At 35.6% G+C, this 130,130-nt stretch overlaps 3 protein-coding genes and 1 long non-coding RNA gene across 9 annotated transcripts; all 4 read right to left on the reverse strand.

Moving 5' to 3' along the window:
* Positions 1–14,704: 14,704 nt before the first annotated feature.
* On the reverse strand, positions 14,705–66,537 carry LOC137408322 (receptor-type tyrosine-protein phosphatase H-like). 3 transcript variants are annotated; one of them, XM_068094810.1, is made up of 28 exons: positions 62,522–62,674; positions 59,986–60,258; positions 59,623–59,889; positions 56,589–56,708; positions 53,719–53,886; positions 52,812–52,930; positions 52,179–52,338; positions 49,541–49,669; positions 43,794–43,958; positions 43,314–43,489; positions 39,205–39,412; positions 38,369–38,532; positions 38,145–38,280; positions 37,138–37,243; positions 36,074–36,270; positions 34,809–34,988; positions 32,323–32,431; positions 31,566–31,667; positions 26,982–27,149; positions 24,846–25,023; positions 24,385–24,475; positions 23,968–24,044; positions 20,303–20,432; positions 19,972–20,102; positions 19,375–19,532; positions 17,637–17,772; positions 17,206–17,320; positions 14,705–15,434 (listed from the first exon to the last, which is right to left on the reverse strand). In XM_068094810.1, the coding sequence occupies exons 2-28, from the start codon at positions 59,987–59,989 to the stop codon at positions 15,355–15,357; spliced, it is 3,774 nt and encodes a 1,257-aa protein (XP_067950911.1). In that variant the 5' UTR covers positions 59,990–60,258; positions 62,522–62,674; the 3' UTR covers positions 14,705–15,354. The 3 variants fall into 3 exon arrangements, with proteins under 3 accessions (XP_067950911.1, XP_067950913.1, XP_067950912.1); XM_068094812.1 differs by lacking the exon at positions 19,375–19,532 and adding an exon at positions 18,819–18,970 and having other exon boundaries at positions 62,522–62,672; XM_068094811.1 differs by lacking the exons at positions 59,623–59,889; positions 59,986–60,258; positions 62,522–62,674 and adding exons at positions 66,007–66,273; positions 66,370–66,537.
* A 1,619-nt stretch (positions 66,538–68,156) lies between these two features.
* On the reverse strand, positions 68,157–71,095 carry LOC137408848 (uncharacterized). Its single transcript, XR_010980151.1, has 3 exons — positions 71,058–71,095; positions 69,218–69,490; positions 68,157–68,339 (listed from the first exon to the last, which is right to left on the reverse strand). It is a non-coding gene; the product is annotated as an uncharacterized lncRNA (long non-coding RNA).
* Positions 71,096–74,903: 3,808 nt separating this feature from the next.
* Positions 74,904–104,267, reverse strand: LOC137408097 (exoglucanase A-like). Its single transcript, XM_068094491.1, has 5 exons — positions 104,141–104,267; positions 82,961–83,111; positions 78,620–78,708; positions 77,186–77,360; positions 74,904–75,103 (listed from the first exon to the last, which is right to left on the reverse strand). Exons 1-5 carry the CDS (start codon positions 104,159–104,161, stop codon positions 74,904–74,906), a joined length of 636 nt encoding a protein of 211 aa, XP_067950592.1. The 5' UTR covers positions 104,162–104,267.
* A 4,702-nt stretch (positions 104,268–108,969) lies between these two features.
* Positions 108,970–120,173, reverse strand: LOC137408612 (uncharacterized). Of its 4 annotated transcripts, none has more exons than XM_068095199.1 (5): positions 120,147–120,173; positions 119,975–120,029; positions 112,833–113,013; positions 110,414–110,655; positions 108,970–109,506 (listed from the first exon to the last, which is right to left on the reverse strand). In XM_068095199.1, exons 3-5 carry the CDS (start codon positions 113,010–113,012, stop codon positions 109,419–109,421), a joined length of 510 nt encoding a protein of 169 aa, XP_067951300.1. In that variant the 5' UTR covers position 113,013; positions 119,975–120,029; positions 120,147–120,173; the 3' UTR covers positions 108,970–109,418. The 4 variants fall into 4 exon arrangements, with proteins under 4 accessions (XP_067951300.1, XP_067951297.1, XP_067951296.1 ...); XM_068095196.1 differs by lacking the exon at positions 120,147–120,173 and adding an exon at positions 118,707–118,813 and having other exon boundaries at positions 119,975–120,132; XM_068095195.1 differs by lacking the exon at positions 120,147–120,173 and adding an exon at positions 118,665–118,813 and having other exon boundaries at positions 119,975–120,132.
* Between the last annotated feature and the right edge of the window lie 9,957 nt (positions 120,174–130,130).

Raw genomic sequence — 130,130 nt, forward strand, 5'->3', positions numbered from 1 at the left:
AATAGTGGTGCTAGGTGATGAAATATAACAGGTTGCTGTCAGTAAATAGTGGTGCTAGGTGATTGAATATAACTGGTTGTTGTCAATAGTTATGGTTGCTAAAGGATTTAAAATGTGAAGTCTCACCTCCAGCTTAGAATGAAGCAACTTTATTCCATAACCAACCAGCTTTAACATTGTCTAAAAAGGCAAACAATTGTTTAGTATACTGAAGATATAACTAATGATATTTATTTAGCCCCGAATAGTTCACAGAAATTTGTTCCTACTGTTGATACGGTTATCTTCACAATGCATATAAAATGTATGTAACAACGTCTCTTCAATGCAGTGAAACTGTTGTTTGAAACTTTCGAAGTGTATTTAAACAAATTTATTGTTTCAAAGTTTGTAAACTGTGATGGAATTTATAGCTTAAAATATTTTAATTTCATTATTACAAGAATGAAATTAATATTTAACAATGAACAAGTATAGTCAACAAGTATATTCAACAATGAACAAGGTATTCATTATTATTCATTAAATACAAGACTGAAATAACTAACAGTAATCATTTGTAAAGCACAGGTAGACATCGGTATGAATGGGTAGTCACAGCTAAATATACTAGATTATTTTAATACAGCTTTCTGAAAATTGAATTCATCGCTATAAATCAATAGCTTGAATCAAATTGGTAAAACAATTTTGACGGAGTTTAGATATCAATCATAAGCCGAGTATATCACTAATATTATCAAATCTAATATAACACAGAAAAGTACATAAAGTATATGTATAATAAGTGTCATGTACTTTGGTATAGTGTGATTAAATATGATGTTATGCAAATGTGCTGTAATAGAATTTAAAATAATATTATATAGTTTGTCAAAATATAATAATTTATAACGTAAAATAATTCAATATAACATAGTATTCTTCAGACAAACTATAATATAGCAAAATGTAATGTGACAAAACTTGAATAAAACGTTATAGTGTACTATGAATTAATACAACACACATATAATATTATGTAGCATAAAATAATATATTGTATATCTATAATATATTAAATTTTAATATAAAATGCAGCATATAACGTGCTATCATGTAGAAAAATGCAATATGAAACAATTTAAATAAATATAATGACATAGAACAATATACATTGTACGTACTCACAACTTTTAATTTATACTTACAACCTATATGCATGTACTTACTGTATATACTTATTATATAGCCTACTTATGTGCTCATACACTCACCTACTTGCATACCTTTGTACTCGTGTACTCACCAACTTACACACTCACAGACTTATATTATAATATTCCTAACCAGATAAGGAGTCTTACCTCTACAACAAAAACAGCCAACACAGCGATGCTGATACGATGCAACACAGAGTTGATCTGTTGTAAGATATGTATTCTTAGCTCTACTTGATCTGGTACTACCGTCAGCTTGTCCACTAGTTCTCTTTTGTATATCTGGTGGTTACTAGCTAAATATACAAAAGGTGCGTATTAACCATCAAGAAAGATGGTGAATGCATTTGTTACCTCACTGAGTAAGTAACAATATAGGTTAATGGATTAATGGATTAATGGAGAGGCCACTCAACCTGTCGCATTTCAAAAAGCTCTGTAAAAATGCATGTAAAGATTATTTTAAGGTAAAATAGAGTATGCACAGAAAATGTGTCGCCAGGTGAACATGCACAGCACTTAGTTACATGATTTCAGCGCAGCGGGTCAGCGCAGCGGGTCAGCGGAGCGGGTGTTTGATTAAGCAAAGCTTGCAGCTGTTGCAACAGTCAGAGGCCTTAAAGTAGTTGGAGACAGAGTTTAGGCTACAATCTATATCGAGGTAGCAATAACTCTAACAGGAAAAATAGTGTATTTACTATAAACTTTCCCAAAAACAAAAACTTTAAGTAGATATCAGAATAAGGTATATTCTTGTAGCGATAAACAACCCAAAATTTAAAAACTAATTCTAAAACAGTTCTCCTAACTTTGTTTAGACCTTTTTAGATAAGTAGAGGGGGTTTTGTCACAATAACAGATATTAATTGCAGTTTAGTCTATCAATTAACAATTGTGGCAAAGTTGTTGTTGTTTGTCTTTTGATTTTTTCAAACAGCTGATTTAACTGAGTTTACTTAACTGTTAGAATATTCTCCCAAAATGAAGCTGAGATCCTCAGAACAGTTTTGAATATACACTTCCTTTATTTTGGTAGACTTGTGTAGGAGAAGTTTATTTTCATCTACAAACATACAGGACACTTTGTTACATTTTTGAATCAAACTCATAGTCGCAATGGTCAAACAGACAGCGTAACAACAGAAAAACAGGCAGCAAATACAAGCACAAGCTAAACACAAGCAAGTTTAGCATTCTTTCTTGTGTTCTCGTAGTCTGAAGCCAATGGCAAAAAATGTAAGATAGCACTTTGAAATTACGTTAATGTTGCTTGTCAGCAATTTGGGTTTAACAATTTTGATGACAGAGTTCAAGCCTGGTTCTCATATATGCCATAAGCATCAGCGACAGCACCACAGGGCTGTCAGCGATGAAATGTGAACCCTCGCGTCGAGTACCGACGACAGTTGATGGAGGTCAACGCATGTTGCAAGTTTGCCATTGTTTAATAACAACATCAAAAGAGTCTCCAAAAATTTAGAGCTTAGAAACCTAAGCTATGCTTGACATTTCTTATTACTAAGGAAAGGTCAGATACAAATGATTGCTGCAAGCTATAAGCTGCATGAAAATATGAGTTGAAGTTTGCTAGTGTGCTATATAGAGGGTGTATATACAGTGTGTTATGTAGAGGGTGTATATACAGTGTGTTATGTGGAGGGTATATATACAGTGTGTTATGTAGAGGGTGTATATACAGTGTGTTATGTAGGGGGCGTATATACAGTGTGTTATGTAGGGGGCGTATATACAGTGTGTTATGTACTGTATAGATGAAACGTCTATCTCTCATTTGCTTACAAGCCTTAATCTAGAGCAGTGATTCTTAACCTGGATTCGATCAAACTATATGGGTTTGCTGAGTTAGTCTCAGGGGCTCTTTGGAAGTCCCTCAAAAGGGGTAGCTGAAGCCAGACTGATTTGCAAGGTTATTTCTTTATCAAAAGATGATGTGTAATTTGCTGTGAGTTGATACTTTGCGTTGGTCTTGTTCTATGAACACAGTGATGTTAATGTATAGTTCATTAAAACATGCACTTGTCTCGAATAGGAGAAAAAAAAAACGTATTATATTTTTCAATAAAGAAGGATTTGTTGAAAGAGCATATGAAGCTGAGGTGGTTCAGTACGACCAACAAGGTTAACAACTGACTGATTTAGAGTCGTTTAACTGAATATTAGTCAGGCTAGTCAGAATTTGGCTAAATTTTCTAAAGTGAATAATGAAACCTCTCAACACAAAATGTACAGTAAGTAAAGACAAGAAGACATCATTTTTAAGTAAAGCTTTATATGTGGACAAGTGTCTAATAAGGTTCTCGCTAAGATTTTATAATGGATTCAATTCAAAGCTCAATGATATACAGCCTCCCAGTGGGGGCTGTATATCGTTGGTAAGCTCAACAACTGTTTTCAAATCCGACAACTTTGATCTCATCAATTAAAATATTAACCAGGGTTTCCACTAACAAAGGTGGTTTAGCTGAAATAAAATAAGCTTTGACATTTCGGTGAAAATGTTTTTGACTTTAGTCTGGTTCCCCATGTATGACAGTATGTCAACAGAACATCCCACAATACAACGGTCATTGTTTGTTAAAGAAAACATTGTTCACACTATCACAAACCCGTCAACGGTTACTTTGAGGAATAGTCCGCGACATAGTGTGCTCGCTACACATTGCGGTGAGTAAAATAATAAAATACTAGTCCCGCAGCAAGTATTATGGAGGGAAATATAGACTAAGCGTCTCATGACAGCCAATCATCAACCCTCAGTGGCGCACATTACACAAACTCTCACAGATGCACCAAAATTATCAGGAAAGTTTGACAGCTGTAATTTTTTCGATCATGTTCGTATTGCCTCAGAGATGTCATCAGTTTAAAGCACAAATTGTTAACAATTAATTGCTGAAAAGACAACCCCAAAATATGGCGATACAGTGTGAACCAGGATTTACTCCTCATCAGGGCCACTATATAGTAATAGCAATTGGACACATGAAGAAAAAAAGCATTTCGCTGACAGGTCACTCATAGCAGGCTGCAGAAGGTCAAGCGTTAACCAGCCACTAAATTAAGTATTCAGACTCGCCTTGCATGACTTCCAGTTCGATTAAGACATTTGCCAAGACCAGGATGACGTCTAATAGAACTAGAAAGAGCAAAACTCCACCGACTAGCTGAGTGTGTAAGAAATGAATCATTCTTTGCCTCCAGCTACAAAGAGCTGTCAGTGCTAATATACATAGCAAACAGTAAACATTACGAGATAATCAATGGTGAAGATTTGTAGGCTTCGGAAGCAGTTTTGTGTAACAAACTAATCAAACAAGTGGAATCACCAAAATATTAATAAACTAGCCTACGCTTCAGCTCTAACATATTTTGCAACAGATCTGTAAACAAACAGCATACAGTTGAACTTAACGTGAGTTTGCGTCAAGATGATTTGTCGGAGTTGTGTTTCCACTGAGAGTGTTGCAGTTGGAATGGTTTCTAGTCTATTTACAGTTTGAAACACATTTTTTAAAAAGACTATACTAAACTCTAACTCAAACTTTTATTATACAAAATGGGTCACTTTTTTAAGTCAATGAAATACAGCATCGATATCGATCTGCTTGTATTTTCGGTTTCATCAACATTGCGATATATGACTGATCAATGACTGATTGGCATCAAAGTGAAAAGGCATAATAATATGCAGCATTTTAATGACCTCATTTTGGCAACAGGGAAAAAGCTGTTTTTAAATTGGTTTTTGTTTTATATCAAACAGACTTTGTCAATGTGGAGGCAATTCCAATTTTTCACCTTGATGTAAACTCATCTTTATACTGACGCTGTGCCAAGTATAAATCTTTGCAAACGCATATGATAGCGATTCTTCTAAAGGCCGGTTCACACTATATCGCCATTAGTCATCATCTTCCTTCCGGCGTTCATTGTCGATTATGTGAAACGTAAACCGATGGCATTGACAAAGCACAGCGGACACGTCGTTAAAGATTACAGCTGTCAAACTTTCCAAATAATTCGACAAGCATCGACGACAGCCTTTCAAATGGGAACTATTTCGGCGATGGTAATTCGCATTCTCACGTGACGTGATTTATTTATATCAATTAATGGTAGTTGTTGCGGGACTAGTTTTTGATACCAGCACACGATAACAAAGAGGTTTCTTCGCGAAAATTAAAAAAGAATAGTGGGAACACTACGTTACTAAGTATTTCCTGATGCAAACGGAATAGGTTTGTGATAGTGTGAACATCGTTATCATCAATGATCACCGAATTATTGTGGCAACTACGCTGAGACACGGCGATATAATGTGAACTAGCTCTTAGACATTGCTTGACGAAAATATAAACATGTCATTTACATTTAAAAATAGAATAAAAAAGTGAAATTTTGATATTAATATTAATAATACAAAAATAATAATTTAAAAAAAATGAAATAATGAAAATAATACAAACGAGAGTTTTTGTGGCCTTCTAAGGTTCCGAAAATCGATTCTTTATAAAGTTAAACATCTCTGGTAACATAAACTCACTGCTCAATGAAAAAACATTCTGATTTGTCCGCTCCTGAAATATATTGATAGTCAAAAAAATCTTGTCTCACTCAGGCAGAGATATAACATGCAATAGTAACCCTACTAGCATGGTTTGTATAATAGCTACAATAGCCTTTTTATTCAATGATTTTCAAGTAATTCTTGTTGACTGAAAAAGACAATATACCGGTATATTTTATTAGCTAGTTGGTTTAGAAATGTCTTATTGTAGTACTTATTATAGTAAAAATTTAGCTTTATAGTGGTAGCAGTTGCTGCATTCGGTAACTAATAAAATAAATTTTTACTGGCAGCAAGCAGCAGTCAAATTTAAACCTGCTCTGCAGTAGGTTACTCGAAGTAATGAGAAATTAAACCAATCTATGTTATGACGTATTTACTATTAGGATGCAATAAAAAATGTTTACATATGCATCGCATATCAGCATTTTCATGTTTAAACCAAGGGGCTTAATTGTAAATGTAAATTTAGTGTTTTACTTTTTACAAATCTTGAAAACAGCTTAAATTATATAATTTTCTATTTCATATTTAAAGATGAACTTTCTCAAAATTTGAGTAAATTTTATCCGCAAGTATCAATATTTTTCTATTACTTTATAGTATTTTTTGATGTTTGAAGTGCTTTGACTGCCAGGATGTTTCAAGACTAAAGTAGTAAAAACTTATTTACGGTTAAAATGCTGGAAAAAAATGCTTGCTCAGCCACCTGTCTCGTTCGTTAGTGACATCAGATTTTGCATTCAAGTGGCAGCATTACGTGTCTCTGTCCTGTCGGTATCTGCCGAAGTGCTACTGTAGATGCCCTATTCGCACTTTGGCTTGAGTCGGAGCATTTAGCCCGTGATCAAGTTTTCTCGATTTTAATTTTGAAAAATGCTGGAAGTCGGATCATCTCAAATATCAAAAACAATCTCTTGGAGATAATAAAAATACTCATACTTTCTATTAAAATCTACTAAAGTTTTGAAAGCTCATCTTTAACTCTATGTTTAGTAAATCTCTCTCAATCAGCAGATTAAAAAATATACAGCTCTCCATGCATAGAGTGATTCATAGATTTACTTGACAGCTCTGAGATCATATTGTTCTGATAAATTCTCAATTTCTTCTGTAATCAACTTCCTGTCTACGTTGTCCCGCACTAGTTCTTCAAGAAGCCTTTGATCAACGCCACGGATACCATTGTCTCTCAGCTCTGACCTAACAGAGCAAAAAGATACTAAATATGAAGTAGAACCTTCCAATTATTTTTCATATAAGTATACCCCTTGAAACATCAACTGATAGCATCAGGATAGCTGGTCAGTTGAAACTACAGTACAGGTAGTTTAGTATAATTCATCATATCACAATGTCAATAACAGTCAAAGGGAATACCAGGTGAGGACTTATGGAGGTCTAGCAGATCATTAAACCCAGGTAGTTGATCTCACTTATAAGATTGTTCTAGAAAGATCGAAACCCCGCTGTTGAGGAGATCTGTGCTGAGCGAATTTCTGATTAGGTTTTTTAGTATAATTTTGCTTTTTCTTACAAGTTTCTTTCTGACTAAATATATGTAAAATTTATTTTTCTAGTTTAGTTCGTCACATGAGCACATTCGATCTTGAAAAGCTTAGAAATTCAACAATATAAATTGGTACACAAATTGGCCGAGGTCACACGATGGCCGAACCGACTTAGGTTTGGTTCGGTTCATAGGTTGGTTCGGTTCGGCTAAGTCACATGTCACGAGGCATCCCAAGTCACCCCAATTCCTAGATACTATACGCAGGAAAACAGGACACTGTTTCATTGGTAGTTTTTATGTATTTGAGCTAATCATTTCTATTGTAAACAAAAAAGCCTTGAGGAACAATTGTTAATTATAATTACGCAGCAGATTTATCAGAAGATCGTTCAGCTGCTTAAAACAAATGACTCGATACAAAGATTTTGCCAACGCTTCCCATCAACAATATTATTTGTTTGTTAACATATGAATATTTTTCTATGCTGAGTACATAACAAACCAAAACAGTCTTTATCATAGAACTGTGGTTTTACATAAATAAATCAGTCAACGATTCTTCATCAGGATGAGTATGACACATTACTTCTACATATCTACTTCTATTCTACACAAAAGAAAACCACACCCATTCTCTTACATTTATGCAACACTTATGTGCAACATCTTACATTTATGCAACACAATCACAAGCTACATTGTGCCTGACTGAAGCCTGGCAAAATCTTACAATATACCATCATATGGCAATGGATGACGTCTTTTAATTATTTTGCTTATTCACCAACGAATTCCATTTAGTTTTGTGCTCTCATTTCATTCGAAATGAAGGACCAAATATTGTAAATGATGCCATCTTTTTTATGTAGTCCGAGTGAGCCTGGTCGTGAATTGCCTCAGGTTGTTTAATTAAAGAAATAAATGGATCGTCCCATTTCTTTTTTAACTTTGCTCACACACATAAGAAAAAATGTGACACGTGCTCACAAGAATTTTAACCAGCCAATAAAAGCAGGGGTTCGGCCACAAAATTACGAGCATGACCGAAATAGTTCGTTTCGGCCAGAAATGGTTCGTTTCAGCCAGAAACGTCTTCGGATGAACAGTTTACAACTGACACCGACGTCGGTTTGTGTCGTTTAGTTTGTTTCGGCTCTCGCGCGACCACTCCTTAAAAGATCCTTCATACAAAACTTGTTTTTTTATGAATATATAGGAACTTTAGAAGGCGTCTGTGTTGCCATGCGGCTACCTAATAGCAGAATACTTTTTCGAAATAAAGTTTAAACCAACTAGAAAATTGTTGTAAAAAATTTAACAATTTTCCGCCAAGCAGCCTTTTCGAAAAAGTCAAGAATATTAATCGCAGTACATGAAAAACAACACTCAGAATTTTTTGAAAACCTTTTGACACTCTATTTACTTCAATATCTACAGAAGCAGAGCGATGATATGATTGTCTGTCCTTGTAAGAGGCAACTAATCCTCCAACTCTATGCCACTATTATGTATCGGGTTGCTTACAGGCTATGAACTATGTTTAACTGCGCCTGTTATTGAGTTATACCTTGTCAGAAGCTCATAACATGAAAGACTATATTTCTAACAAAAGACCGAGACATGTGGTGCTTATTGTTATATAATTACTACTGGATCAAACATTCAACTCTCCTACTACGCAGGAGTAAGCAAGCATGAATATTTGCTACTCTCTGCTGCAATAGGTAGTTGCGGGATAGCTACATCCAATCAACAAGTTTTAATATCGTCTACAATTCCGAACAATATAAATCTCTAACTAATTTGATCTAATCTTTATGGTTAATAATCCTGCTAACAGCAGTTTTCCAACTGGATTCCCAGCATTGACATTAATTGACATTGATGTTTAGCTTGAATGAATGTTTTTCTACTAATCTAATATTTGAACTTTTGACCCTTGTGACTGAACTATTATATAACAACATCACACACTGGGGACATATTTAGTGTATTTTATTCAGGAACATCATTTAGGTGGCTCAGTGGTTAGGGTGGTGGCTTATAATCAGCAGGTTGATGGTTTGAGACGCTTAAGGACAATGGCAGGGGTAGAAAGGACAATGAACCACAATTGCTTCTGTGCCAAGTCACATGAATGGTTGGAGTAAATCCTACACAAGGCAGACAACCCTCTGCAGTCGTAATAGCAAAATATTCCGAACAGCAAAAGCTAAAAGAAGAGGATTGTTTACTTACATTTCATAGCCATAGTGTAAGTGTTTGTCTGTGTAATTTCTATTCATCGTGTGTAGATGTGAACTTAGTTAACTATACAGAGATTTAAGTTTTATAAAACCAGCTTTTGAATTTATCATAACAAATTAACCCCAAAGTTCAAGGCTAGTTTAAACTTCATGCTCTATTGGTCTAGTTGGTGAAAAGACTGAACCTTCTAAAGCCACGACTATTAAAAGTTGTAGTAAAGCTAGAATAACACCATATAGTATAAAACAGCTCTAACTTGACAAGGTTGATACGCGTGTTGCTCTTTAAAGTTTGTAATACACTGATGGAGAAAGGCTAATACAACAATTCCGCTCACAACATTTTAATGTTAAATACTCACTGCAGCCAGCTAAAAACATGTAAAAATAAAGAAATAAAATGGATTTGCTACAACAAAGGTCAGAATTAGACCTAGAGCATGTGAAATGAACTTAAAAACATTGTCTGTGCAACTGTTGTTCTAAAAAAACAAGGAGAGAATAGAACTAAAGCTATCAAAGCAAACATAGATATTTCTACAAACTTACTTCACCAGGAAATCTATACTATAATAAGAGCAGTGGCCCTCCGTCTGTAGCCACAGTAAAAGTGATAAAAAGGTTTACCCCACACGGGAATCGAGCCCAAGGCATCACAATCAAAAGCAAGCCACTACCCTTACACTACTCTAGAGCCCGAACCATTCTCTCAATAATTTTCCATATACTTATTACTCATGACGATCTCTCATTGTGCGCGGACTGCCGAGCGTACTAGTCAACATCAAAATGGTGTCACCAACATTTCAAAACAGGCTTTTAAGGCATTTTATGTACTCTATTACTGGATATCACAATCCTTGCTATAATAAGAGCCATATCCAAAGTCTGTCCATGCCACGTTAGGAGTGTATAGAAAAAAGATTGCCCCACACTAGAATCAAACCCAAATATTCAGATTCCAGCCAAGTGAGCTACCATCTGCACAACTCGACAATTTTTCTACATATAAGAATACTTGTGCACATTGTTATTACATGTGATGATCTCTCATAGTGCACAGAACTTTCAGTGCACTAGTAGTAATAAAACATCTCACAGATGTCGTGCATGTACTTAATAACTATATTTATAAACATAGAAAACACAATTTGTTACAGAATAGCTTGGAAACATATTTGAATCTTAAAAGCTTTGTTACAACTTACCCAATCGATCCATTTCTACTCACTGGTGATGGACTTCTTTCAATTGATTTATTGATAGATGAAGCAGAAGGAAACAGAGGAGATAACTCTACAATGCTCATCCTTCCATGAAAAAAGTCTCAAGTTATCTAGATTTATCTGGTATTTATCTGAACCCTTTTATACCCTCAGTAATAACAAGGAGATGCAATGTGCTAAGATGTCTGGTCTACCAAAGACTACATACTAATCACACCAGTGTTTAATATGGTTCTCTTGGCCAAGTAGGAAATCAATAGTAATTGTTATCTGCAAACAACACCATGGAGCGAGTAATCAAAGTATGCTAGCTAATTATTCTTTCCTTTGTCTTGCATAACCTCTCACAACTGTCATTAGATAACATGACAGTTGTTTACAATGGATGACTTCTTTTAGTAGGTGTAAAGATAAAGGTCCACGTGCTACTAACTAGGAAATCATACCACAGAAACCATTCTAAGATTTCTTTTTAAAGAATGGTGGCTGATACCCAAAAGCATTTCTATAGATGTATAAAGCTATTTCTATAACTATGAAGTTATTTCTACTAAAAAGATTGAAATATTTTTATAGAACTATGATGTTATCTCCATAGGATGATTGAGTTATTTCAATACAACTATAAAGGTATTTCAATAGAATGATTGAGTTGTTTTGATAGAATGATTAAGGTATTACCATAGAATGATGGAGTAATTTCGACAGAGCTATGAAGTTATTTCCATAAAGTGATTTAGTTCAATAAAATTAAACTGTTAAATTATTTCCATAAAATGAATAAGTTATTGCGATAGAACTATGAACTTCATAGAACTATAGAGTCATTTCTATAGATATATCAAGGTATTTCCATAAAATGATCAAGTTATTTCCATAGAACTACCAAGTTATTGCTATAGAACAAGCAAGTTGTAGCAATTGAACAATGTACATACAGAGTATATGGTATGATCTCTGTAAGTACCCCAGGCCATGGAGTGGGTAAGGAGTCTGCAAATGCTTTACTTTATGCAAAAATATAAATAATATAAGCAGTCCATACAGGTCAAATTTTAATTTTTTAATGGCCGATTTAATTTTTTGCTGCTAAAGGCTAAAATAATAGAATCCAAAGCTTTTCTTAAAACCATACTAATAAACTTTTTATATTAATTAATAAAACAATGATTTTCAACAACTATTTCACCTACAGATGTAACAGTGTATGTTTAAGCATTCAACACAACACTGAAGTATTTATTGTTTGTCGATGTTCACAATTGTCACGCTATGCTACTTGTAATAATGCAAAGCGTAGCAGCATCAGCCAAAGTTTTACAACTAGAGAGATCTTTCTCATTTGGAGGTTAAAAAGCTGCTACCAAAGTGAGGTAAGTATCTGGGCAATATCTATGCAAGTAAAGATAATATTTCAGCTCCCCACTTCAGTTTTCTGCCAAGTTGCTGTAATATTGTTTAATCACTGCTTGACTAGTTGAAATAAAATAAAAATAGAACAAAAGGTTTGACTTATTTAATGTGATTGTCTTTTATCATTTAGCTCAACATTTAAACATATAATTGTGACAAGATGTTATATTTTTCATAGGACTGATTGTGATTGTTAACAGTGATTAACAGTTAATATGCCGTGAGAGATAGTCAGGTGTACCAATAAAGTGCAGAGAATAAGTATGTGCACAATTATACTAAAATTGTGGTATGCTTACAATTATAGTGAGTGATAGTGTAGTAAGTTCAACTACCTAAGAAGTATTATAATGAATTATGGAAAATATGACTCAGAAATCAAAATAATAAAAATGGCAAAATATGCTTTTCAGAAAATGGGACAGCTTATGAAAAGCAGGAAAATGTCTATGGATACCAAGCTAAGAGCGCTGAATTATGTATTTTCTATCCTAAAGTAGGACATTGAGTGTTGGACCACTTCAACTCGAGTGAAAGAAAGAATGGAATCAGTAGAAGTGTGGTTCCTAAGATGAATATTTAGAATATCTAGGACACATCCTACTACCGCACATCCTACTACCGCACCTGTGGAAGTGTTAGAGAAGAGCAAAAACAAGAGCAGAGATGAAAAGAAACTTAATATAACAGTCAGGAAAAGACAGCAGGAGTTTTTGGACACATCTTGCGAAAGAAGGTTCTAGAGAACTTGGCGGTACTTGACTGCTAGTCGGAACTTGGAACTGCCTGATCAGTTGGGAAGCAAATGGATGGCAGCTCAATTATCAGAAAGAAAACGAGCAGAGGTATCAGAGCAAGAATTGTTGAAAAGAACACGGGATAGGAAGAATTGGAAAAAAATTATTGCTCACATCCTCACAGGACATGGTACATAGAGAGAGGTGGTGTACCAGTCTGCCACGTCCTCACAGGACATGGTACTTAGAGAGAGGTGGTGTACCAGTCTGCCACATCCTCACAGGACATGGTAATTAGAGGGAGAAAGTGTATCAGTCTGCCCAGTGTTCACAGGTCATGGTAATTAGAGAGAGAAAGTGTATCAGTCTGCCAAACCCCCACATGACATGGTACTTATAGAACGATTTAAGCCTGGTTCCCATATATGTCGCAAAGCACTGGCGACATCACCGCAGGCTATCAGCGGTGAAATGGGAACCTACGCGCCGGGTACCGCCAGTGGTCGCCGGCAACAACGCAATAGTGTAGTGCTGTTCAAATTTCGCAAAAGGCCGCAGGCAAAACCTTCCCGAAATGCACTGTACAGGTGAAAGTCACCATTATAGAAACGGCATGGCGAGCGAACATTTTATTTGATTACCCGATTATGTTTAGCGATGCAGCTTATATGCGAACGGGTGCCGTCGAGCCTAGCGTCGCAAACGTTTTGCTGCGCAAGTTACCGCCAGAGTCTCGCAATCGATATAGGAACCAGGCTTTAGTGTTACAGTCTGCAATGCCTCACAGGACTTAGAGAGAGGTAGTGTATCAGTCTGCCATGCCGAGTGTTGTGAGTTCGAATCCAATATGATGCAGTCTTTTATGTCAACCTGCAACGGTGGTTTCTGACAGAGCTGGCTAATCCCTTGCGTTGACATATCTGTGACCTGTATTTTATCCACACAAGATCACAATTTTCAAAGGTCTCTATGCCAGTTTGAATACAAAAATACAATCCATATCAGCAGTGACAACTATGGCTTGGTGGCTGCTTATGATCAACAGGTCAGTGATTTGAGTCACACTACCCTACGATAAACTATACATACAGTGTACATACAGAGCAAGACCGTTAACATGAGGTGATCCTAACAGGAAAAGCTGAACAAAGTATCAGCAGCAAATGCATTTTCAATTACAACTTGATGCAATGCTATACAATTGGCAGCGTGAGTCAAGTTTTACTGGCTGCCTTACACCCAGAAAGTCTAACCTGCTAAAACTGTTCTACGACTAGTGACTACAACTCTTGACTTCCTTTTTATAAGTCCTCTCAATTCTAGCAGTAATGTTAACAATGTTGTTGCGGCGCATAGCTTAGCTTGAATGACATCATTATGTTTCTATGAGCCTCTTTTCTCAGACACGCACCAATTTGTGCAATCATACTTTTGAATACCTTAGTTCTGCACATCTCATTTTGTAAGAAACAGGCCACATCGCAAAACAAGACGCGATATAATAAAGCTGCGGAGTCTGGTTTTCCACCAATAGTGGAGTGTTCAGACCAAGTCTACAGTATTGGAATTAAACGTGGATTGTTGGAACCATGTCTGACAGTGTTATGACTAAATTTCTAGTGTTGGGACCGAATCTACAGTATTAGACTAAAGGTGGAGTGTTGGGACTACCATGAATCTACACAAGCGATGATACAAGACTATGTGACCTCACTCCGCTGTTAACACGTACGTACTTGTAAGTCTCAAAATGCTTTACACATGCTCAACAGGACCGACAACTAGATGAGAAATGATTTATTAAGAAAATACTAAACTATATGATTAAAAGGCACCATGTTGGTCCGCTATGATGAGTCGGTCCTAAAATCTTGATAGAGACAAACTTCACAACGATTAAGGCTCACAATCGAATACATAACCAGTTGATCAATATCAAAGAGCAGGGTGATTATTTATCCCTAATAAGAGTAAAATCCACGACTAGCCTACTACTAAAGGTGAAGGAATGATAGATAAGTGCCAATCAAACTGTCATTAGACAAAAATCTTGTATCACAAATGATGCACAGGCACACAGTCACCAAGCGTATTTTTGATATAAAATGTTTGAAAACGTATAGCATAAAACACAAAAACTAGGCAAAGATAGAATGATGCATAGCAACTTCATGAGCATACAAATTCTCGGTACAGAACTCATTGACGGTACAAAATAAGATATAGCAACCAGAAATACTTCGCAGACCTCACGAGGTTAGAAGTCTGAGCTCACGAGAAATATCAGACAGCCGTGAGTGCCAGCAGCATTAAAAGTGTGATAAGATAAAAATATTAAGATATTAAAATATTAGCAGTAGAAATGAAAGATAGACAATTCTGTTATAAGGAATAAGGGGAATCTTGGGTGACTTATCGCCACGGCAGTCCATCTATAATTCTGTGTTTTTCACAGCACCATCTTCGCCAGACTTGCCATGAACATCAATGAGGACCATCTCTGGATCCATCGCTGAAAGCAAAGCTACGTCAGTACCAGCGAGTAAAACCAACAACAGCTGTCTCTGAGCCAGTAGGGCACAAGAAAAACATGCCTCTTTTCACACTGTACGACGGCAAGCGTAACTCAGTTCCGACTGAACACAGATGATTTCTAGATAGAATGCAAATAATTGCAAAAGAACAAATAAAGGAACCGTTTGTCGAGTTAATTTTCAATAGAAAAACCATTGAAACACGCTCTATGATACGGCAATATTACTACTTGCTTGTTTACGTACATACCAACAGACAGACCAATCCCTGATATGCTGCCATGAAGCTGTCCGAACCCAAGTAATGTGATGCCGGAGAAATACTAACCAAAACTTACTATATTCATATAATGAGCTTACTACAAGCTTTTAATTTACACGAATTAGTTTAATTGTTTTAATCCATCACTGACACCTATGGGGAGGCAGCGTATGATAATTATGCTGACACCTATGGGGAGGCAGCATATGATAATTATGCTGACACCTATGGGGAGGCAGCGTATGATAATTAGCAGCAGTGAAATTTATAGATAAACCTTCAGTAAGACTTGATGAACTATCACTGATATTAAAATGAGTAAAGAAACTGGTATTAGAATAAGTGGCAAGAAAATGCAGAAGGCTTGTATATTTAAATACTGGCGAGAGACAGTGGAGCATCTATTACTTTAATAGTCTGCTGCTATGTGAGAGTGAGCGGGAAGTAATGAAGGTGGTTGGCAGGTGATTATTACCTACCGAAATTGCACTGTTGAAGTATCACTGCAGTATATATACAGAGTCTATTTACAGTGTATATACACAGAGCCTATCTACAGTGTATATACACAGAGTGTATCTACAGTATATACAAACAGTCTATCTACAGTGTATATACACAGAGCCTATCTAAAGTATCTACCTAAAGTACATATACACAGAGTCTATCTGCAATATATACACACAGAGTCTATCTACAGTATATACACACAAAGCTTATCTACAGTACATATATGTATATATATGTACATATATGTATATATATATATATATATACACAGAGCCTATCTACAGTGTATATACACAGAGACTATCTACAGTACATATACACAGAGTCTATCTACAGTATATATACACATAGACTATCTACAGGATATATACACATATACACAGAGACTATCTACAGCATATATACACAGAGTCTATCTACAGCATATATACACATAGTCTATCTACAGTATATATACACAGAGTCTATCTACAGTGTATATACACAGAGTCTATCTACAGTATATATACATAGTCTATCTACAATATATATACACACAGAGACTATCTACATAACATATATACAGAGCCTATCTAAAGTAGCTATCTACAGTGTATATACACAGAGACTATCTACAGTATATATATACACACAGAGTCTATCTACAGTACATATACACACAGAGTCTATCTACAGTATATATACACAGAGCCTATCTCCGGTATATATACGCAGAGTCTATCTACAGCACATATATACACAGATAATATCTACAGTATATATACACAGAGCATATCTACAGTACATATACACAGAGCCTATCTACAGTACATATACACCGCGCCTATCTACTGTATATATACAGTCTATCTACAGTATATATACACAGAGAATATCTACAGTATATATATACACAGAGAATATCTACAGTACATATACACAGAGCCTATCTCCAAAGTAAAGAACGTTATACTATTTCAATTAGCCTTACTACCAACCTTGTGTGTTCTGATATATCGGATCCTCCTCATGTGATGCTTTTGGTGTGTACCGAGAGGACATGCCAGTTAGGAGAGCCTCTTTGAGACAGTCGTGAATGTATATGTATTGATCCTGAAAATTATATCATTATTGTGTCTTAGTAGTTAGTATCACAACTGAATCATCAATTGTAGTATTGAAGGTGTAACTAGTACCCATATGGCAGTACTTTCAGTAACAGTGGTAACTTAAACTTTACAGTAGTAGCAGTACCTTTAGTTTCGTAGTACCTATAGTCCCAGTACTGTCAGTCTCAATCTTACTCAGTCTCCAGTCTTTCTAGTACCAATGCTACTCAGCCTGAGTAACACTTATCTCAGTGATAGTCAAACTATTATGTGGTAAAGTAATATCAATTGCAAAGAAACACTGGCTACAGCGCCCCTACCTCTGTTTGCACCATTCTGCACCTATAATTCCTCATCTCGAGCACCAAGTTAAATATGTCTATCTCATCGTGATCTTGTATGTGCTGTAACAGCCGGTCGACCGCTATGTAGGTGCCAGTACGACCCACGCCCGCACTACAACGTGACGCATTTATGTTACCAGTGGTGATGTATACCTAAACACATACCGGGCATGGTTCAATAGTAAACCATTCCTATTATACTAGGCGAAGTGATAGTCATAAATACTGGTAATCATTGAAAATGTACTAAGGATTGAAAATGTTCCCTTTTTATGGATAAACAAACAACTAAGGCTTGTTTGGAGAAGATGGCCTAAGGCAACCTTGTACCAAAATTTTAAGGCCTGAAGCATAATTAATGAAGAACAATGTAGGAGCACAACAGACAAATTATATTAAGAGAAGTTGCGTATTTTAATGAAAATGCGTCAAAAATAGCTTTTGATACATCAAGAGACTAATGTGTTCATCCATGGCCAATGTAAACAACAAATTTGATAAGAAAATGCAGAGCAATAATCATCTTAGCTGAAACTAAACAAATAACTACGCAGTAGCACAATATAATGCAAACAAAGCTTCATGCAGATCCACTTTAGCAATGCATGAGTCAGAGACCAACCATCTCCACTCCAAAGTACCCAGCAGAGCTTCAGGGTACCCAGCAAAGGCTCGAGGGTACTTAGCAGAGCTCGAGGGCACCAAACAGAGATCCAGGGTACCCAGCAGAGATCCAGGGTAACCAGCAGAGCTCGAGGGTGCCCAGCAGAGCTCAAGAGTACCCAACAGAATTCTAGGATACCCAGCAGAGCATAAAACTGCAAGCTGTTCTGTAACAAGGCAAGCAATAACGATTGCAATCCACACCCAACTCGTGCTTAGATATTGAAGCAGAAGGCCAGCTAATATTCAAGCATGCAGCGCAAAACAAATAGAAAAACCATCAATATTTTTGCCTACATGAATATGTACGCCACCCAAACTACAAGCTAATTAGTGAATAGATAGCACACAGGTTTTTTCAACGTAAAACTGAACAAGGAAAGCTGTTAATAAAAAAGTTCGCAACTCCCATAATGACTGATATTACTAAAAAACTGCAGCCAATCAGTAGCAAAGTTAGCTTGACATAGCCTGAGGCCGTGCTAGAAGAGATACCTGCAGTGTATGAGGAGAGGACCTTTAGCCTCAGGCCTCATGTGACTCCTCACAACTCTAACTAGGTTGAGCAGGCTTGAGGTATTGTCAGGGCATCCAAAGTCAGGCCAAAATGATACAAAAAACTGCTTGACCGAGCGCGTTAGGTCCCCCTGTAAATCAAGGGTGTGGCCATGCAGAGGTAAGCTTGCAGCAGACATGCAGTGAATAGGAAGATACAGATGACAGAGGCATATATCTCTACATCGCTATCAAAACCTATCAACTTGCCATATTAATGTTGAAATCTTGTATTTGTTGAGCTGATTGGCAGTTGAAAACGAGAAAATATTACAAATATACTAGCAAATTTTTTAAGCACACCACTAGCTTCTTCTGATAGTTTGGCTTTGACTGAAATAAATGACAGCGTAGACTATGCCAGTCAAAGTAATGACAACTGTAGGATATATGCCTGCGTCTTCCCTACAGTTCAGCCTCGACCCTTTACTTGAAGCCACGAGTTGTCGGCCAATCCCATGCAGAATTATCTAGTTAGCCGCAAGCAGATGTCTACCTGCAGTGCACCACTATCGGGCCACACCTGCCCGTCTCCTTAGTGAAGTGCATTCGAATGTCGGTGATGAATTTGAGGAGTGAATCGCAAGTCTCTGGGCAGCCAAAGTCGGGCCAGTGCGTAAAGTGAAACATAATACAAGGTCGCTTCCTAGTAGCCTGAACCATGCAGGAAATAAAAACAAATGAGAACAACTTGCACAAGGTATTTCATAGCCTGGAATAAAACATATATCTGGAAGGAGGGTAAAGAATGCTACACCTTGCTCAAACTTTTCAGATTTTGTAAGCAAAATAATTCTCTGCCGAAAACACAACCTCAACATCCTGAGATAGCTAAAGTCAGCTGAAGGCAGAATGAACTCATAACATCAGAAAGAGAATGCTGTTTGATGACAGCACAAATACCAAGATTTTTTATGCAAATCATGAACACTGAAACCACCAAATAAAAAATTGACACAGATGAAAATACAATTACAGTCGCAATAATTCATAAAATGATGATTCCGAAAAAAAACAAGATTTCATTTCTAATCATAGGATGATGACTCCAGAGTTGCAATACTCTTGTTACATGTATGGAAGGCCAACTAACCATTTGAATATCAAAGATCCGGATGGTGTACTCAGGCAAGATTGATTCTGATCTCTTCGTGACCACAAGATCTCCGTATATGGCTGCTTCTTCCATATTTTCAGGCCAATACGGCTCACACTTCCTCCTCCCTGTAATGCAAACGATCTCCATATTTTCGTACGAAAATAATCAAATCAAATCTATTAAATAATCAAATCTATTGGCTCCTTAGCTGACCTCATGACCTGTAGTTGACAATCATCTCTGTCATCATCATTGAATTTTCTCTCAGTTAGGAAAAGCTGAAAACTACCAGCTGAAAATTTCTATAGAGAGATAGATCTCTTACCTCTCTCAATGCATTGTGTAAGCATGACCACCATTGAGACATTCTGCTCCCAAATCATTCTCCAGAAGTGATCGATAGTACCGGGCAGGGGACCTTGAGTAGCTATGTATTCCCGTTTTGATGAGTAACCCTAAGGAAAACATTCAGCATGTGAGCATATACCTAGCACTGCTCATATTCCAAGGAAAAACGTGTTTAAAGATGCACGCAAACTACACGATGTTAGTGAAACTATTGAGAACAAACTAAAGGTCAACTGACAGCATTACATGTATCTATACAAAACTTACGATGATATTTCATTTTTTAGCAAAGATTTTTATGGTACAAAAATAAAAAACTGGTTTCGGAGAGACAAACACTTGCCATGCGAGTTCCAAGCTGAGACATAAGTCCATTCTGTGGCAAAACAGACTTATGATATACGAAGTCAAAACCGATGATTGAATGCATTCAAACCGTGAATGCGAGAGAGAAGCGGGTCTGTTGGCCACCATTCTGATAAATTATCTATATCTGGCCACAACGCCACATACATGTATTTTTGTTACCAAGCATAGCAGATAATTATAATGCAAGGTCAAAGCAGATTCTATAATACCGAAAAAATTTGCATCGTATTTATATATCCCGCATTAACCTTTGACCCATTGTTAAAGATTTCCATAAATCGGTTAGTGCATACATCTTGTGAGGTACACAAGCAAGAAATTCTTCATTTATTCAAACTGAAAACTTGATCTGAAAAAGATTTCATTAATGAAAGTCACCAATGAAAACGTATTAATGCATGTGTTGCTTTCATGAATAGGAAACTAGATGGACCATTTTTAGATAATCTAATTCGAAAAAGGTTTTACACAGATCATGAATTTTGCTGTCAAATTTCATAAACTGAAAAACTTACTAAAATCAACCTGCAAATCAAACACCAATCTGTAGTGTTATCTGCTACTCTGTTAATATAACTTGAAATTCCCTGTCATACAGCCCACGACCAAAGTGATATTGGAAAAAGAAAGGGTTGAGAAATGCAATATTAGCAGTCAAATGGCACTGCGTGCAATAGGATAACTGCAATGGTAGCTGTAATGTACTGGGTGTGGGTGTTATTATATACAACAAACAGCAATAATGAAAGGGAAAGATTATATGTTTATATCTCTCTCCCGCAATAGGAGAAATGCAATACTAGAAGTAAAATGCACTGATATTATTAGAATAACCAATATTATTAATATAGTAATACAGAAATAATAGAAAACCAATGCACAACTTTGCTTAATTTCAAAACGTCATAGCTAACAGTATCAAGAAGTTGTGATATTTATATGGATTTTTAGAAAATCTATTTAATAAAACTATTTAGAAAAAATAATAACAGAAACATATTGCCCAACATCGGTAACTATATACTTCGATCTTGTAAATTCGAATGCTTATTCTTATAATTACATCTTATAAAATCGAATAATTATTTTTATAATTAAATATTGTAATAATCTCATGAGAATCGTTAGAAAAAATATCGTCGTTTCCTTTACTTTCACTGCTTTGGACATCAGTTGGAATACCAAAGTACTCATAAGTATCCAAAATGACAGTTACTTTGAAATTGGCAAAAAAGAAACGATTACTTTTCAGTTCCTACTTCTACGTTAATTACAGAAACCTTCGGCAATTGGACAATGCTATAGACTGGTGAAATGTGTACGTTTTTTTCGTGAAATGCACACGACTTAATGGTTCTATTCTCTGTCGCTCGGCGTTTTGTTTGCCGGTCTCAATTTTGATAAAAATAAAGCTTCTCAAGCTTTAATAATGATTTTAGGCCAAATTAATCTGTCTATCTATGTATAATCTGATCAGATGGGTAAGGTTTAGGAAATTTTCTAAAAATAATAAAGACTTGGTAACATATTTAAATAGGTTTATATGTGTTTTGCATCGTTATTATACTTAAACGACTCCATTGAAAAATGGTTAAATTTGTTGATGAGATTTCGGTACAAGGGTTTGCGACGGCCGTTGATGAATAATTTTTGTGAGTTGTGTGCACATATGCATTTATCATAAATCTCCCAAACAATAGCTTCGCTCATGTTTGGTCGTGGAATAAAACAAAAAATTGTGCTGTTAGTTAACCTTTAAAACCTAACTTAAACAAACTTCTAGTGAATTTTATGAGAAAATACCAATATTTTTCTATCATTTGCGATTATTTTTTATGTGTAAAGTGATCTGGATGCCAGGAAATTTCAAGATTAAAATTGACAAAACTTGGCCTCATTTACAACACTCAAAAGAAAAACATGCAAGAAATGGCATCAATAGTTCCTATCGTTGCTATAGTTCATATCGACTATCGCTATAGTTCATATCGACTATCGCTATAGTTCATATCGACTATCGCTATAGTTCATATCGACTATCGCTATAGTTCATATCGACTATCGCTATAGTTCATATCGACTATCGCTATAGTTCATATCGACTATCGCTATAGTTCATATCGACTACCGCTATAGTTCATATCGACTATCGCTATAGTTCATATCGACTATCGCTATAGTTCATATCGACTATCGCTATAGTTCATATCGACTATCGCAAAAGTTCATATCGACTATCGCTATAGTTCATATCGACTATCGCTATAGTTCATATCGACTATCGCTATAGTTCATATCGACTATCGCTATAGTTCATATCGACTATCGCTATAGTTCATATCGACTATCGCTATAGTTCATATCGACTATCGCTATAGTTCATATCGACTACCGCTATAGTTCATATCGACTATCGCTATAGTTCATATCGACTATCGCTATAGTTCATATCGACTATCGCTATAGTTCATATCGACTATTGCGTTCAAGTTGCAGCGTTATGAGTTTTTATTTCGTGGGTCTTTTTGCAACTTTAGACGCCAATAATCACACCTTTTCCTTTAATCTGAGCAATAAACCGCGATCAAGTTTTGTTGATTCTGATCTTGAAATGTCCCAGCGGTCAGATCACCTCAAACATCACAAATGATAGAGAATACAGATACTTTCTGATAAAATCAACTAATACTCGTAAAATGACATCAATAGTTACTATGGTTGCTATAGTTGATATCAGCTAATGCGTTCAAGTTGCAGTATTACATATCTTTATGCTGCCGGTCTCTTTGAAACTATAAATGTCAAGATCCCAGTCTATAACAATGATGACATTGATTGATCTGAGCGTTTTAACCGCGATCAAGTTTTGTCGATTTTAATCTTGAAACATTCTGGCAGTCAGAACACCTCAAACATCAAAAACAATCGCAAATGATAGAAAATACAGATACTTCCTAATAAAATCAACTAAAATATTTGCAAGTTCATGTTTAAGGCAGCATAAAGAACGTAGAATAAACAAAGTGTCAATAGCGGGTATTGACGGAAGAAAATGATTATCAAGACTATATATCGATCCATTTCATTTGAAGCCCTACTGTTACAATAATTAGAATGATTAACACAAAGTTTAGTTCATCAAAATATAGTAATTACTGACAATACACTCTATAAAAAGAATACAATGTATGTAATATATACAAATTAAGTGATGATTGTACACACTGCGACAATGCAGACAATCCGAATACATTAGAATATTCGAAAACCTACAGGCATGTAGTTGGCATTGATATAGTCTGAACCCTCCTCTTCGTCCGCAGGTAGAAGTTTTACTCTGGAGTGATCAACTAAAAGAAATTCATACCTTTTTGACAAAGGAGAATGTGAACATTGTGCATCACATAACGTACAACAGTATGATCTCACATTTATCAAATTCCTTTAAGAGACTTCCAATAAAGTCTATAGGCACAGAGCCAGTTAAACTTAGAGGTTGTCACACTAGTTCTCAAACAAGAAGACAAATTCCCCAATAACATAGTCACGTACAATAAAACCTTCACACAGGAACATTCTGCTACATGAAAGGTGGAGGACTGAAAGAATCCCCCACAATGACCCGAAAGTTCAAAGCTGTTCGCATAACCATTAGGCTAGACAACGAATAAATGAATGAAGCTGGCTTACATGGTAGAATGTCAACCCATCTGTTTTTTGAGGTGTTGGAACCCAAGACAGCTGCGTTATGAGTATGCTTGGCTGACATATCTCGTAATTTCTATAAATAATAAAAATATTAAAGTTAATCTTATGAATTAGAAACATTTAAAGCAAAACTTGACAAGTCACATGGTCAAGTTTCTGCTTGAATGAATTGTGAGTAGTCGCCTCTCGGTGTATAAGAGATGGATTGTCTCCTGTGGGAAAATGTACAGTAAGAGCAGATAACTCCAAGATCAAATTGGTAGCTAACTGAAAAATTACAAAATATGTTTTGAATTTCAATAGGCTTTCTATGCATAGTGATTGAACATGAATGAACCGTCAAACTAAAAATGAGGAAAGATTTGCGCCATGTCGGTATTCGATGATGGGGGCGCATGATATTTACCTGGCATCTTCTAGGATTCACAGGCTTTGTCGCTCACCTGATACTCTTGAGAAAACCTGAAGTCTTGGTCCCGATGCATCTCATCTGTATGAGCTATGAAATCTTGCTGGTCAACCGCTTGAGGTGGAGGCATGACAGGTTCCAGTTGTACACCTGATTGCCCTCTGGGTGGAGTCTCATCCCCTGATGGCAACTTTTCACCTTTTCCAGCGAAGCTACCAACGATGCATTAATTGGTCAAGTCATTGCTGAAGAGAAAGTATTATCAGTTGGCTAATAAATATTTCTTTGTGCTTATAAACTTTAGGGTCCTTGCCGACTAATGAAACCAGGAACTTGGGATCCTTTTGTACTGTATTGCAGCTCTATAAGCTAAGATTTTTACAAAAACAAGCATAGAATGGCTACACGAGTAAGCCTCTGACAAAGTTTTAGTAACCTCTATGAAGCTAAAAGCAGGAGAAACATGAGCTACAAAAAAGAGATAAAAATCTTCTGGGGATTATTTGGCTCAGATCAATATAACAACCAGAATGGCTACTAAACTATTTCTGTGACTGCCATAGATTAGTATCTTGCCAATAAAAGGTAGACAATGCTTTGAAGTTGACCAATCGGAACACAGAGAGCATCAGAGAGGCAGAGGAGTGTGATAAGGCATGCACTGATCAAGAAAATAGCATCAGGTAAGAGACTTGATCAGATTCTTGCTGTCATGTATTGATAATTAGTAGGAATTGATTTTAAATTTCACTTCGGCTTAAAATCAGGGTCATGCTTTATTACTGCTACCGATATATTAAAATGACGCAACAGGCAGCGCTATGAAAGCAGAACCTTTTTCTTTAATACAGTTTTGCAGATAGAAAACTAAAATTATTGGTTTCCTGGACCGGTAAAGAACAGCTCTCGCCCAATGTGACCTTATATCATGGTGGAACACCAGCTAGAACACCAGATACAGGTTTTGGTTTGACTCGTTTTGAAGGCAAATTTAGTGCACGAGAGTCCTGATAAATGCTCCTTTTTAGCAATACTAACTTGAATTTAGAAAAGGAAACTCTGACAACAGATATTGCCATTTGACCAATCCGCCATTACCTTATGAAACTGCCACACCATGATAGATATTATTCGATATACTTCCTGTTTTAATCTAGATCGCCAGTAGAGCATAACTCCTGAATATCAATGAAAACTGTTTAATCTTGGAAGACAATGCAACTTGCACAGACCACCAACGTGCTGTCCCAGCAATAACTGCTCAGACTCCTTTCAAAACACATGCGTCTAGACACGAGGCGATAACTAAGGATTATTTATCATGTGAGCAAATAACTCCCATTTTCAAATGCAAAATGTACTGTCAGCGAGTGAGAAGCAAGCCAACTGCAATAGAGAAAAACTAAATATCGTAGCAATAAAACTGGCTCAAAATCATCAACAATTCATGATCAAGCATTTTCTCATAACCATGCAGTTGATATGTAAGAGATGAATAGCCAAGGATTTTGGTTGGGTAGAGAAGGGTGTGCAATAGAGGGCTCTTCACCTCGTCTCGTTAAGATTTATAACTTCTTTTTTCGCAGGTCTAAAGCTAAGAACTCTAATGGTGTTAGAAGCCGTGCCTGTGTTGGCTTTCCTGAAACTTCCAACAAAATAAAGAGTCGAGTTACCAGAGGCTGCATTTTTACCAATGAATAATTTTAGCATTAGAGCTTGGCATCACAAAAACGTTCGTGAAGACTGTACCAGAGTTAATAACCTAATTCTAAAGAGTGATGCTGGTATGCTTGATCTAACACTGCTAGTAAAGTTCTGGCAACCTACAATCACATAACTAGAGCTGTAACCATCTAATCATAACTTAGTTACTAGTTTCACCCTGAGGCTATCACTGTCATCTGGAAAGGCCTTATCTTAGAATAACTAGAGAGCTCTAAAGTTTCCGTTTCCAACTTGGTAAAATTTTTAAAAAATATTAAGTTTCCCAAATAACTCACAAAAACAATAAACAACAAATACAACACGTAGTAAACCAGGTCCGTTACATTGAGAGACAGAGTATGCCTGTCTAGAGCTTGCCAGTTTTGAGAAAAAGTACAAAAAATGAATGAAAACAAGTTTTTTTGGCTGATACCAACCATGACAGCCGCCAGTCGTAACAACTTACATGATACCTTTTCTCTTGAGCACAAAGAGCACGGCAGCAATGATGAGCAGACAGGCAAGAACAGCAAGAATGATACCAACAATCATAGGTACATCCGGCTCGGTCGTGGCCTCGACAAGACATTCGGAATCGTTAAACCCTCCTGCAGTCCATCCTCTCATGAGCACACTGCAATATACATGTAACAATAGCGCTATGTTGTATCGACCGAATAATTGATGATTGTGATCACTGAGTGGGCTTGTGGGCTAATGACCACGGATAAAACAGTTGGAGGCGAAAAAAACCATTTGCTATTCTGTCCATCTTAACATAGGTGTAATCTGAGAAAGATCGAATTGAAGGAGTGAAACTAACTCACACTCAGAAGTTGTGATCTCCTATGATTTGAATGGACATTAATTAGTGCCAGGTTAAAGACAGTTTATATGGCGGTGACACAACTCCTATCAACTGTTCGATCAATTACCATTACCGCGTGCTGGTAAAGCTACAGGAAGTCAAAAGGTCAATTGGCCCGGCCAGCTATTTAAATTTCTCAAAATGAACAGAACATTGCCGAGTTTGCATCTAGCCAATCATGGCACTGATGTAATCTCCTAGGTACAGGTAAACAATCTGTTCCAGGAACATTTACGTTATAGGGATTTTACGTTACACGAACAGTAAAATACGTGCAAACTGCCTAATCTGTTCCATAAACTTTCCAAACTCACCCTTCGGCCACACTAAAGGAAAAAACTAGGCATGACTTATTAATTTGTGAGCTTTACAGTAACTGCAGCATTATTGGTTTGCATCGACAATCTTTCTACTTTTTATGATCAACTTCACTGGTTATATAGACTGAGATTGCGGAAGTTTTACAATAACTTGATGAAGAGCGCAGATCTTAGATGTTCATTAACAATGATTTGCTAATTTTTTTTAAACAGCAAAGTCTACCCTGCAAAGCAAAAAATAATAACATATATTTTATTCATCCACAATAAAACAAAATATATTTTTACTATACAAAGAGCGGTACTACTTGTTCGTCGTTTATCTGCATACAGGCGTTCAGGTTGGGATAAAAAATAACATTTGACGATACTCCAACTCGTGACATTCAGATTGTTTGACTGCCGCTGTAACAGCTGCGCAAATTGATTGCGCATCAATTATATCAGTGCTGTTTCAACTTATTCAGGTTCTTCAATATCTTGGCTTTCAAACGAGCCATTGTTTGACATGGTGAGACAGACATTGGTTGGTGTTTATAGGATTTCCTAGAGCTCGACCACATCAATGTTCAATGGTATAGGCTCACAAATTATGACGTCACAATTTTCACATTCGGTGTTGTGTGCTCTTACTGCTTATTTATCAACTTCGATAATGACGCTAGTGGCATAAGGTACTACAACTCCAGAGAACCAGAGTCATTAGCTCTCCATGTACAGATTATATCTATGATAAATAGCTCAGATTCCAAGCACCATACTATGTTTCCCGATGATATTATGCACTAGCCCTCTCTTTTTATTGTGATGTTGCGGGGGGGGGGGGGGCATGACTGAGGCTAATTAAGAGTGCAGTTTACATATAGTCCTAGGGCCACGCCACTGCAGGTCACAATTTAATCGATGTGATTCCATTACCTTTATCAACGACAGTATATTTATTGAAGCATAACCATATTTAGAATTCAGCATGGAAAGTGATACGAATTCCTCAATAATATTACTACTTTAAAATGAACGAAAGGATGGAAAAACAAAACTCTAACAATCACCCAAAATCTAATAACCCAGAACATGTGTTTGTATTGGTCGGGCGTTAGCACGATCCCCGGGCATTGTTGATTATCTATAATGCTAGTTTATTATTAGCGCTCTCTGGGTTTAAGAGCACCAATTGTCACAAAAAAGCGCAGCCTCAATGGCAGTGAAAGGGATCAATGACCTAAGGCTAAATGCTAATTATGACATCACATTGTCGGAACCACAAACAAGTGTTTTTTCACTGCAGGACATACTTTTGACACCCTGTTTTTCATAGCTCTATTATTTTTTGTGTATTGAATATAGGCTCATTCGAAAGCCAAGACTCTGAAGTATTGAAATATATGATAAAAGTACTGATATAATTGATGTGCTTCAAGTATTTACAAACAATCGCGCAGCTACCTATTCTTTGTTTTGTCGACACATTTGACAATCTATCTCAACAAACTAAAATGTTATGGAAGTTGTATATATAATAGATAACGCTATACGGACATCATGTTTTTTGCAAGTGTGATGAGATAGGTTACCATTCAAATTAAATTTGAGCACTTGCCCGACTTGAGGCTATATGCTATATGGAATCTTTCTACGTAGTACAAAGCAGAAACTTCACATAAATTCTTTACATCATGTGGAGATTACGTTATAAGAGGTAAATGTTATAGGAGGTATATGTTATAGGAGGTATACGTTATAGGAGGTATACGTTATAGGAGGTATACGTTATAGGAGGTATACGTTATAGGAGGTATACGTTATAGGAGGTATACGTTATAGGAGGTATACGTTATAGGAGGTATATGTTATAGGAGGTATACGTTATAGGAGGTATACGTTATAGGAGGTATACATTATAGGAGGTATGCGTTATAAGAGGTGTACGTTATAAGAGGTATACGTTATAAGAGGAATACGTTATAAGAGGTATACGTTATAAGAGGTAAACGTTATAGGAGGTATACGTTATAGGAGGTATATGTTACAGGAGGTATACGTTATAGGAGGTATACGTTATAGGAGGTATACGTTATAGGAGCTTCTACTGTACTCATTTAGCCCAGGGTCTTAGTTAATTTTCAGGAATATTCTGTTACATGGCTTTGCAAGATTATGCTTGTAGAAATCCTATGCTATGTTGTAGATACAAGTTTACGTGAGGTTGTTGCGCAATACATAGCTGTAGAGTAAAATCAGAGGCTAATGAAAACATTTCAAATCCATTTGAGCAGTTCAATCAATGCCTTTTATGAGTAAACGGTCACCTTGTAAGAGCTAACACAGTCATATCTCGACACACGAGCCTGATGCGTTCCAAGACCACGTTCGTATGTCAATCCGTATCTCAAATCTTCCTAGGTAAAACAACTAAATACAAATTAATCCATTTTCACCTCTGCGTTAAGCCACATAAAAACAAGATATTACCATGGAGTAAAGTGTTGATAATTGTTTTGATTCACGACCTACGCTCCAAGCAACAAATAAGTATCTAGCAATTATGATCTGCAAAAACTCTTACCTTCGAGGCAGACGGTAGCGGCTAACGGCAGCGTGAGAGAGACTTGATGCCAACACATTCGGTACGCTACGCTTTCATGGCACGGAGTAACATAACATGAACTTAAATCTGACTTGGATGAACGTAGCTTACTCTACATACAGCATACACATCAAAATAAGATTTAATCTTTTGTTACACGAAACTTTATTCCAACTTGGTTTTTGTTTTCGGTTCTTTAGTTTGTCTCTTTTTGCCTCGCTTTCACCTTCACTTGTAACCAGCCCTTTTATACCATTTTTAAACTGATCAAAAGAATAACTGAGCCACACTGTTGCAGTAAGCGGCCTTTTGCGTACTCTGCCACCTGGCGACTGCATCAAGAACTGTCTTGTATGCTAATATATCAAATTTGTCTCGTATCGAAAAGCAAAAATTTGCTCTGAATTTTTCTTGTACAGTGGAACCTCGGTTCTTGAACGCTTCAGTTCTCGACCAATTCGGTTTTTGACCAAACCACAGCATGCGCATTAGAATTAAACGTTCGGAACAGCTCCGAAAACAGCATGGAAACATTCGTTAACAAAGGGAGAAGCAAGTTACGCTTCATAAATTCTTTACAAAAAGGAAGGAACCATTTGGGAGGACGTCCCTCCACCGAAGAGATTTGCCAGGGAGAAAACTCCTCCAGTCGAGTTACCAGAAATTGTTTTAGACAAAGATTCACTTTTAAATATGTAAAGTAAAAGTGTCATTCCTGTTTATATTTTCTTTTCACACAATCTCTGTTTTAATATCAATTTCTGCAATTTCTGGTATTGTATTTTTACCTAGAATGTTTTCGATGTTTTAAGAGCAAAGCGTACGAAATGTTTACTTTTTGTTTTCTGTTTTCATAATCATAGATAGAAAATCATTTATTAAAAATAAACACGATCTTATATTTACCTGTTTTTATCTATAGTATGTAGTATACAGTACAGTTTAGGGTGTGAACTGTTGAAAAAATACTTTACCAAAGTTTTTCTCGGCTTGGAATGGATTAAAATTTACATACATTAATTCTAATGGGAATAATTGTTTCGGATCTCGAACAACTAGGTTTTTAAACAACCTTTTGAAATGGATTATGTTCGAGAACCGAGGTTCCACTGTATCTCAAATTTCTCGTAAGTTGAAATACTCATATGTCCAGGTATGACTGTACCTGTAAAATTGGATGTGTCCTAGAGGTTCTAAAACCTGTCTAACACTTGCTTCAAAATTTGGAGCACTCAGGTCCAATTTATATGCCAGCGTGAAGGAGCCAAAACTCACCAGTACTCTGTGTTGGGCTCGAGGGGACCATTGCAGTAGCCCTTAGTTCCATGATCACAATTCGTATCTTTTCCAATAGTAAGATACCCACTACTAACATCCCTGAAAACAGTAAGAGGCCCATTACTCACATCCCTGAAAATAGCGGCAGTCACAAAAGGAAAGTAGACTAGGTGCACAGCTATTAGGTACGACATCCTTTCACCAACCATTGTCCAAACTCAAAAGGTTACTTTCTCAAAGTTGACAAAGGGAAGCAAGATATTCAGACAAGCCAAGTTTACCAACCTCTCAGATTTATTTACAACAGAAGCAAAAGTTAGTCCTTTACAGGAAGTAGATCATAAGGAGAGAACTCTTAAAGTTATCAACTCGAACAATCATTAAATCAAATTCAGGAAAAAGTGGTCACAAAAAGCTTTTCAACCGGTGTTGGTTAAATTGAGGGGAAACAACTCTTTGTTTATATAAATTTGTTATACATGTACATCTTCTGAACTATCGCTTTCATCACCAAAATTGGCATAAAAATACAAAGATATAAAGGTCATAACATAACTTCTATTTGAAATCTAATTTAAAACTACTTATAATATATTCATATAAATCTATGAATAGTGCCTTGAGTTCTCTTTTCATAGGCTGACAAAAAAGTAGGTAACAAGGAAAACTATACAGGCTAATTAAGCTGAGGAGGTCTATGTGCAACAAATACGTCATAGACTAAAGACTAAATCTAACAATAAACTTCTCCCACCTCTTCCTCCGGGCAAGAGTCCAGCGTTTTCTATCGAAGATAGCATAAGCCTCTCCCGTCTTTTTAGCTTCACCCCAGGTTTTTGGTTGACTATCCGGATCCGGATATTCTGTAAAAACTGTTCTGCTTTGAAAGTGTGTTTTATATATTGAACTAAAAATGATTTGTGTAAAAATTGGTTTCTCGCTTGTGTTCATGTATATTTATGCAAATGCCCTACACCTACCCTCAACCCCACACATGTGTACGCATGTTCGTGCATACCTACATGTATAACAGAATGCTAGAGGAATGTCCAGCGTTGCCCAGGTAATTAGTGCTTACAACAATTTTTTTTATTTAACATCTACATTTAAGGCTCTAACTTTTAAACTTCATATCACGAAAAGCGTTTTGTGCTGTTCAAATATATTTAAAGAAAAAATAAAACAGCTGTAAAAGTGCTTAAATGTGAAATAACTAGCAAGTAGCCTAATGGCTAGATAGTATCGTCTACTACAATCATTACAATGAAAAATGATTTGATAATGACACAATTAAAACGAACGAAAAAACTAAAATAAAATCATGAAAATGTTGAACTAATATTAAGAATGAACACATAGAAGTGTGTATAAAACAGGTTACTGTTGCAGCAGAAACTATTAATCAAAATTTTGATTAAAACGATACTAGTACCTCTCGATACTGGTACCTCTCGATACCGGTACCTCTCGATACCGGTACCTCTCTATACTGGTACCTCTCTATACTGGTGCCTCTCTATACTGGTACCTCTCGATACTGGTACCTCTCGATACTGTTATCTCTCGATACTGGTACCTCTCGATACTGGTACCTCTCGATACTGGTACCTCTCGATACTGGTACCTCTCGATACTGGTACCTCTCTATACTGGTATCTCTCAATAATGGTACCTCTCGATACTGATACCTCTCTATACTGGTACCTCTCTATACTGGTACCTCTCTATACTGATGCCTCTCTATACTGGTACCTCTCGATACTGGTACCTCTCTATACTGGTACCTCTTTATACTGGTGCCTCTCTATACTAGTACCTCTCTATACTGGTACCTCTCTATACTGGTACCTCTCGATACTGGTACCTCTCGATACTGGTATCTCTCGATACTGGTACCTCTCGATACTGGTACCTCTCGATATTGGTATCTCTCGATACTGGTACCTCTCAATACTGGTACCTCTCTATACTGGCACCTCTCGATACTGGTACCTCTCTATACTGGTATCTCTCTATACTGGTACCTCTCTATACTGGTACCTCTCGATACTGGTACCTCTCTATACTGGTGCCTCTCTATACTGGTACCTCTCGATACTGGTACCTCTCTATACTGGTACCTCTCTATACTGGTGCCTCTCTATACTAGTACCTCTCGATACTGGTACCTCTCTATACTGATACCTCTCGATACTGGTACCTCTCTATACTGGTACCTCTCTATACTGGTGCCTCTCTATACTAGTACCTCTCGATACTGGTACCTCTCTATACTGGTACCTCTCTATACTGGTACCTCTCGATACTGGTATCTCTCGATACTGGTACCTCTCGATACTGGTATCTCTCGATAATGGTACCTCTCGATACTGGTACCTCTCTATACTGGTACCTCTCTATACTGGTGCCTCTCTATACTAGTACCTCTCGATACTGGTACCTTTCTATACTGGTACCTCTCTATACTGGTACCTCTCGATACTGGTATCTCTCGATACTGGTACCTCTCGATACTGGTATCTCTCGATACTGGTACCTCTCGATAATGGTACCTCTCGATACTGGTACCTCTCTATACTGGTGCCTCTCTATACTGGTACCTCTCGATACTAGTACCTCTCGATACTGGTACCTCTCGATACTAGTGCAAACGTGAGAATGAGATATTGAAATTAAATACATCCGCGAAGCAGTGAAGCACATAATGATACTTTGTCTGATCGAACGGAAAGAAAAATTGTAGAGACAATGCCTACTCAAGATAACTCAGCACTACTGTCCATATGAAATGTTTTCAGCTTTGACAGTTTTTAGCAAATGCTCTTAGAAAGAACTGGAGATAGCAGGCATGGTGAAATTGAAACGGCACATTCGAGAATGAGAAATTAAAAAGGTAATGGATATATGGCTTTTAAAAAGCTTTTAAAAGAAAAAACAAATGCAAAACATAATATTTATTAATAATGAAAATAATATGCTTAGCTTGTAACCTGCAATCACAAAAAGGGTAGATAAAATAATTAAAAAATTATAAGGATGACTTAGCGTAGTCGTTCAACGTGCCTGTGAAGTTGGGAGTTGAAGGTTGCTAGTTCAAATCCAGTGTAAAGCGAATATGTAAAGCATACATATCAGCTAGAGAACAAACTGGTATATCCACAGCAAATATTATTACTTCAAAGAGCGATTAGTAACCATGGCAACTAGTTCAGCGTTACTAATAACAACTACAGACCATACCTGGTCCATTTTCCTTTATAAAAGCAACGATAATTTGATAGTGAGTAATTTTTCCATTTGCTTCGGAGAATATTTCAGAGATGTTGTTGGTGAGTTTAAATGTAATCTGGTTTTTAGTAATATCGTCCTCCCTAATCCATGAATCTCTGAGAGACGGGCGGATGTTCTGCTTCGGAGGAGCTGTTCAAAATATGGAATATTTCAAACATACAGTTAATATCATACTGTGAAATAACTCTAGCAAGTGTGAATAATTACTTGTATCACAGAACTTCTACAAGAATACCTGTATACTGCAAACATTCTAGAAAAAGCTGGTTCATGGTTATGAAAAAGGAACAAAATATATTAGGGATAAAAAGCTGTTCCATTTAAAAAAAATCACAACTGAAAACTAAACTGGCTGAATCAGGCCAAAAAAACTTTTAATACTTTTACCTAATAATCACATGTAAGAACACTCAACCACATACTTACTAATCACATGTCAGAACACTCAACCACAGACCTACTGATCACATGTCAGAAGACTCAACCACAGACCTACTAATCACATGTAAGAACACTCAACCACAGACCTACTAATCACATGTCAGAACACTCAACCACAGACCTACTAATCACATGTAAGAACACTCAACCACATACCTACTGATCACATGTCAGAGCACTCAACCACAGACCTACTAATCACATGTCAGAGCCTTCAACCACAGACCTACTAATCACATGTCAGAACACTCAACCACAGACCTACTAATCACATGTCAGAACACTCAACCACAGACCTACTAATCACATGTCAGAATACTCAACCACAGACCTACTAATCACATGTCAGAACACTCAACCACAGTCCTACTAATCACATGTCAGAACACTCAACCACAGACCTACTAATCACATGCCAGAACACACAACCACAGACCTACTAATCACATGCCAGAACACACAACCACACTCTCTTCTTGCATAACAACAATTACAACAGTCAAATACTAAAGCTACAGCTCTTTTGCAAGATCTTGATTTATTTCAAAAGAATGTGAATTAAAAGCTTTTGTTTGATATCTGAAGCAAAAGTTCAAATTTTTGTCATAACTTTGATTTTGTCGCGTTCTGAGATGTTCAACACCTGAAATTGAATTATGTGTGATAGAAATACATGTTGATGAATTCTAAAAGCAATACAATTACAATATTATATTAAAAGACAAGATCTATATTAGATTAGCCTGGGAATGGTAAACACGGGTATAACTTACCTGCTGGTTTAGACATGACCCTAAAGTTAGCTGTTGAACCTTCAATACGCTGTCCATCTATCACCACATAGCCTGTTAACTTGAACACATAGTCAGTGTTTGCCTTGTCCACAGACACAGTTACAGTTCGGCTATCCTTGGATAGACTTTTAATGATAGATTCACCGCTAGAGAGGTTGAATCTCAGCATGTAGCCTCTACAATCAACATTGTTAACAGCAGTTTAAAAGTGAAATCAAAATAAACTCTTTGAATGTAGATACTCGCTTGTAAAAAACTAATGCACACAATAAATGAGCAATGAGAAGCACACAATGAGATGGTGCCAGAATTGATATACTAAATTATAGTTAGAAGCACTGCATTGCAGATAGGCGTACCAATTAACCACAAAACAAATGTTTTAAATGAAAAAGCAAGTGTTGACATAACAGAGGCCTAAAATTGTATACAAATCCAAAAACATATAAATAAGCTAAAAAGTGGCCCAAACAGGGGTAGAAACGATTTTTATAAAATTCATAAACTTCAACCAACGCAATTCAAGTGCGACTTGAGTTGTTACACTGATCTGAAACAAAACACATACTCAAAGAATAAACCACAATAATAAATATTGCTGAATTATAATTAGCAAGAGTAAACTATGCAGCCAACATTGAACATGACTGATGTTGTTTGATCAGCCATTTCATGAAAGCTCTCACCAAACAACAGAGAGGGTCTCATTTAACAAAATGTACCATGGATATGCCAAGATGCCACACAGTTATGTACTTGAGATGTCACAGTCATGATTACTTAGGTAACCTGAGATCAACCAAGGAATGGAGGAGCATACAATGTCTTAATATTTGATACTGCTAAAAAAAATTATAGATTACTGGTATGCTTGAAATGGCTTGCATGAGTGGTCCTGAAATATTTTATCTCAACACTGTTTATCATGTGGTTGAATAAATGGGGCTTGAAACATGCAGTTTGGAACAGACGGATTGTAGAGCAAGACATGAAGGTAATCTTAATGACATAATTTGTTAGAGAAAGTCAGCTGATTCACGTACTGAATTTCTCCATTTCTATGTTTTTGGGGAATCTCAGACCAGGTCAAAGTTATGCTCAGGGATTCCCAGCTGGTATTTTGGAAGTTTGCTGGACCCGCTGTTGGAGCTAAAATAACAGAATTGATATTTAAAGGTTACCAGCTAATTACTAACTTTAACTCTTCACTAAAAAAAATAAATGAAGTTATCTTCACACTCAAACCCTGATTCTACTTCCACTCATCAAGTGTCTGTGAAACCAGCTCTCATATAGTGCTTATTACAGCAGCCTCAGGATACATGTTTCTTATCATCATTATAATTTCTACTCTGTTGACAGGACTAAGACTCAATAAAATAGTTTGCCAGTGATAAATTTGAATATTTGCTTTAATTAAATGTGTGTGTTGTTTTATAATTCCTACTGAACTAGAATTGTGTGTTGTTCTATCAGTTTTGCTTCAACAAAAATGTGCTATTCTAGGGTGAGTTGAGGGTGTTGAGTTGACAAAAATCCAGGTAAATCACACAAATTTGCTTAGGTAAAATTATATACATACACAAAAATAAATGTCCCTTCTCAAGTTTTTTGCTGTAACCTCTTCCTGTTCAACAAATTTCTCACAGCGAATCGTGGTACATAAACTATCTGCAGGTTGTATTATTAATACTTGACATTTAATTTTGGTCTAGTGTTTGGTTTGTTTATACAGACCTATTGGGTATTCACTGATGGGAACAAACAGACAAAATTTGATTAATTATGAAGTACTGTTCCCTTAAAGTCATCCAGTAAAAACATAGATGTTCAATATAAGTGTAATTGTCTCCCCACAATGCACACTATTTTTATTGAACATTTAATAGAATGGAAATTACATGTAGGTTCCTTAGTTTTAATTTTAAGACTTATCAGTTCTGCAATGTGCTGGTTACACTTCAAACAAATCAGTTCTATAGATCAAACTTTTCCTATCACCAACAAAAGTTTACTTAGAGATGCTACTACTAGTGAAGTATAAACCCACCAGACTGGAGAGTGGTGACTGGTAAACTGGTGGTCACTGGTCCCCATTCTACAAACCCAGTTTTTGCTCTGACTGATATGGTGTAATTGGTGTATGGTTTGATTTCTTTAGTTACGTTCAGGTGAGTGTCAGTAGTCTGGAAGAGAAAAATCAAAGTTCTAAAATGTCATCGAAGGCAAAGCTATATAGAAATGATAGATATAGCTAATAGCTATATAGCTTACATTGGAACTAAAGACTGGATTAGCACCCTCAACTTCATTATCACTCTCAAATACTTCGACACTGTACTCCTTGATGACTCCATTAGCTTTACTCGGAGGCAGCCATTTAACATACAGGATCCTAGCCTCAGGGTCTATGGTCAGATTTCTAACAGGTCCTGGAGCTGTAGGACATAGAAATAAAACTCTAGGAACGCGCATTGGACGTTAAATCAAAGACACTAGTCATAACTGATCATTTATGTGAAGGGTAAGATTCTTCAGGTTCATGACTATATCTTTGCTTCTATCCGTGCTAAAATTTTTTATTCATAAACTAGACGTAGAAACAGTTTCGCAATATTTAAAACTAACCAAATCACAAGACATCAAAAGAATTTACTAGTAACTATACAGAAACCAGACTATTAGCCAACTGCAGGGTTTCCCAGCTCTTAGCTGAGTAATAGTAAGTTTAGAGTTGACCTGTCACCAAACAGTAAACATTTTATAGAAATGATTGAGCAAACATAAGGGTTTTATTAAATAACAGAGAAATGAGCAAGTTTTTAGTGTAGCAGGAAGCTTTTCTACAGTATAATCATTAGTGATTATGTGACAGCTACTATTATAACATTTAAAATGATGGAGAGAAAAGAGAACCGAGTACAGAGACTTTAATAAGTGTTACACTGGTTAGCAGTTCAGAGTATTTTTACTTACAATGACTAACTAGTAACATTCAAATCATAAACATTTATCTTTATGAAAATATTCAAACACCCTGTAAATTGCGGAGATGCTAGAGAAGTAATTCCAAAGCGATTTTTGTAATGCTAACTAAATATTGTTGGTACCTGCTTCATTGGTCGTCAAAGATATCTCATCAACTGAGGGAACTTTGGTGTTGATAGCAAATACTTTAAATATATATTCTGTGAAAACTTTGAGATCAGTAAACTCATATGAGAATACATCTGTACTGTTATAGCTCCAGTCAGGATCCTGCTGTGAGCACTGACTTGCCAGGTTGATGACAGTAGTGTTGTAGTCATACTCTCTTCTCTGGTAGACAAAGTGAAGGTAATAAGTATGGAGAGATTAAGAAATCATATAAATCAAGATTGGACTCACTTGAGGCTTCAGCTATTAAGTAACTTGGTAAGGCATGAAAGGAATCAAAAAGCAAAGGTACCAAACAGTTTGTAAAAATTGTGCATAATTGTGTAAGAAAGACAACTCCTTATATAAAAAACGATTGTACCCTGTTGGTTGTATAATATACAATGCCTCCTCGGGTTACGATCACCCTGTTGTACGTATTATATTTTCTGTCGTATAATATCAACAAAAATTTCTCTCAAAATTCAAATTTGGGAGTCGGTGTGCTAATTACGTCGGAATAACAAATATGGCCTTCTAACAATGAATGAAAGAGAAACGATCCTCGACCTTGCTGTGTTAGGCGTTATTCGTTATTAGGTATTGTGAAAACAAAACCGTAAACACATAGGTAATAAAACTTTAGTCGATGAGAAAGCGTAGTTTATTTAAATAGTTAAAAATACATATTAAAACTTAGTTACAAGTATGTACAGTAATACTTCAACTTACGAGTGCTCCAACGTACGAGAAACTTGAGATACGAGCCAGCTTTTAAACAAGTTTTAGCATTAACATACGAGCCATGTTTGAGATACGAGCACGTGAGTCAGTTGCCAAGTATGCCGGAGGTGTTTTATGACAACAACATCAATTTGTATTTTTCAACTGCACAGGTTATACTTTTGTACCGTGCTTTTGTGCGCGATTTTCAGTGCAGAATTATGTGAATTAAAAGTACTGTGCGTAGACCGAAAGTTTGCCAGTAAAATGAAAAAATAATGCAAAGAATAAGCAAATGATAACAATTGATATTAAACGGAACATTATTTTTTGAAAAATATGCGAAATGTGCATGCATGATTGAGCTAGCTCAGCAATATGACAGAAATGCATCCACAATTATCAAACCGAAAGATTATATTCAGGACATTTAGCTCGCAAAAATACTAACCGTAGTTTCTAAACGGCGCAGCGATCTTCACCACCGCTGATGGAGAGACCGCTCAGGCATTGGATAAAATATAAACAATTCACCGGTGACAGCGTAACTGAAACGACGCTATTTGAAAAGGGCGGTGCTATCTATCAAAACTATAAAAATAGACATTCGGACAAGTTGGCTAGTGGTCGTGCATTAAACCTTTGTGACGACACCTGTGTTCGTCCTAATCGCAACATGTTGAAAGGGCAACAAAGGCAAACTTCCTTAGATAGGTTCATCTTAAAACGGTCGGCTAGTCGTGAAAGCGAAACAAAGGAAAAATTAGCTAACTAGCGAGAAACTTCAAACTATGAACGCCGAAGAAATTTTAATTACGTTAAGTTAAAATTGAAAGTTTGCTTTTAGATTTGCTTCTGAGCTTGTCTTTTAAGACTTTGATAAAATCCAAATTTATCAAAGTCAACTGTTGTAATGAAGGATAACTTATATATATTTCTCTTTCTCTGGCAAATGCTAGCGTTAGCTGCTATTGTATGTACTTAATTTTACATTTTAATTTAACACATTTCCTTGCATTGTTTTTTATTTGTTGCTTTTTGAAAGCAAGTGGTAAGTTAGGACAATAACCAACATGTTCTTTCTGTTACAATATCTTATTTTGAGTGTTTTATTTGCATTTTTCAGAGTATGGAAACCAATAAATATATATTTAATTGTTCTATATATAAATAAATTGCACCAACATGCGAGTAGATTGACATACGAGCTCAGTCTCGGAACGCATCAAGCTTGTAAGTTGAAGTATGACTGTACTTAGTAAGCTAAATTCGTGTAAGCCAAATTCAACGTTTTTTATTATACCTCTGCCTCGAAAGTAAGAACTTCCTACGGTACGTACTGTTCATAGTACATTGCAACGTTACATTTTATTGCTGATCATAATCACTAAATACACTAAAGTTACGGTAGGTAACTATATTTACTAAGGTTAACATATTATTCTGTAACTAATTTTAATATGCACGGAGTGTAAATAAAATATTAGATATTTAGATATGTTTGTGTTAGATATTCACCATGGGCTTCTATACCCCTCTATACAAAATTTTCACCTGACAATGCCAACACTAGAACGAATTAAAATCGTATTGTGAGGGTCCACTGTACCTTGATTTTAGGTAGTAAAAAAGAGAAGAAATCTTTAATACTGATTCATAAAGTATTTATTTATTGTTAAATGTTATTTTGCTAGATTGGAGCATCTTTTTAAGTCAACAAATTTAAGTGCTTAAATAATGTCACACTGATGGGTTTCTCATTATTTCAACTCAACATTATATTGCTGTATGACATGTAACACAGGTTAATCAAACTAGTTTTTATCAAGTAAAATGTACACATACAAAGTTAATGTGTTACAAACACTGAACTGCCTCTTAGTTTAAAACTGTTATATGTTGAAGAGACTTTCTTATAAGAATTCATTGTAATTGATATAATTACTATAACAGTCTAAACTCTATTATAACTCATTCATAAAAACCGCAAATAATTACATCGATTACAAAACTAAGCTAAATGTAAAATGTTAGATTAATAATGCGGTAATCAATAAAAATTATTATTATTCCTTCATGGCGAGAGGAAGAGAAAAGTAGGCTTGTTTATTCAAAGATTCAGAGGAAAATAGGTGATAAAAATACAACAGATAGTCAGCTCCAACTTCATTAAAGTTTAATAACTATATACTTTCCATTGTTTTTATGTTATAATAATTAGGAGAGATTTCTTTATTAATACATATAATCAATATTTAACTTAAACAAAACCTTACATTTTCTACATGATCTATTGTTCTATTGATCTTTGAACATTTCACCTTTGAAACAAAAAGTGTGAGCATACAAGTTTAACAAACTGTTAGCCTTCAAAGGCCGAATACTAATTTTTAAATAAAAGCGCACCAAAGACGAGGGAGAATAAGTCAATACTGTTTAAACTACTTTAAAATACTCATCATATTTAGTCATGTTTAGTTCAGCATGTTATTAGTCTATTTTCCTAGCCAGGGTCTGGCTCTTTGAGTGGGTGGGCTATTTACCTCCTCCTTTCTCCCTTTTCTCTTTTCTCCTCACTTCTTCTTGGGGGAAGGGGAAAAGAGAGAATGGGGACAGGAGAGGGTGGCAGATAAAGCCCTGATAGCTCATGATTTGTTCGTAACAATTCATAGCTTTTATAGTTTTAATATAAGGTGGTTATCAGATATTATCACAGAATTGCTTTAGTTTAATGGATTATGTATACAAGAAGGTTTTTATGTGAAAACAAATGTGATTTTGTCAAATTCTCCTCATTAGCTCCGTTGTTAATAACAGTGCAGTCAAGCGTGAGGTACAATACAATGACGTTACGCCAGGCTATTTAAGTCTGACAAGGCACCGATGGGAATAGCTATTATTGGCCAATCTAGGTTTGTATATCTATGATTAGACCACACTCGCTTGCGGCTTCAGCTTTTAAGAATTTTTCTATTTTAGTTTCTTTGTTTACTAAATACTAATCTGCCTAATAACTCAATTTAGCCATTTCATAACAGTAATTTATAGATTCACAATAAGGATCACATTTATAATTACCTCTGGTCATTTTTAGAATGCTGTAAGTTCACGACTGATCAAAGCAGCCATGAAAGGGCATTGACAAGTTTTCGTAAAAATTGTTATGTCTCTAACATTGTAATACGACCCATAGTGCCATCGGCTAGACAACTTATTTGATAAAATTGGAACTCTGGTAATACACATTAGTATTCCCACAGGAGCAGACTCAGTGTGTCTGGGACAAGTAGAAAAAGTAATAAAAGAACTTAAGTGATTATTACAGTAAATATGGCTGACCATCTTAATCTTCCAAACATACCTGACAGTTGGTGCAATTGAGAAACACGCTCTGTGCGCAGTCATTCTCATCTTCCATGTATCTCTGTACAACGTATCCAATAATTACACCTTTCGGTTGATCAGGTGGATTCCAGCCTATGGTTATGGAGTCATTTGTTGAATCGACTTTGTTCAGATCAACTACCTTGCTAGGATCTGTAAATAAGTGACCCCTTAACATTACCTAGGATAGATGCCTTGTAACAACATTTTATATACTCATAACCTGAGTTAATAAAGCTGTAAGTTACAGTTCAAAACATGAAGAGTGGATATTTAGCTGACTGTTTAATAAGTCTATGACAGAAGATGATGATAAGAAGACAATATGACTCTGCCAAATCTCAAAGGGGTGTGTATCTAGTATCTAGTAAGTAGTGAAGGTTTGTTTGTACTTTCAACTTATCAACAATTGAAAATCTACTTTAAAACATTTTTCAGTGTATTAAACAATACTTACTGAACTCATCGGTCCGTCCACTAGCGGTGATAAACTCACTAAACTTGTATCTACTAGCATTAGCTGCATCTTGAACTTGTGTTCCGACTGTGAAATTATACTCTGAGTCCACAGAAAGACTGCTGTATGTCAAGGTATAAACATCAGATTCATTCGTCAAAACGGCTGAAATAGAGAAGATTTCTGAATGTTAACCTAATGTCTCTTATCTAATTTGAGAAGCATGAGAGACTAAGGCCAGGATAAGTTGCCAATATACAGGAGTTGTTCTCACATACTGGTGGAGGTACTGAGAACTATGTTAATACTACAGACAATGTCATCGAGTGGACTTCTACAGTCATACCTCTACAGACTACAGTCATACCTCACACATGAGATTAATGCATTCGAGGACTGAGCTTCTAAGTCCACTTACTCGCGTCTCAAGACACAAGTACAAATTAATCTGTTACCATATTCTGAAAAAACAACCTAAACAGGATTTCACAGTGGAAAAATGTGTTTTTAATTGTTATAATTCAGCACCTAGGCCAACAAAGTAAGACATATCTACTTAGTTGTTATGATCTGCAATAATAAGTAACATCACTATATACAGTACTGTGTGGAGTTTTTACCTTCGAGACATATGTTGTAGACAACAACAGTTTGAGAGAGATTTGAGAGCTTCGCACTTGGTACACATGTAGAAAATGCGCTATTACTATTTGAGGCTAGCATTTTGATGCTATTTTGATTACACAGAATTTTCTTTATTTTTGCTATAAGTTTCTATTCAAAATTTCATCGCGTAAAAAGTTTTGCTCAGCTAAAAATTGTTGAAACCCTGACATCACTAAGCTTAACCCTTTTGCAGGCAGAGCGACATTATTGTCGTTTCGCGATACTGACGCCAATGGGCAGTGCGACTATTATGTCGCCACGCAAACGCTTTTTATAAATAGATTTCTGGTTAGCTTATTGCTTTTTATTTAATTTTTTTTACTAATAGTAAACTAAAATATATTGGTCTCTGTAAGCAACCAAAATATTAGCCGTTTTGAAAAAAAAACGGTTTTTGCAATACTAGAAAAACGAAAAATCTGAAATAAAAACGTATTTGAATAAAATGAAGATTTTTGTTTGTAGCTTGTTTATGCTTCTGTTACTGCTTTCTGAATATTTTCCCAGAGTGCAACAACTTTCTTTTTACTGTCATGGCATCCTCCAAAGGCTATAGGCAAAGGTATAGAGGAACAATAATAAGCACATGATGTCAAGACTGTGGTGTAGGCCTCTGCAAGGGCAAATGCTTCCAAAATTACTATAGCTAAAGAATCACTTATATAAGAATTTGACATATAAATGTTTATTTGTATTTACCTGTATAACAAAAACCCAATACGCATATACAATATCATAAATGAAAATGTATCAATGATTTTTTTAAAAATCAATTTGTGAAAAATTAATCTGCCCAGGGGGTCTCAAATTGCCCAAAAAACCTGCCTGCGAAAGGGTTAATTATGCAGAAGACGTGTTGAGGTCAGAAGACACGGTGGAAAGTATTGAACAGCCAGAAGAATATACAATGGGTAAAAACAAAAGCGACAATCAGAACAACTGGCTGAGCAAACGATGCTAACATTTTTGTTTTGAAATTCTAATATTTGTTGTTAATTTTTGTTGCTGTATGTATTATAATTAGGGTTTGTTTATGTTTTATGTTTTACCTTATACATTCGGTACACGTGTAAGGTCACAACTTTTGTGACCTTTTATAATAGAAACTTTGAACTTAACTTAAATGAATTTAGCTTACTAAACACACACTTGAAACTAAGTTTTAATTTTTTATTAAACTAAACTATAATATAGTCATACTTTTTAGTATCGGTTTCCAGTTATGCTTTTTTGCTTCGCATTCGCTATAAATTTTAGCCAACATGTTAAAAACTTTTTTCAAGCTGACTCGAGGAGAAAGACTGAGTGATGCTGCTCTTCAAAGCGACCTCGCACATACTTGGCCTTTAGCGTAATAGCCATCGAAAATCTGCACATACGCTCTTATCTCAAAAATTACTCGTATCTCAAGGAAGAAACTTGCTAGAAAGTCAGCTCGTATCTCTAGTTTCTTGCGTGTTGGGGCACTCATATGTGGAGATAGGACTATATAAGGCAATGGTATCATACAAAGCTTTACTGGACAATATTACTAGCCGGTAATATTAACTTTAATGGATAACATCAAATAAAATAATTAAAGCTATATTTTTGTGTACAGGTTATCAGGGATAACGAACCTCTTGCTGAAGTCAGAGTGCATAAATATAGTCAATGTCTCTATAGCTTCTTTTTCCGCATAAATTGCTAACAAAAATTGCTAATCAACAATATATCATAAAACCTTTATTTGAACTCCTTGACACTCTATTTTTCAACCCTTCCCTTAAGAGCGGCGCTCAGTCAGAGGTGACATTCAAATAAAGAGCGGTATTGCATTTTTAAACCCCACGTCAGAATGGTGAGCAGTTAAATTTAACATTTTCATGAGCGAATCAAACGTCGCCTATATTTTGCGCTCATTCGGGCAGTGTGACAATAACCCTTATGGATGTAATAAATCCGCTAACTTACCTTAAACTTGTGAAAGATTTTTAAACAAATTTGCACGAGAAGCTGATACGTGGCTCTACCAGTTAATATCTATTGATTGCAATTAACCAACAATGATCTTATAGCTTGCGTTGCAACTTGTTGGAGCTTTGAAGTTTTTTCAATTCATTCTGAAATTGAAGGCATATTTTCATTTTATAAATACTGTATATTTACCAAGATTGCATAAAAGGGCATTGCACTCATCGATATGTTTGTTACAGTTCGCAGCTAAAATTGGCTTTTATGTGCACTAGAACTAAAGTTACGAGCGTCAATCCATTGTAAGCTGAGTTCAGATTGCCGCAATCATGCTATCAAATAATATACCATAAACATGCAAATCTATATGTTTTATAATAACCTATCAAATGCTACAAACATACGTATATTAAAAATAAGTACCATAAACAAACCCTAATTATAATACATACAGCAACATAATTTAAAATTTTTAAGCAAACATTGAAATTTTTAAAACAAAAATATTAGCGTTGTTTGCTCAGCCAGTTGCTTTCTGATTGTCGCTTTTGTTTTTACCCATTTTATATTCTTCTGACTGTTCAATACCTTCCACAATGTCTTCTGACCTCAACCTGTCTTATGCATAATTAAGCTTAGTCGATATCAGAGTTCCAACAAGTTTTTAGCAGAGAAAAACTTTTTACGCGATGAAATTTTGAATAGAAACTTCTAGCAAAATTAAAGAAAAGCCGCATGTAAACAAAATAGCATGAATTGTTAGCTTCAAAATAGTAGTAGGGGAGAAGCGGGTAATGTGGACAGCCGAGTAGTGGGTAATGTGAACAATAATGTGGTTTGCGATATGGTGGATTCTGGAAAAACCATTGCTTGTATTACAGAACATGCAATTAAGAAAAGAGAGCCAACAAACTCTGCAAGCTAAATATATAATTTAGAGTATTCTAAAATGAATAGAATACAAGTAACTGTAACGAAAAGAAACTGTCCACATTACCCACTTCTCCCCTAGCGCATTTTCCATCGTAAATGCAAAAACTTAATGTGGACAGTTAAATTATTAGCTAAAGTTTATAACCAATTCCACTTGTTTCATATTATAAAACATTTCCTTTTCCTGTTAGAAGAAGCCACATGCTAAATTGGAAGTCTCTATCCATCATACATCGATCTGTAAGCATCTTAATATTTATCATACAAATAGTAATTTTTAATTAAATTTTACTACCTGGGTTACCTAGTGTGAATGTTGTTAGAACATTTGGGGCAATATGAACACGAACAAAGCATATTGTGCTGTTTATCTCTATTGATTGCCATAAGGCAACTTTTGACTATGACTGAGGTTTATCAAAATTTGTAATAATATATAAGATGGGGTAATGTGGACATGTTCACATTACCCTTAAGCCATGCCCAAATTACCATGTGCTGCAATGCATATGAATTAAACTGCTTAATTTGCTAGTTTTAATGTCAAGTCTAAATTTTTACTACTACTATTAGGCTTACTAGTAAATTTACTAATATATGTAAATGTCAATTTCTCAGTCCAACAATTATTTGCCAATAACTACGAATGCAAAAGTGAATGTGGTTTTGCACCATCTATTGATTGTGATTAGTAGACGTGAGGTTTTTTAATTGTTGTAATTAGAAATTCTATAATTGATTGTGATTAGTGGTGTGTAATCGTGTTTTGAGGTATTATGTAGCCTAATGATGTCTAAGGCAATGGTGAGACAAGTCAAGGTAAGTGATGCTTTTGCCATGGTATTAAAGCTATCAGATTAACAGCTTGATTGGCTTCTCGGTGCTATGACATATAAGCTATACGGCAACTCACGGATCGGCTTATTCGACAGTGTCGTATCAAGGTATGTACCTGCACGTTATTTAACAATTAGTAAACGTGAGGTTTTTTAATTGTTGTAATTAGAAAAATGAATGTTAAATTAATTGCCTTAATTTCATCAAAATTATTGCCTCTGAAGAGTTGGAAGTAGACTTTTACCGGCACAGGAGTTGGAATTTTTTCAAGCCAGACCTACCAGATTGTGAATATGTGAGCCGCAGCCAGCTCAAATTAGTCTTACCTAAACCGCTGTCACAGGGAAATACAAAAAGAACCAGAAGTGGTCTCATATTTAGTTTTAAGCAATCAGCATTCCATTTAAGAAGGACCTAATTTTTTATACCAACAACACTAAAAGACAATCTGATTTATTACCATGACTTAGTAGAATTATTATCTTATATTGTCAGATTTGAATTATTCCTGTACAGTTTACGTTAAATTGAATATAACCAAATGCATATATTACTTGTAGTTATTTAAATATCTGTGAAATTTTTACTTTTAATGACAAAAAATGACATTTTCACACTACCCAGTGCACCTGTCCACATTACCCACCGATGATGGGTAATGTGAACAATAATGTGGTTTGCGATATGGTGGATTCTGGAAAAACCATTGCTTGTATTACAGAACATGCAATTAAGAAAAGAGAGCCAACAAACTCTGCAAGCTAAATATATAATTTAGAGTATTCTAAAATGAATAGAATACAAGTAACTGTAACGAAAAGAAACTGTCCACATTACCCACTTCTCCCCTAGCGCATTTTCCATCGTAAATGCAAAAACTTTTCCCCCACATACATTAGAGTATCAAGATTGCGTTAAAAAGGACTTATAGTGAGCCTGTTACAGTTATTAATTATTTCCATGGTGTTGCAATCAGAGTTTTTAACAAAAAAACCTAAAAGACATGGAGTTGGAAAATGGACTTCGCTGCGGACAGAAACAACGAGCGAATTAATTGTTATTGACGTGTATGTAATCGAGTCATTATTAGTACGGTTTTGTAGACACTTTTCTACCGATCTACTACTATTATTCATTCTTAATAGTCGAATAAAGAGTGGCACTCTATTTTTCAACCCTCCTCCCTTACTGGCGCTCAATAAAGGTGGCACTCAAATACAGGTTTTACAGTAATGTAGAAGAAAAAATATTATGAATAAAGAAATATTATTTGTGTATAATATTAATGTAAAGAAGACAAATTGCTGATCAATAGCATATTAGAGATAAAAAAATCAAAACGTTGTTAATAGTTATACCTTGGCTACCAGAAGTATCAGGAACGAGGCTGTAGGTAAAGTCTTCATATCTGCCAGTAAAGTTCCAGGTAAATATAAGAGCATCATGAGATGGAGGCTTTAGAGTTAGTCCAGTTACCTCAGAGGGATCTGTAGAAAGAAAGACCAATAATTTTATTAAACTTATATTCAAACTCATACTAAACTCTTATTTAGAATGTATGAATGATCTTGTAGCATTGCAAAAAGATGAATGAGTAAAAATGCCTGAAGCTAGCCTGAAGTTGATCTCTCATGAACTCTCTGCACAGAAAGAAATAACTGGGTTGTTTCAAAGTATGAGCAACCGTATTAATAATTCTTTAGTACCAACTGCCATGATATTAATGCTTTCCATTATTGAAGAAATCATGAGTTACTCTGGTCATGGTAGCATCTAGAGAAAAAACCAGAAGTATAAAGAAATACAACACAATAGGACAAGTTTGTCTAGATGATAAATATTCATTTAAAACTCTCAAGTGGAAATCAGCAAAAGTAATTGCCCCGGTAAGAAAAGTCTTTGGACAGAAAATAGGTTTGTATTCAACATATATAAAAACATTTGCCATTCTAACTTTCAAACTGCATATCATGAGAGAAGTGATTTGTGTAGTTGAAATAAATTAAAAGAGAAAATAAAAACAACTGTAAAGGTTTTCAAACTTTTTCAAACTGTAACTTTCAAACTTCATATCATGAGGAAATGATTTTGTGCAGGACAGGTTCCTTTCTTTGGAGGCATTAGACAAGGTGTAACTTCTGAGAATACCCTAGGACACTTTTATTTCGCTAGTATTTAGTTTCGTAAGTAGCACACAGAGTAAAATTTCGCTGCAACTTAATTTCGCGGTTCTGATGAGTGCGAAGATATAGTGATGTGAAAATAAATGCAATGGAACAAACAGATTAGATTCTTCAGGTCCAGTTCGCTAGTAAGAAATTTTTTTCCATTTGGGACTAGTTTGTATTTGTAAACCGCAAGTAGAAATGTGTGGGTGAAATCGATAATTCAATTCGATCGCTTGCTGCCATTTGTTTCTTGGACTATCAATGATGTCTAGGTCTCTCTATATATGACGATTCTATTGTGGATATCAATGAACAAAGCTATTAATTTCGCGTTTTCGCTCGTTCAATATGATAGTTTAGTTTCGCTCATCAAATTTTCGCGCGAGGATGACTCCGCGAAAACGCAAAAGTTTGATGACGCGAATACATAAGTGTTTTAGGGTACATGCATTTAACAGATTAATAAAAAAAATATGACAGAATATGGTAGTATTTTATAGTTAAAATTTTATTACAACAATGTCTGCCAAAAATTGTTGAATAAAAAATTAATATCAATAATAAATATTGGAAACTAACTAAGTAATAATAACAATGATAGGAAAATGAATAATGTTTAAACTTCAAACAAGATACTCAAATTATGTTTAAAGATGCAAGTTGGAATAAAAATTATAATGCAACATATTTTAAAAACTTATATTATAAATTTCAAAAGTTATAAGAAGTTTATAAATGTAATTAGAGAATGTAAATCTAGATATATATTTCTCCAAGTATGTAAATGTGTGTAAATATGAGAGCGTGAGGAATAACTGATACTTGTAATGTTACACGATAAATCTTACAGTAAATCTTACAGATAATCTAACAGATAATCTTACAGTAATCTTACAAATGTTTGTTGTAAAATGTGAAATTAATTACAAATTAATAATTGATTAAGTTTAGAAGGAAATATGTGTAAGCTAATACACAAAGCGAGCACTGATAGGAACTTTTGTGAAACACGTGTTTAACGAACTTCGTCTTATTTGTCTGTTGAGGAAAGGAAATTGAGCTTGTTAATATACTATCTCGCTATTAAAATAAACAGCAAATAACAAATTGAAAAATGTTAAATACAAACAAAGATGTTTTATATTTAACTAAAAGAAATAACGTACAAGATTTTTTAAACGAACAAAGCTTTTGTTCGTATTTAATGATTGTGGAATGCAAGGTACCAAATCAGAATCCAAAAAACATAATGTAGCTGGAAAAAATTAGTAGCGAACTAAATGCAGATGTAAAATAAATAGCAAGTATCTAAACTAAGAAATGTCGATTCAATGTATATATTTTGGTAATGTATATAATCAGTACAAAAATCGCTAAAGTTTGAGTTCGAGATGAATTATTAGCTTCAACAGAAGAAGACGAAGAAGCATCGCGTTGCATATACTTAGGTCCCAAAATATTTCTGAACAGGAGCATTGTAACTAGTAGACGCCAGGCTAAAATAATTAGCACACGCATGGTGTATCCGTTATATAAAAACGTATCTGATCATGATGGCGCTCTAGCTCAGTGGTATAGTGTACGGATAGGAAACTTGTGAAATTTGATGCATAAGAAACTTATGCATCAAATAAACTGTAAAAAAAGATATGTTTGCAGTTCTGTAATTTACCACAGTTCAAATAATGCTACATAAAATCTTTGTCTCAAATATCAAAACTCAGTTACAGAGATAAATAATTGCAGGGGGTTGATTCAAACCACAACACTTTATAAGAGATTGTAAGTATTGATGATGAAATGCTGCTACAGAAAGTGAGTGACTTACAAGCTGTGTATGAGACCACATTGCTTGGTGAGCTCAGAGCACCAGAGTAGCTGAGAGATGCTACAGAGAAGTCATAGCTGAAACCTGGCTCAAGTGTAGACACAGTGAGAGTTGTAGTTGTGTTATCCTTAGTATCTGCGTAGTTACTCGGTGCTCCATTCTGTAGTTGTAAAATATAAGTTATTTAGAGTGGCACTTATTGTAGTGACACAACTTATTACATTATTACTTATTTGACAAATGAATTAAACTATGAACTATGTAAAGTGATGTATACATGTTGCTAGGTAACTTTCACTATTGTACAAAAGTAAAATTATCAAGTAGGGTGAACCCTCAAGAATCATTTGCTCACATGCAGATTTCTATGGCTATCTTCATAAGCCAATAAAATCCAAAATAAGATAGTACAGCTTTCTCTAGCTAATAAGAACTAAACTTTGTCCAGAGCAACCGTTCTCTATGAACATGGAATAACCTTTTTAATCTAATACAATGTATTACTAAGTCAGGTAATTAATATTAAATTCATTAATTAAAATAGGTCATAGTTAAATTTTAACCGTCATAAAACTTTAAGGAAATATCTACGAATAAATAGCAAAATGTTTTGTCAGACATTTGCAAGCTAACCGTAGCATTCCAGTAGAGTCTATAGGAATGCTGTACAGCGTTTAAAGGGGCATCCCATCGTAATGTTACGTTATCTCTGTTCTCTTCAATATTTTCAAGATTTGATGGACTGGCAGCATCTGTAAAATAAGCAATCAAAAAGAGACAGTAAAAATGCAAGAAAACAGAAATATGAAGATGACAATTACTGTTGATCAACAAGTAGAACTCTAAAACTAATTTTTAATAAAATGAGAATAATGTACCTATCAACTGCATTCACGAAAAACACTTTTATGTAGGTCACTCTCAGCATGAGTATTGTTTAAGTCAAGTTAAACTGTGGGGGATAGTGACACACCTTTTAAAGAGGAGATACATCCTATACGAGTTTGTGCACAACAAGAACCAAGCTATGGCTGAACTTAATTGTATTACATGATTGCATTACAACTAGGAAGAAAAGTTTGACCTATCATGTAACATGGAATAAAAGCTATTGACTACGGAAGTAACTAAGTCTAGGCACAAAAATCATGGTATGTTTTAGACACAGAGTTAAGCTAGCCTAAATTGTAAATCTTAACGTACAGAGAGTATTTAGACCCATTTGCTACTAGATTCTAAAGATTTAAATGTGCTTATATATGATTGAGGTTCATCATAAGGGTCATGGTAATCATATACCCTTTACTTAAACCTGAACTCAATATGAATATCAGATGTCAAAAACCTTGGCAATGACTCAGAAATAGAGGGCAACTTTGTAAACAACTGCTACAATGGACCAACTCAACCAATTTGGAGTTAACTCGATGGGCACCTTGTACACACATACATACTACAACTACTCTGCTATATACATATACATATTCTTCTTTATAGACAAACTAAACCTACCTCTTATTTACATATACATTGTACATACCTAAATTGATTGCCACAGAAGTTCCATCACTGTACACTTTAGAAGCAGCAGAACCAGATTCTGCCCTCAACATGAAGCTGTATGTCTGACCAAATTTTGCTCCAACAAGAGAAAGGTTTCTTGAGTTTTCACTACCAACTGGTTTCCATATACTATTATTGCAGCCATCTGAAACAAGTTTATTACCCAAACTAAAGATGTGTTAACATTTGTACTCACTCTTATCTACTATATAAACGGCAATCGTTGTCTGTCTATCTGTCTATCTATCTGTCTATCTGTCTGTCCGCCTTATAGAGCGGTCTTTTCTTTTATCGTCGTACGAATTTCGGTCGTACGAAGCGAACTGAATTAATATGTGTAGTAACGGTAAATAAATTATAGAGCGGTCTTTCTTTTTCCATTCGGTCGAACGAAGCCAACCGAATTAATATGAGTACTAATTATCGTAATTTCGTAATATCGTAACTTCGTAATATGGACTATTAGCCGCTACTTTTCTCTGACGATTTGAGCCAAGCGGCTTATATAAAGGTGTGGCGATTCTGTTGTTTTTCTTTCACCGCTCGAGCGCATTAACCGAAATCCCCGGTTAGAACGCTTTTTAAACGGCAAATTTTCTGCCGTGTTAAAAAGCACCTTTCCTGAGTTCTGCGGCCTATACAAAGGTGTCTATACAGCTATACAAAGGTACTATTCATTAAATAAAATAAATTAACAAGTAGTTATTTACATGCAATTAATATTTACTGCCAACGTGTACCGAGAAGGTCACGTAAACGTTTGTTTCTTGGAGCCACTGGAAAAACGCATCTCTCACCTACTAAATTTCCACATCAAAAAGGTAAGTGTTTCTTATACGATGTTGTATTGTCTATGAATTGCCACATCTCCACTACTTAATAACGTTGGATTTGCCGCTGTTCGTGATAGTGGGTCATGTTCATTTCCTTCAGCAGCCGAGTTACTAATTTTTTTCCAGCTACGAGTAGGCCTACTGTAACTTACTATTACAGAACTTTCACGAGTACTCCGCGGGTTGCGATACGCTATTGTGAAAAGAAAGAGAGCAGCTGCTATCGACTTACTGTCACCCTGCATCAGCCATGACCAGCTATACGTCGCCTGCTCAAAAGTAGGCACATGCCGAAAACTGTTTCTTCATACGCCCGACAGAAAAACCAAAAATGTTGTCTGTCCACATGTGTTGCGTTGAACTAAGGGAGAGAGAGAGAGAGAGAAAGGGAGAGAGAAAGGGAGAGAGAGAGAGAGGGAAAGCGAGGAGGAGAGGGGGGAGAGAGGGAGAGAGAGAAGGGGAGAGAGAGAGGGAGAGCGAGGAGGAGAGGGGGGAGGGGAGAGAGAGAGGGAGAGAAAGAGGGAGAAGAGGGAGGGAGAGGGGAGAGAGGGATAGAGGGGAGAGACGGAGAGAGGAAGATGTAACTGCATAGTTGGCGTTGTTTTACAGTATGAACGACAACTCTCAATAAACCTCTTGCTGTACAAGAATCTGATCCCGTTGACGGGTAATGCAGCTAGTAACTAATAACTGATTGTCTATATTAGTCTAATCTAGTTCCCTAAAAATCTCAGCCAAAGACAATGCGCTTTTTGCAAGCACTTTTTGCTGCTTCATTCTGATTGGTTAACCGAGGCATTTCCAATATTTTTCATATAATAATTAATATTCAGTGTTTTAACACAAGTTTTATTCAAACACAAATAAATTTTTTGATAGTCATAAGTAGAATACAACAATGATAATAAAACAGAATAGTCAATTTTGAAAAACATACCAAACTTCTACATGGGCTTTTAATATCTGCTTTAAAAAATCGATTCTATCAACTACAATATTGTTTGCCCCAATAAAACTTTTCAAGGCTGTCAAATAGGTCAAAGATGCACTTGCAAGTACTACTGGTTTGCATCCACAACTTGTCTACTTTATCTAATAAACTTCACTGGTTTTATAGACCATGATTGTGGTAATTTCATAATAAGTTGATGGATAGCAGGCATTTTCGACGTTTATTTGCAATGATTTGCTCATTTTTACTAAGCAGCAACGACTACTCTGCAAAGTGAAACTAATCACAAATAATTTAAACATGTTTATAATTCAAAAAACAGAAACTATTTTTACTATAACAAGAGCCATACTACCTGTTCGTTGTGCATCTGCATCTAGCGGGGGGTCAAGGTTAGGTTAAAAGATAACTTTCCACACTACTCTAACTCGTGACATGCATATTGGTGGCCGATACTGTAAGACCTAAGAACAATTGCGCAGATACACTACTCTCTAATTTGTCGACAAATCTGATGATCTATCACGACAAACTAAAATGTTGCGAAAGTTTTATATATAATTATTATAACGCTATATGCACGTCGTTTTTTTTCTCGCCAGTGCGACGAAATAGGTTATCATTCAAATCGAGTTTAAGGACTCCCTCGACTTGACACCTTACATTGTATGGAGTTTTTTCACATAATATGAAGTAAAAACTTCACATAAAATTTTTATGTTACCAGAAATTTACATTATAGGGGTGTCTACTGTAGTTGGTTCAGCAGAGCGACAATGCTAGAACCACTCTAACATGAGAATGCAAGAGATGATTTATAGGGTTACGTACCATGTTACGACAGCTAGTGAGTTACGAGAAAAGCTAATATATTGTTGTTACCAATAGTTAGGAAAGAACCACACTACAATAATACCTGCTACACATGTCACACAACTATTTTCTGGATAAGTAATCAAAAACTAAACTAACTTTGTTTAAGTTGACACAATGATAAACTATAAGCAGAGTGGAAAGTGTATATAAATGAATTAGCTAGAGAAGTTATAAAGATATACAAACCAATAGATGGGTTGCATTGAAGGGAGAACCCTGAGGTAACATGACCAGCTGGATAGTTCCAGCTAAGAGTTATGTTCTGACCATTAGCACTGGCTCGAAATGGTGTTGGATCAGATGGGTCTATGAAAAGATTTACAACAGAGCACTAAACAAACAGTAAACTGAATGGTTAAAATAATGCTTCCTTTAGTCTGACTTAAAAAAATTGAGACCGTTTTAGATTTTAGAAAATTCATGCAATGAAAAGCTAAAAATGAAACAATAAAATAAATTTTGTTTATCGTTAATATTCATAATACACATTGATATCCTTTTAATATAGCAAAACATAACAAGATACACAAATCCGTACAGGCTACTATTGTTACTTGACTTAATCTTGTAACTAATCCATGTAACAGATTTTAGATAAATATATTATATTCTACAATGAATAGAGGATAATACGAGGTACACTAGCAGCCATTAACATGCATGATTAATAAGACCAGGCCGTTCGCCTAATCATCTTATAATATAGTGGCTGAAACTATTTTTGAGATGCTTAGACAGTAAGCGAAAGACAAAAAAGTCATTACAAATATACATAATTTGGAGCACCTGCTGTGAATTATTCCTAACAACAAGCTATTCTACGCCTTTCATTAAACAGTGTTTCAGTGGTTATAATTGGTTACTGCTGTATCATGTCACAATTGTAGCTCCAAAACTGTTCTTCACTAATGACAACACTTTTTTAACTAAGTGGTTTAAAACATCCTTGTAATAAACACTATCGCTGTAACTACTATTAGTAACGTAACAATAGCGACTAGTCAAGTTTAGAAATACCTGTTCAAATGCATTTATTGTGGAGTACATGATACTTACCTACACTCTAAAAGTAAAAGCCTGTCAATATTTGGACTTGAATAAAAAAATTCAATTGTTTGATAGACATTTAATGGAATATTGCACCCTGTGTTGAGGAGATTAGTTCAGGATCAAAGATAACTATGAAGAATTTCCTCTATTCCAAATTTCCTTATGTAATTCTAAAAATGAACTGGCTGTTATAAAGATTAAGAGTCAGGGTTCGACGAGGCAGGTGTAGGCAAAGAAATGGTAATAAAAAGCAGCATGCTGAAATAGTCAATACTGCAGTGAATAATATTGGCACAGAACAATGTCGTATTGCTGGAACAAGCAATAACTAACATGTCAGCACAGTGGATGCACAGCGCGTTCCGCAAAATAAGCATTTCATGTAAAAAATTAGCAAATGAAGAAAGAAAATTGGTTGCATTTATACTAGAATGCTAAATCGTAAAATACCGCACTGCAGCTGTCTAGCCTCGAGCAATACAGATAAATTGAAACGTATTTTCCAGAGTGTAGATATGAGTATTAATACTGGGTTGAATAATCTCTTCTTCAAGGCCAAAAAAGCAAAACCAGTCTTACAGTACAATAGGACAAGAAATAAATGAAAATGAAAAAAGCATAAAAACCTCAAGAATGGTATAAAGAAGCAGTTTCAACGATGGAGAAACCGAAGAATCCCAAAATGGGAGAACCAGCATCTGTGAAAAACCCAAAGAGCAAAAAAGATGATGCATAGGTTTGGGACCATTCCAGCAACTACAAAAAAATAGAAAAAAAGTTGACACTGATGAAAAGCCACGATCGCAATGTCAGAATTTTGATGCGAAACTTTGCCTTTGAAGCGAAAGACTGCAAATAGAAATATTTTGTGTGTCAATAAAATCTTCATTTTAATGTGGAAAATATGGTCAGAGAATACCTACATGTAATTATATGACAAAGCAACCAAACCTCAAAACCTCGAACCTTTAACCTCAAAACCTGGACAACTTTGAACCAGAATTTGATAAGAACTTGATAACTGAGAACCTGAATGGTGGTAGGAATATTTACAGTGAAACCCAAAAACCTTTGTCACAGCTGAAAGTTCATGCAATGACTCAAGAAGCCTTATCATTTGACCAATAATTATCTTAGTAGTGTTTGTAACAGAAAGTGGTCTGCTTACAGCATGCGACGAGCAGCAACCTGAATGGTCAAAAAAACCAAGTTTTTGACATACTAACAAAACTAATGCCAAAACTTCCCATTCTGGTATCTGAGGACGGAAGCTATTGTAAACATGCACAGCAAGTTTACCACAAGATGCTTTCCTTTGTTACGGATCTAAAGGTTTTCTGAAGCAGCGCCTCACCACATTACGGTATATGAATATGCATTTACCACCATTTTATCTGTTCCATCCCAGGAACAAGTTAACGAAGAAATATCAGCTTTGGCAAACATCAGCATTAAATTGAGTTGCACGATGAGCTATTTGGCATAGCAACTACAAATATGGGCTTATGAGAACCTTGCATTGCTACTGTGTATAAATGCTTACAACTGCAATGTATTTTATCAGTTGATCGGTCAGCCTTATTACAGCAAGACCAACAAATCTTTAGAAAATGCAAGTACTCTTCTATGAAAGCTATCCAGTTGTGACTGGTACTAACTGTATACATATTGTTGTCAGAAAGACTAATATCTTTTTGTTCTTATGCAATGAATAGAGATGGGGATGGTCATGCAAAGGTTGAGATTTCTTGTGGAGGTTTGAAGTCTTTTGAAATAATTCTATATGAGGAATGAGAATGGCACTCATATCAATCATCTGTTTAAAAGTAGAATAGCTTCAGCAATAAGCAAATATTTCATTGGCCAATCAAATCTCTCCTTCGATGTGATCGTTTCGAAACCTTAAGGTGAGGAATAACTGTTAGCGTGCCAAACTAGTTCCATTGTTAAAACAAATTTGTAAAATCTAAAAAAGGTGATTGACAACCTCGTTAGGAGAACATGACTAAGGTTAGGGTTTGGGAAAAATGGATGAGGTGGTTTCAAAATGCCGTGGTAGCTGTAGAGAATAGAAACAAGAGAAGCCTTTCACCAATGTAAAAATAAGTCGGAATGTTGATAAGATATCCGTGAGCGGGTGACCATGCAAGTTCAGAGTACAGGCTCATACTTAGAGTAAGTGGAGATGTTTCTGTTGAAGCCGAGCGTGAATTTCCACTCCATACGATAGCGACAAAATTATATGTCCGACCTGGTGTGAGACCGGTAATTAGCCCACTTGTGTCATCAACTACAGACACACTTTCCACATCCTTTGGGAATGGCGTAATCTCTACTCTTTGCCAGGTATGGTTAGTTGCAGAGCTGATCCATTCAACCATAACCACTGTATTATTGTCCACTACTCGAGCAGTTATATCGATGACAGGAAGAGGTGCTAAAACAGAAGGTAAATTAGAGTTTGACAGTAACAGACAGTCCAAGTTGAACAAAAATAGTAAAATAACACTTAATAAATTTTAGTTTAACATACCCATCGTTAGTTCTGTGTCGGAGAAAAATGAATTAGAAGAGACTCCATTGCTTTTCACGACAGCACTGAAGTTGTACGTTAAACTAGGTTGAAGTTCAGACACAATAATGTGGGTTACGCTATGATTAGCGACTGCTTCACTTTGACATGCCGGATTACAATATATAGTGATATTATCCCAGTATCCGTCGGTAGGGTTGATCCAAGAAATGTTGGCTTCTGAAGTGTTGTCGGATGCAAAGCTCGCATTGAGTTCACTAACTTGATTTGGAACTAAATAAATTAGAATAAATCTAGTGTTGAATATGAGATAATGGTGCCAAAATTAAAGCATGGATGATCGGATGAAACTATGCTTCCAGTTTTCTTGAAAATTGTTCATTTAGAAGAAGTTGACAAGAGAGAACCTGAAGGGTGGTAGGAATATTTATGGAAAAAAACCCAAGAATCTTTGTCACAGCAGAAAGTTCGTGCAATGACTTGAGAAGCCTTATTATTCGACCAGTCTTAACTTGCTAACAAAACTAATGCCAAAACTTCCCATTCTGGCCTCTGAGGAGGCAAGCTATTCTATGCATGCATAGCAAGTTTACCACGGGATGCTTTCTCTTCTTACTGATCTAAAGGTTTTCTAAATCAGTGCACTCACCACATTGAGGTACGTATCTGAATATGCATTTAGCAACATTTTACCTGTTCCGTGCCGGGAACAAATTAATAAAAGAATATCAGCTTTGGCAACCATCAGCATTAAAATGAGTTTCGTAAAGAGCTAGCTGCCATAGCGACTAAGAATATGGGCTTATGCGAACCTTGCATTGCTAGTGCGCATAAATGCTTGCAGCTGTTATGTATTTTATCATTTGATAACTCAGCTGTATTACAAGACCAACAAATCTTTAGCAAATTCAGATACTCTTCTATGAAAGCTGTTCAGTTGTGACTTACACTAACTGTATTCATCTTGTCAGAGAAATGAACTATTGTTTTGTCCTTGATGCAATGAATAGAGATGAAGATGGTCATGCAAAGATTGAGATTTCTTGTGGAGGTTTGAAGTCTTTTGAAATAATTCTATATGAGAAATGAAAATGGCACTCATATCAATCATCTGTTTAAAAGTAGAATAGCTTCAGCAATAAGCAAATATTTCATTGGCCAATCAAATCTCTCCTTCGATGTGATCGTTTCGAAACCTTAAGGTGAGGAATAACTGTTAGCGTGCCAAACTAGTTCCATTGTTAAAACAAAATCTTCATTTTAATGTGGAAAATATGGTCAGAGAATACCTACATGTAATTATATGACAAAGCAACCAAACCTCAAAACCTCGAACCTTTAACCTCAAAACCTGGATAACTTTGAACCAGAATTTGATAAGAACTTGATAACTGAGAACCTGAATGGTGGTAGGAATATTTACGGTGAAACCCAAAAACCTTTGTCAAAGCTGAAAGTTCATGCAATGACTCGAGAAGCCTTATCATTTGACCAATAATTATCTTAGTAGTGTTTGTAACAGAAAGTGGTCTGCTTACAGCATGCGACGAGCAGCAACCTGAATGGTCAAAAAAACCAAGTTTTTGACATACTAACAAAACTAATGCCAAAACTTCCCATTCTGGTATCTGAAGACGCAAGCTATTCTATACATGCACAGCAAGTGTACCACAGGATGCTTTCCTTTGTTACGGATCTAAAGGTTTTCTGAAGCAGCGCCTCACCACATTACGGTATATGAATATGCATTTACCACCATTTTATCTGTTCCATCCCAGGAACAAGTTAACGAAGAAATATCAGCTTTGGCAAACATCAGCATTAAAATGAGTTGCACGATGAGCTATTTGGCATAGCAACTACAAATATGGGCTTATGAGAACCTTGCATTGCTACTGTGTATAAATGCTTACAACTGCAATGTATTTTATCAGTTGATCGGTCAGCCTTATTACAGCAAGACCAACAAATCTTTAGAAAATGCAAGTACTCTTCTATGAAAGCTATCCAGTTGTGACTGGTACTAACTGTATACATATTGTTGTCAGAGAGACTAATATCTTTTTGTTCTTATGCAATGAATAGAGATGGGGTCATGCAAAGGTTGAGATTTCTTGTGGATGTTTGAAGTCTTTTGAAATAATTCTATATGAGAAATGAAAATGGCACGCACATCAATCATCTGTCTAAAAGTAGAATAGCTTCAGCAGTAAGCAAATATTTCATTGGTCAATCAAATCTCTCCTTCGATGTGATCGTTTCGAAACCTTAAGGTGAGGAATAACTGTTAGCGTGCCAAACTAGTTCCATTGTTAAAACAAATTTGTAAAATCTAAAAAAGGTGATTGACAACCTCGTTAGGAGAACATGACTAAGGTTAGGGTTTGGGAAAAAAGGATGAGGTGGTTTCAACATGCCGTGGTGGCTGTAGAGAATAGAAACAAGAGAAGCCTTTCACCAATGTAAAAATAAGTCGGAATGTTGAAAAGATATCCATGAGCGGGTGACCATGCAAGTTCAGAGTACAGGCTCATACTTAGAGTAAGTGGAGATGTTTCCGTTGAAGCCGAGCGTGAATTTCCACTCCATACGATAGCGACAAAATTATATGTCCGACCTGGTGTGAGACCGGTAATTAACCCACTTGTGTCATCAATTACAGACACACTTTCCACATCCTTTGGGAATGGCGTAATCTCTACCTTTTGCCAGGTATGGTTAGTTGCAGAGCTGATCCATTTAACCATAACCACTGTATTATTGTCCAGTTGAGCAGTTATATCGATGACAGGAAGAGGTGCTAAAACAGAAGGTAAATTAGAGTTTGACAATAACAGACAGTCCAAGTTGAACAAAAATAGTAAAATAACACTTGATAAATTTTAGTTTAACATACCCATCGTTAGTTCTGTGTCGGAGAAAAATGAATTAGAAGAGACTCCATTGCTTTTCACGACAGCACTGAAGTTGTACGTTAAACTAGGTTGAAGTTCAGACACAATAATGTGGGTTACGCTATGATTAGCGACTGCTTCACTTTGACATGCCGGATTACAATATATAGTGATATTATCCCAGTATCCGTCGGTAGGGTTGATCCAAGAAATGTTGGCTTCTGAAGTGTTGTCGGATGCAAAGCTCGCATTGAGTTCACTAACTTGATTTGGAACTAAATAAATTAGAATAAATCTAGTGTTGAATATGAGATAATGGTGCCAAAATTAAAGCATGGATGATCGGATGAAACTATGCTTCCAGTTTTCTTGAAAATTGTTCATTTAGAAGAAGCTGACAAGAGAGAACCTGAAGGGTGGTAGGAATATTTATGGAAAAAAACCCAAGAATCTTTGTCACAGCAGAAAGTTCGTGCAATGACTTGAGAAGCCTTATTATTCGACCAGTCTTAACTTGCTAACAAAACTAATGCCAAAACTTCCCATTCTGGCCTCTGAGGAGGCAAGCTATTCTATGCATGCATAGCAAGTTTACCACGGGATGCTTTCTCTTCTTACAGATCTAAAGGTTTTCTAAATCAGTACACTCACCACATTGAGGTACGTATCTGAATATGCATTTAGCAACATTTTACCTGTTCCGTGCCGGGAACAAATTAATAAAAGAATATCAGCTTTGGCAACCATCAGCATTAAAATGAGTTTCATAAAGAGCTATCTGCCATAGCGACTAAGAATATGGGCTTATGCGAACCTTGCATTGCTAGTGCGCATAAATGCTTACAGCTGTTATGTATTTTATCACTTGATAAGTCAGCTGTATTACAACAAGACCAACAAATCTAGCAAATTCAGATACTCTTCTATGAAAGCTGTTCAGTTGTGACTTACACTAACTGTATTCATCTTGTCAGAGAAATGAACTATTGTTTTGTCCTTGATGCAATGAATAGAGATGAAGATGGTCATGCAAAGATTGAGATTTCTTGTAGAGGTCTGAAGTTTAAAAAGAAGATTCTATTTGAGAAATGATAATGGCACTCATAGCAATCATTTGTACAAAAGTAGATTAGCTTTCGGCAAATAGCAAATATTTCATTGGCCAATCCAATCTCTTTTCGATGTGATGAGTATGACCAACAGCGTATGATAAACAAAACAACTTCGCAACCTTAAAGGTTGACTTGCAACAAAATTCACATTACAGTTATTTAGTATCAGAAGATTCACCATGTCTTACTCTGTTGTGTTGTAGGTGCCAAATACAGTCAACATGGATAACTCACCCTCGGATAGCTCGAACACATGGTTAACTCGAACGGTTTCTTTGGTCTGTTCCCACGTAATGATAAATTGCTTTACATAACTCGACCTCAACTCTGCTAACTCGAACAGCTTTTCGCCCAACGGCTACCGAAACGGTTGTTATCGCTTTAGAAAATCACTTTATTCCAAGCCATAGAGGTAAACCTCAACTTTTCATAATTAATAGGCGTCGTTATTAACACCATCAGCAAAATATTTTTGTCAACGACTTTTCTAAAGGTTTGGTGAAAATTGATTTATACCAAACATCCGCTTAGCGATCGCCCTTCGGAAGCAAGGAAAAGTGAGGTAACCTTTGCATAAACTTCAAAAAAAATCAGCAAAATTGATCGTGGGAAGAGAAAAAGATGTCTGTTCTTTTGAGCATTTCAACATCGATCAAGTTTTGCCAATGTCAATCTAAAAAACGTTGGCAATAACATCACCTCAAACAACAAACCAATCTCAAGTGATAAAAAAAATCTCTATGCTTTTTGATAAAAACGTTTTAAACTTTACGTTAGAAGCATTTAATTTGAAACAAGCCATTTGTGCTTTTGATTTATATTATAGTTTGTATATGGACATGTATCTACTAATAAATAAGTAAATACATCGACTTGTGACAGTGCTCTGATAACTTGAACGCTCTGATAACTCGAACACTTTCGCTCGGTCCCGTGAAGTTCGAGTTATCCATGTTTGACTGTTTGTGGAAATGTGATTACAAGCTTTTAAAAGCTCAAAAGCGAACAGTTAATCGCAGCCACACGAGACCGCCGTAGTTTATATTCTCTTTCAAAAACGGCTCAAATGTGACGTAGTTGTGAGAGATGGTTTCTGTTTACACTTTCATGCAACCTTATTCGTCGAAATATTTTCACAAATATACTTCACGCATTCAATCAAACCATTTCTATTGTTCTTACCAGTCTGTTTTATCGGCATCGTAACGCTGCCACTTTGAACATTGATATCTTAAAACCTACCATAAAAATCTATTTAATGTTTTAATCTTAGCTTGAACGATTGCATATCATCCCCTGATAAACATGATGAGCCTGTGATAATCGAAAAGCGCTGCAAAAATTATTTGCGAAGTATTGGGTCACATGAACAGATTACGACTTGCCGATTAGACCAGGCCGAAACAAAACTGTAAAGTAGCGAGCATCTATATTTGATACGGGGTCTTCGGTAAAACCCGAAGTGTTTGTCATAAACTAGTGCTACGATAAGTTTTATATTGAGCTTTTTATTGGCCTTTCAATTCACGTGAGAACATCACGTGACAAGATGATAACCAAATTTCATGGCTACGTCAGCGAAATAAAGAGATTCCAATCTACGGCGGCTTTTCGTTTTTGAGCTTTTAAGAGTTTGTAATCACATTTCCACATATTTTGCACCTACAACACAACAGAGTAAGACATGGTGAATCTTTTGATACCAAATAACTGTAATGAGAATTTTATTGCAAGTCAACCTTTAAGGCCAAGAATAACCGTAAGCGTGTTACACTAGTTTCATCATAAAAAATTGCAAAATCTAGCTAAGGTGATTGACAACCTTGTTAGTAGAGCATTACTAAAATCGGGGCTGTAATAAAAAGGAATGAGATTGTGACTAGGGTTTAAGCATGCAGTGGTAGCTTGAGAGAATAGGAAAAAGAAAAGCCTTTGACCAATGTAAAAGTAAATCGGAATGTTGATAAGATATTGGTGAGCGGGTGAGCATGCGAGTTCAGAGCACAGGCTCATACTTAAAGTAAGTGGAGATGTTTCCCTTGAAGCCGAGCTTAAATGTCCGCTCCATACGATAGCGACAAAATTGTATGTTTGACCTGGTGTGAGACCGGTAATTAGCCCACTTGTGTCATCAATTACAGACACACTTTCCACATCCTTTGGGAATGGCGTAATCTCTACTCTTTGCCCGGTATGGTTAGTTGCAGAGCTGATCCATTCAACCTTAACCACTGTATTATTGTACACTACTCGAGCAGTTATATCGATGACAGGAAGAGGTGCTAAAACAGAAGGTAAATTAGAGTTTGACAGTAACAGACAGTCCAAGTTGAACAAAAATAGTAAAATAACACTTAGTAAATTTTAGTTTAACATACCCATTGTTAGTTCTGTGTCGGAGAAAAATGAATTAGAAGAGACTCCATTGCTTTTCACAACAGCACTGAAGTTGTACGTTAAACTAGGTTGAAGTTCAGACACAATAATGTGGGTTACGCTATGATTAACGACTGCTTCACTTTGACATGCCGGATTACAATATATAGTGATATTATCCCAGTATCCGTCGGTAGGGTTAATCCAAGAAATGTTGGCTTCTGAAGTGTTGTCAAATGCAAAGCTCGCCCTGAGTTCATCAACTTGATTAGGAACTAAATAAATTAGAATATATCTAGTGTTGAAGATGACATAATGGTGAGAGAATTGAAGCATGGATGATTAGATGAAAATATCCTTTGAGTTTACGGGAAACTCAGTTTTTGTTGATCAACAAGTTGAAAATAGTTCAAGTTGAAAATAGTTTAACCTGAAACACAGAAGGCGTACTTGCAAAAAAGCAAGACTCTTTGTCAGAGCTGGGAGATCATGCAATGATTGGAGAAGCCAAATAGTTTGACCGAAACCTTTCTTCATGGATTGTAAATGATGTGACTCGAGGAAGGGTGTTCTCTATCCCCAACAAATGACAATCATAAATATAAATGGTTCATTGAAAAAACCGAACTTTTTAGTTCATCAAAAGTAATGCCACAACGTTTTTTTTTATCTTGTGGCAATTTTTTATTTCGGAACAAACAATAATTTTTATCATTAATTCCGCACTTGAAACCTGTATAAGTAATTAGATAGTAATTAGTACTATTTTAGCTGGATACTTTGTATTCACAGGGTTCTTTATAACTGAATATCGACAGCTAAAATCAACTGGTGCATTGTAAGGTGGTTACTGAGAATACTGACACACAGTCATGTGGTGCCACTTCACATTCAACGTTTACTGATTGTAGTTGATTGTAAAGTTCAGTTGGTAAACATACGTCTCTGTCTGAATGTTTATACGTGAAACAGTCATGCTCAAATTTCACTCCTCTTCGTTACCAGAAGACTTTGAAGTAAACTTTAATGTTATGAATGCAAAAGGGCAACTTATCAGCATCTAAATTCACTGGATTTTTGAACGCATAAAATACATCGGAGTTCTGTAAACACTTTGCATCGGTCCCCTCTCGTTGTGAACTGACAACTTCCTTGCATGGTTCTGCGATTGAACTGAAAATAGTCTATGAACCAAAAAGCGCCAAAAATGAATTTCTCGGATGGAAAAGATGATAGAAAGTGCTTGAGAGGATAACTGGCTAGGAATGATACCAGCAAAAGACTGAGCTGGCTGTAGAAATTAGCCGCCAGCAAAAGTGAATAACTGTAAAAACTGGGGTTGAGCGGGCAGCATGCTGTTTTTGATGGAGCAGATGATCCTTCCAGTGTAAGTAAAACTTGTTGATCAATAAGTTGAAAAGAAAATAACCCGAAAGACAGAAAGTATACTTACAAAAAATCAAGACTCTGTCAGGGTTGGGAGATCATGCAGTGATAGGAGAAGCTACATAATTTGATTAAAACTCTTCTCAATGATTGCAAATGATGAACTCCAAAAAAGATAACTGGTTGGAAACAATATCATACCGGCAAAAACTGAGTTGTCTAGGGAGGAAAATTAGCCTGAAAGAGTATATATGTGTAAAAACTTGGGAGAAGCAGGCAGCATGCTGCTCTTGATGGAGCGGGTTGGAGTGAGCCATACTTAGAGCCAATGATGCCGCTAGGGAAGTTGAATAGATATTTCCGCTTATTACTCTCGCTTCAAATATATATGTGCTGCCAGGAATTAACCCCACTATAAGGGTATCATTTGCTGGGGAATTGACAATCACAGTCCGATTGTGTTCATCAGCAACTTTCATCTCCACAGCCTCCCATATGTTGTTTTCTTGGTTACTCCATTGAAGCATTGCAACAGTGTTGTTGCCCTCCATGGTCTCAGCTGAGATATTCAGGACTGGAAAGGGCTCTGTACTCAATTTGAAAAGATTAACAATGATAATAAATAAGGACTCAGTAATGACTTGAAAGTGCTTTGCAAATGCTGCCAAAAGAAGCAATTCAAGTTTTACAAACAATATGCCTGATACTAACTAACATCCAGAACCAATAAAGTTGGACAAATTTTAGGATAAGTATTTCCCTCAAAAACAATGCAAAAGTTTGAATAAAATTCCTGAAAAATTATAAAAGTTCAAGAGACTCCTAAAACTGTAAACATTCAGAAAGTAGTTCATAAGACACAGAGTGAGGCATATACAGCACTCAACCGATTCATTGTCTCTCAGTGAGGAAGAACTCTTGGCGCACACGGGCTATAAGGTCGGAAAATCCAATTATTTATAGCCATGAAAATACTGGAAATCTTTTAAGACAGCAAAACTAAGATGGCCACTTTATCTATGTACAGAATAAAGCTAATTACTGTACTTTGTGTGGCCATTGCATTTATGCTATTTATATTAAGGGTAGCAAAACATACTGTCAGAAAAACCAAAATACATGAACTATAGTGTGTAGGAATTGGAGACAGACTGTATATAATCATATCTGATGAGGCGTAAGAACGTTTAGCCTACCAAACACATTCTTACATCAGCCTACACCAATGGTGGTTGAGTGCAAGTATCTAGGCAGTTGTCATATCTACTGTAATTAATGCAGTATAATGGACATAGGATAAACTAGATGCAGTACCATGATTTAAGTTTTTACATTAAAATATACCATAATCATAAATCTTATAATACATTCCATTATACTCACATAAGAGAGAACTAATGGGAAATAAAGTAGATGATGATAAGAAAGAGAAGCATGAAGGATTATTGTGATAAGGATACATACTCATTGTGAGAGGAGCAGATGTCTGACTTGGACTAGATTTAACACCATTGCTAGATACAACAGTAGTAAAGGTATATGTCTCCCCAGGTATTAGTTCAGTTATATTCACAGTAGATGTTGAATTATTAACTGTTTGGTTGGTACAAGATGGTTGACAGGAAACTGTGACATCATCCCACTCAGCGTTAGCTGGATTACTCCAAGACACAACAGCAATGGTAGAGCTGCCAGTAGAAGCTCTCGTAGCATTTGGTACACCAGTTGGGTTAGGAACTAAACAGCGGAATTAAAAGCAGTGTAAGCCCGAAACACACAAAGCTTAGCAAAATAGGGGTAAGATGGAAACATTCAGATTTGTGAAAATATAAGTTACAAAGCAAAAGCATCAAGGGCAGGAGACTTAAAAATTATGGTTTCATGTATCTTAAGTGCTCATAAAGTGTTAACAGCAAAGCAACTATACATACATTAGTAGACTATAACGAAAAACATCATGGCTTCTGCCAAACAAGCAGTTTTGACGTTTGAGATGATCTTGCTGCCAGGATGACTCAAGATTAAAATCGATAAAAGTTAATTGCCATTAAAATGCTAGGATGAAAATGTGTAAAACGATGTTACTAGTTGTTATCGTTGCTATAGCGGATATTCGTTCAGTCTTTTTACAACAGTTATAGATATCAGTCACACTTTAGGGGATCTGAGCATTTTAACCCTAATACAGTTTGGTTGATTTTAATCGTGAAACATTTTGACAATCAGACCACCATAAACATCAAAAACAATTATAATGCTAGAAAAATACTGATACTTGTTGATAAAATGTGATAAGATTTTGTACAAGTTCATCTTTAGACAGTCAGCTTCCTCGTGTCCTGAGTAAAAGCTCTCTTTTTGTAAGTTGAATTACATTTGACTACAAAAAGTTAAAATCTACGCTCAGCCTTAATTGCAAAACTCAGAATAAACTTGTCAACTATTTCAAATCTCACAAAATTTTGTTGCGCTACAAGAATGCAGAAAATATCTGAGGATGTCAGCAAAAGCTTAGAAATATCGTAAAGCAAAAAGCTGTCTATGATTTTGGGCTCTAGCCAGTGCAAAGTTATTTCCAAGTTTTTCGCAACACGAGTCATGTGTCAGGTAACGTAGAATAAAAACAATAGAGTTGAAATATATAAAGTTTCAATCGTATATTTCAACTGCTCCAAAATACTGGATAAAATGATATATAGAGTTTTTAGGTCTGGTGATTTTCAGCACGGCAACCTTAAATAAAACAACATACGACAGAATGTTTAAGGAGTTGCCATAATTTTCACAACCCTGCACGTGTAATATTTGCTAGAGATTCTAGAAGTACTAATCCTGAAGCACGCTAGAGGTGAGGAAATTGTTACTACATGTACTATTGTTAGCCTTGCAATGAGTGTTGAAGGTCAACAACCAACTGAGGATCAAAACCTAGAGAGACACCATTTATCCTTCATACGTAAATGTAAGATTTATTAATGAATTATGTAATATAAATCGTATACTTTGCAGTGTATACATTTAATAATAGTATTTATATAACTATTGTTGAAGTGACTCAGCACATTGATCTGAACAGATGAACATTCACTGCTAGTACCAGCGACAGCGTCTGTAGATTCACAGCTAAACTCACCCGATGTTACTCCACTCTGCTTCAGTAGAGCATGTAAGTTACTAGCGTTATATCAAACAAGCGGGTGAGAAGAGCACACAGTAAACTGACTAACAGGAAATAGACAAGTCATAAGCTGTTCATAACTGAGTTGAGATCTCTAAATCAGCTGCTGACCCAGGTGCTGCTTACTAGTAGTTACAGTGACAACTTCTGGTTTAGAATTTATCATTCTACTCTGAGTGATCAACTGAAAACTGTAGGTTTGGCCTGGCACTAAAAACATCATCTCTGTTTCCCACACACCATACGACACGCTAATAGCATTGCAAGAGGCTCCATTTATGCAGGATATATTAAACCATAACTGTCACGTTCAACTTTTATCGTAGTTACAAGGTAAATCAGCCACGCTGATTTCGATTTTGTACTCAAAATAAAGATTGGTTCACTAACCTTCAAAGTCATTTAAGCTTTTTTAAAGCGTTTCAATATCCGTTTCGAAAACAACACAATCGGCATTACAAGCTCCGCCCATAAATATGTGACGAAACCTAGCTTTTTCAGGAACGGAAGTTAGGAATGTTTAGGCCGATTTAGAATAATAGAGATGGGTGTCTTAAAACCCATTATTATCTAAATCCAGCCTGTAAAATAATGGCAATCTTTTATGAAAGGTATATAAACTATTTAAAATTGCTCGTAGCTTGTTACATGATGTTTAAATAGGCTGGACGCCAAGAAACATGAGCTCAAAAAGTGCGGTTTTATCACAAGCTGGCGTTGTTATCGCGCTTTTTAAAATATGCAATCTTAAATAGCTAATCTACTTTTCAGAACAGGCTGATATTATTTTTAAGGCTGAATTTAGATATTAATGGATTTTAAAACACCCATCTCTATTATTTTAAATCGGTCTAAACAACCCTACGTAACTTCCGTTCCTACAAAGCTAGGTTACGTCACGTATTTATGGGCGGAGCTTGTTGTGCCGATCGTGTTGTTTTCGAGACCGATATTAAAACGCTGTAAAAAAGCCTTCATTACTTTGAAAGTTAGTGGACTAATCTTTATTTTGAGTACAAAATCGGAATCAGCGTGTCTGAATTACCTAGTAAATACGATAAAAGTTGTACGTGACAGTTATGGTTTAACTATATCTCACTTTCCTTCTTCAGAAGGAGCTGCCCATTCAAGTTTTACCTTCTCTCCTGTTATGCCACTTACTCTTATGTTTGAAACTGAATTAGATTCTATAAAGAAGAAATTCGGTACAAGTTGGTGTTAAGGCAGCAACTGGTAAGCTGTGTATTTAGAGATGCGGAGAACCTGGTAGGCTGGCATAAATTTTACACATTTAATATAAGCGTTCAGATAGCAGGAAATTTAAACAACTGTCAAATTCTCAACTCAAAAATTTAAAGACACAATATATCATTAGATAATTAAGCTGTGTGTAGAATACGGTACAAGATAAAGAAATTTTTTTAATTGATTTTGTTATCTCAAAATATTTGTAAATTCAAGATATAGCTGCAGTTTACAAACAGTCATGTGTATGTTTTACAAATGGCTATGGCATAAAAATATGTTTTTATTATTTGATGGTTAGATTGCGTTGAGATGAAGAATCATAGTTAGTCCTCAACATGTGAAACAAGCTGCAAGTAAAACTTTAGTGAAAACCAAGAGACATGAACCATAGTATGTAAAAAACCGGAGACAGAATGTATTTAATCGTCTCTGTTGAGGCGTAAGAACGTTTAGCCTACCAAACAACACATTCTTACACCAGCGTACACAGATGATGTTTGACCTTCAATTGATCTAGTTTTTAGAACATCCTATGACAGTCACAGCACACTCTGCAAGTATCTAGTCAGTTGTCAAATCTACTGTAATTAATGCAGCATAATAGAGATAAGATAAACTAGAGACAGTACCACCATGGTTTGAGATTTTACATAAAAATATACCATAACAACATATCTAATAATACATTCTATTATGTCGCATAGAAAAGGAGAAAACCAATGGGAGATAAAGTAGATTATGATAAGAAAGAGGAGCATGAAGAAGGATTATTATGTGATAAGGATACATACTCATTGTGAGAGGAGCAGATGTCTGACTTGGACTGGATTTAACACCATTGCTAGATACAACAGTAGTAAAGGTATATGTCTCCCCAGGTATTAGTTCAGTTATATTCACAGTAGATGTTGGTTTATAAACTGTTTGGTTGGTACAAGATGGTTGACAGGAAACTGTGACATCATCCCACTCAGCGTTAGCTGGATTACTCCAAGACACAACAGCAATGGTAGAGCTGTTAGTAGAAGCTCTCGTAGCATTTGGTACCCCAGTTGGGTTAGGAACTAAACAGCGGAAATTAAAAGCAGTGTAAGCCCGAAACACACAAAGCTTAGCAAAATAGGGGTAAGATGGAAACATTCAGATTTGTGAAAATATAAGTTACAAAGCAAAAGCATCAAGGGCAGGAGACTTAAAAATTATGGTTTCATGTATCTTAAGTGCTCATAAAGTGTTAACAGCAAAGCAACTATACATACATTAGTAGACTATAACGAAAAACATCATGGCTTCTGCCAAACAAGCAGTTTTGACGTTTGAGATGATCTGGCTGCCAGGATGACTCAAGATTAAAATCGATAAAAGTTAATTGCCATTAAAATGCTAGGATGAAAATGTGTAAAACGATGTTACTAGTTGTTATCGTTGCTATAGCTGATATCAGCTTTAGCGGATATTCGTTCAGTCTTTTTACAACAGTTATAGATATCAGTCACACTTTAGGGGATCTAAGCATTTTAACCCTAATACAGTTTGGTTGATTTTAATCGTGAAACATTTTGACAATCAGACCACCATAAACATCAAAAACAATTATAAGGTTAAGAATATACTGATACTTGTTGATAAAATGTGATAAGATTTAGTGCAAGTTCATCTTTAGACAGTCAGCTTCCTCGTGTCCTGAGTAAAAGTTCTCTTTTTGTAAGTTGGAATACATTTGACTGCATAGAGTTACAAGTTACACTCAGCTTTCATTCCAAAACTCAGAATAAACTTGTCAACTATTTCAAATCTCACAAAATTTTGTTGCGCTACAAGAATGCAGAAAATATCTGAGGATGTCAGCAAAAGCTTAGAAATATCGTAAAGCAAAAAGCTGTCTATGATTTTGGGCTCTAGCCAGTGCAAAGTTATTTCCAAGTTTTTCGCAACACGAGTCATGTGTCAGGTAACGTAGAATAAAAACAATAGAGTTGAAATATATAAAGTTTCAATCGTATATTTCAACTGCTCCAAAATACTGGATAAAATGATATATAGAGTTTTTAGGTCTGGTGATTTTCAGCACGGCAACCTTAAATAAAACAACATACGACAGAATGTTTAAGGAGTTGCCATAATTTTCACAACCCTGCACGTGTAATATTTGCTAGAGATTCTAGAAGTATACTAACCCTGAAGCACGCTAGAGGTGAGGAAATTGTTACTACTACTGCCAGCCTTGCAACGAGTGTTGAAGACCAACAACCCACTGAAGATCAAAACCTAGAGAGACCCTATTTATCCTTCATACGTAAATGTGAGATTTATTAATGAATTATGTAATATAAATCCTATACTTTGCAGTGTATACGTGTAATAATAGTATTTATATAACTATTGTTGAAGTGACTCAGCACATTGATGGTTTGAATGTGCATCTGAACAGATGAACATTCACTGCTAGCACCAGCGACAGCATCTGTAGATTCACAGCTAAACTAGCTCGATGTTACTCTACTCTGCTTCAGTAGAGCATGTAAGCTACTAGCATTATATCAAACAAACAGGTCAGAAGAGCACACAGGAAACTGACTAACAGGAAATAGACAAGTCATAAGCTGTTCATAACTGAGTTGAGATCTCTAAATCAGCTGCTGACCCAGGTGCTGCTTACCAGTAGTGACAGTGACAACTTCTGGTTTAGAATTTATCAGTCTACTCTGAGTGATCAACTGAAAACTAGGTTTGGCCTGGCTCTAAAGACTTCATATCTGTTTCCCACACACCATACGACACGCTAATAGCATTGCAAGAGGTTCCATTTACGCAGGATATATTAACAATATCCCACTTTCCTCCTCCAGAAGGAGCTGCCCATTCAAGTTTTACCTTCTCTCCTGTTATGCCACTTACTCTTATGTTTGAAACTGAATTAGGTTCTATAAAGAATAAATTTGTACAAGTTGGTGTTAACACAGCAACTGGTAAGCTGTGTATCTATAGATGCAGAGAACCTGGTAAGCTGGCATATTTATTGCAAAATTTAGCTGCAAATTACAATCTACTCCTTGTATCACTAGAGCACCTAACCTAGAGATGTAATGACATGCGGAGGAAGTCAGATAAATTAGAGAAATTCATATGTAGATCAACTTATACTAGTATAATAAACATACTCATTGTGAGAGGAGCGGATGTCTGACTTGGACTAGATTTAACACCATTGCTAGATACAACAGTAGTAAAAGTATATGTCTCCCCAGGTGTTAGCCCAGTTATATCCACAGTAGATGTTGGTTTATGAACTGTTTGGTTGATACAAGAATTAGCCCACAGCATTTAATATAATAGTAAATATAGTTTAACAGTTTAACAGTTTGGTTGTTACAAGATGGTTGACAGGAAACTGTGACATCATCCCACTCAGTGTTATTTGGATTGCTCCAAGACACAGTAGCAATGGTATTGTTAGTAGAAGCTCTCACAGCAGTTGGTACACCAGTTGGGTTAGGAACTAAACAGCATAAGTTAAGCATGAAAAACACAAAGCTTAGCTATAATAAAATATAGGTAATATGGAAACATTCAGATTAGTGAAAATATAAGTTACAAAGGAAAAGCGTGGATAGCAGGAGATCTTAAAATTAGGGTTGCACCTATCTGAAGCCCTCATAAGGAGTTAACAGAAAAGCAACTATACATACATTAATAAAGTCTAACGAAAAGTATAATGGTTTCTGCCATGTGAGATCAATACTTTTATATAAAGGTTTAACTTGTAATTCCTTAAAGGTTGACTTGCAACAAAATTCACATTACCGTTATTTGGTATCAAAAGATTCACCATGTCTCACTCTGTTGTGTTGTAGGTGCCAAATATGTGGAAATGTGATTACAAACTCTTAAAAGCTCAAAAACGAACGGTTAATTGCAGCCACACGAGACTGCCATAGTTTGGATTCTCTTTCCAAAACGGCTCAAATGTGACGTAGTTGTGGTAGATGGTTTCTGTTTACACTTTCATGCAACCTTATTCGTCGAAATATTTTCACAAATATACTTCACGCATTCAATAAAACCATGTCTAAAGTTCTTACGCGTCTGTTTTATTGTCATTGTAATGCTGTCACTTTTAGCACTGATATCTTATAACTTACCGTAAAACTTCATTTAACTTTTTAACCTTACCTCGAAGGAGTACATATTATTGTCTGATAATCATGACGAGCCTGTTGGTCACCTGTGATAATCGAAAAGTGCTGCAAAAATTATTTGCGAAGTATTGGGTCACATGATCAGATTAGGACTTGACGATTTGATCAAGCCGAAACAAAACTGTAAAGTAGCGAGCATCTATATTTGATACGGGGTCTTCACTAATACTCGAAGTGTTTGTCATAAACTAGTGCTACGAAAAGTTTTATATTGAGCTTTTTATTGGCCTTTCAATTCACGTGATAAAATGATAACCACAATGTTTGAGTACGTCATTGAAATAAAGAGATTCCAAACTACGGCCTTTTCGTGATGGCTGCGATTAACTGTTCGTTTTTTTTACCTTTCAAGAGCTTGTAATCACATTTCCACATATTTTGCACCTACAACACAGCAGAGTAAGACAAGGTGAATAATTTGATACCAAATAACTGTAATGTGAATTTTGTTGCAAGTCAACCTTTAAGGAAACCTTACACTGTTCAAGTAGATAACCTATTAATTATAATTGTCGTTAGATGTACAGTTTATCTTGTTATTGAATAATATATAAAGATAAATAGAAACATGTAAAGGAAACAGCGCAACAAGAATTTCATACAAATATTAAACTAGTAACTAACATACATTGTTTCATCATTGGCTTTTATACATTTATAACAGTTTTGCAATAAATTTCATGTTCAGCTGTCATAACCTTTACACAACCATAGCATACCGGGTAGGTTGAGCAGAGTGATGGTAGAACTCATGAAACCTGACACTGAGTAAAGACTACATAACATTAAGGAGTTACTCCCTCTTACTTGTGGTAATATTTGTAGCTGGGCCTGGAACACCTGTGCCACCAGTTGCATCATTGTAGGCTACCACTTTTATACTATAGGTTTCTCCAGCTATTAGGCCGGTAATCATAGCTGTTGTGACTTTTGTTCTGTTTGTCAAGGAGTCATTCAGAGAGCCTCTAGCTCCATGCTGCAGCTGTAACAGCCAAGCCAAATAATCTTTAGAAACTTCACAGATATATCAAACTTTATCAAGCCAGTTTCATAAAAACATGTTTCATAGAAGTAGGATGCTTCATAAAAGTGTGGTGTTGTAGGACTATGATGTCGAGAACAATTCTAGATTGTAAGCACAACATGGACCTTACGTCTTACTAATAGTAAAACTGTCTGAACTTATTGATGATAAACTAAGAATATTAATGGAAAAGAGCTATTTTGGGTCGGAGAAGCTTACATGAGCTCTGGGCTAATAAAAAATCGAAATGCAACATACTAACACAAAAGGTCCAACTTCATCAGTATGTATAATACCCATAGACCTATTAACTATACTGTATAGTTAATAGGTCTATGATCATAACCCACACTTAAACTAACACTTTTCATAGATCTACTGATTACTTATAGTTAACTTTCCAATACCTTGATAGGAACTGAATTTTACAACTTTATTAGTACTAAAACCATAGAAACTGATCAGCTCACTAGCAGAATGGGGTTGTCTGCACTACAGTGAATACACATCTTTTACTGCATTCATGTGCAGTCGTTTCTGAAGGCCAGGCAAATGTTACAACGCAAATGCGCCAAACAAATGATCAAGTGAGAATTTTTATGACCACCCTGTCTTATTATATACCCTAATTCTAAGCTACTGAACTTTATTTCTATTAAAACTTCCGTAATAAAGAAACGTTAAACAATTTATGCATTTAGATTAAACAACAAGCTCTAGCAATCAGATGATTTAAATTCATGTGAAATACTGAATTTTCATTTGAATACCTTAAATATATGTAGAACATCCGCTCATAAAATCCCAGAAAGACGAAGATTAACTTGATTGGAAATATTAAATGACCTTGTAGTTCAACGAGCTTAGTGTTCGATGACCTTGCTTTTTAAAAAAACTTGTAGTTCAATGACCTTGTAGTTCAATGATGACTGAAATGCTGGTAGATATCTTTAGCCCCATTATAATACCAACCATGAGAGATTAATTGCAGACAACCAGATCTGGTCTCAGAGGTTTCACGGCTTAAAATTTCTAGCGGGAAGGTGAGTGGAAAAGTAAAATAAAAGTTTTGTTTCAATACTACTTAGTTTATTTAGTTTCTCATCAATTTCTGCCAGTAGCCAGTCGTTGTAGAAACAAGTTTATGCTACAGAATTTCAATCAAACAGGCTGCTCATCTACCAGACAGTAAACTCTATATGTCTAACATAACTTACCATGTAGAAGCTCGCAGTTCCTGTCCAGTTGACACTAAGTGAATCGTTGGTTCTGGAAAGGAGTTGCGGTGCAGAGGGTGGACTTGGCGCTGGAAAAGACAATGAACAGCTGCATCAGCTAAGGAAAGACAGCTTGATGGTCAACAATAGAGCGCTTCACGTTAAATAGAAGTATCCAGGATTGATTATCCTAAAATACCGTGAAACCTGTAATCGAACACTGCCTTTATTTGAACATCAACTCTATTAAAGCGCCACTATGGGAGAAGGATTGAAAAATGAGCCTCATCCTTGAATTGAACTAATTCTATTTAAACACCCTTTCTATCTAAACGCCACTTCTATCTGCCCATCACTATTAGACATTCTTTATCGTCACGAACCCGTAATAGCAAGTGATCAGCAGAAAGATTTCCGCAAAAATGTGGTAATAATGACTCGATTACATCAATAACAATTAATTCGTTCGATGTTTTAGTTCGTATCGAAGTCGATTTTTCAACTCCAGGACTTTAGGTTCCATTATTAAAACTTTGATTGCAACCCCATAGAAATAATTAGTAACTGTATCAGGCTAATAGTAGTTCTTTGTTCAACGTGGTCTTGATACCTTGATGTATTGGAAAAACGTTTCAACACCGTTTAAGCAAGGTTTAAACGATGCTTTGAACGACTGGTGCTAAACACACGCCCAGCTAAAAGTTTATCAATATTTTGCGAAAGGTTTATCAGATAACAACGCGTAAAAGTTTTGCTCTGCTAAAAACAGTTCGGATGCTAATATCAATTAGTTCAGCAGTGCAGAAGGGTTCAGGTCAGCAGACACTGTGGAAGGTGTAGAACAACTAGAACATGATGAAATGGTTCCATACGAAAGCAACAATCAGAACCCGACCTGCTGAGCAACCGATGCAAATATTTTTGTTTCAAAAATGTAAAATTTTGTTTTTGCACGTATAATAATAATGGTTTGTTTTTGTCATTTGTCCGTGAACATATATACTTGTAGCATTTGATAGATTGTTATAATAAAACTTATAAAATTGAGAATCTATAACCTTTAATTAGATAGCATGACTGTGTAAGCATGACAGTAATCTAAATGTCGCTTACAATGGATCTACAACTCCTGTTCTAGTGCACATAAAAAACCAACTTTGGCTGCAAACTGTAGCAAACATATTGATAAGTGCAATGTTATTCTGCAACCCTGTTTAATATAGTTATAAAAGGAAAATATGCTTTTAAGGTTAAATGAAACAAACAACTTTAAAGCTTCAACAAATTGTGACGCAGCCTATAAGACGATCGCGAGCCAAGTTGAAGCAATGGATATCTACTGGTAGCGACATGTATCAGCTTGCTCATGCATATTTATTTAGATTTCTACGACATAATGAAAGTAAGCTAGCAAATTTCTTGCATCCAAATGGTTTTATGTCGCACTGCCCATAGGAGAGTGCAAAATATGGGCGACATCCGATTCACTCGTAAAAGGATTGAAACTATATTCTTAAAATTCTGTTGAGGTGTTTGAAAAATACAATGCTACCCTTTATTTGAACATCACCTCTAACAAAGCGCTACTCTAAGGTAAGTATTGAAAAATAGAGCGCAATGGTGTTCAAATAAAGGATTTACGTTATTTTATTTTGTTTAATACTACATCTCAGTTTGTACTTTCATAGAAATTTAATCCCACGACCAAACACGAGCGGAGTGATTGTTTGAGAGATTTATGATAAATGCATGTGCACACAACTCATGAAAATTATTCATCAACACTGTCGCAAACCCTTGTACCGAAATAATCATCAACAAATTTAACTCAACTAAATTAAAATCAACTAATTTGTCTGCCGAGGCGCGAAATTTTTTTTCCTCAAACAGGTTTACATACGGTAGTAAAATTTTGGCTCCTGATTGGTTTTAGTAATTGAGTTTGAGTAAACAAAACCTACATCATTACATTAGAAATCAATAGTTATAAATAGAAAGGAACACAAAATTCTAAATGATGCAGTAAAAATTATGTTATCATTCAAAAAGTGCTGTTAAAACGTAAGAGGTGCTCACTTAAAACTCTTTAATTTAAGCAATTTTGAATAAAATTTTAGAATTTTGTGTTCCTTTCTATTTATAGCTATTGATTTCTAATGTAATGATGTAGGTTTTGTTTACTCAAACTCAATTACTAAAACCAATCAGGAGCCAAAATTTTACTGCCGTATGTAAACCTGTTTGGGGAAAAAGATTTCGCGGCCGGGCCTCCCTCTTTCGCCCAAAGGCTTGGCCGGCGATAAAGAACAGGGGTGACCCGAGTCAAGTAGCAGCAAATTTTACGGCAGGAATAGAAACCGCAAGTGGGCGGAGCCAACGGGAGAGAAGAACATAAAAGGAAGAACGCGTAGGAAAGGCGGGCAGAGCAGCGCAGCTCCCTGCATACGATAGACACTATTCCAATACTGTTTATTATTTATGTATGCATGCTGGACCATTGTTATACTAATGCAAATGTATTTATCACATAAATATATGTTGTATGCTCTGATAACAAGTCGGTCTTCGTGATTTACTCGGCTTGTGGATAGCCGTGAAAGTGGCACGGTAAAATCCTTCACACTACTCCTTAATCACGCTGACAGACACTTCAGTCAAACTCGGGCTTTATTAATTTGGTCTTCTTCGTCATGGTAAACTGTTTCTCTAAAAATCTATAATATTTGAACCTTTTACTCGACATATGTTGCAAAAGCAGTTATCAAACATATAACTTTAATTTACCCTTTATAAAATGTTCATATAAAATAATTTCATTTATTTGACACATTTGCAAGCAAGTGGTAACCTATGTATTCATTCTTGCTGCTGATGCTAATATCATGAATTACAAAGTCAGCAGTTAAAATGTGTGTAGTCATCAGCATTTGAACTGAATCTCATGAAGGGAATACCAAGGGAGGTAAATCTAAAATTCAGTTTGATGTAAAACATGATAAAAAAAGTTCAAGCTTGCAAAATTATTGTGTCCCTTTACCAAGTTTTGGTAAGTATTCCAAGACATGCAAATACATGTACACATCACATACACTATGTTTCTCTGACGCAGTTAATCTACAAGTTTGTGTCATCCACGAGGTGGAAACGATGAAAACCAGCAACTCAAGTGGGTTTTGTTACTCGCAAATATTGTATCAAATATTTCATGCCTGCGAAAGGATGAAAACAGCCCTCACTCATGATGCACAAAAAATATCGTACACGCTATTTCATTCTAACCATTTTCTACACTTTAGTCATTCCTATTTCGAAAGCGTGCTGCTAAGCGAGACAAGAGTGTGCTGCTATGACCTCTGGCGGAGAATTGCTTAACTTTTTCAACCAAGCATCAGTGTTAATCTGCAATACACAAATGTCCATTGAGACACTTATCGTACAGTAACTCAACGCTTACACAACTATGATTCTACATCTTTCGCGCAATAGAAATGGTTAAGACTGAACACACTAGGCGATTTTATCACGGCATCACGAGGAGTGCGGGGATATCACTGGGGTGTGCCCAAATACATTTGGGCGATTCACAAGCGAGCAATATTGGTGGCAGGCTCGGAAATGGCCAATAATATCCTGCATCACTAGTTTCTTCGGAGTTGTTCATAAATATAAGCAAATATGACAAATGATGTGACAATGACCAGACAACGATGTGCACAACTTCTGCTTTTGTAAAGGCAAATCTCACTTTCACGAAATTCACACTGCAAGAAGACATAAGAAAAACAATTTTTGTATTTTTAACGATAAAATTCCACGATTCGTATATATAATTTTTACTTTATGGTAGTTTTTAATATAATAAAGAAATATGTACTGTTCTCAAGATGATCAAACTGTGCAACAATTTACTCTCAAATGTTGGTTTTCAACTGGGTATCTTCGTAATTCTTGTGTTGTGTCATACAGGACTGGGCGAGCTCTTAATAAATATATCAAAAATTCAGTGTTTTTTTTGATAATGTATTAATCATAACAAAATGATAAAATGTTGTTGGTGTACATTGGTAAAATATGACACAAAAAATTAATAGCCAGAGCATCGTATTCTGGAGAAAAAAAAACAATCAAAATGCACCTCACATACGATAGAGCTTTGATTGAGCATGTCTAGTGTCGTTGCTCAGCATCAACTCGCCGGACAGTACAGTATCGCACTAAATATCGCGTGGTGTGTTTGCACCTTTAGAGAAAATAAGCGATATGCTGTCTGTGCCTACATGTATTGTTTTTAGTGCTCTGTTGCAGAATGGTTTGAAAAGAGTGGCTGTAAATGCAACTAACCTGCTGGAGTAGTTGTTGGGGTTACTGTGGTTGTAGTTGAAAGGACTTTTGTACTTGTTGTGTTTGTAGCAGTCACTGAAGAAGTTGAAGATGGGTTAGTAGTTTGGCAGCTGCAGCCAAGAAAGACCAACACCAGTAGAACTAATGCACTCTGCAACAAACGCATAAACATTGTCTTGCTAATTATTAACTTAACATCATAGATAATATAGAATTGAAAACATTTACAAAAATATTTCTAACTAAACTTCTTTGATAAGAAGAAGATTGGCCTAGAACATAATCACATGAATATAAAGAACTAAATTTCAAGTAACACCGCAGCAAGGAGGTACAGAGAATACAATTTGATAGCGCATCATCATCTAAGCAATATGAAAATGAATTTGATCAGCTATTAAAAGTGATGACCTCACTGCAGGTGTTCAAGTAAAGGGTTATAAACAACCTGAAGTGTCATACCAAATTATATGTCCAACATTTTGAGAAGGGAGTGAAGCCGATAAGCAAGCTATGGTGATACATATTACTACATACATTAAACAAACAATAGGATATTCAAAACATATACAATGAAACATGGATAACTCGCCCTCGGATATATCGAACACGTGGTTAACTCGAATGGATTTGCTTGGTTCGTCCCCACGCAATGATAAATGGCTTTATATAACTCGACCTCGGCACCGTTAACTCGAACAGTTTTTTGCCGAATTCACAAACGTGGTTTCCGTTCAATTTGTTTCGAAGGAGTTTCCACTAGTCGCTGAGCTGAGACCACTCTGCTTTCTTAATGAAAGCGCTTTTTATACGCGTATAGTCTACATATAATTTCCCCCCAACCGTATAATGGGACCGAAAAAGAAATCGTATAAAAATGATTAATAGGGTCGCTCAGACGTTCGCTTAGTTACGGCCAAGCTATAAACGTTAGAAGGTATTAGCGATAAAAATTTAATAAAGATAGACACAGCATGCAAAATACATACTGTAACAGTGATTATATGCGGATACATAAAGATAAAATGTCACAAATAGGCTCGTGGCTTGGCGTCCGCTACAACAGACATCCGCTTTACGATGGCATCACGCAAGCAAAGAACAGCGTGAAAACCTTCTGAAAAACTTGAAGTACTCGAGGAAATCGAAGCAGGACAAAAGCTATCAGCATTATCAAAAACAGAAAATCTTCTAAAAAGTACAGTGACAACATGGATTAAACAAAAAGTAAGAATAAGATCGTTATGTGACCAAAATTCATCAAGGCTAAGAGATCGTTCAACGTCGCACGATGATTTGGATGGTGTATTATTGGCTTGGTTTAGACAAGTGCGTAGTGAAGGCGTACCTATCGATGGGCCAATTTTGTTAGAAAAGACTAACAAGTTTTTAAGGACTATAATAACTGTTTAAAATCTATTTCTACAATAAGTCACACTGTTGATCTTTGTCAAAAAAATACCTTGTCACAGACTACACTCGATAAGTTTTTTAAATGAAACAACTGATCAGATGTAAAGCATGCTTTTTTGCATTGGTCATAAATGTTTACTTATGTCCAGTTTTGAAAATTATCAGAAAGAATAGATATTTTTCTATTGGGCTGAGATTTGTTTGCAGTTTTAGGTGATGTGACTGACAAGACGTTTTAAAAGATTAAAATTGGCAAAATCGATCTTGAGTAAAACACTCAGAAGAAAAAATGTCTTCTGAGCGTTTTAACTGCGATTAGGTTTTGCCAATTTTAATCTGAAAAAGTTCTGGCAGTCACATCACCTAAAACAACACACAAATCTCAAGTGTATAAAAATATCTATACTTTGTGATAAATACTTTAAAACTCTACATCAGATGCCCTTTAACTTACAACAAACAACCTATACTTTAGTTTTATATATACATGTAGTTTGTATATGTATCTACTGATAAATACATTCACTTGTGACTGTGCTCTGATAACTTGAACGCTCTGATAACTCAAACACTTTCGCTCGGTGAAGTTTGAGTTATCCATGTTTCACTGTATGTTGAAAAACTCTAACCAGCGGTTTTACAAAAAAGGTTGTTTATGGTAAGGAACTTATAATTACTTTCTTAACCCAAAAAACTCAGAGATAGCGTTTTAGAGAGACAACGTTATGGCTAAACAAGAATCAACTCGAGAAGAAACTACAAAAGCACGAAAATATTATGTTACATTTTAAAATAAAATTAATATTGGTAATCAACACATTGAGTACCACAAGTGCAGCCAAATATCTAGCATTAATTTGCAGCAAACAGCAAATACAGTATGCATAACAACTAGTTCCCTATTAGGATTCTAGCAGTTTTATAACCAGACAATCTTCCTTTTGCAAATTATAAGTTGCAAGCTGTTATGAGTAAAGACAGTTGATTATCCTTTGACCACCTACTAACAATCTTTTACAACCATATAAACAAGGTTCAAAGGAGTCAATGTGAGTCGCTAGGTAACATATTATTGTTTGTAAGGACATACTAGTGATTATCGTGACAGCGTATTTATTATTATCATTCATTATTATTACTATTATTATCGATGAAATGAGAGGAGGAAATAGTTACCTAGTTGTGTTGTGCCGCTCATTTGCTGCTGAGTAGAATATGGCATTTGATAGAACTTGCTAGGGGCAACGAAGTTCAACTATTGATAAAACCATTACATGAATTAATTTATGAATCATTTGGCAGATTTTCTCTTCTAAACGAGGTGTACTCTAACTATTTGTTCAGTTCTGATGTCATCAAAAAGTTGCTGTCGAATTCAAGGTCTGGTTTTTGCAGAATATCGAAAAAATTTTAAATACTTAAGGAGTTGAAACAGATCAGCTATATATGTGGGAAGCCTTATACTACATATGAGCAAACCACACCCTAATAAAAATGGCTGCTTGTGAGCTCAGGGTAACTGCTATAGTAGCTATACTATTATTAGTAGACCTTCCACTCAGCATCACTTCTATCTCATTAACTCAATTATTATTATCTAGCACAGAAAAATCATAATCAGGAAACAAAAAATGGGTTTTCAATAAATGATAATAGGATCATATCTGGTGTTTCAGTTAAGAGGACAGACATCTAACTCAGAACATAAACAGGCTAAACATCTTCCCTATAGTCCATGAACCGATAACTCCTAATATTCATAGCTTGGAAAGTTCTTCCAGCTCTATATGGGCATACATTTGCAAAACCTGACAGTTAGTTGGAGTTGTTAGCTCATGCACCTGATAATAGACGTAAAGGAAGGAATAGTGTCAGGGCATATACAGACAAATCATTGTGCTTAAAACTTTGAAGACTGAAAATGAGGTATTTGTAAACCATACTGATAATATGGTGAGGCTGACCCTATCATAAGTTTGATTAGTGGTGAGAGTAGGAAAGCTGCAATTTAAACTCGCATCAGAGTCAAAATTATACCAACATCAAACACCCCTTATTATTAACATAAATGTTACACCTTGGATCTATATTTCGTTACACCACCTCCTTGCACATGAAGACCTATGATATTGCACATGAAGACCTATGATATTTCCCATTCCGCTGTTCTATTGAATCAAACTGTGTTGATAGTTAATGTGAGCAGAACCAATAACAGGCATAGATGTAGCTATTAACAGCATACACTATGTTTCCATTTTGCCATGCTGCAGATTTGGAGTTGTGCGGACATTGAGTTACCCTGAGATAAGTGTTCCTGCGGACATCGGCATGATACGAATTACCGCAGGCACTTTGTTAAAAAAGGTAAGAATTTCTAAGCCAGAAGTGATATCGGTGCATTCAGAAATGCTCAAATCAAAATAAGAATGACTCAAGTGTGAACAATGCTTCTAAATCAGGGATGGATAAGATGACGATAGTGATATTCGGTAGTTATCTTCTCAATCATATAAATCGAAATGAAACTGTCTTATCGTGTTATCTATCTTACCTGTAGTTTCTTTTTCTCATCGATAGTTCACACACCATATATTGTTCGTCAATTTCTTTTTTCTGCAGGTTATTTTTTTTTCCTGCAGTTCATCCTTTTTATTCACGGATCACGATTGTTATGGCTGTGATTTTGTTGTTGAATCAAAGGTATTTTCTTTATCATAATAAATGCTGATTGAAGCCTAAGCATCCAACTGAATCTTTTGAAGACTATTTTTGCCCACACACAATCTTATTATTTCAGTAGATCTTATGCCATAGCAATCCTTGTTCCCTTGATGATTATTGAGATTTTTTAAAGTTCTCTTCTGTCAACTCAATGTTTTATTTGACCGATAGGTCGATAGTTATTTTATTCCGGTAGGTAGTTGATTGCATCACCAATATCTGGTAGTTATCGGTAACTCGATATATCGAGAAGACGACTCTCAAAGATATGATATTAGCATATCAGTATTCATCGTCCATCAATATTCTAAATTCACATGTTTACACGATGCGACTAATCTGCAAGTTTGTATCATCCTAAAAACCTGCAGATACAGCAAATTTTGTTACTCGCAATTTTTTATCAAATATTTCATGCTTGCGAAAGATGGAAACAGCACTTGTGAATGATGCCCAAGAATGTGCCGAGCAAGCTATTTCATTTTAGGCATTTTCCAAGCTTCAGTCATTCTTATTTCGATTTGACCAGTTCTGAATGTCGCTATGACCACTGGTGAAGAAATCCTTATCTTTCTGTTAAACAAGGTGCCCTCATTAGTCCACATCATGTGAATGTCAATTTACATATCGCATGGTAGCTTTACCTGCGCACTACTCCAAACTCGCATCATCCGCACAAACAGTGATTGTCACTGAATTTAAGCCATGGAGCAGCTAATTGATAGCCTTGAGGCATGGCTAAGTCATTACAGCAACCAGAGAATTACAGTTTATATATTAAATACCTTTCGCAAAAATGGCAGCAAGCAGCCATTTTAACTAGAAAAGAACATTAAGTCATGTACAACATTGAAATTAAAAGATATGCTCATCAGCTTGTTATTTAGATCTTGGGAAGGATATATGGCAAGATGGCAGCTTCTAACTCGCCATAAGTCAATGTGCAAGATCAATACTGCTTTGCTAAGAAACTGATAAGATACACAGGAGCTATTTAGCTAGTTTCCTTGTTCCGTTTGTCTCAGGCTATTGGTGAGAAGACAACTTCAGACAAAAGAATCAAAATAGTCAGCGAGATTAGAGGCTGGCCAATGGCTAGGCAAGTTACGAACCAATAATTGCAAGGCATAAACCCAAAGACAAGGAGGTAGCTGACTACAATGACACTAGTGGTGACCTCTGTTTGAGGTGAGGGGATAACTCAGGGTAAATGCAACAAAGATGTATGATTTACGTATGTATAACTTTTTACCAATATTGGTAATCATCCAAAAAATGATGTTTTTTTGATATGTGCTAAAAAAAGGAGAAACAAAAATGAAAAAACACAAATCAGGAGTTAATGAGTGGGTTGGCCAAGTGTTTTAAATGTTGATAATCTACTAGTATTGCGAAAGAGTCAGGCTACTGAATTGAAGGGTGTAGTAACAGAAAGTTCATGAACTGAAACATATGATGGTGGATGTAGTGCGTTGGTGTCACAGAGCAGAAGACGATGTTATACTGAAGGCACATCATCAAAACAACCTGTTGAAATGAACAGAAGACAGAGCCTGTAGCAGATGCAATGAGGTCAATATCACTAGATCATAATCTACAGTTTATGTCTCTTGTATCCGTCATATATGGAGAAATAATTCACTTTTTGTTAGATAATGGCGGATTTGCAAATGAGCAAAAACTAAATATCTAAGCCACAAGCACCTAGTAGCCAGTTACTTGCCAGGGGTATTGTTCATCGCGTATAATCATGGAGACAATGACTCGTACCTATGATAAACAGTTCCCCACCGCACAGCAACATTGTGCGGTTCCCGACTGACTAACGAGTTGGTAAGCTATCAATACTTTCCAACACGGACTAGCTTATCACTTCGACTGGCATTCGCTTTACGTAACAAAGGCATGAGCTCACCGAGTTGCCACAACAAATGTTTTCTCACGAAAAGGGAGCTTGGTAGGGTATGGAGTAAGAGGGAGAAACCTCTCAGACCAACAAACTCATGCTTGACATTATCAATCTCATGCTTGATCGGTTTTGATAACTCGTTAATGAGAATTGTAAACTTGCAATGCGGTCCATTACATATGAACTAATTGTCTGCTGCCTGTCAATCAATGACAGGTCATAATGGGTGGTTGGAGATTTTGGCAACATTATACGAAGGTACACGCTATACAGTCAACTCTATATATAATAAAGTATGTTTACACCAGGATGATCTTACAGGAGTTGCTTCCATGTTGGTAAAGTCTGTCTGGTGTGAAACAAGCAGAAGTTGTGGAAAAGGGTTTGCCCCAGTTGTCAGGGCAACATCTACGAAATGCTGCATATTAAATTTGTCAATTTTTGATGGCCATCATTGATGAAGTTCAACAGAGAATTGATGAATCATATCTCGCAATGTTAGAAGGGTCGAAAATACAAGCAAATGGGATAAATATCGATGTTGTATTTCATTGGCTAAAAAGGTGACCTATTTAGTATATTCAGAGTTTGAGTGGGTTTGGTTAGCCTGGGCATGGCTCTCGTGGGGGATTGGGAGAGAGAGCCTGGGACACATAGCAACACGCGGGGAAGACAACTCTAAAAGTCAACTTCTGCAGTCGCTAATATCACAATCGTTATTTCCGAAGGAGTATCATGTGACGGTCTTTTTTATGATCTCCGCGAGTATTATGTATTATTTTTAATTTGAATTGGCAGCAAACAAACGCTGGTTGGTAAGTATGAAATGTTGGTTGCATAATAAATCAATCACGGAAGTTATATTATTTCATATGTTTAATTAATTAGGTTTTCATTTAATTAGGCTATAATCAAAAATTAAATCAATTGAATAAAATATTTTCTCAATAACAATACAAACGAATAGCAATAGAACAACAAAAATTAATTGCACGCTGCTAGTAAAGAAAAGTTTATTTAGTGAAAAGTAATCTCAGTTTTATTTTACTCGCGAGTATTGTGATTACTCGCAACAGTTATTATGAACAAATCGGACCTACCACTGCAAACGTTACCATCTGAAAGCAAATACTCTTTCCGAAGCCAGTAGGAAGAACTATAAATTAGTCAAAACCTACGATAATATGTTGTAAAGCTTGAGACTGTTTTGGTCTCAGCGTGACTATACCTAGCTTTGATAGATGATTTTTGAATCGCTCCATTTTTTTATCAGTAAATGAAATGAAACCGCGCACATGAAAACGCAAGAGAATAGTAACCTATGGTTCTTATCGTTTTGTTATCAAACGGGGTATTGCATAACTACCCAGTCTATCAAAAACATAGGGCCTTTCACTAGATCAAGTCACGTTACCGTGACGATAGGCTTTTAAACGCGCCACATCTAATGCATCGTGAGATCTGAATCTATCGACACGCTTTCATTAGTATCAGTCTGAGCGTCATATGTAACACATGTCGCTCATTTTGCCGAAGTTATCTTACCTTTTTTTCGCTATGTGTCCCAGGCTCTCTCTCCCAATCCCTCACAAGAGCCATGCCCAGGCTAGGGTTTGGTGTAGTCTTCGCAAAAATGTATTTTACATTGTAAACAGACTAGGAGCCATTCTCTCAGCGGAAGCACAACTCCAACCAAGTGGCTTAGTGTAAATGCACCTTGAAGCAATTTTATTCCGAGTTCTGCTTCACATGTCAAATCCGTCGATAGTCGCAGCAAATGTCCCATAAGAATACCTTGCATTTGGTTTAATTCACTGCCCAGTCAACAAACTGCAGCGACTCCATAGAAAAGAATGTGAGCATCAACACATATATGTAGAGATGTATACAACAACTCATGATAAACTAAATTACATATTAAAACTTGATTTAGTAAAGTGATAACAGATAAAAGCTGTATCTCATGTTAGACCGGTTGTATAAGTTTAGCGGCTTTAGGTGGTCTCTCAGTCTAATTTGAACTAGGCGAAGTTCAACCTAATGATATATTATTTATATTTGTCGTACATATTATTTGAAATTCTCACCGGCCTCTTTAATTTCACAGAATATGCGTTATTTCAAAAAGCTTCCAAAGTTATCTTATAGAAATTATTTTGGGTGTAAGCCAAAATATTTTCTAAAATTATATAACTTGTTGAAAAATTTGTTTGCCGAGATGATAGAGAGGTTTAACTGCGCAAAGAGATCATTGTGATTTCTATAAGTTCTCCAGAAGGTACGAGTTGGCAGCCCACACCTGAGACAGTCAGGGAGAAATAAGTTTTGCGATACAAATTGGGAATTGTCTCCCTTCTCAATGACCATAAGGACTTCAACACTATAATAACCTCTAGACCTAAAAGTTAACAGGAGTCACTACTCATAGCGGCAGACCGTTGAATTCAGTTTTCAATGCTTTGAAATCATGCGCAGCATTTACCAAAGGCAGCAATTCTAGGTTATGTTGGAAATCATCACCTTACAAGCGGGTGAAGAAACTTCAAACTGTCAAATCTGACAGCAGTAATTTCTTTTAGCTATTTTATAAAGAGACCTCATCCTCCCCATCGCAACTGTAAACCACCGATACGGCAGAACAGACATGTTTGCTGCGCCATAAACTAATTTAGTAATCAGGCCTGCACCAACTAGTCACTCCAATAAAATAATTAGACTGAACATATAAAAAGCTACTGCCTAATCATATCTGTAATAGCTATGATGAGGCCTAGAGCCTTGGTTACATAAAATTACAAACTCTGCAGCTATATACACACGTGTAGATTTCTCTGTAGTTGACCAAAGGCTAAGACATGCTGGAACCTATTATAGTGGATTTATTGTTTTCAAGTCATTTTTTGTGATTTCAAAGCCTTCCATTAAACCATTACTGTCACGAACAACTTTTATCGTATGTACTAGGTAAATCAGACATGCTGATTCCGATTTTGTACTCAAAATAAAGATTAGTCCACTAAATTTCAGAGTAATGAAGGCTTTTTTACAGCGTTTTAATATCGGTCTCGAAAACAACACGATAGACACAACAAGCTCCGCCCATAAATACGTGACGTAACCTAGCTTTTTAGGAAATAAGTTACGTAGGGATGTTTAGACCGATTTAGAATAATAGAGATGGGTGTTTTAAATGTATTAATACCTAAATGCAGCCTCAAAAATAATATCAGTCTTTTCTGAAAGGTAGATAAGCTATTTAGCATTGCATATTTAAAAAAGCGCGATAACAACCCTAGCTCGTGATAAAACTGCGCTTTTTGAGCTCATTTTTCTCAGCGTTCAGCCCATTTAAACATCATGTAACAAGCTACGAGCAATTTTAAATAGTTTATATACTTTTCATAAAAACTGAAATTATTTTACAGGCTGGATTTACATAATAATGGGTTTTAAGACACCCACCTCCATTCTTCTAAATCGGACTAAGCATTCCTAAACTCCGTTCTTGAAAAAGCTAGGTTTCGTCACGTATTTATGGGCGGAGCTTGTAATGCCAATTGTGTTGTTTTCGAAACGGATATTGAAACGCTTTAAAAATGCCTAAATTACTTTGAAGGTTAGTAGACTAATCTTTATTTTGAGTACAAAATCAGAATCAGCGTGACTGATTTACCTAGAATATACGATAAAAGTTGTAGGTGACAGTTATGGTTCAAGTTATCCATCCTGGATATGTTATAGATAACGGATGGAGCAGCGGAATAAAGATAAACCAGCAGTGAATTTTAGAACAACCCAATTCGAGCTGCAAATGAATAAAATGGAATCGAACTTCTAACTAATAGGGGATTCAACTCCTGTTGATGAACTCGCTGGTTTAGACACAATGCATTGTGGGTGTGTCACACGCCCACTGGCTATGCCTTGGCAAGTAAATTATATGAAGTTTGTCACTGTGTTTAGCCTCGACAAGTCCTGATAACAAAGTAGTAAATTTGCACAAACCAAAAGTACTGATAAAAACCTGATCCAAGCGAGTGATGAGATAACCTACATTCAGTAATCTATTGCTTCATGTTCCATTTTACAGCAGCAGGCAGCCAAGGTGTAATTGACAAAATGGCCCTACAGCGCTAGTTTTCAAGGAGCTGTGAGATCGAGTTGTTATATGGAGTGCTCCAGCATGCATCAGCTTGGCTCATACTAATATGGGTACCATGTGAGAAGACATTCGCTAATAACCTAGTCATACCTCGACATAAGAGCTTCCGCGACCCAGATCGTATATCAATTCTTCCGAATCTCAAAGCAATATTATTTATAGAAAATAACTAAATACAAAGTGGTCTGTTCCTACCCTTCAAAAACAGCACATGGTAACAGGATATTATAATGGAAAAGCGTTGTTTTAATTCACCCCATTCACTCACAAAGTAACAAATACCTATCAAGTGGTTACGATCTGCAATAAAATGTAACATTATAAACGGTACTTTATGGAGTTCTTATCTTTGAGACAGATGGTAGCGGCAAATGGCAGTGTGATAGAGACTTGACAGCGACCTGTTCGGTATACTACACTCTTGTGACACTAACAGAAACATTTGTGACATGACATAGCATAAACCTTATAATTAACTTACTGAAGGTTTAAAATAATTTTTAATCTTACACAAAACTTAATTCTTATTTTGTCTTTGTCTTCATTTATTTTGTTATCTTTTCCAGTTTGGTTCTTTTTGACTCGCGTTCACTTTGAGGCTTTAAAACCTTTTCTAACTGATCCGACGAGAAAGACCAAGCAATGCTGTTTTTGTACTCTGGCACCTAATATAACGACCGCGTCGAAAATGGTCTTGGGTGCTCATATCTCAAGTTTGTCTCGTATCTCAAGGCAAAAACTTGCTTAATAATTTTGCCTGCATCTAAAATTTCTTGTATGTTCGGCAATCGTATGTCAAGGTATGACTGTACAGTTAATGCAGCTATCTGGCTAATACGGAAGAGAAGCAGCTTCATTGCTTAGGGTATGAGCCATGAGGCCATTTAGTAAACTCCTTGAATCCTTTTTTAAATCACAAATCACAGCAAGGTCGGCCAATTAAAATCAAATGTTTTAAACCATAATTTAAATCATCCTAAAAAAATCATGTTTGTTGATGTTTTTTATTTTTATGATTTTTTCCATGTCAAAAAATGTGACTTATAGAGGGGCTACTGTGAATATGAACTGCACATCTTGGTCAAAATTAAAATAAAAACAACTTTTAAATTAAAGTGATAAAAAGTTGTTTTGTTATGTTGCTAATGTTTTCATGTGGCACTCTTCAACAAAATAAAATTATGTTAGCGGTTATGAAAAAAAATGCTAGGAATTGATGTTTTCGAAAAAATCCGATTTAAATCAAAAAAATCCGAATTAAACTAGAAAAATCCGACTCTTTTGATTTTTTTTTAAATCATGATTTTTCCAACGCTGAATCACAGAGAAATGTTCAAATGAGCAATACTACCTGGTTTCCGTAGGAAGTCAGCAAGATGTGATGGTGAGAATAACAACGTCAGTGCATTGTCATAGAGGTAACCTTGCTTAAAATTTAAGTGGTTTGGATAAACAACATGCCTGTAATTAGTAGCAGGACATAGAGCAGCTCACTGGATGCACCCTAGAATTCGGTAAAGCAACAGTAGTGGGCAACTAGTAGTGTATCTAACGAAAGGACTACCTTAAAGCACATAAATTACATAATTTTTTTATTATATATTTCAATACATCAGAGTCTTGGCTTTCGAATGAGCCTATATTCAATACACAAAGAATAATAGAACTATGAAAAACGGGGTGTCAAAAGTACGTCCTGCCAAAAAACACTTGGTTTAGGTAGTCAAAATGTGGCGTCATAATTCTCATTTAACCTTAGGTCGTCGATCCCTTTCGCTGCCATTGAGGCTGCGTTTTTCTGTGACATTCGGTGCTGTTAAACCCGGAGAGCGCTAATAATAAACTAAGATTCTAGATCGTGCTAACGCCGACCAATACGAACACATGTTCTGGGTTAATTAATTATGCTTCAATAAATGTACTGTCGTTGATAAAGGTAATGAAATCACATCGATTAAATTATGACCTGCGGTTGCATGGCCCTAGGACTAAATGTTAATCGCGAGATCACGCAATGCTTGAAATTAATTAGTCTCAGTTGTCACCCTTAACATCGCATTAAAAATAAAGAGCTAGTGCATAATATCATCGGGGAAAATATAGTATGGTTATTGGAGTCTGAGGTACTTATCATAGAAATAATATATACATGGAAAACTAATGACACTAATTCCTTTGTCATCTTCATTCGTTCTCTGGACTTGTCCTACCTTCGCCTGCCACTAGCGTCATTATCGTCACTTTCGTAGTTGATAAATAAGCGGTAAGAGCACACAACAACGAATATGAGAATTGTGACGTCACAATTTTCGAGACTATGCCAGTAAACTTTTTCGCGGTAGAGCTCTCAGGAAATCCTATAAACACCAACCAACGCCTGTCTCACCATGGCAAAAATAGCTCATTCGAAAGCCAAGACTCTGATGTATTGACATATACAATAAAAAAATTATGTAATTTATGTGCTTTAACATCAAAGACACGCTGTACAAGGAACTAAAAAAGTAGGGTAAAACATTCACACTGGTGCAGTCAAGTGTGGCAATTATCTGTTTATATCAACGACAAGGAGTTGACCTCTGGCTTCCAGACTGCAGCAATATGATTGAGTTTGACCCAGAGCAATGACAGGATATTATTATAAAGCGGATGCTGCCAACTAACTAGAAACAAGTAGGTTTGGAACCAACACAAATCCTTCAATAGTCACACTGCTCGAGTGTATCAACCTGAAGTCTGGTTTTCGAGCTCAGTTGAACCTACCACAAATGGGTTCAGCATTTCTGGTAAACGTATTTAAGACCTCAGCTCAGCTGAAACTACTACCCTGTTCATTGACAAGTATTCCCAATTCTTCACTTAACTTATGGAAGTTTCCAGATCACTGAGTGAAGCGGAACAGATCCGGGAACAGCCTATGCTATACTGGCTTATTGCCATTGTAGATAGATGATTTGCAATATATCGAGATACTATTATGTAAAAAAATTGTAATTTTTTATTAATGTTTTTGTATGTTTACCTTAAAAAGGAATTGTTTTGTGTTTGTGATAATTGAAAACAATTACTTTGTGAATACCCGAGTGTGTGTGTGTGTGTGTGTGTGTGAGTGCGTGTGCGCGTGTGTGGGTGTGGTGTCTGTGTGGAATAAGCCTACTATAAGACAAGAAGGCCGGTGCGTTTTAGTTCCAGTATCGCTCACTTTAAAAATCATCAGGTATGAGATAAATCGCAATTACACAATTATATTATTTATACAATTGGTGATATTTCTTTAAATAGGGGCAATTTTGAAATCGTCTACCTCCAAAATTGCTACCAAAAATTACATCATCATATTTTGGAAGCCCTGACTGAGTTCCAGGACCTGATAGAGCCCTAACAAACAAGCCTAATATTACACCCTTTACCGACACTGACAACCAAAATTAAGGAAGTAGTTGTTAGCCTCCACCCAACCATAATTACCAGAGAGCAGAACAATGTAATAACTAGCCATATGATAGGCCTAGGAGATAATGAGAGGTCTATTATACTGACAACACACAGTTTCTAAGGTCATCAGCCACCTATGACACGTTGTTTGGCCTGAAATATGTCATCTACCGATCAAGAAAATTGCACCAGTAAAATATCGTTCAACTTCAGCTCACAAAGAATAATTCATCCGAGATTGTGATACTCTACTGAGTCTACTCCATGATAAGCAAAACTATCAGTTTCCATGATGCGGTTAATCCGCGAGTTTACCATCTTATGATTGGTATGTTATATGTATACCATCTTATGATTGGTATGTTATATGTATACCATCTTATGATTGTTATGTTATATGTATGCCATCTTATGATTGGTATGTTATATGTATACCATCTTATGATTGGTATGTTATATGTATACCATCTTATGATTGTTATGTTATATGTATGCCATCTTATGATTGGTATGTTATATGTATACCATCTTATGATTGGTATGTTATATGTATACCATCTTATGATTGGTATGTTATATGTATACCATCTTATGATTGGTATGTTATATGTATACCATCTTATGATTGGTATGTTATATGTATACCATCTTATGATTGGTATGTTATATGTATACCATCTTATGATTGGTATGTTATATGCTATTATGTGATTGGATTGTGTGAACTAACAGCTAAACATTTCTGAATGTGTAAGAACTCTTCTCCGTAAAAGTCGAAAACTAGATTTACCTGTTGCTAGTAAGGCCTGCAGTCCAATAGCTATTACCGGCAATTAATTGAACAACAAACTGGATACAGAAAGCAGGTTACATGTGGCTCAAGGTTAGAATAGCTTTTAAGTAGTTTGAATGATGAATTAGGACTAAATAATTTAATGGCTGGGGCATTAAAGACATACAAGACATGCAAACACACATCACATAAACTATGTTTCCATGACATGGTTAATCCACAAGTTTACATTATTATTATGCGTGTAAGAAGGAAATGGCCACATCTGCCAGTCAAGCGAGTTTTGTTACTCTCAATTATTTACTGAATGTTTCCTGTTTGTGAAAGATAGAAACGACACTTGCTAATGATGCACAAAAAATGCCGCGCAAGCTATTCCATTTTAAACATTTCCACACGTTATTCGTTCCTATTTCAATTTGAGTAGTTTCGGATGCATCGCTATGACCTCTGGCATAGAAATCCTTATATTTGTTACAAAGAGCTCGTGTTGATCCGCAACACGCAAATGTCTACTGAAACACTTATCGCATGGTAACAAAATGTGCAGACAATTTCAAATTCGCACGAATCAGCACTATGGAAACGGTACAACAGAGGAATTGACCAGCCCTAATTGGCTACAGAGCTAGAAAAACAACTGTCTGTTGACTTTTAGCGGGTTTAATTGAGTTACAAGTCAAAATCCTTGTTCATAATACAATGAGAGCAGCTAGTAGTATTTCATGGCCTTTACCTACTAGCTCATTATATACGCCTCCAACAATCATTATATCTAACCTTGACATTAGAAGGGTCAACTCTCTAGTCACGACATAAAAGAACTAATGTTATTAAAGATGGGCACAAAATTTAAGTAGATTTCATCAAAAATTATCGGTATTTTTCTATTATTTGCGATTGTTTTTGATGTTTGAGGTGATCTGATTGACAGGACGTTTCACGATTAAAATACATGCAGAATGATGTCACTAGTTGTAATCATTGCTATAGTTGATATCAGCTATTGCGTTCAAGTTGCTACGCGTCTCTTCCTAACTATACGTGTCATAATCGCACAATCGCTTGATCTGAGCGTTTTGACTGCGATCGATCGAGTTTTGTCGATTTGAATCTTGAAACATCTGGGCAGTCAGATCACCTTAAACAAGAAAAACAATCGCAAATCGTTGTAAATAAACGTAAAGATGTGCGCTCCCCATCAACTTAATGTAAAATTACCACAATCATGGTCTATAAAACCAGTGAGGTTGATTAGATGAAGGAGAAAAGTTATCGATGCAAACCAATAGTATTGCAGTTACGGTAAATCCAACAAATCGAAAACTTAGTCAAGTTTTTCCTTTTTGTATGATCAAAGGGGTGAGTTTGGAAAGACCTTGGAACGAATTAGGCAATTTACAAGTGTTTTACTGTTCTTATAATGTAAAATCCCTATAAACTGAACGGATTATGTACGTTGTAGGAGTGCATATTGTATTAGGCCTTTCAGGTAGATATATCATAACTTGACTGATGCATGTTTCTTGTCGTAAACAAATGGTATTGTACTTTTTCAGCTAAAATTTGAATATTTGTTGCCCTCTAAAAGATGAAGAACGTATGGATTAACTTTGGAAGTTGAGGCTTGAGTGAACTCAATTGTTGCTATTTAAAGCGATTCTCATAGTAACTTGTTTTACCGACAGGATATCCATAGCAATAACTACAGCCTACCATCAACATAACTACCCTAGCGTCCTGGCCCCGGACAGCACCAATACATACAGGTAGATTTAAAGATCCTCATGTTAGAATGGTGATCTTTCTAATATATTAGTAAAAACAGATCTACAAGTGCAACTGGAAGCTGCTATTTTACATAGAGTGACGCCAAATAGTATATACAGCTTACTGGACTTGTGCCAACAAGCAATCTTAAAAAACTTTAATAGGCTTGAGTCACAAATAAATTAAAAGGAAACCATGCGAACGATAAAGTTATTTTCATGACAAATACAGTACACTCACCTATAACCTCATATAGCGCAAATTCAAGATGGCGTAAATAAATTTCATGAAGTTTCGGCTTGGTAGTACATAAAAATTTCCATATAGTGTTAAGTGCCAAATCGGGTAAGTTTTCAAAACGATTTAAATGATAATCTATCGCGCTGCACTTATGAGAGAAAAAACGATGTGTATACAACATTATATTACTAGATGGATGCCCGGAGTTGCACTGGTATGGAAAAAAGAAATTGTAAGCAGTAGCAGGTAATGTAGTTGCCATTGAGTAATTTGAGAGTAAGCTAGTATCCATATTGCTAAACATACTAATAAGAACCTGAGGGCAAGCTTTAGTGACGTTGCGCACAACGCAGTCATTACGCCTATTTTAACCTAGATATTGACTTGTATCCCTAAACAATCCATTGCATCTCATGTAGCCTAGTGGGTTAGCTTGTTACCATGCGAGTGGGAGGATTTGAGATCATATCTTCTGCGCTACAGATTTTAAATGTTAGATTTTGGTCGCTAGACAGACATTGAACGACGACAGATGATGACACACTTTGAGATTTATATAAATAAGAAGATGTATATACAACTTCCATGATATTGTAACTCGTCGTGATAGGTTGTAGATCGACAGAACAGAGAACAAATATCTGTGCGATCGTTCATAAATACTCAAATACTTAAAGGGGATTGATTGGTGCAGGTGTTAAGGCGTGGTCACACGAGCACCGAACCGACGTAGGATCGGTTCGGTTCAGAGGCTGGTTCGGTTCGTGGCACATGTCACACGGCCACCGAAGTAACTTCGCTTCCTAGATACCATACGTATAGAGACAGGACACGGTTTCATTAGTAGTTGTTATGTATTTGAGTTAAATATTTCTAATGTAAACAAAAAAACTTTGAGGAACAATTATAAATTATAATTACACAGCAGATTTATCAGAAGATCGTTCGGCTGCTCAAAATAAATCACTCGATACAAATATTTTGCTAACCCTTCCCATCAACATAATTATATTTTTTTATTAACATATGAATGTTTTTCTATGCTGAGTACATTACAAACAAAAACAGTCTTTATCATAGTACTGTGGTTTTACATAAATAAATCAGTCAACGATAGTTCATCAGGATGAATATGACACATTACTTATATTCTACACGAAAGAAAATCACAACCATTCCCTTACATTTATGCGAAACTTAAGTGCAACATCTTACATTTATGCAACCCAATCACAAGTCCGGGTGAACCTTGTCGTAAATTGCTTCATGTTGTTTATTTAACGAAATAAAAGTATCGTCCCATTTCTTTTTTAACTTTACTCCCACGCACGGAAGAAGAAATGTGACGCGTGCTCGCTAGAATTCGAGAATTTTAACCATTTTTTAAGAGCAAGGGTTCGGCACGAAATTTCGAGCAGTACCGAAATAGTTCGTTTCGGCCAGAAATGTCCTCAGCCGAACTTTTTAGAGCTGAAAACGACGTCGTTTTGCGTCATTTAGTTCGGTTCGGTGCCCGTGTGACCACGGCTTTACAGCGTCGATCTTACAATCTGAATGTCATGAGTTGGAGTATTGTTACAAGTTCTCTTTTATCCTAACCTTGACACCCCCTCCCCCTATATGCAGATGCACGATGAATAGGTGTTACCTTTTTTATAGTAAAAATATTTTGTGGTTTTGCTTTATTGTAGACGTATCAAATATATGTTACTAGTTTTAGAAAAAAAAGCGAATCATTGTAAAAGAACGTCGAAGATGTGCGCTCTCAATCAACTTAATGTAAAATTACTTCAATCAAGGTCTATGAAACTAGTGAGATGGATCATAAGGATAAAAACTGTAGATACAAACCAATAATACTGCAGTTGCGGTACAGCTCACAAATTAAAAAACTTCAGTCAAGTTTTGCCTTTTCGGATGGCCAAAGGGGTAAGTTTGGAAAGACCTTGGAACAGATTGGGCAATTTGCAAGTGTTTTACCGTTCTTATAACGTAAAATCCCTATAAACGGAACAGATTATGTATGTTGTAGGAGTGCCTATTGCATTAGGCATTTTAGGTAGATATATCATAACTTGACTGATGCATGTTTCTTGTCATAGCTAAGCAGTGTTGTACTTTTTCAGCTAAGAAAAATTTGGTTAATCAAACGTGACTAGAGATGTGAATGACATGTTTTTGTTGACAAAACTGCATTATATACTAAAGAGCTGTCTCGATACACCTTCTCGTTTGCATTTGATGGCTTACTCCAGCAGCTTTCCGGATGTATTATATTGCAGGGGCCGCTGAGTGGTATGCAGCCATCTGGGTCATGTAATTTTTAATATGATAAGAGCCATGGATCTAAGTTGGAAATATTGCGTCATACAGGATGTGAACACACAACATTTGGCTTCATCACCTGATGCAGTGCGTTCAACTTCAGAGATTTTAGAATTACTAGTGCACTGGCAATCCCGTGAGAGATCATATGTAATAACCGTGTGCATAATTATTCTGTAATACTGTAAGGTGGTTGAGTGGTACAAATTGTAGCATGCTCAAATTCAAAACAGAATATCTGAGTTTGACTCTCAATGTAAGACAATCTTTTTTACTTAATAACCTTCTGACGGACAGACAGATGTCTCTCTTTTTATATTAAAGGTTGTACATGTAACTATTCTGTGTTTTATTGAAACTCGAGACAGCCAGGGAACTATTACCAGTAATAACAGTAATTTTGGACCTTGGAATCATGAATACAAAAGAAGCGATAAACACTAACTAGTCCTTGCTTGTTGCTGCTGTTGTCCGATGCTTGTTTATGACAGGCTTTTTACCTACCTAACTACTAAATGAAGACAGTGATAAGAGGAGAGATTACAAAGCGCTCTCCTAACAACTTATCCAGGCTTATATTCTGACAGGCCATGGATGAGGAAGTCCAATGTGAGGGGTTGATCTAATTAGGTGGTTTATCAAACCACAGCCAGTCAGAGGAGTTAGGACTTGCCCTACTGGTATTTTGAAGCATTCAATGTCTGCGTGAAGTACAGATGTATTGTCAATTTGTCATAGATGTATTATCATAGATGTATTGTCACAGATGTAGTAGTTAAACACAACCATTATATTCCTATTATAAGGACATTGCAGTTATGTAAGCTAAGGTGTCAAATGCAAGCTCTCCACACCAGGTGTGATTTGACTGATCGATATTGCATTCAGAGGTTTAATAGGCGCACCCACTATTCAGTGATTCAACTTTACCAAACCTTTGGCACACAGGCTACTCTGACTCATAGCTTTATTAGACCAATCACTCTGTCAAGGTGATCTTCATTTGACTAAATGATAAGATACGAGCCCAGATTCGAAACTCAAGCCTCGCCTATCACCCATAAGATAAGCAATGGTGCCATCCAGAGTAGAACACTATCTCAGTGCGTTAAGTAATTTTATGCTGAGACAATATATCTGAAGTGACAGAGAGATAAGGTTTTATAATTCATTGAGAGGCTAGCTCATATCTCCGCAGAGAACACTTACAAAACTTGATCGATATTATATGTAACTGCATAAGATATATAGTATTAAAGCATAGTATAACATAATATAGTATTAAAACTAAACTTACTAAAAGTTTTAGAAGAAGTTATCAGAAAATATCAATCTTTTTTATCCTTTGCGACGGTTTTTTGTTTAATCGTTGAAGTGATTTGATTGCCGGGATGTCTGGACAATATTGAAATCGACAAAGATTGATCGCGGTTGAAACACTCAGGAGAAAAACACGTGTGAAATAATATCACTGGTTGCTATCATTACTATAGTTGATATCAGCTGTTGTGTTTAAGTTGCAGCATTACGCATCTCAATTCTGTCTGTTTCTTTGTAACTAAAGACGTCATAATCACCCTTTGGTTTGACATGATCGTTTCAAACGCAATCAAGTTTTGTCAAATTTAATCTTGGAACATCATGGCAATCAGATCACTTCAAACACCAAAAACAATTGCAAATGATAAAAAATACTGATGCTTTCTGATAAAATTTGAAATTTTGTTCAAGTTTATCTTAAACAAATGAACAGACAGACAGACTATGTCAAACCATTTGAAAGGACATGAGATTATCTACAACTCTCAGGAGAAGTCAAGGAGGTTGTCCACTCACAAAACTGTATTTCCACTCAAAATAACATAAGCCCTAAGTGCATAGTGATGAATATCTTGAAAGCATATCTTTGCTAACACTATTCTATGTGGTTTTGTTGTATAAACAACAACCAGCACATCTGAATAATTAGTCAAACAGTAAGAGCGGCTAAAGAACCCACATAAATATTCTTAGCAAAGATATGGGAAGGGTCTCGGCGACGCTTCCTAATGCGTTTGGCAACTGGCAACAAGCTAGTATATCACTCTAGTTGATGTCATAATTTTTCCGGAATCGGGAAAGCAGTGAGTAATAACTGTCTACACTTATTATGTCTGCCGTCGCGAAGTGAATAACTCATTTATAGTAAACCGTTCTGGCCACTCAAAGCAGTGGTACGAAAAACTCTCTCAACAAACATTTGTTGAAATCTTTACTACCAACAATAACTAAACACCTATAACAATCGATGCTTTCGTTCAACTGTATTAAAGTCAATGAATATTCTTAAACGTAAGTAGGAATACTGTATCTCAAATAAAAATATACAAATTGCTACAAACTGAAGTAAGTCATAAAGGCATCACTTACCCAAACACGGGTGGCAGCCATGATCCCTAGGAAAGTTTATAGAAATATCGGAACGGCTTGAGATCAGGAAAGTGTCAGAGTGTCAGCAGAAGAGTCAGAGCTAAGCTGTGAGACGCGGCGCCATCTGAAAGAGATAAAGACAGCGGTGTAAACCACTAAAGCGAGCAAAAGGGCAGATATGAAGAAGGAAGTTCACTCAGCTAACCAATTATCTGAAAAGTAAGCCACAAAATCAAGCAATCTTTATCCAATCGCCATAGTGGCTCACAGGTATAACAGTTCCTCTTAAAATGCCAAAATAAATGCAATTATCTTTCAAATGCTGTGCTTAACAAATAATGTCAGTTTTTGTCAAATCACCTTTGACGTCATCCTCATCAAAATCATACTTGGTTTACAGATCAGCTCTTGCTGTTTGGCTAACAGTTTCTATAAGACTGATAGATAAATTTTGGAATCAGAGGAAATACTAGTCAATAAAGACAAGCTTGCACAAAATTCTAGTAATTTGATCAGAAAGTATCAGTATTTTTCTATCAATAAGATTGTTTTATTATCCGAGGTGATTCGACTGCCAGGATGTCTTAATATTAAAATCGGCAAAAGTTGTTTAAAATGCTGAGCAGAAAAATATGTTCGAAATGATGTCATTAGTTGCTATTGTTGTGATATATGGGCTATTGCATTCCAGTTGCAGCATTACACGTCTCCATTATGTCTGTCTCTTCGCAACTATAGACGTGATAATCGCACTTTCGCTTTATCTGAGTGTTTCAACTATAAGCAAGTTTTTTCGATTTCACTCTTGAAACATTTTGGCAGTCAGATCACATCAAATATCAAAAACAATCACTAATAATAGAAAAACACCAAAAAAATATCGATACTTTCTGATAAGATCTACGGAGATGTTCTGTAAGTTCATCTTTAAACCATTATCAAAGAGAGAAAGAAAACTCTATTTATAAATGAACAAAGGTCAGAAGTACTGTCCAAGAATAACTGTTTTGAAGCGAGCGCTTGCCTAAGTAAGGCATAACAAAACATAGCTAAATATAATACAGATAGAATAATGACAATGGCGCTACAACTCTGATGGTAGCCAAACGCTGAGTCATAGTCACTTTGTTCATGTTCAATGAAAGACTCGGGCGTGAGTAACCTCTTTATGCACTGGAGTGTTGCATCTGACAGACACTACGGTGGCTTGAATCTGTCAGCCATGTCCTCAAAAGCAATTATCCATATACAGTTGTTGGCAGCAATTTTATACACTGGCAGAAAAAATATCCATGACTCCAAAACAAGGCAGATGTGGGATAAGGAAAAACTAACTAGAACGGAACTTGCAAAACTAACGCTATCAAAGCGGAAGTGCGGTTGAAATATTATAACAGCGGCCATATTACCGACAGCACGTGATGCACTCTGGCGTAAAACAAGTCAGATGTGGGATAAGAAAAATAACTAGATAAGAATTTGTAAACCTATGAAACGAAACAGAAGCTATCTAGGAGGAAGTACAGGAACTGAAATTCAACAGCGGCCATATTACCGGCAGCATGTGATGCGCTCTGAAGTTGACATTGTCTGACATATTAACAAACATCCTGAAGTTCAAACACCCCGCCCACCAGTAGCCTATATACCAAATAGACAGACGATAAAGTGGTGTTTCGGAGAGAGACAATAAATCAAGGGAAGATAAAATAAAAGGAAACAACTCGATCAAACACTGAATAAAGCAATACGTTCAATACAAAGATGATACAACTATGATAAACACTTTATATTGGCTCACATCGGGTTGTGACGCATTAGAACTGCACTACATCATAGTACTACATTACGCAGTAATCTTGCAATGCATTACAATTTTCTAAAACGCAGTAGACACTTACTGCTACTGCACCTGCACATCTACTTCAAATTGTTCACCGTGATCTACTACAAATTTACTTTCATGATACTTTACCTGAAACCTAGCAGCTCATGCAAACTGTAAATACACATTTTTAAAAACTTGCAATTACATGTGTTGCAATGAAATTATACTGCATGGCTGTGACATGCTTTCTACTGCCCTGCATTGCGACTACACGTACATAAATAAATCAAGCAAAAATTTACTACAATTTTAATGTATCCTACAACTGGGTGTCAGTGAGTAACTTACCAATGCAATTTCATATTATTAGTCACATACCTGGTTCCACGTTATATAATTTCTGATTAGCAAGGTGCTGTTTGGGCACTTATGTTGCGCAAGACATGTTGCGCAAGACTATAAATACCTATAAGTCTCAACCATATTCACCAGAGTTAATAGCATGTTTTTGCCTTCTCTCTACACATAATCTAAGTGACAAAGGTTCATCTCACATACAGACAACAATTTTCGATCAGTATCAAAAACAGTTATTTTCTAGAACTAAATCTTCTTCCCCCTCCCCTCAAAGGTAGTCAGTATCACCTTCCCGCAAGGCATTTATTAGTGTCAAATTTGTATTACAATGAGACCACAGAAGTGCATTTACTTTGCAAGTGACCTCGAGCTCAATACATACATCAAGCCATTAGCCACTGTCCAGCCAACAAAAATTAGGTGAATACTTGACACGTTTGATTGTGCTGAAATATGAAGAATCGGTTCTTGTCAGATGGCCACAGCACATCACAAAATTTACTTTCAAACCAACTACATGACATACTAGTCTGTTTGAAAACTGTTTGAGCAGTGACTGCAATTGTGCTAGTAATTGAAATAGTAGTGATGGTTGTGCTAGAGCAAGCCAAAAGTTAGTGGCTCATATTGCGGAGGCCTAAAAGTGAATGTCTTCTTGTTCATTTATTATAGTTTTGCCATTTATAATAACACTAGCCGAATGGTCAGTGTTGCACAGATATTAAAAAACAGCTTGTAAACAGTAGCAGGCAATGTAGGCATAACTCTTCTACAGTCTCAAAATCCCATGCAATATATTTTTAGTAAACTCAAAATATTCATTCCTAGAGAGAAACACTAGCAAATGGTACAAATGAGTACTCTCCTCAACTACCAAATATCTATCACAAGAATGGAATGCAAATCAGGTAATAAAAGGGAAGTGAATACTTGACATATGTATAGCTCTAAAAACAAAACAGCAAGTAAACACAAAACTCAAGAGGCTATCAATAGTTTAAAAGTGGCAAAAACTAACCTTATAAAACATTCCCATCACTCTATATTACGATTGAAATCAAGCTTTAAACAAAGCTAAACAAACGTGTAATGATTGATGGAATAGCGCCAAAAAACGAAACCCCAGTCTCGACAGTTGCGAAAATATTTTAGGCGATTAAAACGAACGATTACTTTAGAAATTAGCATCAAGAAATAGAGATTTACTAAGTTTACATTACAAATTATATTGGTGTAAATGACAAAAAAACTCATGCAAACAATAACGTTCAAAACCGTATCAACACATTGCGCGCAGGCAGTCGTGACAAAGGCAATGTTTCAAATCCCAAAATGTATAAGCCTAAAACAAAGACTAGCGGGACTAGTCTTAAAAAAATTACCGTGTCGAATAATAAAAAAATAACAGGCAATCTCTTTACTGTAGAGCAAAATACTAACTTTCAAATTTGTACTATAAATGTGCTATCGGTAGCCCTAGTTTTTAATCATTAATACTCTATCTAGTAATACTAGCAGAGTATATATAGTAATAGTGAGCTATTAAAAAAAAATCCTAAAAAAACTTATGCAGATAACGACAACAGCTACGTACATCTAAAGTACTATTACACATAACGCACCTGCTTTACAGCCGTGTTGAAACGAATGCTTCATGCAAGATCTAGTCTTGGGACAGGAGACACACCTTTGGTTACTTCTATAGCGTGTCAAGGTCGATCGCTTTTCGTTTCCTTTTTGCGAATGTCAAGGGCGTTGCTGATTTATTGAGAGCGCAACTCTTAAGATATAGTAGAACTCGCTCGACCCTTAATCGTGCAAAAATCAATTACATGTATAGATAGGTTTACTAAGCTATTATTTTGTTTACTGTTGTAACTAGTAAGGCGTTTTTAAAATTACATATTTATTTATAGATTAATGAGATTTATAGAATAATGAATTATTACTGTAAAAGTATTGATGTATATGACAAAAAAGATGCAGAATGTGAAACTTGTCAATACATTAGTCTTAAAAGATAAGATGGGCAATCATTTTGTGACTGTTTTGAAGCAGCTATGAAAGCATGCAATATTAAATTCAATTATACCAGCTTAAGACTTAGCTTGTGCAACTACTGCTTTTTATTGGAGAGTGAATGTAGCTATAATATTGACAGTTCTAGGATAACCATGCCATAAACTTAGTACATGGTCCATCTACCTTGTAGCATTTGAAAGGTCTCATGTATCCATGACAGAATAGCTAATAAATATATCAACTTTGAAACTCATTCTCAAAACGCTAAGCTGTTAGGCTATGTACATTACCTACCGATAGTACATTATTCAACATAAAATCGTCTCAAGTAATATATTATTTGCAACAGCTTGTCTTTGTGCTTGTGAATTTTGTGACAAAGCAGGTAAAGCTTTGTTTAAAGTTCAACCTGTTTATATGTACATTAGGGAGCAATAAAATAGTTTAGTCTGTTTAAAACAGCTTCGCTCACAGCAAGTGCGCTGTGGTCCCAGCACTTTCCATAGCTAATAGCCTGTTCCTGACTGGTGATAACGCCTTCACCATTTTAGCCATTGTTGTTAACAACAAATTTATTATATCCAAGCAAGCGGAACTCTTACTGTAATTATAGTGCTTGTGTCAATAAATTTTATTAAATACCAAGTGTACCCACAAGCAAAAATAATATAACATATGCAACAATCTATGAGAAAAGATGCAATGGAAAGAAAAATAGCTCCCAGGCAAAAGGAGAACATCAGAGTATAAGTTGTGAGCTGGATTTTAATGTTGACCAGATGATGTACAACTAATAATGTACATAAGGTAAAGAATTGTTTCTAAAGTTAATCGTATCTGGGTGGTATTTGAAATCTCTTTGGAGTTGCTTTATTATGTCCATATAGTAGAGCAACTTCAAGAAACTTTTCTTAAACGCTGGCTCCGTGAGCTAAATATAAAATATGTTAGTTTTATCCTTCTCAATAAAGAGAAATTTGAACAGTCAAGTTATCTACATGATGTTGTTTGGTGCACCTCAACCAATCAGTATGCTGTCGTTGTGTTGGTGCAGCGACAGCGCACTGATTGTTAATTGGTTTCTCTGGTGAACCTATTATCCTCCATTTTGTCGTCATCGGTTGGCTTAGCGGTTGCAAACTTGATTCTGCTGTTTCTTCTAAAACAAACAAATCACAAATCATAAAACAAAGTTTTTTCCTTAGTGAGTGTGAAAGACATAAAATAATAAAAGAAGTGAGTCTTGTTGATAATGATGATATTTGAATTGATACTTCAATTCAATGTTTCAAGATTTTTCATGTTTTTTGTCCTCGTTTTTTACATGACAGTTACAGATTCTCAACTCATTTCAACTTACGTGATATAAACAAATTGCATACAATCACTAACAATTATTTTGAAAATAGCATTGCCAGCTGCTTTAACAATCTTCCACCTAATATCCGTTCTCTTAGCAGAGAAAGGCATTTTAAGCACTATTTGTCAGACTATTTATTCAATTTTCATGGCTAATTGTTGCTTTTTTCCTCTTTTTTGTTTTACTATTGTTTATGGCCTAATTTGAAAAAAAGTTTCTATTTGCGAAATTAAATTATTGCCAATAAAGTACTGTATATATGATATGATGTTATCGTTGACATTGTTCTGAAAAATGCGAGCACCAAAAGCAAAGAATAGAAATTTCTAAATTGTGTAAATCGCAACATTCAATAAATTTCAAACCTGACATATTTATAAGTTATTATGTAATGGAGTCATGAAACCTTTAACATTCTACTTTGTAGTATAACCGCATAATAATATATTATATTGCATATATTATATTGCATATAATTTATATTGCACGATTATTATAGCTACGTTCACTCTGCAAGAAATAGCAGTAGCCGCAAATTTAGTTTTTAAGCTTATAATTCAGCTTATCATAGCGGCCTCAAAAGCGTCACAAAATGATTGACTATTCCACTTTTTAGGATCAAAGTGCAGACAACTAGACATGATCATGAAAAAAAGAATTCTAAATATAATAAATGTTTTAATTTATGTCAATAAACAACACTTACCTCTTTTTAAATTTTGTTTTTGTTTGCAAGATTGATCTTTGGTTTGAAAATCTCCTCACAATTTCTTCCGAGTTTTTTGCTGATGGTTTCTCCGGTGTCTGTACAGGTTCCTGAACAGATTTCGCCTTTCTTAGTTGAGTACATGTATTTTGTGGAGGACGGTTTATGACAGTTAATGATTTATGGCATTGTTTCTGAGCCTCGGCTCGTGCTGATGTTTGCCTGGCCGGTCTACACATCGACTGTAATTAAATAATGAAAATTATAATAATATAAAAGAATATAGACTAGTACTCTGGCATTGCAGTGCGTCATGAGAGATTGTCAGGCGTAACAACGAATTGCGGAATTGTGAGTCATGAAATGTGGGAAGGTGGTTGATTGAAGCAGGTGGTAGAGTGTTGTCTGACAAGCCAAAAGTTGTGGGTTTGAAACCCGGTGAAAGCAATATTTTTTGCAATCTTCAAGTGTGTGTGTGTATTTATTTTCATCAACAGAAACAATACAGAAAAATAAACTGCATATTAGTAAATATATCAGGTTAATAAGTGTGACTCTTATTATAATAAAACTAGTATGCTGGCAGTCCCCTGCGCTGCAAAAGATTACCAGGTGTAATAAGCATGTGCACAATTATTCTACGACACAGCAAAGTATGTGTAGTGTAGATTGTAGAGTCGATGGTTGCGCATCTGACTGCTATACCAGGCTTTGATTCTTGTGCAATGCGGTTTTTTCTAATGTTCTTACGCCTGCTTTAGATGGACATACCGATGAACGGCTGGACACGGTTCTAACAATAATAAAGATTATACTTTGGGTTTTGTTAGCAGCTTCAGAATAGGTAATATCTAGCTTTCACTGATGTCTCAGAAAGCACTGGCCATTAGCAGACTTGAAGATTTGCTGCATTTTATTACATACAGCAGAGACCCGTACAACGTGCAAAATCTGCTCTGGCAACCTTTGCGCTGTAGAATTTTACATTGTACGAGCAATAAAACACATGTAAATAGCCTAATCGGTTTAAAAAATTTTAAACCTCATTTTTTTCGCCTTTCAAAATTAAAAAACCAAACTCAACTTTTTAATTTTACTGTACAGTAACTGCGATATTATAGATTTGTATCGACAACTTTTCTTTTTTGTCATATCACCCGCGCTTGATTTAGGGTTCATAATCATGGTAATTTTAAGTCACACTAAGAGCACACACCTTCAATATCAATTAAAATAAATTTTTTCACTTCATTTTTTCCGCAGCGAGGTCTTTGCTAAATAAAATAAAATAATTCTGTATGCTTGAAAGCGTTGAAAAAAAGATATATAGTATATATACGATACGTATTTTTAAGGCTAACTATTGGATTCAATTGAAATTTGAGATCTTGCAGCAATTTAACGCTTCTATTATATGAAGTTTTCTATTTCTTACGTTATGTAAAGCAAAAACTTTACATAAGTCTTTTGCATTCAGTAAATTTCCGTAAAAGGAAATTGCGCAAATGGGGCGTTCGCTGTACTTACCTGCTTGGAAACTGATTAAGGTAATGTTAAAGGGTGCTTTTTAATTCGCTATTATACCTCAGAGAGATATGCATGTTAAAATACCTACAAGCATTTATCATCGGTCGGAGTACGCGGTAAGCCTTTGTTCAGTCCTGAGCGCATCCACAAACCAGTAATTCTTTTTATACATAGCGTTCCAAGACGTACGGACGGCATGGATATTAATATTCTCAATTGAGGATGTCAGTCAAACGAATCATGAAAACATTTCTAGCATTCACTGAAGTTGTTTGCTGTACAGGATGTGATCAGCTTGTATAGTGTGCAAGCACACTGTTTATGAAGATCTCAGACCCTAGCTTTGTAACACGCTTGGTAATACATGCGCTTATCCATAGTCAATGACATCTATCTGACCCTCTCATCATATATCTGTATGTATCCCAATCAGTCAACAATTTTAATACTAAATGTAACACATCTACCCCAACCCCTGCCCAACATCATCTCCTGCTCTACCTTATTCCCTGAACTTCCCCCTACCCCATCCTCTGGCCTACCCTGGCATACCTTTTGCTTATCCCAAGTCTCCCCTATTCTCTACCCTTCTGCATGAAGAATCGGAACACAACACAACTTGGCACCTCAAGAAAACAATCAATTTGTTTGCAAAAAACATTTGAATGCGAGTTCTGATGGCCCGACACATCTAGCAAATTCATTGTTCCTCTTTTTAGCCCACTTATTAAGTTAAGAACTATTTTCGAGCAGATCCAATTATAGTTGGGGCATCAGACTACATGCTCTGAGGCTATCAAGAAAAAGGCATATCTATGAAATACATGTAATTGTAGTAAACATCAAATAATCATTTTGATGTTTACTGCTTCATTAGTAAGTAGATAAGTACCTGGATTTTATGAAGGGTTGATGTACTTCGGGATAGTCTGACCGTTAAGACTGCATCCAGCTCATTTTCCGTGAGAGCTCGTCTCCTCCCTTGCTGCTGTACTTTCTTTAAGATTATCTGATCTTTGTTTAGATGTGATAAGTCAGCAGGTTTGGTAACTTTCATCATTCCCTCAGCCATTCTAAATCAGACAGTTCTTAAAATATCGCATCTGAGTCTCCCAAAAATGGTTATCGCGACTTTTACGCACCGACTTTAGTTAGAAAACATCGTGAGATGCAGTCACTATATTTTCATGCAGATATGGAGTTGTGTGCACATTGAGTTGTCGTGTGATTAGTGTATGAATGTACATTTGCTTGACAGAGATTAACAAGGGCGATTTATAAATGATAAGGATTTCTGATGCATTCAGAACTACTCAAGTATACATAAGAATGACTGAAGCATGGACAATGTTTAAAATGGAATAGCTAACATGGCATTTTTTGTGTATCATTCGCATGTGCCGTTTTCATCTTTCACAAACATGAAACAGTCGATATAAATTTGTGAGTAGCAAAACTCTCTGGGCTTGCAAATTTTTGTTGTTTCCATTTTGTGGATAGTGACAACTCACACATTAACCGAGCTGTGGAAACATAGTGATTCGCGTGTAAAGCTGCCAGCTCAATGGCTGACACAGATACAGCAGTTCAACTGAGTAGAAAGGTCCTCAAGCTATCAGACGCACACATTTGACAGCCAATCACAATTTTCTTTCACCGAGCATACACTCCACATGCCTCTCAAGCATTTTTGAAATAGTGAGAGAACTCAACGAGAAACTTGATTGGCAGGAGTTTGCAAAGCGATAGAGTTGGCTACCGACCATGTTGGACAAATAACTGCGGTATCTTTTGGCGCAGAAGCAACTTAAAGATGGACTTACACAAAATTTTAGTAGATTTTATCTGAAAGTATCAATATTTTTTATCATTTGCAATTGTTTCTGATATTTAAGATGATCTGACTGCCAGGATGTTTTAAGATTAAAATCGACAAACCTTGATTGCAGTTAAAGTGCTTAGCAGAGAAGAGCGTGCTGAAATGAATTCACTTGTTGCGCTGCTTTCTGTTTCTCGTGTTATTGATATCGGCTATTGTGTTGAAGTTGCAGCGTTACACCTCTCTATCATTTTGTGTGATATAAGTGTTTTAACCGTGATCACATTTTTTCAAATTTAATCTTGAAACATCCTGGCAGTTAGATAATCTGAAACGTCATAAAAATACCAATGCTTTCTAATAAAATCTATTGAAATTTTGTGTAATTGTTTTTAAGACCAGATGCCTTTCTTGACATCTTTGCAATGAGGACTGAATTACTGGTCTCTTGGCAGTAATTTGGCAGTCCAAAGTTCAAAAGGTTATTATTACCAGAGACAATCAGTCACAGAGTAAGACCTCCATTTGTGAAATCGAGAACGTCTGTCTCTAGCATCCCATTTATCCTGCAGTGCAAGGATGGAGACATTTCTACTCTTCTGTGTTTTTAAGCTCAGGTCATGCCACCATAGCGACAGCGAAAATCTATCAGCTACAGAAAGTAGATATGTCATTATATCGAAGGTCCATAGCCAGACTGAGTTGCCGCAGTAGTCCAATGCTTTACGATTCACTTAGTAGCCTACTTCTGTACGGTAAATAATTATTCATGTACGTATAACACATGTGCTCATTGTTGATTGCCAAGGTCAACAATGAGTCTAGATTGATTGTTTCTTATGATTGATGATGAGTACAATCAGACGCAGCTGCTCCCGACTTTCATGTTGATGAGAAATGAATATATGCAGCTGTAAAATTTACTTACATGCTAAATTGCTATTGCAAGATAAATACGTCAGCTGAGATTGAACTGTTTAATATCTCATTTATACAGCGGATGCTCTTAGAATGTAAATAATCACTTCCAAGAACATTTACGTTATAGGGATTTTATATGAACAGTAAAATAAATGTAAATTGCCTAATCTGTTCTAAAACTTGCCTAAACTCACACCAGGGACCTCAAAAAACTAGTCTTAATTTTTTAATATGATGATTGTACAGTACTGTGATATTATTGGTTTGTATTGACAACTTTTCTCTATTTCTTATCACTTTCACTCGATTGAAGGTCCCTGATTACAGTAAATTCTATTAAGTACTTAGTTTATTAGTAAATTTGCATTAAGAGAAACTCAAACCAACCACATCAATTTTTTCCTGTTTTTTCCACAGTCAAGGCTGTGCTGCAAAAAAACAGTAAAATATTGTCTATGTCTAAAATCAAGTACAAAAATAAACCTTCACTATAATAGTAGTGTCCGTCCAGCCTTCTATTGGTTGCCATAGTTAGAGGATAAAACATTATGTAGAATTTACGTTATAGGAATGTCTAATGTATTCATATCAGGAAAATGCCTTTATAATTTGAGACATAACACTTTATGAACAAATATTTTTTTTCTGAAATAAAAAAACAACTGTAATGTACTATTATCCTTAGACGTTTGAGGTAAAATCTATCAGGTAGAGAAACTGTTGTAGTGGACCAAAACCATTGTTTTAAAGATTCTAGCAACACAATAAATGAAACATTTATATTAACTATTGCTGGTGTAAAGTGTTAACCCAGTAAAGCTGCAAAATTAAACTGTGGCCAACCTAAGAATAAGAAAACCATGACATTTTTCTGATGTAATAAAAATAACTCCAACTTGTCTTTATGCTTAAATCTAACTTCTACAATAAGACTCTCTGAGTTTTTTGATAGATATATGTTGTTACTTAGAGATATATGTTGTTATTTAGAAAATTAGAGAATTTTATGACAAAAATCTCTAACTATATGTTTAAAATTTTAGCACAGATTCGAGTAAATATCCTGGTTGTTCTTAAAGGTTGACTTGTAACAAAATTCACATTACAGTTATTTGGTATCAAAAGATTCACCACATGTCTTACTCTGTTGTGTTGTAGGTGCCAAATACGTAGAAATGTGATTACAAGCTCTTAAAAGCTCAAAAACGAAAAGCCGCCGTAGATTGGAATCTCTTTATTTCTCTGACATAGCCATGAAATTTGGTTATCATCTTGTCACGTGATGTTCTCCCGTGAATTGAAAGGGCAATAAAAAGCTCAATATAAAACTTATCGAAAGGGCAATAAAAAGCTCAATATAAAACTTATCGTAGCACTAGTTTATGACAAACACTTTGGGTTTTACCGAAAACCCCCCTATCAAATGTAGTTGCTCACTACTTTACAGTTTTGTTTCGGTTTGGTCTAATCGACAAGTCGTAATCTGATCATGTGACCCAATACTTCGCAAATAATTTCTGCAGCACTTTTCGATTATCACAAATGACCAACAGTCTCGTCATGATTATCAAACAATGATATGTACTCCTTCAAGCTAAGGCTAAAAAATTAAACGAATTTTTACGGTAAGTTATAAGATATCACTGCTAAAAGTGACAGCATTAAAATGACGATAAAATAGACGCGTAAGAACAATAGACATGGTTTTATTGAATGCGTGAAGTATATTTGTGAAATATTTCGATGAATAAGGTTGCATGAATGTATAAACAGAAACCATCTTGTAACAACTACGTCCCATTTGAGCCATTTTGGAAAGAGAATCCAAACTACGGCGGTCTTGTGTGGCTGCAATTAACTGTTCGGTTTTGAGTTTTTAAGAGCTTGTTATCATATTTCTACATATTTTGCACTTTCAACACAACAGAGTAAAACATGGTGAATATTTTCATATCAAATAACTGTAATGTGCATTTTGTTGCAAGTCAACCTTTAAGCCAAGATAGCCTTAGATATGTCTTTTGACACTTACATGTAATATATATATATTTATTTTATTCATATATTAAAAAAATTTCACATTAAATGCAGACTTTAATCCTGTTCACTCATTAAAATCAATTTTTACTGATTTTATTTCCAAAAAAAATTAGTTCAACACTACCAGAATTAGCCAATGAGACTAAAGAGATTTCCAATTGCTCAATACAGGCACATAATGCTGGGAGGAGTGCGGGTGTTATTCTAATCATGCTGGTTGTATCAGTGCCAGTGATAACGCCTGTGAAATGAATTAGCTGTAAAATCAATCATTTGACAGCGGCTCATTTGTTTGTTCAAATGTAGGATAAAAAGATAAGATGTGAGAGAGCTAGGACAGCTGAAATACGATGACGTTTTTGAGACTGAACTATCAAAGAGCTAAAACAATTACGCACATTGTCACTAAATCTACAGATATGCTGTATATCTCCTCAGAGAGCCAGCGGTAGGCAGTGAGCAATCAGCATATATGCGTATGTAAATAGAAATAGTGAACACTGCAGGAATTTGAAGAAGAGTGCTAGAAATTACAAAACGGCAATGCAGTTGGCAGCATTTATTTGAGCTCTCTGGCCGAGTCATTTTCAAATTTTTCTCAGACTTTTCTAATTGGTTTCTCTCTCATGAAGCTTTGGGTGAAATTTTTTAGTGTATACTGGGTCTTTGTTGGCTTGTTAATGATTTCAATGACTCGTTTAAGATAAAACCATCTTTATAGCTGTTGTAGTATATAGCAGGTCATAATTTTCATTTGAAACCTTTAGAGCTGTTGTAGTATATAGCAGGTCATAATTTTCATTTGAAACCCATTGAACTAAGAACTGGGTATAGAACCAATCTGTGACTCACTAAATTGAACTATTTCTTGTGTATCATTTACTTACATGTACATACTTAATTTGTTCAAACTAGCCATAGTGAGTTATTCAGCCATTCTGCCCAGATTAATGTGCTAAAGTTTCAATCGCTTTTACCAGGCCTAGTCTATAAGACTTCAGCGTAACGCACACTAACTATAGGATGGTAATATTAACTACAAGGCTCTCTAGTATTTGACACTTTTTTTCTAGACCACAATGCAATGCAATGAGCCATGGATGGGATTGTTCACTGGAGTTTGTTTGTCTCTGCAAACTACAAAAGCACCTTTGCATCCATGTGTGCCATCTTTGCCGAAAGTGTGGCCTACCGCCATCAGACTCTCTCTTTAGAGAACAGGGTTGAAACATTCGATTAAGTGACTGACTTTTTTTTTAATTTTTCCTGCCTCCTCTCTAAGTACAACTAACACCTATTTAAGTACAACTGACACCTCTCCATGTAGGTATAGCTGACACCTCCCTAAATCTAACTGACACTTCTCTATGTACTACTGACACCTCCCTATGTACAGCTAACACCTATATTCAAGTACAACTGACACCTCTCCCTGTATAGCTGACACCTCCCTAAATCTAACTGACACTTATCTATGTACTACTGACACCTCCCTATGTACAGCTGACACCTCCCTAAGTACAACTGACACCTCCCTATGTACGGCTGATACCTATTTAAGTACAACTGACTCCTCTCTATATGTACAGCTGACATGGTACAGTTAACACTGTTCTTATGGCATCCTTGGCGACATACTTCTTTCCACTGCCAATTTCTTCCATCATTATTCTGTTCAATCCTTTAACCTCACTCAAAGCCATATGCACTCATCATATGATTGCATGGTTTAGTTCATTTAAGCTTACAAACATAATTTTTTGACTGTCAAACAATGTTTTCTGTTTAACAATAACATATAATGACAGGAAATATGTTACAACTTAAACTACTGTTACATAAATTAAATTTAAAAAACTTGCATCAATTTGCACTAACCTAAGAGAAGTGGTTAAATAAACTAAAAAACTTAGAATTGATTTCTTTATAGCAATTAACACGCACCTTTCTGGTGCAACCTTTTTATTCCTTTTTGAGACTCCGTACTTCCGCCAGATCTGTTTGACAGAAAGCCGACCAGGTATTCTAACTTTCTTTGCCTGCTGATAATCTTGACTATCCCTGGAGCTGTCTGATTCCCTTTTTGGAACTACCTACATATATACCTTGTACATGAATACACCTACATATACGTTGTACCTACGTACAACGTATATGTATTTATATACATGTATATATACTAGGTAAATGCCCGGCGGGGCTGGGTAATACAAGTCTTTGGACAGAAAACTTATTTTCACCTAACATATGCAGCCTTGACCATTTTAACTTTTAAACTTCATATCATGGAAAAAGTGTTTTTGTGCAGTTCAAATGAATCAAGAGAAAAATGAAAGCAACTGTAAAGGTGGTGAAAGTTTTTCAAACAAATGCGACTTTTAAATTTTATATCATGAAATAAGTGTTTGTTGAAATAAATTAAGAAGGAAAATAAAACTGTAAAAGTGTTTAAATGTAAATGTGAAGCCATTAGCAAGTAAAGGCTAAATATAGTCTGTTTTGCTACGATTGATAAGAAAACAATGTTAACCTTAGTAACTATAGTTACCTTCCGTGCATTTTGTGGCTATGATCGGCAAAATAATTTAACATTACAATGTACTACATGCAGAAATCTTACATTGAATAAATGCTGAATCTAACCTATATGAATTTAGCTTACTGAAAACATACTTTAAGGAAGTTTTAGTATGTATTTTAGGGAAATTTTAACTAAAATTTCATAATGATGGACTGAGATATAATCGCCAAATTTTAATTTTGAGAAAATACTTTGTTCTCATCGTATTGCGGAAAACAAATTAGCCCTAGTATGGCAAGGACAAAACAGCATCATGTTTCATAGAGTTAATAGAGTTCAGAGAATTTGAATTACTATGTCATTTAGTGTGTGCAATTGAGAGTGTATATAGTTTAAAGTTCTGAGTTCAAATCTAAGTAACATTTTGTATATACGGTATGTAGAATATATATAATAAAGTTACTTATATATATACTGTACTTACGATAGAGCGAAAGGCATTTGGCTATATTAGTAGTCCTCGTGTGTCGCTCGAGCAGAAAACCATGTAATAAACCTTTACCCGTACATCCTCAGGATTAGTGGTGAATGTCTATTACTAAACACCAACTTAAAGTACCTGCAGTATCTACTAATTTACTCTGCTGTGGCTACTTTTGTGGCCTTTGACTGCAACTCGCCAAATTCAAATGATTCATTGATTTCACTTGCCAGTATGTCTAGAGTGTCTTACCTTTATTTCAAAGTCTTCTTTCTTTGCCACATCCAAAGCAGTTCTTATTCTGTCTCTATCGAGAGCAGTATGCTTTTCAAAGTTGAGAAGCCAGTTGTCACCGAGAAAGCAATCAAAGGGAGAGTCAAACCTACAGCATTCCACAGCCTAGAATAACTTGTCAAGTACTAACCTATCCCCGTCGCCGAGCCCTTGTCGTGACGTTACTAATTATCTGACTGTTGAGACAGATAAGTTATACACATGCAACAAGCTATAAACACAAGGGTAAACGTAATGCTGATAAGAAAAGAATGAACACTAGTTAGAATGCTTATTCAGATGCATTGTGGGTAAATTGAATGAGTGTGTCAAAAGGATTTAGAGACGATAAAATAAGTCCAAACAGGTTTTAAGCTAGAGTGCCGGAACGGAAGATATGACTTCCTAAAGGGACAGTGTGAGGTGACTGATAGAGTCAATGCTTATATCTACCCATTGTGAGCTATACAATTCTGTTAAAGATTTTGCTGAAAGTTTGTTGACCAGCGGAAACTGAAGTCAATTAAATATCTTAACTCACTTTTGGAGCAGTGATGAAAAATATCAGATATGATCTTTTCGATCAACCACGATTAAACATGATCAGACATGATCCGACATTATCAGACATGACCAGACATGATTCGATATGATCAGACATGACCAGACATGATCAGACATGGTTCTATATGATCAGACATGACCAGACATGACCAGACATGACCAGACATGATCAGACATGATCAGACATGATTCGATATGATCGGACATCATCAGAAATAATCAGATACCGGTATGCTAAAACGCTATATTTTGAATCATTAACAAGTAATGTATACATTTTTGGTTTTAAAATCGAAAATTCTACAAAAGATGCTCAAACAGAGCATTTGAACTAATATCAAATTTAATAGCGAACAGATGTAAAATTTGAAGAAAGTTGTAGAACTCAGTTTAAATTTGCTATTAGTCCTTTAACTACTAGGGTTAAAACATTATTGAATCTTAGCTGAAGAGGATTAAAATGTGTTTTGGAAGTTTTGCACATAAAAGTGAACAGAAGTGAAGAAGCTGTAAAGAAGTAAAAAATTTGAAAATATTGGAAACCGCATAAGGTAAGTTAGTGTAGGCTTAGCCTAGTGTAAGTTGTAGTAAATTATTCTGCACATAAGTAAGTTATCTTTATCACCATCTTTATGTTAAACTCTAAGTGTCACCAATCTACACTGATATTTTTGTGTTTAACAAAATATATTAACTATGGTTACCTCTTTTCTATTCTATTATATTACTTTCTTTTTCTATTTCCTTATAAATTTAGTTTTTACATTATTCCTATACAATATATTTGTTTGGTTAGCTACTTCCAATATTTGTTACAAACTATTACAAACTCTTTAGCTGTGACAAATTGACTAGTAATTTACTCTTCTGAGAATATTTGCTCAGATGTATGGCAAGCATAAAATAAAACCATATGAAGAGGTTGAAGAGTATAACTAATTACAAATATCTATATTATTAGCCATTGAACATCTGTCTGTTCAACTGTCTGTCCAAGTTTCCTTACACAAAACAATCTTTATTCTCATTCAATCAACACTATTATTCTGAGGCTTGGCATGAAGCCGACCAGCTCAGTTGGTAAGAGCGGCTCTATTGTCTAATAAAATGTATTTCGTGAGCTAAAGTTCCAGATTGATCAACATTTTAGACATCTCATTAATTTTATGTGCAACATTTTAAAATTGCTTGCAAGTTGGTACATTTAAAATGATTGCTATTATAGCACAAAACTAACTGGCTCTGACATCCGTACTGTAGTTTATTATTTCTTATTGTAATATACTTAATAAAGACCACTCATTAAACTGACGCAAATATGCATAAAGTATTTGCCATTCGTCAATTATGAAAGTCTATGAAAGGAAAATGCAGTAGCCATTATTCATTGTTTATATTATACTAGCTGTACTACCCGGCATTTCCCGGCAATAAAAAAGACTTTGGACAGAAAATTTATTAGAATTTATCATATAAGAACATTTTTCACTCTAACTTTTAAACTAAAAATAATGAGAAAAGTGTTTTGTGTAGTTGAAGGTGAAGGTGGTGATCAATGGTGAAGGTTTTCAAACTTTGTCAAACAACTGTAACTTTTAAACTTCATATCATGAGAAAAATGTTTTGTGCAGGTCAAATGAAGAAAACAAAAAACTATAAAAGGGTTAAAAAGTGGATGTGAAATACTTAGCAAGTAATAGCTAAATTAAGTCTGTTTTGCTATGATTACAATAAAAAATGATTCACTAATGATACAATTAATATGAACTGAGAAAACAAAATAAAAATCCTGAATATTTTGAAACTATAATAAATTTTTTTGCATAGAAGTGTGTGTGTGTATATAAAGAAGTTACTGTTTCACCAAAAGCTATTCATTGAAACCTTGAATACAACGATATTGGTACCTCTCGATACTGGTACAAATATACAAATGAGATATTGTATTGTCTTTTTCTGAATAAAAGGAGAGAGAATGTAGAGGCTCTTTTTACCGACGTAATAGAATTGTCGGCATGAAAAGAATTGGCCTTGACCACGATATAGCAATTGAACTTTACGAAAAATGAAAATTGAAGCTCAGAAAAACATGAAAAAGAATCGGGTTACATAAAGTTATTAGAATTCATAAAGTTTCAAATAATACGTCATTTAGCGTGTTTATACGTTAGACGGTATATGATAACATCTATGAACAAGCACGCTTTGTATAGGCTCAGCGGGAGAGTATGTGGATTTAAAACTTGCGCTTGTAATTTCTGTGAGTTCAAATCCATCAGGATGTAACATTTCAATTCCAAGAAGATTTTAATAGCTATAGCTGGACGTACCAAAGGACAGACGCCAGACAGACGACAAACTTTAAGAAATATGTCCAGATTAGCTGTGCTACTCGGCATTGCCCAGGTAATAAAAAAGTTTTTGGTCAAAAAATCGAGTTGTATTTAACATATAACAACATGTGCCATTCTGACTTTTAAACCGCATATCATGAGAAAAGTTTTGATGGATAGCTTCTGATCCAACAGTAACCTTTTAAATACACAAACATTTCTATGCACAAATTGTTATTATGAATTCAACATTTTCAGAGTTTTTATTTTATTTTCTCAGCTTGTATTAACTGTATCATTACCAAACTACCTTTTACTGTAATCGTAGCAAAATCGACTTAGTTTAGCTATTACTTGCTAATTATTTCACATTTGCATCTAAATCCTTTTATAGTCACTTTATTTCTTTTAATTTATTTGACCTGCTCAAAACATTTTTCTTATAATATGAAGTTTGAATGTTACAGTTGTTTGACAAAGTCTGAAAACCTTCACAGTTGTTTTTATCTTTTCTCTTAATTTATTTCAACTACACAAAACACTACAAAAACAACTACACAATCGATCTAGTGCAAATGTAAAAATGAGATATCGTACTGTCTTCGTCTGACCACACTGAGAGAGAATGCCCTCATGAAAAGAGTTGGCCTTGACTCCATAAAAAGTAATTGAAACTTACAAAAAAGGTTTCCTAACAGGGGCATTGTAATGTGTGGGCATAATGCTAAAATAATAGCTATAGCCAAACAATCAAAACGGCGAATACACATATGACCAACTTTGAGAAATATAAATGGATTATGAATAGAAAGCTATCTAAATGTAATAGATAATTTACTCGTTTTTCATTAACATATGTGCTATGGTGTAATCTTGAAATGGCAATGGAGAAAGTACTCATAAAGCTTAATTTTTGCATGCTTTATAAAAATACAATTACTATGGTAGTCTATTGTGCCTTAAGAGGTCATCAGCTGTGCTGATAAAACCGTGCTGATAAAACCCAGCGAATCTGTACACTATTCTTAATGATATGAAACTCGTTGATCGTCATTAGTGTCAGTCACCAGGCTGAAATTTGTGAGTTTGGCTCCTGCATGATGCAATCTTTTTTAACCTCCACCCATGGCCTCAGACAGATAGATGGATTATTATTATAAATATTAAAACTTTGTTGTGTTGTAAAACTGCTTCTGTTTAAAAATCAAGCATACAAAACCTTCAATGAGAACTGGGCTCTCTCCCTCTCTCTTTTTTTCTCTCTCTCTCTCTCCCTCTCCCTTACCCTTTCCCTCTTCCTATTCCTTTCCGTCTCTCTCTTCCTCACTCTCTCCCTCTCCCTCCCTCACCCTCTACCCTCTCCGTCTTCTTCTTCCTCTCCGTCTCCCTCTCCCTCTCTCTCTCTCTCCTTCTCTCTATCCCTCCCTCTCTTTCTCTCGCTCTCGCTCTCTCTCTCTCTCTCTCTCTCTCTCTCTCTCCTTCTCTCTATCCCTCCCTCTCTTTCTCTCGCTCTCTCTCTCTCTCTCTCTCTCTCTCAAAATGCCATCAGAAAAGAGCATCAAAGCATCTAGAACTAAACTACCTAAAGTATCGTACATCTACACATCTAAAGTACCGTTTACATAAATAAGCTGGAATTACATATAGTTTCAGAGACTAACATTAGACGATGTCTAAAAATATTTTGGTTCAATATCATTAATTGGTAAACTCTTTAAAATAGGTAGACTTGTAATACTTGCTATATTTGTGGATTGTATGATTTGTATTGAATGGTGGAATGTAACAATAGCTAATTACTGTGACGAGTGATTGGCTTTTCTTCAAATGAAAGAAAACTTCTATACTTAGCTCACTTCTTTGATGCACCGAATAGCTAACTTTTCCAGAATAACATTTGCTTATTATATTATGGTAAACTTTAAGGCCATCGTTACTACATGCAGTAAAACAGGGAAGCTCTCTGTGTTTTACAACACGTCTGCTTATGAATAGAACTTGATTGGCTGTGGCGTGTTGCCAGATCCATATTTTCTTTTATGACCAGGTACTGCGAGACTAGTTTTTGGTCTTTTCTGCGACTGCATTGTTCAATGAGAATGCTGTGATAAAACATTTTACCGATGTAAAGGCAATTTGGTTCATAAGAGTGTGAACATTGTTTTTACAGACAATTACCAAAACATCGTGCAGTTAACACCAACATACGTCAATATAGTGTGAACCAGTTAAACTTGCCAATCCTTCACAACCAACTTTATTGATAGTATTATTATTGCTGACAATTAGCTCAGCTATTCTATTTTAGCCTATTGTCTATTAATAGTAGCACTATATAATAAAATATATAAAATATAATAAAATTAAAATGAGATTTTACCTTAAACACTCATTGCATATAATACAGCCAATTTTATTCCTAATATATATAGCCTTACATTCTATAAAAAATGTTACCCTAGCAACCAAATGGATGTTTTTCAGAAAGTTTAGTATAAACTTTCGAAAAGCATTCAAAAGTTGCGAAAGTGTGTACAACAGATTTTTAAAGCTAGATTATGTTTCTTTGGAGAAATGACTCAAACCTGTTTGCTTGCAAAGCTGTGAGCACAGGCTTCATGTTGTCAAGAAGGTTAAATGTCTCTAATCTATTCCAGAACTGCTGAGGCCTGACACTGACAAGTGGATTCGCTGAAGATGTGAAAGCTTGAGAGATTTGCTCTATATCTTTTCTGGCATCTCCTGTAGATCTGTAGAGGTTCCTTGGCAGCGCTCGCTCATGAGCTTTAACTTCTAGTTCTGGCTCGGCGGATACTTCCTCACTCCCTTTTCTTGCTGCAAGTTTCCTCAAAATGTCACATTTCTCATCCATTCTGTGTCAAACTTTATCTGTTTCATTCTTAAATCTTGACAAACCAGATGAGTTTGAAAAATATTTTTGCTAAAAAATTGTATTTCTGGTAGGAAACGCCCAAATTTTAAGTTTATTATAGTCTGTAATGTTTCCTAAATTGCTAAGGCTACAGAAAGTGCTATTTAACCAGTGAGAGTCACAGGCTGCATTTTCTTCGCCCTGTTACAAATGTCTAAAATAATTTCTTTAAGTGAAAACATTTAGATTTCTTGTTCAGACAAATAGATTATAGCTCAGAGTTGTCACTGTACAACGAAGGGCCAACTCATTTAGTGTTGACTATGATATTAGCTTGTGGTGCACAGGCTTGAATAAAGCATTGTGTGGCACCACTAACCCGCTGCAACTAGGCCTGTGAGAAACAAATGAGTAAACACTTTGCTATCATCTCAGTCTCCTTGCTTGAGCAGAACAAAATTTAGATTAAAATGATCAATGAATAAAAAATGACCTTACACAAAATCTTGTTAGATTTTATCAGAGAGTATTTGTATTTTCTATTATTTGTAGTGTTTTCAATGTTTGAGCTGATCTAACTGTCAGAATGTTTTAAGACCAAAATTGACAAAACTGGGTAAAACTCGCCGGGAAAACTCTCAGATCAAGCGAACGCGCGATTGTATTGTTTATAATCACAAAGAAACCGACAAATTCGTGTAACGCTGTAAATCGAATGCAATAGCTGATATTTGCTATAGGAATGACAACAATTAGTGACATCATTTTGCACATATTTTTCTTCTGAACACTTTCAGTGCAATAAAGTTTTATCATTTTTAAACTTGAAACATGCTGGCAATCATATCACCTCAAACACCAAGAACAATTGCAAATTATAAAGAAAATACCGATACTCTTTGATAAAGTCTGATAAAACTCAGTGCAAGTTCATCAACTCTACTATTTTTACCATCATGAATCAGGTTGCATTGAACAAGTATTTTACAATGTGATGTGCTTATTTAATCCGCGTGTTTATCTCCCCTTGTTCCAAGCCAGCATACGGCAGCTTAGTACTTGGACAAGAACAGATTAGGTAAATACTATAAAATAAAGTTAAATTAATCAGTCATCTTTTAACCCTTTAAAAATTGCTGATTCTGTATATATCTATACATGACTTTTCATTTGAAGTAATGCTGCTAATCTGAAGCCGTTCTAAATTTTAACTTTTGTGGATAACTAAAACATAAAACTTGAGAACTCTGTTAATATGCGGTATAATATAATTACTTTGATGTGTTTAACTGTACCTGAAAACTATAATTTTCATATAAAGTTGAGTTCAAACCTTTTTAGACTCAACGTGTTTCAAGTAAAGCATTTGCATTTTAGATGCAAATGCTTTACTTGAAAAGAAACTTGAAAGATACTTTAAATATATCATATTTTTACACTGAGTAAAGACTTACACAGTTCAGTCAATAGGAATAGGTTACTTACAGAAACTCTCTATCACATGTTGGTTGTTTACAAGAAGCCTTGAAGAGGTAACATCACTAAATATACTTTTATTCTTGTTCTGTTGGTGCTTTCCAATGGCACCAAGAACCACCTCCCATAGATGCACTTGCAGCAGGTCATGACGCGCTTTAACATCCGCGCTGTTGATTGGTTTAGCTATTTGCCTGATTCGTCTCCACTTCTTATGTGTGGTCAACTTTTCTAGACTAGCAAGACAATAAATTGAAACAAAGATTTATGTTGTCTACATTCTATTATTTTTCCCAACTCAAACAATTAAAGCTTATCAGAGGCACTAACATAGCAAGTCAGGACACAGCAAAACTAGCATAGCAAGTCAGGGTACAGCAAAACTAGCATAGCAGGTCAGGACACAGCAAAACTAGCATAGCAAGTTAGGGTACAGCAAAACTAACATAGCAGGTCAGGACACAGCAAAACTAACATAGCAGGTCAGGGTACAGCACAACTAACATAGAAAGTTAGGATATAGCAAAACTAGCACAACAAGTCAGGATACAACATAATAGCAAATAGCTACATGTAAATATTAGTACACAAATGCAAACACTTCTATGTAAATTTCAGTGTATACATGCAAACATCTACGTGTAAGTGTTGTCACACACATACAAACACTTATTATTAAAATTAACAGAGACATGTGTAAAATAGTCAACGGAAGATATCATAGTATGTATATAACAATATATAAAGATTAAATATGTTTACTAGTACTTGCTGAGCAGACAGTATATAAAAGTACATTCAACATAACAAATAATTCTTTTATATTTTATATAATGTAGTTTTGCTTCTTCTGTATATGTTATTTTACTAGCTCTTTTAAAGTAATATCTGCATGACTGTCTGTATTTAATTTTATAGATTGTGCTAACATCGTCTGATATGCTGCGGATCTCAAGATCACTTAACAATCCCTATACTTGAGAACACATACAGCTTATGACAGATCAAGTAAACCGTAAGGTAATCGGAAACTTTTGGATACGACCTTTCTTGCTGGAGGAGACGCAAGTTTCTTGAACGCGACTTTGGTTTATCCTCTTTTACTTTGACACGAGTCCTTTTTGTTTCAGATTTAAAGCAATCTTCTTTGTTCATTTTAATATTTCTACAATACAACATAATATAACATAAAATAACATATAATAACATTATCGTTTTATCTTTTATTTTATTTTTTGTCTTTTTTCGAAATTTTTATAACTACACCTTGTTCATCATTTTACCCATAGCTATGTCAACTCTGATACATACTGGACGAAACCTTTATAAAGAAAATCAGTCTAGAGATCTTAATAAAATGTTGAGCTGTTATGAGGAAAACTGGTAGAACTATCCATCATGATACTAACACCGATGGTTCTCAGTCTAAAAATGCCCTTTCTGCAGCTCTTAACAGCTTGATATATTTCTAGTCAACTAGTCTCAGTAGCATCTGACTAAGATCATAAAGCCAAATGTAGTAATAAAACTATACTTACACGCTACCTTCACAATAAGTAGGTGCAGATAACTCTAAACAAGTTGAGCATTTGCCAACATAAAAATGTAAACCAACCTGCAGCATTTAATTTTAATTTTTTATTTTTCATTAGTTTTTTATCTAAAAATTCTGACTAAACTAAATTTAACTCAACCATAAACTTCTGAATTAGCAATTAAACACCAAGCATCGTATTTCAACATAATTATATTAACATGAAAAACCACATTTTTAAGACTGTAAGACATTTAAGACTTTAGATGTAAGTTTTAACTTAAAGGTTGACTTGCAACAAATATCATATTACAGTTATTTGGTATCGTAAGATTCACCATGTCTTACTCTGTTGTGTTGTAGGTGCAAAATATGTGGAAATGTGATTACAAGCTCTTAAAATCTAAAAAACGAAAAACCACGGTAAATTGGAATCAGTATATTTATCTGACGTTGTCATTGAATTTGGTCATTGTTTTGTCATGTGATGATGTTCTCACGTGAATTAAAAGGCCAATAAAAGGCTCAATCTAAAACTTCTCGTAGCACTAGTTTATGACAAACACTTCTGGTTTTACTGAAGATTCCGTATCAAATATAGATGCTCGCTACTTTACAGTTTTGTTTCGGCTTGGTCTAATCGTCTAGTCTTAATCTGATCATGTGACCCAAACTTTGCGAATAATTTTTGCAGCATTGTCCTACTATCACAGGTGGACCACAGGCTCATCATGTTCATCAGACAACGACATGTACACCTTCGAGCTAAAGTTGAAAATTTAAACGAATTTTTATGATAGGTTATAGGGTATCAGTGCTGAGAGTGACAGCACTACATTGACAATAAAATAGACGTGTAAGAACAATATACATGGTTTTATTGAATGCGTGAAGTATATTTGTGAAAATATTTTGACGAATGATGTTGTGTGAAAGTGTAAACAAAAGCCATCTTGTACAACTATGTCCCATTTGAGCCATTTTGGAAAGAGATTCTAATCTATGGTAGACTTGTGATGGCGGCGATTAACTGTTCGTTTTGAGCTTTTAAAAGCTTGTAATCACATTCCCACATATTTTGCATCTACAACACAGCAGAGTAAGATATGGTAAATCTTTTGATACCAAATAACTATAATGTGATTTTTGTTGCAAATCAACCTTTAATCTAACCAAAAAATGTTGGTTAGACTGATTTGTAGCAGATAACATATAATACGTAGATAATCTATATGCAAAGTAAAACTAAATAAAAGAATAGGTTATTTATAAAAATGCGCATAATTAGCAGACAAGTCAGACAACTCCAAGATAATCTTATACAGTACCTCATGTAGATGTCAGTGGCTCGAGTCT

Source organism: Watersipora subatra, chromosome 11 (genome assembly GCF_963576615.1).
Source record: "Watersipora subatra chromosome 11, tzWatSuba1.1, whole genome shotgun sequence".
Classification (NCBI taxonomy): domain Eukaryota; kingdom Metazoa; phylum Bryozoa; class Gymnolaemata; order Cheilostomatida; family Watersiporidae; genus Watersipora; species Watersipora subatra.

What these genes read in the sequence shown, in the direction of transcription:
- LOC137408322 (XM_068094811.1), bottom strand. An exon ending in GACTCTACTGGAATGCTACG is followed by an intron (nt 52,339 to 52,811) that starts GTTAGCTTGCAA and finishes TTACAACTACAG; the next exon opens with AATGGAGCACCGAGTAACTA. An exon ending in TGGACGGACCGATGAGTTCA is followed by an intron (nt 43,490 to 43,793) that starts GTAAGTATTGTT and finishes ACTTATTTACAG; the next exon opens with ATCCTAGCAAGGTAGTTGAT.
- LOC137408097 (XM_068094491.1), bottom strand. Translation starts at nt 104,161, where the DNA reads ATGGCTGCCACCCGTGTTTGG. An exon ending in TGGCTGCCACCCGTGTTTGG is followed by an intron (nt 83,112 to 104,140) that starts GTAAGTGATGCC and finishes CGTTTGTTGCAG; the next exon opens with AGTGCATTAGTTCTACTGGT. An exon ending in GAACTGCGAGCTTCTACATG is followed by an intron (nt 77,361 to 78,619) that starts GTAAGTTATGTT and finishes TGGCTGTTACAG; the next exon opens with CTGCAGCATGGAGCTAGAGG.
- LOC137408612 (XM_068095199.1), bottom strand. Translation starts at nt 113,012, where the DNA reads ATGGCTGAGGGAATGATGAAAGTTACCAAACCTGCTGACTTATCACAT. An exon ending in CAACCCTTCATAAAATCCAG is followed by an intron (nt 110,656 to 112,832) that starts GTACTTATCTAC and finishes ATTTAATTACAG; the next exon opens with TCGATGTGTAGACCGGCCAG. An exon ending in AAAACAAAATTTAAAAAGAG is followed by an intron (nt 109,507 to 110,413) that starts GTAAGTGTTGTT and finishes TGTTTGTTTTAG; the next exon opens with AAGAAACAGCAGAATCAAGT.